Consider the following 134271-nt stretch of genomic DNA (forward strand, 5'->3'; position numbering starts at 1 on the left):
AAAACTTGATTAAGAATTTTATATACCATTTTAAATCTCCAATCAGAGCTCCTATCTTATTTGTGAAGAAAAAAGACAAATCTTTGTGGATGTGTCTTGACTATCAAGGATTCAACAAGATCACCATCAAAAATAAGTATCTTTTATCTTTCATTTTAGGATTTTTTGATCAATTCAATCAAAAAAAGATCTATGTTAAAATGGATCTATGAAGACCATATAATCTAGTATACATTAAAGAAGGAGATGAATGGAAAACTACATTTCAAATGAGATATAGACATTTTGAATATAATATCATGCATTAGGACTCATGAATGCACCAACTACTTTTTAGCATCTAATAAATAATGTCTTTGGTGAGTTTCTTGATGATTTTGTTGTCTATTATTTGGACAACATCTTAATCAACTCTAAAAATATAAAAGCGCTTGAAATTCATATTTGTTGTATATTACAAAAATTTAAAGATGTAAGATTATATGCCAAGTTAGAAAATTAAGTATTTCACATTACTCAAGTTGACTTCTTAGGATATATCATTTTCAATGAAGGGCTAATGATAGATCTAAAGAAGATCCAAACTATTATAGATTAAAAGATTCTAAGAATATTAAAAGATGTGTAATGCTTTTTGAGCTTTTTCAATTAATATTGGAACTTCATCAAGAATTTTTTTCAAGTTGTAGCTTTACTTACTTATTTGACTTATAAAGACAACTTTGAGTGGAGTAAAGAAATCAAAGCATCGTTTGATGTTTTAAAAAAAAAAGTTTACTTTTGAACTAATCTTATACTATGTTGACTTTTCTAAGATATTTTTTATAGAAAAAAATGTATTAGACTTTGCTTTGAGTGCAATATTGTCACAAATAGGAGTAGATGATAAACTCCATTCAATAGCTTTCTATTCCAAAAAAATTTCAACAACCAAGATTAATTATGAGATATACAACAAAGAGCTCCTTGCAATCAAGGATCCATTTCAAGAATGGCATCATTATGTAGAAGGTGCCTTGAATCTAGTCACCATATATACAGATCACAAGAACCTCAAGTACTTCATATTGGCACATGTTTTAAATTGTTGCCAAGCTCATTGGAACATATCTTTATCAAGATTTGATTTTAAGATCGCTTATCAATTTAAAAAACAACAAGGTTTATTGAACGCCCTTTGTAGATATTCTTATCTTATTTCCAAAGAAAAAAAATGTATCTTTTGATCAACAAAAAAATGATTTTCTTGAAGCCAAAGTATTTTCAATTTGAAGTAATAAAATAAACATTGATAATTGATTCAACCTCTATCAAATAAATTCAATTAAGTATATCCTCTAAACTTCTTATTTATGATATTAAAAATTATTCTTTTAAGCCTTATGATACTTCTAAGTTCGAGTTCAAAAATAACCTACTCTATTTTGAGGGACAATTATACATTCTAGAAGACAAGGTACGATTATGAAATCTTCAAATTTATCATGGCTTTCTAATAATCAAACAATTTAGATACAAAAAGACTTTAGATCTAATATCCAGACATTATTAATGGCCTCAAATATAGAAGGCAATCAAAGACTTTGTACAATCATATGATATTTCTTCAAGATCCAAAATTCTTTGCCATCGATCTTATGGACTTCTTTAGCCATTATCTATTCTAAAAAAACCATAATCTTCTGTTTCTATAGATTTTATTACAAATTTTTTAACCTAAGATTTATATGATTTTATATTTGTAGTAGTAGATCATTTTACTAAAATGGCATATTTTATACCATATGAAAAATCTATCTCAAGTGAAGAAATAACTAAGTTTTTTCTTAACAATATCTATTGCTATCACATAATTGTCCAAAGATATTATATCCAATAGAAGGACTCAATCTATATCAAGATTTTAGAGAATATTTTTCAAGATTTTAAAGATAGATATAAAACTCTCTATGGCTTTTCATCCTCAAATTGATGGACAAATAGAAGAAGTGAATTAAGTTTTGGAATAATAGTTGAAGTATACTATTAATTATCATCAAAATAATAAAATAATCCTTTTACTATTAATAGAATTTACATACAATAATTTGATACAATCTTTCAATCAACAAATATCTTTTATTGTCAATTATGATTATCATCCAAAATTTGATGCTTTTGACTTTTCAAAAGTTGATTATCCTATGGTAAAAGTTTTGGCTAATCATTTGTTAGACCAAATGTAATAATGAAGGCACAATCAAAGAAAGCTCAAGAACAACAAAAGACTAATGTAGATGCCTATTCCAAAAAACAACTGCAATTCAATGTGGTGATAAGGTATAGTTATTTCATCATAATATCAACACTACTCATTCTTTTGAAAAATTAGACTATTAAAGGCTTAGACCTTTTTTTATTAATAAATTAGTCAATTCTATTGCTTGTTGTTTATATCTATTAGAATCTATAAAAATCTACCTCGTATTTTATATAACTCTTTTTGAGTCATATAAGAAATTGAATATCTATGTAAGAAGACAAATGCCACTTCTTTCTATGAAAGTGGATAATAATCAAGAATTTGAGGTGAAAAAAGTCTTAGATTCAAGGCAATGCCAAAATGGGTTGAAACATCTAATTCATTGCTCTAGTTATGATATCAATGAATATATATAGGAGCCAGTAAAGAATCTTATAAATTTAGCAAAAAAAGTTGAGGCTTTTCATCAACAATATCTAATAAAACCAAGATGAAAAATAGAAAATCTTTTCTACAAAAGAAACAAGATTCAAAAAAGATAGCATTCTATCTTCTATTTCTCTTTATATCTTCTTTTTATTTGTCATCCTAAAGAGATAAAGAACCAATAACTAATAGATTTAATACAAGAGGTATGACTTATTAACATATCAAATAAGACATTGCAACTGGTACAACCTTTAAGATAACGTAATTGAGATGGAAATCCTCAAGAATGATATGTCTTTTGTCAAATAGATGGCAAATACAATGTGTTTGATATCACAACCTTGAAAGACACTCTCAATATTTGGTGATTTTATTAAAAATAAGAACAACTCCTGATGATGTTCCAAATGTTTTATTTGAAGTTACAAAGGCCTCAACAACAATCAAATAATAAGATGGTCTTTCCACCTTGATATAAGATACTTTTGATGGTTGAGAGGACCTATCAACTATATTCAAAGAAAATAAATATTAAAATATGTGGCAAATATAATTCATCACATCTTGAATTTCATCAACACATGATGACCTTTCCTCATGGAACTCATTCCTAAAAGGGAAGATAATGTGATGGACATACATGCATACTCTAGTTAATATCTATATGATTAAATAGAAGTTAGTAAAAGTAAATAAAATTAAAGTAATTTCATAATACCTTCTAAAGAAGCTTTTTAAAAGCTTCATAAATGTTGCTTTGAATTTATATATATTTATAGTTGATTAATAGATTAGAAACTTAGTCAGTAAGATAACCACCTTTTTATAGCTTACAAAATAAGATAACTATGTAAAGTACATATAAAAAAACTTATCTTGTAAGTTAAGATATGGATCTTGCAAAGTCAACATATTTTAGAGGTCCTATAGGATATTTCCACAAAGTTTCTAATTAAGAGTATATATGGATTTAGGAGTATATATGGAGGTATGAATGAAGCCTTCTTCACTCTTTTCAATGCATTTTTAGTCCTTAGTCTTATTTCAAGACTTTCTAGTCTTCTTATTTTTACCAATAGCTATTCTAATTCAATATTATATCATCTTTGGATGACTTCTTAATACTTTTCAATGATACAAGAGTGTATTGAGGATTTCTTTCTTTGAGATTCATGTTCTTAATAATTAGTCAAGTAAAAATACATGAGCCTAGTATATCAAAATCTTTATTAATAGGTTCAAGAGGTTTCATGCATGGGACAAAAGAAGGATCATCTTTTGCCATATATGCCATCTTTTTTTGATAGTAGAAAGATGTCAAGTAATATCCTTAACCAATATAAAGATTTTTGAGACCTTTTAAAAAAAAAAATGCAAATGTTCTTTCAATGCATTAATCCTATGCTTATTCAATTAATTTAAAAAAAAAAGCTCAACTAGCATTTGAATCAATCTATAACTTATTATAAAATGAGTTGTATGCACAAAAGAAATATATTGATAAGAACTTAGCTAAAAACTTCATATGTCATTTATAATCTCCAATAAGATCTTCTATCTTATTTATAAAAAAAATAATGGATATTTGTGGATGTGCATAGACTATTAAGGACTTAATAAGATCACCATCTAGAATAGATATTTCTTACTTTTAATTTTAATACTTTTTAATCAATTCAATCAAGGAAAGTTCTATACAAAATTAGATCTAAGAGGAATATACAACTTGATTTTTATTAAAAAAAGAGATAAATGGAAGATTGCTTTCTAAACTAAATATGGAAATTTGAGTATAATGTCATGTCTTTTGGATTCACAAATACACCAATTGCTTTTCAAAATCTCATGAATGATATTTTTTGTGAGTTTCTTAATATTTTCATTATTTACTATTTAAATAATATTCTAATCTACTCTAAAAATATAAAAAAATATAAACTTCATATTTATCATATGTTACAAAAAGTTAGAGATGTAAGATTATATGCTAAATTAAAAAAGTGTATATTCCATACTACTCATATTGACTTCTTGATGTACATAATTTCTAACAAAGAATTAATGATGGATCCAAAAAAGGTCTAGACTATCATAAATTAAAAGAATCAAAGAATAGTAAGAAATGTAGAATGCTTTTCAGACTTTGTAAATTACTACCAAATCTTTATCAAGATTTTTTTTCAAATTATAGCCACATTTACATGTTTAACTTGTAAAAACAAATTTTCGTGGAATAAAAAAGCCAAAGCATCGTTTGATGCTTTGAAGAAGGAATTTACTTCTATACCAATCTTATATTGCATTGACTTCTTCAAGGTATTTTTTATGGAAATAAATGCATCAAAATTTTTCTTGATTGTGGTTTTGTCACAAATAGGAGTAGATAACAAATTCCATCTAATACCTTTTTATTCTTAGAAATTTTCAATAACAAATATCAACTGCAAAATCCTTGATAAATAACTTCTTACAATTGTGGATTCTTTTAAGGAATGGTATTATTATTTAGATGGCTCTTCTAGTCCAATAACCATGTATATAAATTACAAGAATCTCAAATATTTCATGTCAATATATATATATATTGAATCGCTACCAAGCTCGTTAGAATATATTATTTTTAAGATTTGATTTTGAAATCACATATTGACATAAAAAACAATAAGATTTATCAAATGCATGCTTTAAACATTTTTATCTTCTACCAAAAGAAAGAAATATAGCTTTTAATCAACAAAGCATGGTCATCTTATAACTTGAGGAATTTTATTTTTGAGCAAAAAAATCAACATTGATTATTGATTTAACCTATATTAAAGAAATTCAATCAATTTTATTCTCTAATCTTTTTGTTTATGATATCAAGAATACTTCTTCTAAGTCTCATGATACTTTGAAGTTCAAGTTCAAGAACAACCTGTTTTATTTCAAATGTTGCCTATATATTCTAGAAAGAAAAATATATTTACTTATTCTTCAAAAAAGTCATGTCTTTTCAATAGCCAAATATTTTGGATACAATAATACTTTAGAGCTTATATCTAAAGATGTTTAATAACTGCAAATATGAAAGGTTGTGAAATAATTTGTACAATTATGTGAAATTTACTCAAAATAAAAAATTCTTCATTATTGACCTTATAAACTTCTCCAACCATTACTTATATCAAAATAATCATGGTTTTTTATTTCTATAGATTTTAATACAGATATTCTAAATTCAACTTCATATGATTCTATATTCATGATTGTAGATTGCTTCACTAAAGTGGTAAATTTTGTAGCATGTACAAAATATATTTTAGGTGAAGAAACAACTAAGCTTTTCTTTGACAACATCTTTTGCTATCATGGATTGCTCAAAGATATTACATAGGATAAAAAGAAATAATTTTTATTAAGTTTTTAGAAAATCCTTTTTTAAAATTTTGAAAGTAGATATAAAACTATCTTTGGCCTTCTATCCTCAAATTGATGAGCAAACAAAATAGATGAATCAAGTTTTAGAGTATTATTTGAAGTATACCAACAATTATCATCAAAATAATTAGATAGCTCTTTTTCCATTACCAAAGTTTGCATATAATAATTTAGTACATTTTTCTATTCAATAAACACTTTTCTTTGCCAATTATAGTTATGATCTACAACTTGATACTTTTGACTTTCTAAAAGTTGATAATTATATAATAGAAGATTTGGTTAATTATTTATCAGAGCTATATGCAACTATGAAGGCACAATTAAAAGAAACCCAAGAATGACAAAAAATCCATACAATGTTGTATCATATGAAGTCTTGCTTCAGAATGCGCTTAGTACTTGGTCGTGGAAGGTAAAAAAAAATTATAACAATAAGTTATAATAACTCTAATAGAATCATATATAAATTTTAATTAAAGCTTAATAATTATAATCAAATATTAATCAATTTCAATTAATTTTTTAAATAAATTATAAAAAAATACAATAATTTTTTTAATAATCTTAATTAAATTTAAATTAAATGTTAATCAAAATTCTAGACAAACTCTAATCAAATATTAGTCAAATCTTAATCAAATCTTAAATAAATTCTAGAAAAATCCTAATCAAATCCTTAAAAAATTCTTAAAATATCCTAATCAAATCTTTAAAAATTACTAATAAAATCTTCAATAAATCATAATTAAATCCTAGTTAAATCTTAAATAAAACCTAAAATAATTCTATTTAAATTTCAAAAAAATCCAAATGAAATCCTAAACAAATTCTAATAAAATCTTAAACAAATCTTAATCAAATCCTAAATGAATTCTAATCAAATCTTAAATAAATTATAATCAAATCTTTAAAAAAACCTTTAATCAAATTCTAGTCAAACTCTAATTTTGTGCCTTAAAGTCTAATTTTGATCTTTGTTGGCATCCAATTCTTTTTGGATATCCATTCTTATTTTTTTGAGGTAATGTTTGCTAAAATCAACTCCTAACTCTCTTATTCATATTTCTATATTCTGTATTTTTCTAATCTATCTTGTTTTTCCTTATTCATCGCTCTACAAAATAAGTAGAAGCCTACTTTGTAAGAAGGCATCATCCACACTTTTAATTTTGCTATCTTTTGACTATTATCTATTTTTTTAAGATAATTTACTACAATATTTTGAAATAAGATCTTTTATAACATAATATTTTCTTCACTCTTTTACCTATTAGCTATGCTACATCATGACAATAGATGCCTATTACAAAGAACAATCATAATTTAATGAGGGTGATAAAGTAGGGTTACTTTGTCACAATATCAAGACTACTCATTCCTATGACAAGTTGGACTATTGTAGGCTTAGACCTTTTCTTATTTATGAATATATCAATCATATTGCTTATTGATTACATCTATCGAAGTCTATGAAGATCCATCATGTATTCCATATATCTCTTTTTGAGCCATAGAAGATGATAAATATCTCTAGAAAGAAGACAAATGCCACCTCTTTTTGTAGAAGTGGATAATAATCAAAAGTTTGAGATAGAAAAAATCTCAAATTTAAGACAATACCAAAATAGGTTGAAATATCTTGTACATTGGTACAGATATGATATTAGTGGATGTACATATTAGGTATTATGTACTTAGAAGAGACTCTTGATGTTTGGTGATTTTATAAGAGATAGAAATAACTCCATACAATGTTTCAAATGTTTTATTTGAAAGGAGTTATAAAGGCCTCAACAATGATCCAATATGAAGGTAGTTGTTATGCCCTCATATAAGACACTATCAATGGATGAGAGGATCTATCAACCAACTTCAAAAAGAATAAAGATCAGAGTATGTTGTACACAAAATTTACCTCATCTTATATTTTTTTAACATATGATGATCATTCTTTATGGAACTCATTCCTAGAAAGAGGGGTAATGTCATTAATATATGTATTTATTCAAATAATTATCTATATAATTATATAGAAGTAAATAAAAGTAAATTAATTTCATAACATCTTTTAAAAAAGCTTCCTAGAAACTTTGTAGATGCAGTTTTGACTTTATATGTATTTGTAGTTGATTGGTAGGTTACAAACTTGGTCAATAAGCTAACCATGTATCACACATATTAGTAGCTTATGGAGTAAGTTAACTATATAGCTCATATATAAAAAAAATTCTTTACAAGTTAAAATATGTGTCTTGTAAAGTCAAAATATATTGGAGGTCCTATAAAACATTGCTACATAGTTCTTAGTTAAATAGTATACATAGATGCAAGAGTGAAGCCTTTGTTATATTTGTCAACCCTTTTGTAATCCTTAGATTTATTTGAAGATGTTCTAATCTTCTTGTCTTTGGTAGTAGCCATTCTAAGTTAATATTTTATTATCTTTGAGTAATTATTTAATCTTTTTTAATGATATAAGAGTGACTTGATTTTTTGATTCTTCAAGATTTATGTCTTTGATACCCATCAATTAACTAAAAATATGTATAAAGTCAAATATGAATCCATAAAGCTTCATCACAAGATAATATCAAATTTTTCTATATTTATCTTTTATCTAGTACTTCTTATATAGATAAATATGTATGTTTATGATACATCCAGCAAAACCAAGATAAAAGAGTGAAAAAATTCTTTGTTGTTAAGTAAAGGAAGTTCAATAAAGATTGTTTTCTATTCTCTATCATTGTTTGTGGTTTTTTTTCTATCTTTATGGCATTAAAGAGATAGAAAATTAAAAACCAATAAATTTAATTTAATAATTATTTTTTAATAAATTATTAAAAAATTCATTAAAATTATTACATCCTTCAAGATAACATAATAGAAATAAAGATCTTTAAAAGTAACATATTCTTTTTGAAATAAATGGTAAAATAAAATGTATGTAATATTCCAATCTTAAAAGAGATTCTTGATTTTTGGTGATTATATTACAAGTAAAAACTATTCCTAATGATACTTCAAATATTATACTTAATAGAAGTTATGAAGTTCTTATCAATAATTAAATAATAGGTGGTTTTTTTCTTTTAATATGAAATATTACTAATAATTGAAAGTACCTATCAACTATCTTTAACAAGAACAAGGATCATAATATGTGGCAATTATAATTTGCTACATCTTTGACTTCCTTAATATATGATTATTTTTCTTTACTTAACTTACTTCTAAAAGAAGAATAATATCACAAACATAAATTTTGATACTATAATTATTTGAATAAAAAGAATCATATAAAAATAAAAATTGATAACTTTAATTTTATCTTATGAAATAGCTTCTTAAAAGCTTTATAGATGTAAATTTGACTTTACAAATATTTATAAGTGATTTATAGATTAAAAACTTGATAAAAAAATTGACTATATGTTGCACATATTTGTCACTTGTATTATTAATTAGCAATGTGGTACACTTATTGAAAAGTTGTTGTTGCAAATATATATATATATATATATATATATATATATATTCTAATAAATATCTATATGATTAAATAGAAGTAGGTAAAAATAGATAAAAGTAGGTTAATTTCATAATATTCTCTAGAAAAGCTTCTTAAAAGCTTCATAGATGCTGCTTTGACTTTACATGTATTTGTAGTTGATTGGTAGGTTAGAAACTTGGTCAACAAATTAACCACTTGTTGATAGCTTATAGAATAAGTTAACTATGTGGCGTACATATAAAAAACTTGTCTTGTAAATTAAGATACATGTCTTGCAAAGTCAACATGTTTTAGAAGTCCTGTAGGACATTACCACATAGTTCTTAGTTAGGAGTATATATGGAGGTAAGCGTGAAGCCTTCTTCACTCTTATCAATGCCTTTCTAATCTTTAGTCTTATTTCAAGACTTCCTAGTCTTCTTGTTTTTGGCAATAGCCATTCTAGTTCAATACAATGTCATCTTTGAATGACTTTCTAGTTCTTTTTAGTGACACAAGAATATATTGAAGATTTTTTTCTTAGAGATTCATGTCCTTGATAGTTACCTTAGAAATTAGACATTTATTCTCTAGATTGGATATGTATCAAGTGACCTATAAAATATTGCCACATATTTCTTTAATTATAATATATATATATATAAATATATATATATATATATATATATATTTGAAAGTAAAAATGAGCCTTTTTTCACTCTTTTCTATGACTTTCTTTTGTTCTTCTTCTAACTTAAGAATCTCTAGTCTCTTTGTATTTGACAAAAGATATTCTAGTTTCTAACTTAAATCTATTTTTGATTTGTCTATTTTCTCTCTTTGAGTGCTACAAAAGTAAATTGCTTCTTTAGAGTTTTCTTATGATTCATGTCTTTAAAATCATGCTATGTAGGAAAAAATTGTATTTTGTTATATTTTTTTCTTACATCCTTTAGAATTATATTTCAAAGTATGAATCTAATTTATGGAAGTTTTTAAATTTTATCCAATCAAAGATTTAAAAATTAAAGTCTTTTATATTGTCTTTGAAGTTATTTAGTATTCATAAGATATTGATGTTTATTAGAAAATTGGTTTTTTTTTTGTACATTCTTTAAAATTTCTTTATCTTATTTATAAAGATAATGGTTCAAGCAAGTAAAAAAAAATTCTTAGTATTTATATTCTAAAATAAGATGATATATTATAGGATTACAAATTTAATTATCAAGATAGAATAGAAAATTATAAAAAAATGTGTAATGAATGTTATTATTATTATTATTATTTTTACCATATGAACCAAAACCACTTGTAATTATTAAATAATTATTATATCGAACAATAAAATAATCTTATCATTTGAAATTAATCAAAAATCATGTATTATATAATAATATATATATATATATATATATATATATATATATATACATAATTATATATAAAAAAATTCATAAATAATTTGCCTATCACATAATTAGAATTAAAGCCTTGCATCTATCAATTAATGATAATTGATAGAGACTAGAATAATCACATCTATATCTAATTCATTTATATTTTCTAATTTACCATGCAAAAAAATGACTTGAATTTAAAACCTTGTATTTGTGCATACTAATATGATTCTCATACCAAATAATCACAATGAACATTGATTTCTTAAATTATTTCACAATTTGCTGACTAAAAAAAATTTGCAATCTTGATTGTTTAATGTTGTTCTAGATAATATACCACTACCGTTATTGACATATTTTGATTAGAACTAAAATCAAGACCAATACAAATATCATCATATCAAAAAATAAAAATAAATAAATAAATGAAACTACAAGACAAACCTACCAAACTCTCACGTCCAGAACTTATCCATTTACAATCCATCGTGGCAAGAATTTACGACAGATGTACGGAACTTGTTAGAACAGAATTGCTAAATTCGAAACCAGAACACAAATATCTAGTTAAGGGTTATAATAAATGAACACCAATCCATGCGCATCCATTTTGGCAAAGACAAAAAGTGTTCAAAATCGTTTGCTACCCCTTGTCATATGGCGTGATTTGCTATCTGGGAATACACCGGATATCTAGCTGTAGAGAATTTAGGTTTCACTTGTATATTATGCCTTAGCTCCCAAAAATCCTCTTTGCTTTGTATAAAAACTCAAAATATATTAAAATCCTTCAAAATATTTTTCTTCCCACAAAGATCTTTTTACATCAGACTTTAAGATATCATATATCTCGATTCAACCATTCAGTTTGTTTCAAATTTCTACTTAAGATAGATGCTATTCATAACCCTTACCACAACAAAAATGAACTGTACATCTATCACCAATCTTTCAGCATCTTAGAAACCCTAGCAGGTGCACAAAACCCTAACTTACAAGCACCCGAAAACTATTTTCCCTATATCTCAAAATCCAAACTCCAAATTCCAAAAAACTTATGTAGAAAGCTTTATAACAAGATTATAAACAATCTTGGAAATTTTGAGTCAAAACCTCGTCAAATTGTCTAAGATATAGCTCAAATCACAAGTACAAGTAAATCGGGCTACTTACTACCCTTAGATTCCAAGTGCTGACTTCAACTGCCAATATCTCCTTCATCAAAGCTTGGAATTTGACACACAGTAGGCATAAATTGTAGCCGAAAAAGTGCTCTCTCCAAATCCAGTCGCCGATCCTCGTTTGCTATCTGTATGCGTGCGCAATGCTCCAAAGAGTGACAGTAGGTCCAAAAACTAACACCTTAACTTTGAGCGCCCATAACTTCTTCATAAAAACCCCAAATGACACAAAACTTACACCAAAACCATAGCCAAAAAACTAAACCTTCTGACCCTAGCCTTCAAAACTCGAATGGCCTCGAGAAACTAACCCTAATCCCTAATATGGCCTCGGGCAGCCTCCTCAAAGCCCATTGGTCATGATTTTTGACCAATGGGAATGGAGATTTTCATTATTCATCTCCATTCATCTATATTGGTGCCCTAATTACTCCTTGTGCTACCAAAATCCTTCTTCAATCCTTTTTCTTATAAGATTTATATAATTTATGCTCTAAACACCAAATAGAAGAACCAAAAGAAGTTTTCAAAGCTCACCAATGTCTAACAAAGGTGATTCTAAATATTTAGAAGTTACTATCAACCAAAAACAATCTTAAAAGCCACTATCAAAAGAAAATTAAAGTTATACAAATTCTATAATAACCTTTTTAAACAACCTCTTTTCAAGATAATAATCAAATTATATTCTACAACCAACTAAAATCTATTAATATGGCTCTTACCATATTACTTAATAAATTATATATTAAGTACATAATTACATTATTTTTATATAGTAGCCAAACCACAACATGACACCGCTATTGTATTACGTGCTTTCCTGCTCGAGAACGCGTCAGGCGTCTGGCTGTAGAAGGTAGTATGGAGATTCGCTAATATTCAAGCAGTCTATCGGTTTTTTACTGTTGGAATATAAACAACTGTAAGAATATACCATAAATCTATATAGATGTCCTTCGACTGCTCGCCGAAATCCTTTTTTGCCCCAACCGATAGGTCTCTAGACGTTACAGAGAATGTCAAACAACCCGAACTGCTAATCTTCAATACTGCTTTATACTCACAATCTTGTATCCACTGACTGTCTTGTTAGATTAATCCAATAAATTTCATTCACTCTGCATACTCAATCCTATAGACACCCTTTTAATTCTTCATCACAGACATAATTCGATTTCACAAAACAGTCAAGAGTAATCATACCCACTTCATTAAAATCCCGATTCACCAGTACAATACTGACTTCAGCAACGATTGCCTCAGTCTTCCCAAAACCCTATGAAGAAAAAAAACCCCAATTCTCTGTCTTTTCTTCTCCGAAGCATGAAGCTAGCTCTTCGACCCTTCTAAAAAACTTATTCTCTCCCCTTTCATTTCTTAACCTATCCTCCCATTTAACGCTAATTCTCCCCTCTTTCAAACCCTAGCCTCTGAATTTCTTCAATCTTATGTCTTGGATCCAAAATTGGCTCTCGCCGTCAGAGCTTTCTCCTCCATTTTTACCTTTAAGAGATCCTTTTATCGAAAGGACGTTCCCGGAACAGCACAAAGAATGGAACAACACAAAGGACGAAACAGCCTGAAATGGAATCGGAGCCCCGTATTCGGGACCACATTAAGTCGCCCTACCAATTCAGGTCTCATATTGGCTAAGAGGCCCGTAGTAAGACTTGGATGTTCCCGCAATCGGACCGCATTGGGTTGCCCGACCAAGTCAGGTCTCATATTGGATAAGAAGCCCGTAATAGGATCTGGATTGGATGTCTTGATATTGGATCCAATTGGCTCTTCGAACCAGGCACACCCATCGTTGAATTGGTCCTTTCTCTTTCTGCTGACTCCCGTTATTGGAATCGAATGGAGCATTTCAGTATGCCCTGACTCACTGTAAAGGGGTGACTGACCCTAGCCTCTCAGTATTTGCTCTGAAATTGGTCGTTGACCCAATATTCGAGGTAACTGAACATTATTAAAAGTCCCTTTTTTTTTATATTTTCACGGTATACTTGTGTTACAACACGACACCGCTATGCCAGTCATTCACAAAAAAAAAAAAAAAAATTCTGAGGTGAATCATAAAGGATGACCAAATTCTAAAAGACACCTTAAAAACTGTTGAGAATATTTAGAAAGACACAAGAGTAATAGTAAGTCATACACACACAAGAGTAGTAGTAAGTTATACACACAAGAGGGTTTGTAAGGAGAAAGAGCTTCACACAAAAAAATCTGTTCATCTGGTTGTGTCTCGTATTCAAGATGAGAAAAGAGGAGAAGATAAACAATACTTCTCCACTAGACTCTAAATATTGTAGCTTTAGTATTTTTTGTAGTCTACAGTAAATATTATGGAGAGTGCCTGTTACATTTAATGATCTCAACACTCCTCTTCGTTCATCATAATATTTATATAATATAAAATTTGTATAGAATTATGATCTATACTTTTCTATGATCTTACAAGATCAACATTTGTTGCCTCATTAAAACCTTATCTAGAAAAACCTTATTTTATTTAAGGACAAAACCATAGATGAAGGAAAAAGAGTACAACATCATTTTCTTTAATTATTTAAAGAGTTCATTAACTTTCTTATTCAAGAAGAGCAAGTCGCTGCATATCAATGCCATATAAAAGTCGAAGATGGTTGCTTAATGGGAGAGCTTTGGTGAAGAGATCAACAAGGTTATTTGTAGATTCAATTTTCTTAATTATAAGTACTTGATCAGTAATCAAGTCATGGGTATAACTAAAATACTTTGGATCAATATGCTTTGTCTTGTCGCCTTTAATGAAACCAAATTACATCTATACAATACAAGCACTATTATCTTCATGCAAAATAGTTGGAGAATCATCATATGAAAATCCATAGGTTGTTTGAATGAATTTATCAATTGATCGCAATTAAATATATTCTCGAGATGCTTCATGTAAGGCAATAATTTCTGCATGGTTGGATGAAGTTATAGTTATTGTTTGTTTCATTGATTTCCATGATATTGCAACTCAATGTTTGAAGAATATATATCCTGTTTGAGATTTAGTTGTTGCAATATTAGATTTATATCCTGCATTACAATATCCAACCAATTTTGGATCTGCAGATTGAATGTAGTATAGTGCCAAGTCTTTAGTACCTTTTAAATAATGTAATAAATATTTCATGCCGTTTCAATGTCATAGTATTGAACGTGCACTATGTCTTGCAAGAACACTAATTGCAAATGTAATACCTGATCTTGTAGATGTGGCTAAATACAAAAGTGCTCCAACTGTTGCGAGGTATGGATATTGGTCTCTCAGTATTTCCTCCTCCTCCTTACATGGACAGTACGGATCATGACCATCACAACCATGTCCAACCATTGGTGTGGACAATGGATAAGCATCAATCATATTTAATCTTTACAAGATTTGTCTAATATACGTTAGTTGGTAGAGAAAAATGCTACCATCTGTTAAATGCATAATCTGAAGACCAATGTAGAAAGTTGTTGTTCCTAGTATTTTCATCTCAAATTCATGTATAAGTAGGTTTGTAGCTATAACACATGTAAATGTAGTACCCACTAATTTAAGGTCATCAATATATATAGTGATGATCACAAAATCAGTTTTATCTCGTTTGATAAACAAACAAATGATTAGTGGATCACTTATAAAATTATTTGTAATTAAATAATCTCAAAGACATTGATACCACATGCATCCGGATTGTTTTAAACCATACAAGGCCTTACATAATTTAATACCACGATATTTTCTTATAGCGGGTCGATTTGAAGTTCCTATTTCTAAGCCATGTAGAACTTTCATATAAATATTTGCATCAAGAAAACCATATAGATATGCAGTTACTACATCCATGAGATGCATCTCAAGGGTGGCATGAACTGTCATTCCAATAATATATCGAAATGTAATTGAATCCATGACTGGAGAATATGTGGATTCATAATCAATGCCAAATCATTGAATAAATCCTTAAGCAACATGACGAGCTTTATAGTGGATTATTTGGCCTTGAGCATCTCGCTTGTGTATTAATACCATTTTATATCCCACAGGGCGAGATGTAAGAGTGTCTACAATTCGACCAAAGACTTTTCTCTTACGCAAAGAGGCATACTCTTCCTCAATAGTAGTTTTCTATTTTGACCAATCTGAGCGACGCATCACCTCTTCGATGATTTGAGATTCAAGATCATCTTCTTTGCAAAAAAGAGCTTCTATAATCATATATGCAAATGATTCATCTACCATAATAGATGGTCTGTCCCAAATATCATCTGTAGCACAATACAAAATAGATAATTCTTTACTCAACTTGTTCTTATTCCTTCCAATTCTAAGATTGTTTTTCATAAGAATTGAAGGTACATTATGTATGGATATATCATCATGAATTGGTAGTCCTACAAGATGTGAGGCAATTTTTTGAGAAATAATACGAGGATTAGTCAATTTTATAGCTTTCTTTTTACGTGGTTGCTTATTTGGTCTACGAGTTCTTTTAGTTGTTGTTGTTATAACTTGAGGTATTGTAGTCAATGGCATTGCAATCTAAGCAGGTGCATTTTGAGCCTCATTAATAGGAACTCTTGTAATTCTAGGGGCATCATTGAAGCCATCAGGTGTTTCATCCGCAATCTGTTTTAGATGCAAAATCTTAGCAACTTCAGTTTCTATCAAAGATGTCCTAGGATCGGGATTCATTATAAACTTTTTTGGTGCTTCAAATATGAGTACTTTATTTCTTTGTTGATTGGATATTCTTCCTTAAAGAGATGTGTAGAATAGATAAATAAACTTTGTAGTAAGTTACTGATTGATTATTGACAACCTTGAGAATTAAATTAATGATTAGGCAGTTTAGTTGGTAATAGTAGGTTGTAAGTAGAATAAATGGTTAAGAATTCAAAGGGTCACAAACTTTGGAATCCCTTGGCCGATGGATCATCTTTTTGGTAGGATAAATAGATTGAAGAAAGAAAGTCGAGAGCTAGATTGTGAGAGTCGTAAATCGGGGTAAGCTTGGTGCTACCTCTTTGTTTTCTTTGCTTTTATTATTTGCTTATGAAGAATTGTGATTGAGAGAAGTATTGTTGAATTGAGAGTCGTAGAATGGATTATCTGTTGAATCAAGACAGAAGTAGTAAGCCTTGGTGTTTTGTAGTTTGATAATTGATTTCAGATATCCAAAGTATAGTCAATTGTGATATTAACAGACCTAATTCATATAACTAGTCTTTTCCCGTATTCAAACCTACCTCTATTAGTTCAATTGCTTTGGTATATCGAAGCTTGAATGCAACAAGAACAACATTTTGGCACCGCTGCTAAGGAAATGATAACAATATGAAATGTTAGAAATTGATTGTATGAGAAGAATGAAAGATTATGAGTGATAATCATAAAAAGGAGGATTATCAAAGTATTAATTGACAAGCAAAAGAAAGACAGGAGCAATTATGCATAAGAAATATCCTACGGGAACGACAAAAAAGAATTGTAGGTCCAAGTAAAATCAAAAGAAGAAAAATTCAAATTCAAATAATAAGGAGATCAATGATAACACCAATGGCCACGGGAGTGCTAGAAGTACCAATTGCAGTACAAATGGGAGTAGTAGGAGACCGAACTACAAGTGTGGCACCATTACCTACTTTTAGTGGTTGGCCAGGCTCTGATCTTGATCACCATATATCTCAATTCTTGACAGCCAGCATGGCTAATAATGGTAGAATTGAAGACATTTGATTGAGATGGTTGCCAGCAACTTTAAAAGATACAGCTTTTGAATGGTATATTCGGCAACCAGTGGGTAGATTTTCCAATTGGGAGGCCTTGAGGAATACCTTCCTAATCCATTTTAGATCAATTGGATTTGAAGATCGGCTTTGAGAAAGTTTTATGAATAGCAAGATGTTTGCAAGAGAATACATAGAGTCCTAGTATGGCAAAATCACGGATATACTTTGTAAATGGTCAAATAATCAAATGCCAGATATGTTTATATTGTCGATATTAATCAATGGTTTGCATCCACTAGAATTAAAATTTTTTATAAAAGAGGCTTGACCAGCTACGATGGAGGCATCATTGGCACAAAGAAAGATGTGAGAAGAATGTCATTATGACCAATTATTAACAGTGGAAGCGACAATGATTCCAAGTTCAGGAAGCCAACAAATACAACCGAGAAATGTATTGATAGATAATTATCCACAAATGGCTACCTCCAATGTGAAGAATGTTATGTTGCAACAACCAATTAATGCTATACCACTCCAAGCAATAGCGCCCATAACGATGACACCTTATTTTACATTGCCAACCTATCAACAACCAGAGTTGTTCACAAATGTGACTATTAAAGATCCAAATGAAGCCTTGTTATTTTATCTAACAAAGAAGATGGAAGAATTGGTCATGAATTTGACTAAAGTTAAGAAGAAACGATATAAGCCTTCTAATACAAGACCTAATGTATGGTGTAATAATTGTAAGGGACAAGGTCATTTTGATACGGAATATCTATCATCCAAACAAATGGGTGTTCAATGTACATTTTGCTGAGGAAAGCATCCTATCCAAAATTGCTGGCATTTACAAAAGCAACAACAATTCAGTAATCAGACCATGATCCCACCAACTCAGTGAGGAGTCAATAAAGTTCAAATGAAAAATACGTATGGATGGAATGGAAATCGATCTCATCAACACAATCAAACGTTCAATAATTTTTAAAGTTCCAATTTTAATCAAGAGTCTGTATCAAACCCCCAAAACTACGAGAAGGAGCAACAAAGGTAGCAGCAATATGCTCCACCGACGACAGCGAATTAAGTACCCTCCATACCACGGGAACAACCAAGATTCTTTTGTAACCTTATATGGAACAAGCTTAGTAGGTATATACCGGTAGAAATATCCAATATGTCGGATAGGGGTGCAAGAAGACCACTTCGTTGTTTCCATTGTAGACAGATTGGTCATTTTGCCAATGAATGTTCTACCCAGAGCCAGTGACGATTATGCACCAATGTGTGAAAATTGCAAGCAATCGAGATATACTTATCAACAATATAATGCTCCATTCAATATCAATAATCAAGATCAGCAGATCCAAAACCAAGGAAAAATGGAGGAGATAAATCAAGGTCCTCAAGATTCACCAGTTCATTGGATAGAAGTAGTCCAAGCTGTCCATACAAGAAGTTAGCAAAAGAGGAAAGAACTAATTCAATATTTGAGTGATCCTGAAGCGAAGGACCAATTGGACCCAATTATGGGGACATCCAATCCAGGTCTTGACATGGACCCCTTACTCAGTATAAGACTTGAATTGATTGTGCATCCTAATGAGGTATCGATTACGGAGGCTTTGGTTCTGTGTCGAGCTGTTCTGTTCTCTACACAGTTTTGAGAAACGTCCTTTTCGTTGAAAGATCCTCTAAGAGGCATAAATTCCAAGGAACCAATATCAACACAATTGAGAGAACAATCTTACCCATTGAAAGAACCGATTTTATAGGCTCTATTAAATTCAGTTCCAATAGCTCTACCAATTTCCAATATAAAGAAAATCAATTTACCTACGTCAATGTCTAGGATTGGAAAGAAGAAACGGACATTGAGAATTATCACTTATACAGAACCATATGATATTCTAAAAGATTTGAGCACCATACAACCCACGATCTCTATGAAGTAACTATTGGCGGTAGTACCTGAGTGCCAAACTATCTTGAATTCCTCATTAATTTGTCACAGATCTCAAAATAAAGAAATTCGAGAAGTAAGTTTGAATTCCGATCCAAGTGTACCTACGATTGATGTCTCAATTGATGGAGTGTTATTATTAGTAGTGCAAGTAGACGGTGGATCTAGTGTAAATCTTATGAATGTCACTACAATGGAGGAGCTGGGTTTGAATCACTTATTGCCTACTACAGTGGTTTTGAGAATGGTTTACTTTAGTAGAGTTAAACCTATGGATATTTTACAAAGTATTGATATAGTAATTGTAGGGATTACCTAGAAAATTGATTATATTACTTTTTGATTGCGAAGCTCTATATTGTCATATCTAATTTTATTGGGACGATCATAGTTGTATCAAGCTAAAGTTCGAAATGATTGGGGCCATGGTACATTGACAATTGAGAAAGGTAATGATAAAATTGTGCTTCAAATGTACCCTGTCAAATATAACAAAGAAACTCAAGTGGCCAATTCAGAAATCATGTCAGATTATAAAGATGAGTCTACCGAAGAAGAAATTGGTGCACCTGATCCAATTTATGCTGATACAAGGCAAGTTGTTGAGCACACTAGAATAACCTACTAGTGTAGGGGACCGGGAGAGTACTTAGTTCCTCCAGATGTTATTGACAATTCTGATCATATAATTGCATATTGAATGAATAGACGAGATATTAATCACGTTAGTGCTATGGAACTGGAGTTAGAAAGTTCTAATTTGTCAGATTTTATGAAAGATTCTGGAATTGAGTAGAACATTAGTCCAAGGACTCCTAAAATTCTACAATGTCAACTAATTAATTTAGGTACAAGGGAGGCTCCCCAAATCATTCAAATATACAACGATATAAAAGGCAAGGAGAAAGAAATTTGAGTGGATTACTTTTTAATGCATAAAGTTACTTTCGCATGGTCATGTGCGGATTTGGAAGGAATTCTAGCTGAAGTTTGTGAGCATCGAATTATATTGGAGGAGAATGCTATACTAGTACGTCAAAGACAACATCGACTTAATCCAAAATACTCACTTATGGTAAAAGAAGAGTTAGATAAACTCTTAGAGGTTGGATTTATCTATCCAGTTCCTTTCAATGAATGGATTTTACCAATTGTTATGGTACCAAAAAAGAATGGAAAAGTTCGCATCTGTCAAGATTTCTGCAAATTAAATACGACTACTATGAAGGATTATTTTCTTTTACCATTCATGGATAGTATATTGGATGTCGTCGCTAGACATGAATGTTATTCATTTCTTGATGGATTCTCCGGTTATAATCAAGTTAAAATTACAAAAGAAGACCAGTTAAAAACTACTTTTATTATAAATTAGAGGACCTTTGTCTATAAGATTATGCCATTTGGGCTTTGTAATGCACCAGCTACATTTCAAAGGGTAATGATGCAAGCGTTCCAAGATTATCTACGAATTTCAATGGAAATATTTCTAGATGATTTTTATACATTTAGTACGAGAATCAGGCATTTAGAATATCTAGGTCAATGTTTGAATCAATGTGCCAAATATGGAATTTCTTTAAATTCAGAAAAATATCAATTTGGTGTATCTTTTAGTAAACTATTGAATCATATAGTTTCGATGGTAGGCATTGCTACAAATCCAGATAAAATAAAGATTATAGTAGAATTAAAGCAACCAGATACTATTACGGGTGTTTGAACATTTGTCGGCCATGTCAATTATTATCGGTAATTTATCTATCTATTCGCAATTATATGCCTTTCTTTCACAAATCTCTTGAAGAAACCACCAACTGATGGGACCAGTCCATTTTGGACAAAAGAATGTACAATTGCATTTGAAACATTGAAACAAAAATTGCTTTCAGCACCAATATTGGTGGCACCTTGTTGAACAAAACCATTCCAAGTTTTTGTAAATGCATCTAATATCGCGATTGGTTTTGTGCTAAGCTAGAAAGATGACCGGGGTTTTGATCACTCTATTTATTTTGCAAGTCATCAATTGATAGCAGCTAAAAGAAATTATACAACAACCAAAAGAGAAGCATTGGAAATGATTTATTCCTTAAAAAGTTTCGACATCATCTTCTTGGTTATAAATTTGTTTTCCATGTTGACCATGATGCTTTAAAATATATGATTAATAAGCCTCAATTGAGTGGTCATATTACACGATGGTTTCTACTCTTGCAAAAATTTGACTTTACTATTCAGATAAGACCAAGAAAATCACATTCCAATGCGGACCATTTATCTCGGTTATCCAATATATTGGATAATGAATCCATTAACGATGCACTACCCGATGCGAAACTATTTGCAGTAGATGTAATTAATCCGGAGTATAGTAAAATAATTCAATACTTGATGTTTCAAAACTTTCTACCTAATTTTAATGAAAAGCTTAAACGACGCTTAATATTAAAATGTGCACCTTATACGATGATTGGTGAAGCTTTATATAAACAAGGCAAGGATGGAGTTTTGCGATGCTGTATTTATCAGATTGAAGTACATAATATATTGGAAGGTTGCCACTTGGACAGTTGTTGTGGACATTTTGCGAAGGACAGCACGGCTTGTAAAGCTTTATAGGCTGATTATTGCTAGTCAACACTGTTTGTAGATGCCCACCAATTCGTCCATCATTGTGACCCATGCCAGAGAATAGGTCGACCTATTGAAACTTCAGCAATACTATTGGTACTAATTTTAGCTCAAGTACCTTTTAAAAAATGGAGAATTGATTTTGTAGGATCAATTGCACCAGCCTCGAGAAATGGACAAAAATGGTATATACTGGTAGCAACGGATTACGTAACAAAATGGGCTGAAGCCGTAGCTACAAAAATCGATAGTACAAGTACAGTAGCAACCTTTTTATATGAAAATATTATTACACAGTTTGGTTGTCCACGAGAATTGGTTAGTGATCGAGGTACTCTTTTTATAAATTTTACAATTGAAGCAATCACGACTAAATACGAGATAAAACATTGAAAGACTACACCGTATCACCCTAAAGCTAATGGAAAAATGGAAAAGACTAATGGAATTTTATATAAAATCTTAACAAAAATAGTTTCAAGAGCGGGAACAGATTGGGACACTAAGTTGTTCGCAGCTTTATGGGCATACCATACTGCATATAAAGTTACTACCAATGCTACCCCTTTCTAATTGGTTTATGGCCAAGAAGCAATCTTACCTATTGAATTGGAAGTCCAAAGTTTACGAATTGCTAAAGATACTAAATTGGAAAATCAGGATTCATTACAGCACCGTTTAGAAGAATTAGAAAAATTGAATGAATCTAGAGCCAATGCATTAAGGATCATGAAAACTACACAAAAACAAAAGAAGACTTATTATGATAGTAAGCTTAGACCAAAGGCTTTTATGCCAAATGATTTGGTATTTCTTTATGATAGTCAATTTAAAAAATTTCCAAGAAAATTTCAAGTTCGATGGTATGGGCCATATCGAGTTATTGATGGATTTCCAAATGGTTCAGTACAATTGAAAGATTTTATGGGTACTAAATTTACAACACGAATCAATGGTAATCGGCTTAAATTTTACTATCCATAAACCCGGGACGGGTTTTCTGTTACAAAAGCGGGAGTTGATCCAATTGATTGGACCATAGTAAGAAGTACGAGGGGGGTTCTTGACAACCGTCATATTTTCTTTTGTGGTTAAGAAGAAGATGGCAAACATGATGTCTGAGAAAGCAAGGATGGAGACTGATTGGAAGGAATGGCAAGAGCAGCTGCAGGTACAGGTTGTGATGTTAAAGACTAAACTAGCTGCATTAGCGAAGGAGGCCAATAATTTAGTACAAACCAATATGCCAATTTTAGTGACAACACCTTCAGAGATACCTTTGAAATCAAGGCAAACGACAAAGATGTAAAGAGGAGAAGGTCACCAATTCAAAGGGTGGTAAGCCAACACCATTGACTAAAGAAGCCAACGCTGCTACGTCTTTATAAGTTGAGGCTAAATAATGTTTGCGAGGACGCTGCACAATTAAGAGTGGGACTATGTAGAATAGGTAAATAAACTTTGAAATAAGTTACTGATTGATTATTGACAACCTTGAGAATTAGAGTGATGGTTAGGCAGTTTAAATCGTAACAATAGGTTATTAGTGGAATAAATGGTTAAGAATTCAAAAGGTCATAACCTTTGGAATCCCATCATTGATAAATCATCTTTTTGGTAGAATAAACAGATTGAGGAAAGAAAGCCGAGAGCCAAACTGTGAGAGTCATAAGCCGGGGTAAGCTTGGTGCTATCTCTTTATTTTCTTTACTTTTATTATTTGCTTATGAAGAATTGTGATTGAGAGAAGTATTGTTGAATTGATAGTTGTAGAATGGATTATGTGTTGAATCAAGATGAAAGTAGTAAGCCTTGGTGTTTTGTAGTTTGATAATTGATTTCTGATAGCTAGAGTATAGTCAATTGTGACACTAACAGACCGAATTTATATAACCAGTCTTTTTCCGTATTCAAACCTACCTCTATTAGTTCAATTGCTTTGGTATATCGAAGCTTGAACGCAACGAGAACAACAAGATGGGAATACATTTTCTTCAAAACAGAAATTTTGCAAATGTGCACGTAATAATGTATCAATTGATGGATCAATAATACGTATAATGCTTGGTGAATCAAAACCAACATATATGCCTTCTTGTCGATGAGCTCTAATGGTATGCCATTGAGGTTCTGATTTTGGAATCCAAGGACTCCAACCAAATACTTGTATGTGAGATACATTTCGAACACAATTCAAAATAAGCTCATGTGATGAAATAATTTCAAGAGAAGAAGGGCGGAGGCATATTAATGCTGCAGCATGTAAAACTGCATGACTCCACATAATTGTAGGTAGATTTGCGTAAAAGAAGAATGGCCGGATAATGACTTGTATACGCTTTATAAATGACTCTGCAAGTCCATTTTGAGCATGTTCATATGGAACACAATATGTCAACTCGATTCTTGTTGTAGTACAATAGTCTTCAAAAGACTTTGATGTGAATTCTTTTGCATTATTCATATGTAATATTTTCATAGGATAATCAAGAAAATGTGCCCAAAAACAAATAAGCATAGATATAAGATTGGCAAAGACCATATTTTGAGTTGATAATAATAAAGCATGTGATTGTTTACGTGATGCATCAACAAGGACCAAAAAATAATGAAATGGTCTTGATATTGGATTAATAGGACTACAAATATCACCATGCAATCTTTCAAGCATTGGTGGTAATTCTTATGGAAGTTTCCAATTTGAAAGCCGAATAATCATTTTACCTTGCATGCATGCATGACACAATTCCATAGAGTCTACATCTGTAGGCTTTAAATTGTGTCCAGCTATACGTGGAATAATCTTTCAAAATAATGTGGATCTTGGATGTTCCAATCGTCCATGCCAGAGAAAAACACAACTCTTTGAGATAGATGATGTAAAATTAAATATAATGGGAGGCCAAATCACAATTCAGTATAAACCATTTTTTGTAGCAAAAGCTTTTTCAATAATTTTATGGTTCTTCGCAAGAAGCAAAATCTCTTTTCTATTTAAAGTAACGATCGAGAGGTGATAACCATTAATACGCACATCTCGGTAGCTGATCAGACTTCGAGGTACTGAGCGTGCAAACATCGCATGTTTATATTTTATAATGGTATCCATAGGTAATTTTACCATCACTCTGCCCTCTTAGAAAAAAAACGCATTTGCTCCAACCATGGTCAACATATTTTTAATTTGCCAAATTAACAATTTTTTAATAAAAAATCGTCTATGTGATTGCTCGTTTTACTTATTCTCAAAGAAACCTCCCAACGTAAACCTGTATAGGGAGATTCAAACACGGAGAATGACCATGTATATGAGCTCCAATTGTTAGGGTCATGCAATTAACCGCTACTGCTGAATGCTTACCATATCGAAGAACACTTAACTTTCTCTCCTACTGTCCACTCTTTCATATCAATAGAATAACATCCACAACAATGATTTCAGTACCCTGTGTAATTCACAAATACACAAGCATATCCCAAACCCTGGAACGAACAACTTCCAATCCATAGAATCTAATCAAGACAATTCCTTCGATTATAATTCCTCTCCACTAAACTTACAACCTTGCAATAAATAGTGACTGAAAACTTCCATATGTCTTCAATCTTTCACAACAATTGATAAACAGTGATCCATAAACAACTTCGTAAATCAAACATTAATTCATTAAATCGATTCTCTTCACTAGAATCAACACTAACACAAAAGCAACAAAAAAACTAAGAAGAAGAGACAGCACCAAGCTTATCCCCGGCTCAGTACTATCGCAGTCTAGCATTTTCTTCCCCTCTCCCATCCTCCTTATACTACCCCGAGATACCAACTCGTATACTATAGATGATAATTACTTTTCTTGACTATTCATCCATTCTACCTGCTGAACCACCTTTTCAGCAGTTATCTATCCCTGTTTACACTATACACTAGGTATTTACATTCTGAAAATAACTACTTATTCTACATAGCCCCACTCCTAACTGTGCAACGTCCTTGCAAACACTCAATTGATACCTATTTAAGAATTATTTAACAAAACTCTATAAAAATTGGGATCTCTCTGGCCTATCTAATTAATCAATTGCTGCAGTATCAGTTAATTGTTCCACCGATTCCGGTTCTAACTGCAAATCTTTGTCCTCCTCCAATTCTTCCATCGGATCCTACCTCAACTGAGCTAAAAGGTCTTTATTGTACTCACCCAGTTCACGGACTTGAACTTCCAATTTCAAGATCTGGGCATCTCTCAATTCCAACTGGCGCCGAAAGTGATTCCTCTCTTCTAGAACTTTGGGAACTGGCAACATCGATACTTATGCTTGACCAATATTGACTAAATCCTCTGCCAATCTTATTACCTCGGCATTCAAGGCCTCAAATTCAGCCCTTAACCGCTTCGTTTTACATCTATATTGGTCACTCAATACTAATTTCTCTTGTGCCAATACCTCAAGCTTTTTTCGTTCTATTACCAACTGACCCTTTGGTTTTTCCAGTTCCAAAATTGAATGACTGCAAGCTTCGAATAGTTCGTGCCTATGGGTCTCCACCATGCGCTCTCTTTCTTTATCCCAAGCTTCCTGTTGTTTTCCAATTTGTCGCTTCAATAGCAGCTTGGATTTCGCATTTGTCGGGATGATCCATTCTTGTCCTTCAATTCTTTCTGTCTGCTCCGATATCACCTTTTTGCTTGCCTCTAATTCCAGTTTTACCACTGCCTTCTACATCCAATGCTCGTACCATGCAATGTATTTACGAAATGTACTTCAATAAAGAATTTTTAAGATGTACGCCTTCCGATAGTTGGCCTTCTGAAAACGCTAACTGATTGATATCTAACAACATCGAGACTTCATTCTCTTCCTCCACCACTGAACAAATCGGATCCGTTTTCGATGCCACTAGACGACTGGATTCCCAATTTCATGTATTACCTCCGTTGTATTGACATTCTATGCCAACGAATGCCTGGTTGACCTATTGTTACTATAGAGTCTGGCATTGGCTTTGTCATGGATGGATATTGATGGTATCCTAGTTGGTTCATCGCCAATCCGTGAGTATTGGATACACCTTCTTGGTGAAATTCGGAGTTGAGGAAATTAAAATAATTCCTATTTTGTTTATTCACTCGATTTCTATTCCAGCCAAACCTATTATTCGTCTATACTTGATTGACATCCCACGAAGTTGGTTGAGTCATTATCTGGTTACTATGTTGTTGTTGCTTCCATAAATTCCAACAGTTGGTGGTAATATGCTTGCCCCCGTAAAAGGTACATTGTATAGTCATTTGGGGTGGTGAAGGACATTCTGTTACTAAATGACCTTGCCCCTTACAATTGCTACACCAGACATTGGGACGCATATTGGTTGGTTTATGCCTTTTTTCTTTATCCTTGGCTAGATTCACAGCCAATTCACCCATTTTTTTCGTCAATGTTAACAGCAATGTCTCATTGGGATCCCTTGATACCAATGCATTTGGCAATTTCTTTGTAGGTATTGGTTTCTGATATGCGGAATAAGGTGCATACGGGTGTGATGATGATGGTGGTATAGCTTATAATGGAATGACATCCACTATTCCGTGTGGAATTGTACCATAATCATTCCTTCCCAGATAACTTCCCGATGCGTCATTCCAATTTGTCATTTGCTAACCTCCTTGAGATGGAATCATCGTGGCTCCAACTGTTAAATTCTGGTCATAGTGACATTCCTTCCATACTTTTGCTTGCTCAAGAGATGATGCAATGGTGGTTGATTGGACCTCCTTTACAAACATTTTCAATTTTGGTGGGTGTAGTCCATTAACCAATATGGACAACACAAATGATTCCGACATTTGATTATTTCGCCATTTTTGAAGTATATCTGCTACATGACCATAATATGACTGTACTGCTTCCCCTGGTACCATTCTGCTGTTCATTAATTTTTCTCTAAGATGTTCTTCAAAACCAATTGGTCAAAAATGGGCTCAAAATGCATTTTTTAATGCCTCCCAATTGATAAATTGTCCCATAGGTTGGCGGTTATACCACTCAAACGTTGTGTCTTTCAATGTTGCTGGCAGCCATCTCAACCAAATGTCTTCTGTTCTTCTATTATTGGCTACACATGCCGTCAAGAATTGAGACAAATATTGATTTGGATCCGCACTTGGCAAATCTTGAAAAGTAGGTAATGGCGCGACGCTAGTCGTTCAATCACCCACTGCACCCATTTGAACTGCAATCGGAACGGCTAGTCTTCCGGACGTCATTAAAGATGCCGGTGTTTCGCTCAATTTCTTATTAAAATAAAAACTATCTCCCGCACAAGTCTTTTTCAGACTTCCAGGCCTTCCTGATTGACTATTATTATCTCCAAATAATTTTACTGGTTGAATATGAGGTGAAAACAACACGTTTTGATATACTCTGAATTGGTCTTTATTGGCAAGTGATTTATGCCGATCTTCAGAACCAATCTTATTAGGATCGGACGTATTTTCAATTGAGAAGATACCTAATGGGATACCTAATTCCTCTGTACCTTCCTCATTTTCCGTTAACGGCTTCGAGAGGTTTGTTGGACTATTAGCAATACTCCCCGCGGTGCTCTTGGTAATTTCTTTAACGATATGTATTTCTGAAATATTAGAGGTCGATCGTCTTGTGGGTACGATCAAATATGTCGACAGGCATGCAACCACGACTTAATCCAACTTTGTCGATGCTTCTTTTTTAATTTGTGATCTCGCTCATTACGCAACAAATTTCTTACTTGCGATCGCTCTGTTCTTTCTTTTGATTGCTTTATTCTCTTTGCTGTTAAATTCTCATTCTTAATAACCATATTCTTTCATTATTTCTACTGAGTTTACTTCCTAATCTCCTTTATTGCTTTGACAGTTAATTCCTAACACTCAATAATGTTGCCAATCCCCGGCAGCGGCGCCAAAATGTGATTGCTTGTTTTACTTATTTCGGAAGAAACCTCCCAATATAAACCCATATAGGGAGATTTGAACATGGGGAATGACCATGTATATGAGCTCCAATTGTTAGGATCACGCAATTAACCGCTATTGCTGAATACTTACCATATCGAAGAACACTTAACTTTTCCTCCTACTGTCCACTCTCTCATATCAATACAATAACATCCACGACAACGATTTCAGTACCCTGTGTAATTCACAAATACACAAGCATATCCCAAACCTTGGAACAAATAACTTCCTATCCACAGAATCTAATCAAGACAATTCCTTCGATTACAATTCCTCTCCACTAAACTTACAACCTTGTGATAAACAGTGACTAAAAACTTCCATACGTCCTCAATCTTTCACAACAATTGATAAACAGTGATCCATAAACAACTTTGTAAATCAAACATTAATTCATTAAATCGATTCTCTTCACTAGAATCAACGCTAACACAAAAGAAACAAGAAAACTAAGAAGAAGAGCTAGCACCAAGCTTATCCCCGGCTCAGTACTATCGCAGTCTAGCATTTTCTTCCCCTCTCCCATCCTCCTTATACTACCCCGAGATACCAACTCGTATACTATAGATGATAATTACTTTTCCTAACTATTCATCCATTCTACTTACTGAATCACCTTTTCAGCAGTTATCTATCCTTGTTTACACTATACACTAGGTATCTACATTCTGAAAATAACTACTTATTCTACAGTCTATCTCGCAAGATAGTATGTGTTGTTGCAGAATCAATTAGCACATCATTTGATTCATTGTTAGAGGTTCTATCATTCATATAAGCTTCTAAGTCATCAACACCAATTGAATCCATGGACGCATCCATGGTATGAACTTCATGAGCCTCAACTCACAATTTCTTATTTTTTTAGAACATTTTAATAAAATATTTTGAACTACAGCACGCATGTACTAAATGTCCAATCATTCCACACTTATGGCAAGAACGCATCTCTGATTTTTGTTTTTTACTATAATTAATAGTAGAATGTTTATTCTTTCCATATGGGTAGAAATGGTCTTGACTATGACTACCTTGATACTTATGAGCACATTTCCCATGTTTATATAATTTCTTCTTAGACTTTGAAATATTAAGTGCATGAGATTTTGGAACTATAGTTCCAATAGGACGAGCTTCCGCATTGTGCAAGAGTAGCTCATTTTGCTTCTTCACAAGAAGTAGATATGATATGAGATCAAAATGACTCTGAAATTCCATGTTCTTGTATTGTTGTGTAAGCACAACAGTTACAGGAGGAAATGTAGAGAGAGTTTTCTCAATCATTTCTTCTTTAAAAATGCTTTATCAACATAATCGTAATTGTGAGACAATACTATACATTTCACTATTGAAAGCATTTAAATTTGGAAAATCCAAGACACGTAAATGTGTCCAATTATGACATGCACGTGGAAGAAAAATGGTCTTTTGATGATCAAACTTAGATTTAAGATTCTTCCAAAGTTTTGTAGGATCTTCCATTTCCAAATATTGATGTTGTAATGCAGGTACAAGATGATGACGAAGGAAAAGAAGTGCTTTCCAACAAATAGTAGGAGGTATAAAAATACTTATTGTAGGAGATTCTTCAAACATAATGGCATCCGAGAGTTGTTCTGCAAATAAATTTACTTTTGTCATTTTTGCCCATAATAGATAATTGTTTCCATCCACAGTCAATGGTGGAAATAAAAGAGCTTGAAAAATGTTGGGATGCACTGGTAATAGTTGGAACCATAGTAGAAGCAATTGAAGATGTTGAAGCACTCATTATAAATAAATCTATAAAGAAAATACAAGATCAAGTAGAAAAGTTGAGTAAAACGTACCTTAAAATATAAAGTCAAATAAAATGATAAACTTGAACTTGAAAAAATAAAAATATATAATTTTTTTTTTTTTTTTTTTTTTTTTAAAGAGATTGTAGATTAAAGCAGCAGAACATCAATAAGATGGCAGTAGTAGGCAGCGGTAGGATGGCAGCAATAGGGCGACAAGGTGGCAACGGCGGGTGGCAACGGACAGCGGCAGCGGCGTTAAGGCAGCGACGGCTGCAGGCGACAACATTTGCGGTGACAGGGTGGCAGCGGCGATAGTGGCGGATTTGACGGCAACTCAATAGCTGTTTGGCAGCTGTTCAGTGGCAAGCGCAAGGCACAGCGAGGAGAAGGGAGCAAGTTGGAGTGGAGTTGGACTAGATCAAGTATTTTAAGCAAGCAGGGCAAAGAGTGGAACAAGTGCTCTAAGCAAGCAGCTAATATGTGAGGGGCCAACAAGAAGAACAAGATCATGAGATAGACACTGAGCAAGGGTAGCAATAGGTTTGAAGAATCAAAGACTAGAGCAAAAAATTGTAATAGTGTATAGAAGAGAGTCGTGCTGATAACGTGTTGAGAATGTTTAGAAAGACACAAGAGTAATAGTAAGTCATATACACACACACAAGAGTAGTAGTAAGTCATACACACAAGAGGGTTTTTAAGGAGAGAGAGCTTCACACATAAAAATCTGTTCATCTGGTTGTGTCTCGTATACAAGAAGAAAAAAGAGGAGAAGATAAATAGTACTTCTCCACTAGACTCTAAATATTATAGCTTTGGTATTTATTGTAGTCTACAGTAAATATTATGGAGAGCGCAGGCTACATTTAATGATCTCAACAAAAACAAAATCCATTGGATTGACTTGGTACCACAAGGGAATCTAGGTGACCAGTCGGCATAAAATTAAGAGCATAAACTGTTACAAAGGGATCCATACCCAAAGAATGTTCCCATTGCAGAGCTCAAAGTCCAAATTACACAGGGCAGTGCAACAAAGACTACACAAACATAGCGAAAAATTGGCATGGTGTGCGCATCCATGCATGACCCAATCTATGAACAAACACAAATGCCATAATCATCCAGCAACAAATGGGAGAGCGTGGACAATAATCAAAACTGCAAACGAACAAAAAAACAGGCGCAACAGAAAGAGCATCAATGTACGGGAAGAATGTGCAAGATCGAGTGATGGCCCCATGCATGACTTACCTCAAGCTTTCAGCGACGACAACGATGACGACGACAAGACAAATAACATCCCGCTATTATCCGAACATTTCAAACAACCGAATCGTCATTGCTAAGCTCTCAGACGCCATACACTCCTCCAAGAGGCTAAAGGCACGATCCTATCACCACGGCCACAGTCAATTTAGAGCCTAAATATGTTCGACAACATGCAGTCAAGGCTTCCAATTCTGATGCAAATTTCACAGCACTAACTGCAATAGTCACACAATATCATGCTACAACATTGATTCAACAAATCCTTCTGTAATCGAATTCATGCCAGTACCCAATTCCCATTTCCGATTTCCTCCTCCATTCTTCCAACAACTTCATACATCAACAACAATAAGGTCCACGACGAATGAAGATTTCAAGGCAATTTATGGTCCTTCTCATGGCTAAGTGACAATGGCATGACCAAGGGGTACCCCGTCCTCAGTGGGCACTGCCCCTGGTATGAACTAGGCACCCGACAGCGCGTGACGCTCCACGGTCGTTGCGTCGGCCACGATGCGAGGGCCGCCACCGACGCTTCCCGTTTTGCGAACGCAGTGTGTACAACCTCGCCCAGCTGAGAAATGGGCTCGCATCATCGCCATTCCGGGGTGGTGCCAGCTCTCGGCACCCGCCCTCTCTGGAGGTCCGGCCCGGATGCAGTGTCGAACAAGCAAAGGGCACATGGGATCGGAGCGCGGAGATCGCACGGGGAGGGTCTCGTGCGCACGATGCAACATCGTCGCCGTCGGCGTTGGTGATGATCTTTCCGTGAGTCGAACCTCGCCTCCGATCGTCCGGTCTTCTCAACGGTCAGCGTTTGTACCCGTGATAGCGGTGACGACACTCGGATTCTGGCAATTTGGGGATGGCAACACCAGCCTACGGCGTCCGGAATGTCGGGCTTGACGTTAATAGAAATCTCACCTGACTCTATTATTGCTCGCATCTCGATAAGTCACCAGCAAGACCCCGAGCAAAATCTGGACCTGACGTCCTTGCACCCTGAGCGCACGGTACACACTCTTGGGGCGTTTTTGCACGCTGTAAGGACAAACAAACAATTTCCGGATGCTTCATAACTCTCAACCGAAACACGTGAGTCATCAAGCCTTAGGCCCAGCCGAAGGCCAGCATGTCAGCACATCCATCTGATACGAAATTGATCCCTGTGGGTGTGTCCCACGAACGAGCCACTAGATTAAAATCTCCATCACCAAGTTTTGCACAGCTTTTGTGCCATGTGGGCAGCCATTTGAGTTTAGCATGTATGTACAAATTTTTATGCTGAGAATCTCGTGCCGATTTGTAGACCGATGCGAAAAAAAAGAAGAAGGGTTCATTTAATTTATGATTTGGGGCAAAAAGATCGAATAAAACAAAATAACGATTCCAGACGCAAGTCCACCATCGGCTGAAGTGTACTATTCGAATAAAAACATACAATATATAATATGATGTAGTCAAGTTCTTTGGTAGATGATTCATCGCAACACTGCCGTCCATGTTGGACCCACAAGAGGTGGCAGTTCTTTGTTGTTCCTGCATTTGTAACTTCAAAACAACTCGCCACAATTATACTTGCTACAATTCAAGCGCAAAATTCAACGTCTCATATCCACCCGCGAGGAGGAGGTTGGAGCATGGGTTGCAAGCGGTGGGTGGACGACAGGAAGTGAGAAGAAGCGCAGGAACTGAGAGGCGAACAGAAATGAAGCCACAAAACAAACCTTGGCACCCACAGTCCCATTGCAGAGGGTGCATTAGATTAGATTAGTAGAGGGGGCCTTTGGTGAGGCTGGGGTAGGACGGCGTTCGGGCTTGGGGGGTTCGAGAAAAATATCAGGCAGGGCAGAGGCATCCGCAAAGCTCGGGTGGCGCAGTAAAATCCAAGGTGTCATGTGGGCAGTCCCATTTGGCGAATAATTGAAGCAAGGAGGCGATGATGAGCATGACAAGCAGATCTGAGCATAAATCTAGGGCCCGGGGGGAGATGCCGCGTGCGAGTGAGCGTGGGAGTCAGGTGCCACCAACAGTGTGAACGCATATGTGGGACTTTATAAGAAGTCCTCGAGGACCACCATTTGCTCCGTGCCCTCCTCTGTCTCTTGCTCCCTTTCGTTCTACCCATTTCTGCACGGTTGGGTTGCGGCATCCGCAGCAGCAGTTTCGTTGCCCTCTCTTCGGGTTGCGTTGAGGAAGGAGGTTGTGCTGTTGGTGCCTCGCCCATTTGCAGATATGGAGCTGTCCGTGGAGAAGACCGCCTCCGGGCGCGAGTACAAGGTGCGGGACATGTCCCAGGCCGACTTCGGGCGTCTGGAGCTGGATCTTGCGGAGGTTGAGATGCCCGGGCTCATGTCGTGTCGCACGGAGTTCGGAGCCGCGCAGCCATTCAAGGGCGCCAAGATCACGGGGTCCCTGCACATGACCATCCAGACTGCGGTGCTCATCGAGACATTGACGGCTCTGGGCGCGGAGGTGAGATGGTGCTCTTGCAACATCTTTTCTACCCAGGACCACGCTGCCGCCGCTATCGCACGCGACAGCGCGGCGGTGTTCGCATGGAAGGGGGAGACACTGCAGGAGTATTGGTGGTGCACGGAGAGGGCTTTGGACTGGGGTCCGGACGGAGGCCCAGATCTGATCGTGGATGACGGCGGTGACGCGACATTGTTGATTCACGAGGGTGTGAAGGCCGAGGATGTGTACGCGAAGGATGGCACGCTGCCCGACCCCGAGTCGACGACGAACGCCGAGTTCAAGATCGTGTTGACAATCTTGAGGTGAGCGAGGGATGGAATGGGATGTGGTGCGGTGGGGTGAGTGGTGGGGTTTTTTTATTTTATTATTTGTGGGTGGTTGTCGGGGGGTTTGCGAGGGGGTTTAGTGATGGTGGGGCGGGGCGTGGGCCGATATCTGGCATCGGCCCCGGCCGCGTTGAAGGAGTGGATGGTAGGCCGTGCGGGGTTTTGGTGGAGATGGGGGAGGAATCCGGGGGCGGTTGTCGTTGGTGGCGGCGGCGTTGGTTGTGCTGAGACGGTGGCTCCTGTTTGCGCAGGGACGGCATGAAGGAGAACCCCAACAAGTACCACAAGATGGCGGAAAGGTTGGTGGGTGTGTCGGAGGAGACGACGACGGGAGTGAAGCGGCTGTACCAGATGATGGACAACGGAAGCCTGTTGTTCCCTGCCATCAATGTGAACGACTCTGTGACGAAGAGCAAGGTAATGTGACCCGTGGGTGGCAGATTCCGTAAGTGTTGTTGTGGACGCGTGTGTGGGGGGTGGGGGGGCCGTGGAACGGTAGGAGGGAGGGGGAGTGTGTGGTGTCGGGTGCTGACGTTTGGGTCGCTGTGCAGTTCGACAATCTGTACGGTTGCCGGCACTCGCTGCCCGACGGGCTGATGAGGGCGACGGATGTGATGATCGCCGGGAAGGTTGCTGTGATCTTCGGTTACGGTGATGTCGGGAAGGGATGCGCGAGCGCCATGAAGGCCGCGGGAGCGCGTGTGATCGTGACGGAGATCGATCCCATCTGCGCTCTGCAGGCCCTCATGGAGGGGTACCAGGTGCTGAGGTTGGAGGACTGCGTGGAGTACGCCGACATCTTCTGCACGACGACGGGTAACAAGGACATCATCATGGTGAGCGACATGAGGAAGATGAAGAACAACGCCATCGTGTGCAACATTGGGCACTTCGACAACGAGATCGACATGGAGGGGCTGGAGACGTATCCCGGGGTGAAGAGGATTACCATCAAGCCGCAGACGGACAGGTGGGTGTTCCCGGACACCAAGAGGGGCGTGATCATCTTGGCGGAGGGGCGTCTGATGAACCTGGGATGCGCTACCGGCCACCCGAGCTTCGTGATGTCGTGCTCATTCACGAATCAGGTGATCGCGCAGCTGGAGCTGTGGAACGAGAAGAAGAGCGGCAAGTACGAGAAGAAGGTGTACGTGTTGCCGAAGCACTTGGACGAGAAGGTCGCTCTGTTGCATTTGGAGAAGCTGGGCGCCAGGCTGACGAAGTTGAGCGAGGATCAGGCCTCGTACATCAACGTGCCGGTGGGAGGCCCATACAAGCCCGCTCACTACCGTTACTGAAGGAGCCTTGCATTTGCAATCATGCTCGGTTGGGCAGTTTGTAGGTGACTTAATGGATGTAGTGGGGTCCCGGAATTTAATTATGATTATAGGTTTTTGGGGAATTCATAGTAGGACGACATTTGCAATTTGTCAACCAATTTTTTTGGATGTTGTAGATGAATATAGCACACTATAGAAATTGCAAATCATCTCGACAGTACCCTGTAGGGCATATTGATATCTCCAATTAACCAATCCGGAAAACCAGGGACGAGCGACCCGCTAGAGCTCTCAACAAACAAATCACTCACATTCGTTTCTGAACTCTATTCAGATTAGATATGACTTGATGTTGGCAAATATCCACGAATCTAAAAAATTTTATGTAGCAAATTCCGAGTAGGCAGCTTTTATTCTGTTTTTAGACAAAGTCAAGTGCATCCCTTAAGTGAAGATGAGGCCTCCTGTGTTGAGCACCTAAATGAAACATTGAACTATACGTACGATATAAACAAGAACGTTGCTAACAATTACTCATCGACTGTGACACCTGAGAGTGAACAAGAACCTACCTCAGCACACTACAACACGAGAAAATATGTAGTTACTAAGAAGATCTGCCAATCAAATTCTTTGTGAACCGAAGATGATATTGTCAGAGCAGGCAATATCGTAGCCAAGTTGGTGAACAGGTTATCCTGTACCGTAAATACCAATTCTTGATTGTATAATGAATAATGAGAATAGTACTCTCCACAGAATATGTTACAACATATGTTACGTTGTTTTCTCCTCTTCCAGCTCATTCAACACTAATTCCTTTTCGTTCAAAGCATTTGACATATCTTACGATATGCTACAAATTGGGGACAAGGGGAAGTAAAAAGGAGAGGTGAGGTGGAGAGAATCTAGGCGGAGTTGGCAGCGACGCGGAGCACAAGCACATCCAGTACCACTCCTGGTCCGAAACCAATGAGAAATCCGAACTTGCTGCCCTCGCCCATGGTGGACACACGCATCTCCACAGATCTACGCCGAATCTGATCCAATACAAACAACATTAAGGCGCTGGATGTGTTGCCAAACTCGAATAATATGTCCCTGTTCCCTTGCATCTTGTCCTTGGTCAGCTGCAACTTCGCCTCCACCTGATCGAGAATGGCTGAACCTCCGAGATGCACTGCTCAGAACATCTCGTTCCATGCGGGAGATCCCACTGGCTTCCTGGCCTCGTTCTAAAACCTCTCGATATTCTTGGAGATGAGCACGGGTTCATCCTTCATGAGGTGGAAGATGAGCCCTGCTTCGGTGAGATGTCCATCGATGGCGCCGCCACTCTCTGGTAAGATGGTCTCTCCAGCCCAGTGCACTTCGAACAATGGCTTCTCTACCTCAGGCTTGGGGTCGGATCCAACCACGTGCACGTCGGCGTCATCGCCGAACAGAGCTGAGCCCACAAGCCCGTCCAAGTGGTTCTCGCTCGGGGCTCGGTATGTGACTGCGGTCACCTCGCTCGCGACTGCCAGCACTCGACTGCTCTTGTTGTTTTCGGCTAGATCCTTGGCCACTCTGAGCACGGATGCACTGCCGGGACACCCGGTTAAGTGGGTTATTGTTAAGTGGGTTAAGGTGCATCTTATTGAAGTACATTGAAGTAGATACCCTTGAAGTGCTGGACGAGAATAGGCTGAAACTGTGAAAAATACTAGTATACGGAGGACTCAGAAAGCTATCAGATAATGAAAGACAAAGCTGGTTAATGGAGGTAGGACTGATAACGCATCTTCTTAGAAGACTTGTTACAAAAGTCCATATCAATTTCAAATGTAGCTTGCGATGTCTACAGGGATGGACACAGTGTTGCTAAATAAAGTAGGGAGGAATAGAGGAAGGGTGTTTTCCTAAAAATATCACAAGAACAATGCAATATTCTATAGCTTGATAATAGATTCTTTACTCTTGAACTTGTTCCTTGTTAAGTAAATTATCCCAGTGGTGTGGCAGGGAAGAATATATGTGCTTTTTTCTCTGGAAATTAAACATTTGCTTAATGATGTTGATTTGCCTGTGCAGAATAGAGCTCTTTGAATCATTCCCAACATGTTTTTATTAGTATTGTAAAAATCTATGCTTATGACAAAAATTAGAAATGAAGCAATTCACATTAAGTGTACTTTTCAACTTCAAAAATCTAAACCAAGACATTCAACCAGTAAGATGACTTTTTTTTTTTTTTTTTTTTTTTTTTTTTTATATATATATAGAAGATCCACAAATGCTTCAATGCATCAAAGAAATTTAGTATAAAAAAAAACAAAAACAAAACAAAATAAAACAATGTTTGCTTATTTATAGAATGAAGATTTTTGTAAAATTATATATATATATATATATTTATTTTGTAAAGATCAAGCCTTCTTGAGATTGTGACAAAAATTGAATTTAGAGGTTAATTATATCTTGTTATTCTTAGCTACATGCTAACTCTCAAGACTTCAATGCATAAAGCTATTATAGGACAAATTAAACTTAAGTAAATTAATTAAAAGAATAGCAACTAGAAGAACAAAGAATTTGTGCTAGGATTTGGTGCACGTAAGTAGAAGATAAAAATGCTAAAGATTACTTCAAACTTCCAAAAATACAACATTTATGTCTTATATTATAGAATTAAAAACTCTTTAGAAATATTCTAGAGGTTTTTCAAAGAAATAGATACTATGTATTTCAATATTAATTCTCAATTATACAAAAAAAACAACCTAGATCTCTAAACTTAATAATAGCCTCCAATTGAAATAGGACCGGTCTATCTCAAGTATCCAGGATCCTTCTAATCCACAGCAACATAAAACCTCATCACAAGGTATGACAAATAAGACTAGAATAAAGCTAAACAAAACTAAATAGAATGGAACACAAAAGATAAAACTAAGCAACCGAGATTCGAACAGAACATAATAGCACAAAAAAAAAAGATACAAAATCCAATTGTATTAAGAGAAAGAGTCCAAAGCTATAGTTGACCAGATGCCTCAAAAGGCCCCGACTAGTCCTATTTATACTTTGTTCTACTACCGTGGACTTTCTAAATGTTCTTAGATGATAGACCCCACTTTGATAACTACCTTAAACTCCTTCTAGAAGGTTCTATGGTGGTGTCATGGACATACATTGGAAGATTCTTCGAATATTATTCTAGAATATTCTCTAAATATTCTCTAAAGATTCCTTTAGAAGGTTCTAAAAGATTCTTAGAATATTCCCTAAAGATTCTCTTAGAAGGTTCTAGAATATTCTGATAGATTCTAAGAAGTTCCTCGAGAAGTTTCCTAATTAGTAGAAGTTGTTGGAGAAGCGTCCTAGTTAGCGGAAGTAGCTCGAGAAGCTTCCTATTCAATAGTATATATAGGAGTCGAGGCTGAAGGGTTCTTCAGTCTCGACAACACATCTCTTGGAGTTCTAGCTCACCTTTCTAGTGTTGTTCTTGTACTCATCTGTTTAATCTAGTTCTGCCACTTCTTCTTGAACTTCTTGTTAGATTTCAAGTCTGTATTTTGTGTCCGTGACAGTTTGTCGAGACTGCATTTTCACTGGTATCAGAGCTAGTTCCTTCTTGTTAGAGAGTGGATTACCCCTCTTCTTGAAGGTGTGCTAGTGTTTTAGAGGTTGCGGATTACCCTCCTCTAAACTGATATCTCTTCTTTCTCAATATTGGAGCCTTATTCTTCTTGGAGAGAGTGGATTACCCCTCATCTTGGAGTCTTAAGGTGTTTTAGAGGTTGCGGAGTACTCTCCTCTGAACCAATATTGTTCTCTTGTCAAAACTCTTTTTTCTTCTTTCTGAAGGTTAGCCAAAGGTTAAGACGTTAAAATGGCTGAAAGTTTGGAATCCAAACTAGACGCCATTATAAATGCTCTTGCCTCGTTGTCACATAGGACAACAGAGATCGAAGGAGTCATGGTAGGACTCCATAACAATGGAGCATCTGGGATAGCGCCATCTAAAGCATATCAGCCTCAAACTTCTGCGCCAGAAGAAGCAGTTCTACCTCCATTTCAACAAGATCGAGTAGTCCTACAACGAAAGGAGCCTCGAGTTAGTCTTCCGGATAAGTTTGATGGAACTCGTTCCAAGTTTCGAGGTTTTGTCAACCAAATCAGGTTGATAACAATTTTACAGCCCGAACGTTATCCGACGGAGGAAGCGCGTGTTGGGCTTGTTGGAACCTTGCTTACAGCACAAGCTCTGTCTTGGTTTACTCCCTTGTTCGAGAAGCGATCGCCAATCCTGAGCAACTTTGAAACGTTCTTGGAGGCGTTTGCAGAAGCATTTGGCGAGCATGATAAAGTTCGATGGGCTACAACAAAGATCCGATCGCTACGACAAGGAACACGCTCTGCATCAGTCTATGCCTCGGATTTCAGACAATTGGCAAGTGACATTAATTGGGGTGAAGAGGCGTTGGTGAGTCAGTTTTATTAGGGCTTGAAGGATGATGTGAAGGACTTGCTGTTATCTCTTCCTGATCCTCAAACGCTCAACGAAGCTATTAGCCAAGCTGTAAAGTGTGACAACCGCCTATTCCAGCGTCGCCAAGACCAACGTCCAAGACACCAAATGACTCGTTACGACGTGACTATGTCTGCAAATAGCTTAAACTCACATTCGGAGGCAACAGACATGCAAATCGACACGGCGCGTGTCCGATCTCTTACTCCAACAGAGAAGAAACAGCGTATGGAGGAAGGGTTATGTTTGTACTGTAGAGAAGAAGGTCACAAGGTTGGAAATTGCCCAAAGAAGCAAAATTGGCACCCTGTCAAGACTAGAAGTGCGATGATTCCGGAAAACGACGACGCCCAGTCACAGTAAGAACCGTGCAGCTGGACAATCTAATATCACGACAACAATCAGGTTCCTCCTTCTCTGTCCAACCTGCCCGTTGTTTTACAATTCCTTTGTTTTTAGGCCCTCAAAAACAAAAAACTTTAGCTTTATTGGATTCGGGGGCATCTACTTGTTTTTTAGATGAAGAGTTTGCTAAACGCAACAAGATCCGTTTAATACAGAAGTCCAAACCTGTTCACGTAGAGGTGATAGATGGACGACCCTTATTGTCAGGCAACGTTACCCACGAATCAGAACCTATAGAAGTGGTGTTTAAGGACCATAGTAGTCACGTTATTTTTAATATTATTAGAAGCCCATCAAGCCCTGTTATCCTTGGTCTTTCTTGGTTAGAAGATCATAATCCGTCCATTGATTGGAGGCTACGAAGGATAACATTTCCTGAAAAAAATAATAATAAACCTGTTGGTAGAACCTATATGAAGAAATCCATGTTTATTGGAGCGAGAGCGTTCCTAAGATCTTCCAAGGAAGGCGCACCATTTGTCATTTATGCAGCTCCAACTAGCGGCGAGAATATCTCAACATCGAATATACCAGAGCAATATAGGGATTTTGAAGACGTGTTTCAGAAGAAGAACGCCGATATACTGCCGGAACATCGACCATATGATTGCGCCATAGACTTAGAGGAAGGAGCGCAACCACCTTTTGGTCCAATATACAACCTATCGCAGACGGAGTTGGCAGAATTGCGGAAGTACATCGATGAGAATCTAGCCAAGAATTTTATTCGACATTCAAAGTCGCCAGCTGGAGCACCAATCCTATTCGTGAAGAAAAAGGATGGCTCACTGCAGATGTGCGTGGACTACCGAGGACTCAATAAGGTGACCAAGAAAAATCGCTATCCCTTACCTTTGATCTCCGGCCTCTTAGATCAACTTGGACGTGCAAGGATTTTTACAAAGATTGATTTAAGAGGAGCCTACAACCTTGTGCGAATCAAAGAAGGAGATGAATGGAAGACAGCCTTTCGTACAAGGTATGGCCATTTTGAGTACAATGTCATGCCTTTTGGTCTTACCAATGCTCCAGCGGTCTTTCAGCATATGATGAACGACATCTTTCGGGAGTACCTCGATGACTTTGTTGTCATCTATCTGGATGATATTTTGATATTTTCCAAGAACAAAGAAGAACATGAGAAGCACGTTTGTTTGGTTCTTGAAAAACTACGCGAACGAGGACTCTACGCCAAGTAGGAGAAGTGTCAATTTCACCAGAATGAGATGGAATTTTTGGGCTTCATTGCGACTACAGAGGGCTTGAAGATGGATCCAAAAAAGGTAGAAGCAATTATAACTTGGGAAGTTCCGAAGACGGTTAGAGATGTTCAGTGTTTTCTTGGATTTGCTAACTTCTATCGGATCTTCATCAAGAATTATTCTCAAGTTGCTGCACCACTTACGCGTCTAACAAGCAAAGATAAGCTCGAATGGGGATCACAAGCAGCAAAAGCATTTCAAGATCTCAAGACGGCATTCACTACGGCTCCAATTTTGGTACACCCTGACTTTGCAAAGGCTTTCTATTTAGAGACCGATGCTTCAGATTTTGCTTTGGGAGCTGTGCTTTCACAGATGGGCATAGACAAGAAGCTTCACCCAGTTGCGTTCTATTCACGGAAGTTCTCTGCTGCTGAGATCAACTACGAGATCCACGACAAAGAGTTGCTTGCTATAGTGGATGCCTTCCAAGAGTGGCGTCACTTCCTCGAAGGAGCTGCACATCCAGTGACTGTTTATACGGACCACAAGAATTTGGAGTACTTCATGACAGCTCGAATTTTGAATCGTCGTCAAGCTCGGTGGAATATGTCTCTATCACGATTTGACTTTATTATCACCTACCGCCCTAGAAAACAGCAAGGACTATCTGACGCATTATTGAGGAGATCGTATCTTGCGCCAAAGGCTGAAGAAGCAGCGTTTGATCAACAATGTACAACATTGTTGAAACCAGAAAAATTCAGGATTTTTGCTACTGTTGCAACTATCGATGACGGCTTCCTCAGCGAGGTACGTACTGCGACCATTGAGGATTCTATAGCTCTTGACATCAAACAACGTGTCGATAATGACAAGTTTAAGGTGGAGGGAGATCTTCTGTATTTTGAGGAGCGGTTGTATATCCCGAAAGGACCAACTCGACTCCGAGTACTTCAATCTCGCCACGACTTTCCAACTGCGGGACATTTTGGATTCAACAAGACTTTGGAGCTCATTTCACGAGATTTTTGGTGGCCCCAAATGTGGAAGGATGTGAAGGAATTTGTCCTTTCTTGTGATATTTGTTCAAGATTCAAGATCCCTCGACATCGTCCGTATGGACTTCTCCAACCATTGCCTATTCCGCACCGATCATGGTCTTCAGTTTCTATGGACTTCATTACGGACCTACCGCCATCGAATTCATTTGACAGCATCTTTGTTGTGGTGGATCGATTTACAAAGATGGCGCATTTCGTGCCTTGCAAGAAAACATCGTCAAGTGAAGACACCGCAAGACTCTTTCTTGATAACATATATCGTTATCATGGCCTACCAGATGATATCGTGTCGGATCGAGGTACTCAGTTTGTATCCAAGTTTTGGAGGTCCCTCTTTGAGATATTGAAGGTGGATATTAAGCTCTCTTCGGCTTTTCATCCTCAAACTGACGGTCAAACGGAGCGGGTGAATCAAGTTTTGGAGCAATATTTACGATGCAGCATCAACTATCAACAAGATGATTGGACTGCATATCTACCGCTTGCTGAGTTCGCATACAACAACACTCTTCATGCATCAATTCAACAAACACCATTCTTCTCCAACTACGGATACCACCCCAAGCTCGATTTATTGAGTTCTTCAGCAAATAACAACCCAGCAGCTGAAGGATTTGTGAAGCAACTATCGGAGCTTCAAGCGACGTTGAAGCTTCAATTGCAATCTGCCCAAGAGAGTTACAAGGCATCTGCAGATAAATATCGAAATGAGGCGCCTACTTTTAAAGTTGGAAGTAAAGTATGGCTTCTTCGACGGAATATCAAGACCAAGCGGTTATGTGACAAATTGGACTATCGGAGATTAGGGCCATTTGTTATCGAGAAGCAGATCAATCCGGTGGCATATCGTCTGGAGTTACCAGCTACTATGAAGGTACATCCAGTCTTTCATGTGTCTTTGTTGGAACCTTATCGAGAGTCAGCTTTTCCTCAAAGAGTACAAAGTCCGCCACCAAGTATCGAAATTGAAAACCATGAGGAATACGAGGTGGAAAAGGTACTAGATTCACGGCGTAATAGGAGAAAATTGGAGTATTTAGTGCATAGGAGTGGATACGACATCAATGAACGAACGTGGGAGCGTGCCAAAAATCTTGCCAATGCACCAAAAAAGGTACAAGAATTTCATCAACGATATCCTCATAAACCTAAGCCAATTCAACGATAGCTTCTTGCTGAAGCCTGCTCATCAAGTAGCATAAAAAGGGGGGAGGGCACCTCCAAAACCCATAGTTCGATAGTGTAGAACTTTGTTAGCAACTATAGTTTGCTCTCATCATTTTAGCCTTTGGACATGGATAGTCAAGATACTACACTTGTTATGTCATCTCAAGCGACTAGCTCACGAAGACGATCGCGAGATGAAGAACCGCCTGCACCACGACCACGTCGGAGGATACCGAGCAACAGATCGCTAGTAATTGTATTTGAGGTCGAGCCTGCCTACGACGGTCAGCGAGAAGGTGTCTTTGGAGGACAGTTTCACAATGAAGACATAGAAGTCCACGCTTGGTCAGAGGTTGAAGGTGTTGGTCACTACCGTTGGCTCCAAGGGCCGATGAATCATTTGCCTCGCGAACAACAATTGGAATTCATAGCGGATGTGATGCGACAGAATTTCATTTTCTTGCGTTGGTATTGATTGATAACAACATTGCTTCTCGGAGACCTCGAAGTTAGAAGAGGAGGTGATGTCATAGACATACATTGGAAGATTCTTCGAATATTCTTCTAGAATATTCTCTAAAGATTCCTTTAGAAGGTTCTAGAAGATTCTTAGAATATTCCCTAAAGATTCTCTTAGAAGGTTCTAGAATATTCTGATAGATTCTAAGAAGTTGCTCGAGAAGTTTCCTAATTAGTAGAAGTTGTTGGAGAAGCGTCCTAGTTAGCGGAAGTAGCTCGAGAAGCTTCCTATTCAATAGTATATATAGGAGTCGAGGCTGAAGGGTTCTTCAGTCTCGACAACACATCTCTTGGAGTTCTAGCTCACTTTCTAGTGTTGTTCTTGTACTCATCTGTTTAATCTAGTTCTGCCACTTCTTCTTGAACTTCTTGTTAGATTTCAAGTCTGTATTTTGTGTCCGTGACAGGTGGGCCTTACTTAGATAACTGCCCTAAGCCTTTTCTAGAAGGTTTCATGATAGATCCCACCTAGATAACCGCCTTAAACTCTTTCTAAAATGTTCCATGATGGTTCCTATCTAGTCCACTAAGCTAACCTCAATTTTAGAAACTTCCATAACTTCTCAAATATGGTTCTAACTATCTATCCTTATGTATCATTAATACAAATATCTTATCTATATCTTATTATAGTTAATCTCCCTCCACTAATGTAAAACATCCTTGTTTTGCTCCTGATGGTATCTCCAAATTGTTTCTTGGCAATAGATGAGGTTTTGTATAGGTTTTTATACTACATCGTAGATGAGATAACCTTTCCAAAGAACTTTGTATTGAAGTTGTAGACATTGATTGCTATGACAAAGGTAGCAATGTTCCAAAATATTGTCTGCTTCATATTCTTATTGGTCATCAACTATAACTAGTGGTGGTAGTAGTAGTTGGTGTCATTTCCAAAAAGCGCTTAAGCTTAGTATAAAATTCCTTCAGTTGTAAAATATGAAAGACTAAATGAATCCGAATATGTGGTAGAAGCTCAAGGCAATATGCAACATCAAAAATCAATGTAGAAATGTAGAAAGGTCCAAGCCACGAAAGTATTAATTTACAGATTTAAGTTGTTGTAGCAAGTGGTAAGTTGGTATTAGAAAGTAATACTTGATCACCCTCTCAGAAGGTCTTGTATTGCCAATGGTTATCCACATATTGCTTTTGTCGATTCAGTGTAGTAAGGAGGCAATGCCATGCTCTTTGTAATGCCATTGTAAGCCATTTTATAAATTCCTCTATTGTTAAGTTGTTGGTGTTGATAGGACAATAGAGAATTATTGGCATAATCAGATACTGATTGTTATTAAAGAAAAATGGTAAATGACTGATACTTACTTGAATACTATCATTATAAGCAAACTCCAAGGATATCAAGTATTTATTCCAATTATTAAGATAAACCACCATAAATGCGTGTAGTATATCTGTCAAGGTCTGATTTACATACTTTGTTTGTCTATTTGTTTGGAGATAGAAGTCAATAGATATGGCAAGTTGTATGTCTAGTAGCTTGAATAAGGTTTGCCAAAAACTTTTTGTGAAGCATGGATCTCGATCTAAAACAATGACACAAGGTAATCCATAGTGACAAAAGATAGTATCAAAGAAGACTTGTGCAAGCATTGGACCATCAATATTCAAGTGCACCACAGTCAAGTGAAGTTGCTTCAAGAGTTCATTCACAAAGATGATAATTGTGATATGATTATGACATGTCTGCGGCAAACACATAATGAGATCTATAGTCTCTTACTTCCAATGTGTCGTATGTAGCAAAATTGACTAGAATAGTCCAAGAGACTTTATGTTGTATGCTTTATTATGTTGACATGACTCACAGAAGCATATAAAGGCTCAAATATTATAATCCAAACCTATTCAAAATCATATCTTTAACATCCATTCTAGAGTCTTTTCTTATCTTAGATGTCTAGATATTGGGATGTCATATCCTTCTTGAAGTATGTACATCCAAAATATAGTATTATCAAGTACATAACTTTGCTTCTTGAAATAGAGCAAGCCATCACTAAGACTATAATCTTGATAATGTATATTGCCTACCTTCAATTGATTGCTAACTATCTTGAAATAAGCATTTCAATGCATGGCTTCCTTTCATTCTATCTCTTTGATTAGATTTGAAATGATATTACTAATGGTAGCGATTTTTGCTTTATCTTCTAATTTGTCCTTTAAGTTTGGTCTTTGCAATAAGTTGTCTAGGACAGTATGTTGTCACCCTTGCTTGTACTTAAGCTGGATATTGAAAAGTTCAACTGTTCTTCCCAAAGATGATGTCAAATTTTCATATTTTCTTCATGTAAATTGTGTAGCAAGGATCGATGGTCAATCCGAACAACCACTAGCTTTTCTAATAAATAGTGCCACTATACCTTTGTGGCATATATAATCGCTCATTGCTTCCAATCATGTGCAAAGTAATTGCGTTCTATCCTTCTAAACTTGTGTGATTCATATGCTATAAATTGAAGGTCCCTACTAAAGTCTTGTTGAAGGACCGCTCCAATAATAAAGTTGAAAGCATCAATGTTAAGCATATAAGGAAAGTTAGAATCATATAGTTGCAATATTAGAGTAGTATTGAGTGACTCCTTCAATCTATCAAAGGTGCTTTGCTGCTCCAATTTCCATTCAAATGGGACACTCTTCTCTAATAGGTTTGTCAATGAGGCAGCAATATATGCAAATCGATGAACAAAACGGTGATAATATCTAGCAAGACCTAAAAATGACTGAACTTCAGAAGTATCTTTGGGGGTTAGCCAATCTTCCATTGCTTTTATCTTATCTTGCTCCATACGCATGCCTTTGAAGGACACAACATGTTCCAAAAAGAAGACTTTCGACTTCCAAAGTTCACATTTTAATTGCTTGTAATAGAAGTGACTATCTTTTAGCCAACTCAGTACTTTTCTTAGGTGTTTCTCATACTCTTCAAAGGTTTTACTATATATAGGGATATCATCAATGAAGACAATTACATACTTGTTCAAAAAGTCTTGAAACAATTTGTTGATGTGATCCATGAAAGAGTTTGGAGCATTGGTAAGGCCAAAAGGTAAAATCAGCCATTCAAAATGTCCATAGCACATGCAAAATTTCGTCTTTTTTACATCCTCTCTTGAAATAGGTATCTGCCAATAGTCACTCTAAAGTTTCAATTTACTAAAGATGGTTGCACCTTGAAGTTGGTCAAGAAGATCATCCACACATAAAAGTAGATATGTATTCTTAATAGTCTGCTTATTGAGGCCTTGATAGTCGATGCAAAAACAAAGTCCACCATCCTTTTTGAGTATAAAGAATACAAGTGCTCCCTATGGTGATGCATTTTTTCAAATCATGCCATTCTCTAAGAGTTTATTGAATGTCTTTCATAACTCTTCAAGTTCTTTTAGTGATATGCAATAAATTGGTCGACTTATTGATTTGGCTCCATGAAATAGTTCTATTTGAAAGAGGGCACATTGATTAAGAGGCATGCCACTAGATAGGTTGATTAGAAAGACATCTTGATATTTCTGTACGAGTTGATCTACTAATTCTACTCCTTTGGCTATCTTTCATATCATTGATGCAAGATTTGGAACCACCATATATATCGATTGCTTATGCTATATTTGCTTCTTCATAAAGGTCGTTCCTACAAATAAGTCTTTAATTGCAAATTATCTTTCTTCTTCACTTAATGCAAAGGTGCAAAGAGTCACTTTGCATCCACTATCTTTAAAAGAGATTATACTTTCTATTCAATCAACTTGTTTATTTCTTATCTCTAGCCATGGCATACCAAAGATAACATCATGCCTTAGCTTTGTTACCTTGAACCTCTCTCTTAAGACATAGGTGTCAGTCAACCTCAAGGTTTTTTTTTTCACATATCTCACTCAATATATTTTCTCAGTCATCTGCAAGGTATATGCTTCTTCTCTTGATTGCCTTAGTTTTAATTTTAAATCAGTCAATAATTCCAGTTGAGATACAATTTTTCATAGAGTGACAATTTACAAGCACTTGACATGGTTGTCTTCTTAGTAGTCCTATTAGATGTACCAATTAATTCTTTTTATAGTTATTTGAGGCTTTTCCATTTGTCTATGAAAAATAGTAGCTATTTCCAATATTGGCCCTCGACGCCTTCATTAGAGAGCCTTGTATTCTTACTCTGTCTCATTATTGACTTGATGAACTTTGAGACTATAAACCTACCTTGTTTTGTTGGTGCTTGAATTTTGACATTGTGGACAACTTCCAATCTAATGGCTTGGCTCCCGACAATAAAAATACAATCTCTTTTGCATCAATATTTTTCATCTTTGTGGTATCAATGATCCTTGTAGGACATCAATCTCCATTGGCATTGATTTTTGTACCATAGTATTAGATAACATTATAAGATTTTGTGCTATAGGTCATATTCCACAATTTTTGAAATCTATACCATCAATCCTCTTTGTAATCTAAATTATCTCTTCAAACATTTGTAGATCCTTTAGTTCCACCTCTCGTTGGATCTTAGATTTTAAACCTCATAGGAATCTTTGCCTCCAAAATATTACTAATTTGAAAATATAAAAATTTGAATCAGGAGATATAAGCTTGCATCAACTTAGATTGTGTAAGATTTGTCAACTGATCATATGCTATCTTCTCTGCATTGATGGGCTGAAATTGATTCCTAAACTTGGTCTCAAACTCCTCCCAATCACAGAATCCACCTTGAACTCTATAGTTTTGAACTCGATGTTGCCACCAAATGACTACCGCATCTCTCAAATAGTTGGCTGCATATATAATTCTTTTAGTGATATTTGTCCAAATAGTTGGAAGTATTGTCGCATGTTGAAGAGCCATTGACATACATCTTTTTGTTTTGAAGTTCTAGAGTATGTACTAGGCTTACTCAATTTTAGCCTAGCACATGTCAACTTTTTTGTCCTTGAGGCTTCTATTTGCTCTTATAAAGTAGCTATTTGGTCTAATAAGTGATGTATTTGAGCCTCCATTTGGGATTGCTCTGCCATAGCTCCCATGTTGTAATTTCTCCACTGGACCCTACTATTATAATGCCTTCTCATCTTTTATTTGACTTTTTAAGAGTAGTTTGTGGTAGCCTCAACATAGTACCTAATGTGACTACAACAACTGATCTTAGACTAGATGGTGGCTATCGACACACTACCAAAGAACAATCTAGCATTTGCTCTGATACCAATGAAATAGGATCGATCAATCTCAAGTATCCAAGATCCTTGTAATCCACAAGAACATAAAACCTCATCACAAGGTAGGACAAACTAAACCAAAACAAAACTGAATAGAATTAAACAGAATGGGATATGGTAGACAAAACTAAGCAACTGAAATTTATACATAACAAAACAAAACATTAATCCTTCTTGTTTGATGTGATGTATTTTTTGGATAGTAGTGACATTTTTATGGTGGCACGTAAGAGTTGACTGGATACGGTCCCTCAGCAAACTACAATTATCCAGAAAATGCAGAGGCAGTGACTAAATCGATGAATTACACTGTTTGTGGACCCGAGATGATTTTATCGGAGTTGCTATTTTTGTAGACAAATTGTGATGCAGTGTGAATATTTTCAGTTTTTGTTTCTACACTCAGTTCCACAGAATGTTTTACAATGTTAGGTTGTGTGATCCTCTTCCAGCTTAATTAAAGCAAGGCCCTTTCTGTATAAAGCATTTGCCAATACCCATGATATGATACAAATTGATGAGAATGGAGAGTAAAAAGGAGGGGTGGGTGGGAGGGAATCTAGGCGTTGGGAGCGGCGCGGAGCACAAGCACTTCAAGTCTCAGTCGTGGTCCGAAGCCAATGAAGAATCCGAACTCGCTGCCCTCGCCCAAAGTGGACGCATCCATCTTCACAGACCTGTGCGAATCTGATCCAACACAACCAACACAGAGGCGCTAGACATGTTGCCAAACTCGGACGTTATGTCCCTGCTCCCTTGCATCTTGTCGTCGGTCAGCTTCAGCCCCGCCTTCAGGGCGGGGCTGACCCTGGGAAGAGCGGCCCTCCTAATATCCCCACCAGAAGCCATTTGACAACCTCGGTTGATTTCTTCATTCTGGTTCTCAATCTGTGCTGCCAAACGTATTCCGGCTTGGTCCCTTTGCTTATACTGCATTAAGAGAGGTTGTTCTACGCACTGATTCAGTTATGCTACCAGTTGGGATCTGCGGGGACACCTCACTCTCTTAGTTCGCCACAAGCTAGTCTATTTTCGTAAGTAACTTGAGAACAAAGATCGGAGAGATTGCCAGAGAATTAATAGACAGTGTAGTTGGGTGGCGACTTCCGTTTTGAAGCTTGTATCGACCCTGCTATTTCATGCACAGCGTGTGCCCTTTAAGAGCATCACTATGTTGACACTCTCATCAGGATCGAGATGTCCTTGACCTGGGTGTATTTCATTTTGACCGCCACTTTATATCTGCAGAAATAAAGAAAGCCGTTTACTCCATTGAATCGTGTACTCTTTCTGTGGAGTTATTGATGTTGAAATCTGTTGACCTTTTTACTGCTTTAACCCCTTTGAGACTTTATGTGTACCCATGCCATCTGGAGGCGAATTTTTAATTTCACAATTGCGCTAATTTTTTTGAATTTCGCAATTGAATTTTACACGATAATTTTGAATATCGCAATTGGACGACAAAACTCATGGTTTTGTCTTGGCCCTTTGAAATCTTATATTTTGGTCAGTATTGACATCAGCGAAACGATCCAGTCCAGCAGACCAGTGTGACAGAGACTCTGAGAATCAGGGTGAAGACCACGAAGCATCGTAGCGCCTTCCTCTTTCAAAACAAGAACACGCGTCCAACGTTACTCCAATAGAAAGTGGGTCCACCCCAGAGAAGTACTTTCAAAGGTGCACAATTCCTTTGTAAACAGGGTATATTCAATCAGGTGCTGTCACTTTTGGTGCAGTCCACCGTGGTTGATCCATGACACCTGCCCAAGACCCACCGACAAGAACATGAGGGGAATTGTAGTATGATATAGTGTTGAAGTGAACGACAGACGAACTAAATTTCAACAACCCTGTATCATAAATCAATCTGGAGGACTCTCATTCTTCATGTGGCACTAGGAGGCTCATAAGTCCAGGAAGCGCACCACTTTCAACATTTCAACGCCACCTCGGACTGTTTTCAGCGCAATATACCCACCTTTATGGACTAGGGTCAGTCGTTAGAATACCTTTCGACGGTCAACGCGCCCCTGCCAGAGGCATTAAAGAGCATTCCCCGAATCTCATCAATCTTCACTTCTCCCTGAGGCCTATTCAAGCAGCGAATGCTGGACAGGGCCTGCATCCCACCCTTCAGCAATTGATTCACCTTCCATATCTTGATAGATCAGCAAAGTTTGCTTCTGCTGCTTGGTTGAGATTGTTTCCCGAAGTAGGCGTTCAGGCACGACTTCGAACTCTCAGTACATCACATTTTTGCGTACCTCCGCACACCAAGTAGATTTCGACAGATAGTGTAATTGCAGGTCTTCAATACCAACAATGGCACCACGAGCTGGGGAGATTAATGTCGTCAGATCAGGTGAGCAAATTGATGCGGCATCTTCAGACATGATGCTTGATGATAACACATCTCCGTACTGCATTGGCCTCCTCGGTAATGGACCAGTTCATGGTGCGGATCCTCTCAACTGGGCCAAGACCGCCAAGGCCATGGAATGCAGCCACCTCGAAGAAATCAAGCGGATGGTCGACACTTACCAAAATGCCACCCAGGTCATGATCGAGGGAGCCACCCTCACTGTACCTCAGGTAGCAGCTATTGCTCGCAGACCTGACGTGCATGTCGTGCTCGATGCTGCCAATGCCAAGAGTAGAGTGGACGAGAGCTCCAACTGGGTGCTCGACAGGATCATGAGCGGAGGTGACATCTACGGCGTTACCACCGGGTTCGGAGCGACCTCTCATCGTCGCACGCAGCAAGGAGTGGAGCTCCAGCGCGAACTCATCCGCTTCCTGAATGCGGGAGTCCTCGGCAAGGGTAACTCCCTGCCATCCGAGACTGCCCGAGCGGCCATGCTAGTGCGTACCAACACTCTGATGCAGGGCTATTCTGGCATCCGCTGGGAGATCCTCCAAGCTATGGAGAAGCTACTCAACGCGCACGTCACCCCCGAGTTGCCCTTGCGAGGTACCATCACGGCATCCGGCGACCTCGTCCCCTTGTCGTATATCGCCGGCCTGCTCACTGGTCGCCCCAATTCCAAAGCAGTCACCGAGGACGGACGAGAGGTTTCCGCGCTTGAGGCCTTGCGCATCGCAGGCGTGGAGAAGCCCTTCGAGCTGGCGCCCAAGGAAGGGCTCGCCCTTGTCAACGGCACCGCAGTCGGTTCCGCCCTCGCTTCCACCGTGTGCTACGATGCCAATATCATGGTGTTGCTCGCCGAGGTTCTGTCCTCGCTCTTTTGCGAGGTAATGCAGGGCAAGCCTGAATTTGCCGACCCCCTGACTCACAAGCTGAAGCACCACCCCGGACAGATGGAAGCTGCGGCTGTCATGGAGTGGGTGCTGGACGGGAGTTCCTTCATGAAGGTTGCCACCAAGTTCAATGAGACCGACCCCCTGCGCAAGCCTAAGCAGGACAGATATGCGCTGCGAACTTCCCCACAGTGGCTGGGCCCTCAGGTGGAGGTCATCCGCAACGCCACCCACGCCATCGAGCGGGAGATCAACTCTGTGAACGACAATCCCATCATCGACGCTGCCAGGGGCATCGCCCTGCACGGCGGCAACTTCCAGGGCACGCCCATCGGCGTGTCCATGGACAACATGCGCCTGGCGCTGGCCGCTATCGCAAAGCTCATGTTCGCACAATTCTCCGAACTTGTGAACGACTACTACAACAACGGATTACCGTCCAATTTGAGCGGGGGACCCAACCCCAGCCTGGATTACGGCATGAAAGGGGCAGAGATCGCCATGGCCTCGTACCTATCTGAGATTAACTACCTAGCCAACCCGGTCACCACCCACGTCCAAAGCGCGGAGCAACACAACCAAGATGTGAACTCACTGGGATTGGTGTCAGCCCGCAAGACGGAGGAAGCCATGGAGATTCTCAAGCTCATGAGCGCCACCTTCTTGGTAGGCTTGTGCCAGGCTATCGACCTGCGTCATGTCGAAGAGACCATGCAGTCGGCCGTGAAGCAAGTAGTGACACAGGTGGCTAAGAAGACGCTCTTCATGGGCAGCGACGGATCACTGCTGCCATCACGGTTTTGCGAGAAGGAACTTATGATGGTAGTGGATCGTCAGCCGGTGTTCAGCTACATCGACGATTCCACCAGTGATTCATACCCGCTGATGGAGAAACTGCGAGGGGTGCTGGTGAGCCATGCCTTGAAGAGTGCAGACAAGGAAACCTCCAACGCAGTGTTTAGGCAGATTCCAGTGTTTGAGGCAGAGCTGAAGCTACAGCTGAGCCGTGTGGTGCCCGCGGTGCGAGAAGCATATGACACAAAGGGACTATCCTTGGTTCCCAACAGGATTAAAGATTGTAGGACGTATCCATTGTACAAGCTAGTGCGCGGAGACTTGAAGACGCAGCTCTTGTCTGGGCAGAGGACGGTCTCTCCGGGGCAAGAGATTGAGAAGGTGTTTAATGCCATTTCTGCAGGCCAATTGGTGGCTCCTTTGTTGGAATGCCTTCAAGGCTGGACCGGCACACCAGGGCCTTCCCCGTTGGCGCCTCTTGTTAGTTGACACTGCATTATCTCCCAATTTTGTCATGATTCTTCGATTCATCTTAGTGCGTCACATTGACCTTAAATTTAATATTTAACATTTGTAGAAACTATAGGAGATTCTTGTATAAAGGCTTGAAGTTGAGGTTGTGTGATGCCTTCACACTTTACCTTTGTTAATACAGAAAGCACTGCAATCCATCAAGAACTTTTCAATTGCAATGCATAGTCAAGTATATATTTCCTAACTTTAGAAGCAGAAGAAATAGAAGAAGTAAAAAGGTTCTATTATGGTGAGTCTCTTGTTTGCGAGAAAAATGAATAAGAGTTCACTTTAGTAATAGCCAAGACATCTACTTGAGTGGTCATGGATTGTTTTAATTTGTTTCAATGTTTTTGTATGTTTTGTAGAGTTTCAAAAGTATAGATGTTTAAAGATTGATTTGATGATCTTTCCTTTATTTTTTGATTTTTCTTTATTTCTATCAAAGCTTTCTTGTTGGTGAGCAAAATGTTCATGAATTTGTTCAAGTATTGGTTTCTTTTCAATGTTATCATTAGCACAAGATAGTGCTATTTTCAAAATTTTAAGATTACATTAGATCATGAATTGCTAGAAGGAGATTTTAATCTTTCTATCCCATTGTGCATTATACCATGCCAAAAATTTGAATATTACATGACACCATGCCTAAAATGTCTTGAATACTATACCATTTAGCATATTCCAATTACATTTGAAATTTGAGAATTTAATCAAATCTATCAGTGGAAATTATTTATATTGAGATTATGACGTGCCATTAGCTATTGCTGATTTTTCTAGGCCAATACTTTTTTTATTGCAAATGTGATACAATCCCATGTCTTTATTGGTTTGACATATCACTAAAATTGGTGGAAGATTAACTTTCAAAATAATTGACAACAAATCACAGCTTTTATTAATTGTTAGTTGGAGCATTGCTACCATAAGTTCAATGCAACCAATCAAATAAGAGCCAATTCCTTGCAAACTCTTTTTAGTTTCCTATACTACAACAAGAGATTTAGAAGTAATGAGAAACAACTAGTATTGAACAATTGTAGTTGAATTAGAAGGTGCAAATATAAAAGCTCAAGCAAACTCATGGTTTGAAGAGTCATCGATAATTTTATATCATTTGCCTCTTAACAATATATATATATATATATATATTAAAATTATTCATAATAGGAATTAATTACTTTATAATAAAGTATTGTAGATTTCATACTATTTTTTTATTAGTCAAATTAGACTTCAAGAAAATTAAGTATATAATTTAGTATATATTAAATATATCAAATATCATATATTATATTAATGTAGCTAGAGATAGATGTTTATAGAATGTATCTACTATTATATTTATTTTTTCTATTACAATATATTTGCTATATTGAATAATACTTTTCATGAGTTTATTCATATTTGCATTGTAATTGCTCAACATTATTGGATATTTTTATACTTATGGCAAAGCTTCTTACAAGCTACATAGATATGTATTTTATTTTATACATGTTTTTAGTTGATTGATAGGTTAGAAACTTGGCCAACACGTTAGCCATGTATCATACGTATGGATAGCTTGTAGTACAAGCTAACAATTTGGTGCAAATATAAGAAACTTGAGTTGAAAGTTAAAACATGTGTCTTGCAAATTGGACATGAGTTGGAGGTCCTATAGGACATTATTACATAGCTCGTAGTTGGGTAGTATACATGGAAGTAGTAGTGATACCTTCTTCACTCTTGTCAATACCTTTCTAGTTCCTAGTCTTGTTTCAAGTCTTTTTAATCTTCTAGTCTTTGGCAATATTCATTCTAATTCAATATATTACCATCTTTGAGTAATTTTTTAGTCTTTTTGAGTGACATAGGAATGTATTGAGATTTTTTTTTTTTTTTTTGAGATTCATGTCCTTCCTAGCTATTTTGCAATTCCACCCTTGTGAGGATTGTAGATATTTTCATAGTTTGAAAGCCTTTAAATAGATTTATATTCCAAATTTCTTTACAATCTATTTTAAAGTTCTATGTCTGAAATTTATGAATTTTAAATATTGTATAAAATAAAGATGATAATAATTTTTTGAAAGAAATATCTTCAAAAAAATATTCATATTTTAAATTTTAGTTAATAATATCAATTGAGTAATTTGCTTCTCTATTTACTTTCTAACTAAGATGTAATAACTACACCAATAATTGATTAATTTTGGATTATTCTCTATTAAGTTGAGAAGGATTATATGTTTGAAAAGAATTATCATTTTTTTGTAGCTATTCCAATTATCTACTTCAATTCATTGTGTAATACTTCTTACATAGAATCTGATGTAACTTTTTACATAATATTTTTATAAATTATTTTATGATAAAATCATTAATAAAATATGAAACTACCACCTTTGTGTAAATATTGATAGTTATGACTATGTCTTCGTTGCCATAGTTATTTTGATATATCTCTATCTTACATTAAGTTCTAACGATCAATTAAAATTACTTATTGTTAGATACTAAAGTGGTAAGAATCAACATGGAAAATCTCTAAACTAAGGTTTTGGATATCTCAATTGTTTGGAAAAGCCTAAAGATGCAGTCTAGGCCATATCTAAGTATTTTTATCCTAATTTTTAAATTTAGCTTAATTACAAGTAATTATTAATTATATAAAGTGTATTTTAATTTTATTTTTGTATTTATTTTTAAAATTTTATTAAAGTTCTATTATAAAAATTATTTCATAACTTCTTCTAAAAAGACATTTATTTCTATAAATCTAAATGATCTATAAGTATAGATATTTTAATAAATATCAAAGCTAACAAAAAAGATTAATCAAAAGAAAATATTCCTTGAAAAGATAGCTTGTTTCTATGAAAAGGTATTCTACAATTTCTAATATAAAGGATTGGATGTTAATCTATATAAAAGAAAAATTGAATAGATTCAAATTTTACAAGTTCTATGATACTTCTAAATTCAATATAAGATACTTTAGTGCTTTTGGAGGAATTAAATTACATAAGAAATGTCAGTATATAAACTGACTATTCTTATCTATGTGTTAGTAATTAATCTTTTGTGCCAAATAAGTTAGACAAATATTGTTTCTTAGCAAGAGCTAGTCAAGGACCAAAATTTGTTCTACTTGAAAGAAAATTTGAGATCTAATAATATATTTTTTTTGTATATTATTGAATTAGTCGTAGTAGATTAATCATAATATATATATATATATATTTTTTAATGGTGAGCTCAATTTTTTGAAAGAATTTATTCTCGATACCATCAAACCATAGAAGATTGTATTTTTTGATTATCTATACAATTATTTCATTTCTATTGAAATAAAATAATTAAAATAATTTAGCATTCATAAAAAATAAAAAATAAAATAATATATTTATAAGATAATTAAAGTAATAGGATATAAATAAGATATTAATATTATTAATACATAGAAATAGATAATTAGAACCATATTTGACAAGTTATGGAAGTTTTAAGAATTGGAGTTAGATTAATGAACCACATAGGATATACTATGGAATATTCTAGAAAGAGTTTAAAGTCGTAATGAAGGAGGGATCTACCATGGAACGAATTAAAAAAAGTATAGAAGAGTTATTTAAGTAGGACAAATAGTAGAACCTTCAATAATAAATTTTATATAAATATCATAATATAATCAACCACCTCAAAACATTCTAGAACGTCTATGGTAATAGATTAAAGTATAAATAAGACTTGTGGGAGTTTATAAGAATATTTGATAAATTCTAGCTTCGGACCATTTTTATTAATAAAATTGGATTTTAGATCTTTATATTTTATTTTGTTATGAATAAATTTCAATTGCTTAGTTTTATCTACCATATCCCATTCTGTTTAATTCTATTCAGTTTTGTTTTGGTTTAGTTTGTCCTACCTTGTGATGAGGTTTTATGTTCTTGTGGATTACAAGGATCTTGGATACTTGAGATTGATCGATCCTATTTCATTGGTATCAGAGCAAATGCTAGATTGTTCTTTGGTAGTGTGTCGATAGCCACCATCTAGTCTAAGATCAGTTGTTGTAGTCACATTAGGTACTATGTTGAGGCTACCACAAACTACTCTTAAAAAGTCAAACAAAAGATGAGAAGGCATTATAATAGTAGGGTCCAGTGGAGAAATTACAACATGGGAGCTATGGCAGAGCAATCCCAAATGGAGGCTCAAATACATCACTTATTAGACCAAATAGCTACTTTATAAGAGCAAATAGAAGCCTCAAGGACAAAAAAGTTGACATGTGCTAGGCTAAAATTGAGTAAGCCTAGTACATACTCTAGAACTTCAAAACAAAAAGATGTATGTCAATGGCTCTTCAACATGCGACAATACTTCCAACTATTTGGACAAATATCATTAAAAGAATTATATATGCAGCCAACTATTTGAGAGATGCGGTAGTCATTTGGTGGCAACATCGAGTTCAAAACTATAGAGTTCAAGGTGGATTTTGTGATTGGGAGGAGTTTGAGACCAAGTTTAGGAATCAATTTCAGCCCATCAATGCAGAGAAGATAGCATATGATCAGTTGACAAATCTTACACAATCTAAGTTGATGCAAGCTTATATCTCCTGATTCAAGTTTTTATATTTTCAAATTAGTAATATTTTGGAGGCAAAGATTCCTATGAGGTTTAAAATCTAAGATCCAACGAGAGGTGGAACTAAAGGATCTACAAATGTTTGAAGAGATAATTTAGATTACAAAGAGGATTGATGGTATAGATTTCAAAAATTGTGGAATATGACCTATAGCACAAAATCTTATAATGTTATCTAATACTATGGTACAAAAATCAATGCCAATGGAGATTGATGTCCTACAAGGATCATTGATACCACAAAGATGAAAAATATTGATGCAAAAGAGATTGTATTTTTATTGTCGGGAGCCAAGCCATTAGATTGGAAGTTGTCCACAATGTCAAAATTCAAGCACCAACAAAACAAGGTAGGTTTATAGTCTCAAAGTTCATCAAGTCAATAATGAGACAGAGTAAGAATACAAGGCTCTCTAATGAAGGCGTCGAGGGCCAATATTGGAAATAGCTACTATTTTTCATAGACAAATGGAAAAGCCTCAAATAACTATAAAAAGAATTAATTGGTACATCTAATAGGACTACTAAGAAGACAACCATGTCAAGTGCTTGTAAATTGTCACTCTATGAAAAATTGTATCTCAACTGGAATTATTGACTGATTTAAAATTAAAACTAAGGCAATCAAGAGAAGAAGCATATACCTTGCAGATGACTGAGAAAATATATTGAGTGAGATATGTGAAAAAAAAAACCTTGAGGTTGACTGACACCTATGTCTTAAGAGAGAGGTTCAAGGTAACAAAGCTAAGGCATGATGTTATCTTTGGTATGCCATGGCTAGAGATAAGAAATAAACAAGTTGATTGAATAGAAAGTATAATCTCTTTTAAAGATAGTGGATGCAAAGTGACTCTTTGCACCTTTGCATTAAGTGAAGAAGAAAGATAATTTGCAATTAAAGACTTATTTGTAGGAACGACCTTTATGAAGAAGCAAATATAGCATAAGCAACCGATATATATGGTGGTTCCAAATCTTGCATCAATGATATGAAAGATAGCCAAAGGAGTAGAATTAGTAGATCAACTCGTACAGAAATATCAAGATGTCTTTCTAATCAACCTATCTAGTGGCATGCCTCTTAATCAATGTGCCCTCTTTCAAATAGAACTATTTCATGGAGCCAAATCAATAAGTCGACCAATTTATTGCATATCACTAAAAGAACTTGAAGAGTTATGAAAGACATTCAATAAACTCTTAGAGAATGGCATGATTTGAAAAAATGCATCACCATAGGGAGCACTTGTATTCTTTATACTCAAAAAGGATGGTGGACTTTGTTTTTGCATCGACTATCAAGGCCTCAATAAGCAGACTATTAAGAATACATATCTACTTTTATGTGTGGATGATCTTCTTGACCAACTTCAAGGTGCAACCATCTTTAGTAAATTGAAACTTTAGAGTGACTATTGGCAGATACCTATTTCAAGAGAGGATGTAAAAAAGACGAAATTTTGCATGTGCTATGGACATTTTGAATGGCTGATTTTACCTTTTGGCCTTACCAATGCTCCAAACTCTTTCATGGATCACATCAACAAATTGTTTCAAGACTTTTTGAACAAGTATGTAATTGTCTTCATTGATGATATCCCTATATATAGTAAAACCTTTGAAGAGTATGAGAAACACCTAAGAAAAGTACTGAGTTGGCTAAAAGATAGTCACTTCTATTACAAGCAATTAAAATGTGAACTTTGGAAGTCGAAAGTCTTCTTTTTGGAACATGTTGTGTCCTTCAAAGGCATGCGTATGGAGCAAGATAAGATAAAAGCAATGGAAGATTGGCTAACCCCCAAAGATACTTCTGAAGTTCAGTCATTTTTAGGTCTTGCTAGATATTATCACCGTTTTGTTCATCGATTTGCATATATTGCTGCCTCATTGACAAACCTATTAGAGAAGAGTGTCCCATTTGAATGGAAATTGGAGCAGCAAAGCACCTTTGATAGATTGAAGGAGTCACTCAATACTACTCTAATATTGCAACTATATGATTCTAACTTTCCTTATATGCTTAACATTGATGCTTTCAACTTTATTATTGGAGCGGTCCTTCAACAAGACTTTAGTAGGGACCTTCAATTTATAGCATATGAATCACACAAGTTTAGAAGGATAGAACGCAATTACTTTGCACATGATTGGAAGCAATGAGCGATTATATATGCCACAAAGGTATAGTGGCACTATTTATTAGAAAAGCTAGTGGTTGTTCGGATTGACCATCGATCCTTGCTACACAATTTACATGAAGAAAATATGAAAATTTGACATCATCTTTGGGAAGAACAGTTGAACTTTTCAATATCCAGCTTAAGTACAAGCAAGGGTGACAACATACTGTCCTAGACAACTTATTGCAAAGACCAAACTTAAAGGACAAATTAGAAGATAAAGCAAAAATCGCTACCATTAGTAATATCATTTCAAATCTAATCAAAGAGATAGAATGAAAGGAAGCCATGCATTGAAATGCTTATTTCAAGATAGTTAGCAATCAATTGAAGGTAGGCAATATACATTATCAAGATTATAGTCTTAGTGATGGCTTGCTCTATTTCAAGAAGCAAAGTTATGTACTTGATAATACTATATTTTGGATGTACATACTTCAAGAAGGATATGACATCCCAATATCTAGACATCTAAGATAAGAAAAGACTCTAGAATGGATGTTAAAGATATGATTTTGAATAGGTTTGGATTATAATATTTGAGCCTTTATATGCTTCTGTGAGTCATGTCAACATAATAAAGCATACAACATAAAGTCTCTTGGACTATTCTAGTCAATTTTGCTACATACGACACATTGGAAGTAAGAGACTATAGATCTCATTATGTGTTTGCCGCAGACATGTCATAATCATATCACAATTATCATCTTTGTGAATGAACTCTTGAAGCAACTTCACTTGACTGTGGTGCACTTGAATATTGATGGTCCAATGCTTGCACAAGTCTTCTTTGATACTATCTTTTGTCACTATGGATTACCTTGTGTCATTGTTTTAGATCGAGATCCATGCTTCACAAAAAGTTTTTGGCAAACCTTATTCAAGCTACTAGACATACAACTTGCCATATCTATTGACTTCTATCTCCAAACAAATAGACAAACAAAGTATGTAAATCAGACCTTGACAGATATACTACACGCATTTATGGTGGTTTATCTTAATAATTGGAATAAATACTTGATATCCTTGGAGTTTGCTTATAATGATAGTATTCAAGTAAGTATCAGTCATTTACCATTTTTCTTTAATAACAATCAGTATCTGATTATGCCAATAATTCTCTATTGTCCTATCAACACCAACAACTTAACAATAGAGGAATTTATAAAATGGCTTACAATGGCATTACAAAGAGCATGGCATTGCCTCCTTACTACACTGAATCGACAAAAGCAATATGTGGATAACCATTGGCAATACAAGACCTTCTGAGAGGGTGATCAAGTATTACTTTCTAATACCAACTTACCACTTGCTACAACAACTTAAATCTGTAAATTAATACTTTCGTGGCTTGGACCTTTCTACATTTCTACATTGATTTTTGATGTTGCATATTGCCTTGAGCTTCTACCACATATTCGGATTCATTTAGTCTTTCATATTTTACAACTGAAGGAATTTTATACTAAGCTTAAGCGCTTTTTGGAAATGACACCAACTACTACTACCACCACTAGTTATAGTTGATGACCAATAAGAATATGAAGCAGACAATATTTTGGAACATTGCTACCTTTGTCATAGCAATCAATGTCTACAACTTCAATACAAAGTTCTTTGGAAAGGTTATCTCATCTACGATGTAGTATAAAAACCTATACAAAACCTCATCTATTGCCAAGAAACAATTTGGAGATACCATCAGGAGCAAAACAAGGATGTTTTACATTAGTGGAGGGAGATTAACTATAATAAGATATAGATAAGATATTTGTATTAATGATACATAAGGATAGATAGTTAGAACCATATTTGAGAAGTTATGGAAGTTTCTAAAATTGAGGTTAGCTTAGTGGACTAGATAGGAACCATCATGGAACATTTTAGAAAGAGTTTAAGGCGGTTATCTAGGTGGGATCTATCATGAAACCTTCTAGAAAAGGCTTAGGGCAGTTATCTAAGTAAGGCCCACCATAGAACCTTCTAGAAGGAGTTTAAGGTAGTTATCTAAGTGGGGTCTATCATCTAAGAACATTTAGAAAGTCCACGGTAGTAGAACAAAGTATAAATAGGACTAGTCGGGGCCTTTTGAGGCATCTGGTCAACTATAGCTTTGGACTCTTTTTCTTAATACAATTGGATTTTGTATCTTTTTTTTTTGTGCTATTATGTTCTGTTCGAATCCTGGTTGCTTAGTTTTATCTTTTGTGTTCCATTCTATTTAGTTTTGTTTAGCTTTATTCTAGTCTTATTTGTCATACCTTGTGATGAGGTTTTATGTTGCTGTGGATTAGAAGGATCCTGGATACTTGAGATAGACCGGTCCTATTTCAATTGGAGGCTATTATTAAGTTTAGAGATCTAGGTTGTTTTTTTTGTATAATTGAGAATTAATATTGAAATACATAGTATCTATTTCTTTGAAAAACCTCTAGAATATTTCTAAAGAGTTTTTAATTCTATAATATAAGACATAAATGTTGTATTTTTGGAAGTTTGAAGTAATCTTTAGCATTTTTATCTTCTACTTACGTGCACCAAATCCTAGCACAAATTCTTTGTTCTTCTAGTTGCTATTCTTTTAATTAATTTACTTAAGTTTAATTTGTCCTATAATAGCTTTATGCATTGAAGTCTTGAGAGTTAGCATGTAGCTAAGAATAACAAGATATAATTAACCTCTAAATTCAATTTTTGTCACAATCTCAAGAAGGCTTGATCTTTACAAAATAAATATATATATATATATATATAATTTTACAAAAATCTTCATTCTATAAATAAGCAAACATTGTTTTATTTTGTTTTGTTTTTGTTTTTTTTTATACTAAATTTCTTTGATGCATTGAAGCATTTGTGGATCTTCTATATATATATAAAAAAAAAAAAAAAAAAAAAAAAAAAAAAAAAGTCATCTTACTGGTTGAATGTCTTGGTTTAGATTTTTGAAGTTGAAAAGTACACTTAATGTGAATTGCTTCATTTCTAATTTTTGTCATAAGCATAGATTTTTACAATACTAATAAAAACATGTTGGGAATGATTCAAAGAGCTCTATTCTGCACAGGCAAATCAACATCATTAAGCAAATGTTTAATTTCCAGAGAAAAAAGCACATATATTCTTCCCTGCCACACCACTGGGATAATTTACTTAACAAGGAACAAGTTCAAGAGTAAAGAATCTATTATCAAGCTATAGAATATTGCATTGTTCTTGTGATATTTTTAGGAAAACACCCTTCCTCTATTCCTCCCTACTTTATTTAGCAACACTGTGTCCATCCCTGTAGACATCGCAAGCTACATTTGAAATTGATATGGACTTTTGTAACAAGTCTTCTAAGAAGATGCGTTATCAGTCCTACCTCCATTAACCAGCTTTGTCTTTCATTATCTGATAGCTTTCTGAGTCCTCCGTATACTAGTATTTTTCACAGTTTCAGCCTATTCTCGTCCAGCACTTCAAGGGTATCTACTTCAATGTACTTCAATAAGATGCACCTTAACCCACTTAACAATAACCCACTTAACCGGGTGTCCCGGCAGTGCATCCGTGCTCAGAGTGGCCAAGGATCTAGCCGAAAACAACAAGAGCAGTCGAGTGCTGGCAGTCGCGAGCGAGGTGACCGCAGTCACATACCGAGCCCCGAGCGAGAACCACTTGGACGGGCTTGTGGGCTCAGCTCTGTTCGGCGATGACGCCGACGTGCACGTGGTTGGATCCGACCCCAAGCCTGAGGTAGAGAAGCCATTGTTCGAAGTGCACTGGGCTGGAGAGACCATCTTACCAGAGAGTGGCGGCGCCATCGATGGACATCTCACCGAAGCAGGGCTCATCTTCCACCTCATGAAGGATGAACCCGTGCTCATCTCCAAGAATATCGAGAGGTTTTAGAACGAGGCCAGGAAGCCAGTGGGATCTCCCGCATGGAACGAGATGTTCTGAGCAGTGCATCTCGGAGGTTCAGCCATTCTCGATCAGGTGGAGGCGAAGTTGCAGCTGACCAAGGACAAGATGCAAGGGAACAGGGACATATTATTCGAGTTTGGCAACACATCCAGCGCCTTAATGTTGTTTGTATTGGATCAGATTCGGCGTAGATCTGTGGAGATGCGTGTGTCCACCATGGGCGAGGGCAGCAAGTTCGGATTTCTCATTGGTTTCGGACCAGGAGTGGTACTGGATGTGCTTGTGCTCCGCGTCGCTGCCAACTCCGCCTAGATTCTCTCCACCTCACCTCTCCTTTTTACTTCCCCTTGTCCCCAATTTGTAGCATATCGTAAGATATGTCAAATGCTTTGAACGAAAAGGAATTAGTGTTGAATGAGCTGGAAGAGGAGAAAACAACGTAACATATGTTGTAACATATTCTGTGGAGAGTACTATTCTCATTATTCATTATACAATCAAGAATTGGTATTTACGGTACAGGATAACCTGTTCACCAACTTGGCTACGATATTGCCTGCTCTGACAATATCATCTTCGGTTCACAAAGAATTTGATTGGCAGATCTTCTTAGTAACTACATATTTTCTCGTGTTGTAGTGTGCTGAGGTAGGTTCTTGTTCACTCTCAGGTGTCACAGTCGATGAGTAATTGTTAGCAACGTTCTTGTTTATATCGTACGTATAGTTCAATGTTTCATTTAGGTGCTCAACACAGGAGGCCTCATCTTCACTTAAGGGATGCACTTGACTTTGTCTAAAAACAGAATAAAAGCTGCCTACTCGGAATTTGCTACATAAAATTTTTTAGATTCGTGGATATTTGCCAACATCAAGTCATATCTAATCTGAATAGAGTTCAGAAACGAATGTGAGTGATTTGTTTGTTGAGAGCTCTAGCGGGTCGCTCGTCCCTGGTTTTCCGGATTGGTTAATTGGAGATATCAATATGCCCTACAGGGTACTGTCGAGATGATTTGCAATTTCTATAGTGTGCTATATTCATCTACAACATCCAAAAAAATTGGTTGACAAATTGCAAATGTCGTCCTACTATGAATTCCCCAAAAACCTATAATCATAATTAAATTCCGGGACCCCACTACATCCATTAAGTCACCTACAAACTGCCCAACCGAGCATGATTGCAAATGCAAGGCTCCTTCAGTAACGGTAGTGAGCGGGCTTGTATGGGCCTCCCACCGGCACGTTGATGTACGAGGCCTGATCCTCGCTCAACTTCGTCAGCCTGGCGCCCAGCTTCTCCAAATGCAACAGAGCGACCTTCTCGTCCAAGTGCTTCGGCAACACGTACACCTTCTTCTCGTACTTGCCGCTCTTCTTCTCGTTCCACAGCTCCAGCTGCGCGATCACCTGATTCGTGAATGAGCACGACATCACGAAGCTCGGGTGGCCGGTAGCGCATCCCAGGTTCATCAGACGCCCCTCCGCCAAGATGATCACGCCCCTCTTGGTGTCCGGGAACACCCACCTGTCCGTCTGCGGCTTGATGGTAATCCTCTTCACCCCGGGATACGTCTCCAGCCCCTCCATGTCGATCTCGTTGTCGAAGTGCCCAATGTTGCACACGATGGCGTTGTTCTTCATCTTCCTCATGTCGCTCACCATGATGATGTCCTTGTTACCCGTCGTCGTGCAGAAGATGTCGGCGTACTCCACGCAGTCCTCCAACCTCAGCACCTGGTACCCCTCCATGAGGGCCTGCAGAGCGCAGATGGGATCGATCTCCGTCACGATCACACGCGCTCCCGCGGCCTTCATGGCGCTCGCGCATCCCTTCCCGACATCACCGTAACCGAAGATCACAGCAACCTTCCCGGCGATCATCACATCCGTCGCCCTCATCAGCCCGTCGGGCAGCGAGTGCCGGCAACCGTACAGATTGTCGAACTGCACAGCGACCCAAACGTCAGCACCCGACACCACACACTCCCCCTCCCTCCTACCGTTCCACGGCCCCCCCACCCCCCACACACGCGTCCACAACAACACTTACGGAATCTGCCACCCACGGGTCACATTACCTTGCTCTTCGTCACAGAGTCGTTCACATTGATGGCAGGGAACAACAGGCTTCCGTTGTCCATCATCTGGTACAGCCGCTTCACTCCCGTCGTCGTCTCCTCCGACACACCCACCAACCTTTCCGCCATCTTGTGGTACTTGTTGGGGTTCTCCTTCATGCCGTCCCTGCGCAAACAGGAGCCACCGTCTCAGCACAACCAACGCCGCCGCCACCAACGACAACCGCCCCCGGATTCCTCCCCCATCTCCACCAAAACCCCGCACGGCCTACCATCCACTCCTTCAACGCGGCCGGGGCCGATGCCAGATATCGGCCCACGCCCCGCCCCACCATCACTAAACCCCCTCGCAAACCCCCCGACAACCACCCACAAATAATAAAATAAAAAAACCCCACCACTCACCCCACCGCACCACATCCCATTCCATCCCTCGCTCACCTCAAGATTGTCAACACGATCTTGAACTCGGCGTTCGTCGTCGACTCGGGGTCGGGCAGCGTGCCATCCTTCGCGTACACATCCTCGGCCTTCACACCCTCGTGAATCAACAATGTCGCGTCACCGCCGTCATCCACGATCAGATCTGGGCCTCCGTCCGGACCCCAGTCCAAAGCCCTCTCCGTGCACCACCAATACTCCTGCAGTGTCTCCCCCTTCCATGCGAACACCGCCGCGCTGTCGCGTGCGATAGCGGCGGCAGCGTGGTCCTGGGTAGAAAAGATGTTGCAAGAGCACCATCTCACCTCCGCGCCCAGAGCCGTCAATGTCTCGATGAGCACCGCAGTCTGGATGGTCATGTGCAGGGACCCCGTGATCTTGGCGCCCTTGAATGGCTGCGCGGCTCCGAACTCCGTGCGACACGACATGAGCCCGGGCATCTCAACCTCCGCAAGATCCAGCTCCAGACGCCCGAAGTCGGCCTGGGACATGTCCCGCACCTTGTACTCGCGCCCGGAGGCGGTCTTCTCCACGGACAGCTCCATATCTGCAAATGGGCGAGGCACCAACAGCACAACCTCCTTCCTCAACGCAACCCGAAGAGAGGGCAACGAAACTGCTGCTGCGGATGCCGCAACCCAACCGTGCAGAAATGGGTAGAACGAAAGGGAGCAAGAGACAGAGGAGGGCACGGAGCAAATGGTGGTCCTCGAGGACTTCTTATAAAGTCCCACATATGCGTTCACACTGTTGGTGGCACCTGACTCCCACGCTCACTCGCACGCGGCATCTCCCCCCGGGCCCTAGATTTATGCTCAGATCTGCTTGTCATGCTCATCATCGCCTCCTTGCTTCAATTATTCGCCAAATGGGACTGCCCACATGACACCTTGGATTTTACTGCGCCACCCGAGCTTTGCGGATGCCTCTGCCCTGCCTGATATTTTTCTCGAACCCCCCAAGCCCGAACGCCGTCCTACCCCAGCCTCACCAAAGGCCCCCTCTACTAATCTAATCTAATGCACCCTCTGCAATGGGACTGTGGGTGCCAAGGTTTGTTTTGTGGCTTCATTTCTGTTCGCCTCTCAGTTCCTGCGCTTCTTCTCACTTCCTGTCGTCCACCCACCGCTTGCAACCCATGCTCCAACCTCCTCCTCGCGGGTGGATATGAGACGTTGAATTTTGCGCTTGAATTGTAGCAAGTATAATTGTGGCGAGTTGTTTTGAAGTTACAAATGCAGGAACAACAAAGAACTGCCACCTCTTGTGGGTCCAACATGGACGGCAGTGTTGCGATGAATCATCTACCAAAGAACTTGACTACATCATATTATATATTGTATGTTTTTATTCGAATAGTACACTTCAGCCGATGGTGGACTTGCGTCTGGAATCGTTATTTTGTTTTATTCGATCTTTTTGCCCCAAATCATAAATTAAATGAACCCTTCTTCTTTTTTTTCGCATCGGTCTACAAATCGGCACGAGATTCTCAGCATAAAAATTTGTACATACATGCTAAACTCAAATGGCTGCCCACATGGCACAAAAGCTGTGCAAAACTTGGTGATGGAGATTTTAATCTAGTGGCTCGTTCGTGGGACACACCCACAGGGATCAATTTCGTATCAGATGGATGTGCTGACATGCTGGCCTTCGGCTGGGCCTAAGGCTTGATGACTCACGTGTTTCGGTTGAGAGTTATGAAGCATCCGGAAATTGTTTGTTTGTCCTTACAGCGTGCAAAAACGCCCCAAGAGTGTGTACCGTGCGCTCAGGGTGCAAGGACGTCAGGTCCAGATTTTGCTCGGGGTCTTGCTGGTGACTTATCGAGATGCGAGCAATAATAGAGTCAGGTGAGATTTCTATTAACGTCAAGCCCGACATTCCGGACGCCGTAGGCTGGTGTTGCCATCCCCAAATTGCCAGAATCCGAGTGTCGTCACCGCTATCACGGGTACAAACGCTGACCGTTGAGAAGACCGGACGATCGGAGGCGAGGTTCGACTCACGGAAAGATCATCACCAACGCCGACGGCGACGATGTTGCATCGTGCGCACGAGACCCTCCCCGTGCGATCTCCGCGCTCCGATCCCAGGTGCCCTTTGCTTGTTCGACACTGCATCCGGGCCGGACCTCCAGAGAGGGCGGGTGCCGAGAGCTGGCACCACCCCGGAATGGCGATGATGCGAGCCCATTTCTCAGCTGGGCGAGGTTGTACACACTGCGTTCGCAAAACGGGAAGCGTCGGTGGCGGCCCTCGCATCGTGGCCGACGCAACGACCGTGGAGCGTCACGCGCTGTCGGGTGCCTAGTTCATACCAGGGGCAGTGCCCACTGAGGACGGGGTACCCCTTGGTCATGCCATTGTCACTTAGCCATGAGAAGGACCATAAATTGCCTTGAAATCTTCATTCGTCGTGGACCTTATTGTTGTTGATGTATGAAGTTGTTGGAAGAATGGAGGAGGAAATCGGAAATGGGAATTGGGTACTGGCATGAATTCGATTACAGAAGGATTTGTTGAATCAATGTTGTAGCATGATATTGTGTGACTATTGCAGTTAGTGCTGTGAAATTTGCATCAGAATTGGAAGCTTTGCATCAGAATTGGAAGCCTTGACTGCATGTTGTCGAACATATTTAGGCTCTAAATTGACTGTGGCCGTGGTGATAGGATCGTGCCTTTAGCCTCTTGGAGGAGTGTATGGCGTCTGAGAGCTTAGCAATGACGATTCGGTTGTTTGAAATGTTCGGATAATAGCGGGATGTTATTTGTCTTGTCGTCGTCATCGTTGTCGTCGCTGAAAGCTTGAGGTAAGTCATGCATGGGGCCATCACTCGATCTTGCACATTCTTCCCGTACATTGATGCTCTTTCTGTTGCGCCTGTTTTTTTGTTCGTTTGCAGTTTTGATTATTGTCCACGCTCTCCCATTTGTTGCTGGATGATTATGGCATTTGTGTTTGTTCATAGATTGGGTCATGCATGGATGCGCACACCATGCCAATTTTTCGCTATGTTTGTGTAGTCTTTGTTGCACTGCCCTGTGTAATTTGGACTTTGAGCTCTGCAATGGGAACATTCTTTGGGTATGGATCCCTTTGTAACAGTTTATGCTCTTAATTTTATGCCGACTGGTCACCTAGATTCCCTTGTGGTACCAAGTCAATCCAATGGATTTTGTTTTTGTTGAGATCATTAAATGTAGCCTGCGCTCTCCATAATATTTACTGTAGACTACAATAAATACCAAAGCTATAATATTTAGAGTCTAGTGGAGAAGTACTATTTATCTTCTCCTCTTTTTTCTTCTTGTATACGAGACACAACCAGATGAACAGATTTTTATGTGTGAAGCTCTCTCTCCTTAAAAACCCTCTTGTGTGTATGACTTACTACTACTCTTGTGTGTGTGTATATGACTTACTATTACTCTTGTGTCTTTCTAAACATTCTCAACACGTTATCAGCACGACTCTCTTCTATACACTATTACAATTTTTTGCTCTAGTCTTTGATTCTTCAAACCTATTGCTACCCTTGCTCAGTGTCTATCTCATGATCTTGTTCTTCTTGTTGGCCCCTCACATATTAGCTGCTTGCTTAGAGCACTTGTTCCACTCTTTGCCCTGCTTGCTTAAAATACTTGATCTAGTCCAACTCCACTCCAACTTGCTCCCTTCTCCTCGCTGTGCCTTGCGCTTGCCACTGAACAGCTGCCAAACAGCTATTGAGTTGCCGTCAAATCCGCCACTATCGCCGCTGCCACCCTGTCACCGCAAATGTTGTCGCCTGCAGCCGTCGCTGCCTTAACGCCGCTGCCGCTGTCCGTTGCCACCCGCCGTTGCCACCTTGTCGCCCTATTGCTGCCATCCTACCGCTGCCTACTACTGCCATCTTATTGATGTTCTGCTGCTTTAATCTACAATCTCTTTAAAAAAAAAAAAAAAAAAAAAAAAATTATATATTTTTATTTTTTCAAGTTCAAGTTTATCATTTTATTTGACTTTATATTTTAAGGTACGTTTTACTCAACTTTTCTACTTGATCTTGTATTTTCTTTATAGATTTATTTATAATGAGTGCTTCAACATCTTCAATTGCTTCTACTATGGTTCCAACTATTACCAGTGCATCCCAACATTTTTCAAGCTCTTTTATTTCCACCATTGACTGTGGATGGAAACAATTATCTATTATGGGCAAAAATGACAAAAGTAAATTTATTTGCAGAACAACTCTCGGATGCCATTATGTTTGAAGAATCTCCTACAATAAGTATTTTTATACCTCCTACTATTTGTTGGAAAGCACTTCTTTTCCTTCGTCATCATCTTGTACCTGCATTACAACATCAATATTTGGAAATGGAAGATCCTACAAAACTTTGGAAGAATCTTAAATCTAAGTTTGATCATCAAAAGACCATTTTTCTTCCACGTGCATGTCATAATTGGACACATTTACGTGTCTTGGATTTTCCAAATTTAAATGCTTTCAATAGTGAAATGTATAGTATTGTCTCACAATTACGATTATGTTGATAAAGCATTTTTAAAGAAGAAATGATTGAGAAAACTCTCTCTACATTTCCTCCTGTAACTGTTGTGCTTACACAACAATACAAGAACATGGAATTTCAGAGTCATTTTGATCTCATATCATATCTACTTCTTGTGAAGAAGCAAAATGAGCTACTCTTGCACAATGCGGAAGCTCGTCCTATTGGAACTATAGTTCCAAAATCTCATGCACTTAATATTTCAAAGTCTAAGAAGAAATTATATAAACATGGGAAATGTGCTCATAAGTATCAAGGTAGTCATAGTCAAGACCATTTCTACCCATATGGAAAGAATAAACATTCTACTATTAATTATAGTAAAAAACAAAAATCAGAGATGCGTTCTTGCCATAAGTGTGGAATGATTGGACATTTAGTACATGCGTGCTGTAGTTCAAAATATTTTATTAAAATGTTCTAAAAAAATAAGAAATTGTGAGTTGAGGCTCATGAAGTTCATACCATGGATGCGTCCATGGATTCAATTGGTGTTGATGACTTAGAAGCTTATATGAATGATAGAACCTCTAACAATGAATCAAATGATGTGCTAATTGATTCTGCAACAACACATACTATCTTGCGAGATAGACTGTAGAATAAGTAGTTATTTTCAGAATGTAGATACCTAGTGTATAGTGTAAACAAGGATAGATAACTGCTGAAAAGGTGATTCAGTAAGTAGAATGGATGAATAGTTAGGAAAAGTAATTATCATCTATAGTATACGAGTTGGTATCTCGGGGTAGTATAAGGAGGATGGGAGAGGGGAAGAAAATGCTAGACTGCGATAGTACTGAGCCGGGGATAAGCTTGGTGCTAGCTCTTCTTCTTAGTTTTCTTGTTTCTTTTGTGTTAGCGTTGATTCTAGTGAAGAGAATCGATTTAATGAATTAATGTTTGATTTACAAAGTTGTTTATGGATCACTGTTTATCAATTGTTGTGAAAGATTGAGGACGTATGGAAGTTTTTAGTCACTGTTTATCACAAGGTTGTAAGTTTAGTGGAGAGGAATTGTAATCGAAGGAATTGTCTTGATTAGATTCTGTGGATAGGAAGTTATTTGTTCCAAGGTTTGGGATATGCTTGTGTATTTGTGAATTACACAGGGTACTGAAATCGTTGTCGTGGATGTTATTGTATTGATATGAGAGAGTGGACAGTAGGAGGAAAAGTTAAGTGTTCTTCGATATGGTAAGTATTCAGCAATAGCGGTTAATTGCGTGATCCTAACAATTGGAGCTCATATACATGGTCATTCCCCATGTTCAAATCTCCCTATATGGGTTTATATTGGGAGGTTTCTTCCGAAATAAGTAAAACAAGCAATCACATTTTGGCGCCGCTGCCGGGGATTGGCAACATTATTGAGTGTTAGGAATTAACTGTCAAAGCAATAAAGGAGATTAGGAAGTAAACTCAGTAGAAATAATGAAAGAATATGGTTATTAAGAATGAGAATTTAACAGCAAAGAGAATAAAGCAATCAAAAGAAAGAACAAAGCGATCGCAAGTAAGAAATTTGTTGCGTAATGAGCGAGATCACAAATTAAAAAAGAAGCATCGACAAAGTTGGATTAAGTCGTGGTTGCATGCCTGTCGACATATTTGATCGTACCCACAAGACGATCGACCTCTAATATTTCAGAAATACATATCGTTAAAGAAATTACCAAGAGCACCGCGGGGAGTATTGCTAATAGTCCAACAAACCTCTCGAAGCCGTTAACGGAAAATGAGGAAGGCACAGAGGAATTAGGTATCCCATTAGGTATCTTCTCAATTGAAAATACGTCCGATCCTAATAAGATTGGTTCTGAAGATCGGCATAAATCACTTGCCAATAAAGACCAATTCAGAGTATATCAAAACGTGTTGTTTTCACCTCATATTCAACCAGTAAAATTATTTGGAGATAATAATAGTCAATCAGGAAGGCCTGGAAGTCTGAAAAAGACTTGTGCGGGAGATAGTTTTTATTTTAATAAGAAATTGAGCGAAACACCGGCATCTTTAATGACGTCCGGAAGACTAGCCGTTCCGATTGCAGTTCAAATGGGTGCAGTGGGTGATTGAACGACTAGCGTCGCGCCATTACCTACTTTTCAAGATTTGCCAGGTGCGGATCCAAATCAATATTTGTCTCAATTCTTGACGGCATGTGTAGCCAATAATAGAAGAACAGAAGACATTTGGTTGAGATGGCTGCCAGCAACATTGAAAGACACAACGTTTGAGTGGTATAACCGCCAACCTATGGGACAATTTATCAATTGGGAGGCATTAAAAAATGCATTTTGAGCCCATTTTTGACCAATTGGTTTTGAAGAACATCTTAGAGAAAAATTAATGAACAGCAGAATGGTACCAGGGGAAGCAGTACAGTCATATTATGGTCATGTAGCAGATATACTTACAAAATGGCTAAATAATCAAATGTCGGAATCATTTGTGTTGTCCATATTGGTTAATGGACTACACCCACCAAAATTGAAAATGTTTGTAAAGGAGGTCCAATCAACCACCATTGCATCATCTCTTGAGCAAGCAAAAGTATGGAAGGAATGTCACTATGACCAGAATTTAACAGTTGGAGCCACGATGATTCCATCTCAAGGAGGTTAGCAAATGACAAATTGGAATGACGCATCGGGAAGTTATCTGGGAAGGAATGATTATGGTACAATTCCACACGGAATAGTGGATGTCATTCCATTATAAGCTATACCACCATCATCATCACACCCGTATGCACCTTATTCCGCATATCAGAAACCAATACCTACAAAGAAATTGCCAAATGCATTGGTATCAAGGGATCCCAATGAGACATTGCTGTTAACATTGACGAAAAAAATGGATGAATTGGCTGTGAATCTAGCCAAGGATAAAGAAAAAAGGCATAAACCAACCAATATGCGTCCCAATGTCTGGTGTAGCAATTGTAAGGGGCAAGGTCATTTAGTAACAGAATGTCCTTCACCACCCCAAATGACTATATAATGTACCTTTTACGGGGTGTGATTGTCGTTTTACTTACTCTAACTTATCTAATCAGAGTAAACCTGTATAGGGGAATTCGAACACAGGGAAAGAATACCGCATGAGCTTACACGTTAGGGTCACACAATTAAGTGTATTCCGCACTACTTAAAACATCCAGGAAACACTACAATGCTTTCCACTTCCTAATAATACTCCACCATCACTGATAACAAACAACATGTAATCCCGCACTATTCTAAATGACAGGACATAATCATACTATAATCCAAATTCTGGAGTTCTTCACCATTAACTGCCTTCACATTACAGTGTTTCACACAAACACAGGCTCATTCTCTCTGCTGAACTACATTCAGATTTCAGCATTCAATCTCTCTTCTTCTCATTCAATAACATATAATTCCATTCACACTTTCATTCCATGATTCACTTCACAATATTCAGAAACTCTCAATACTCTTATTTCAAAGAACATAACAACAAAAGAAAAGAGGTAGCACCAAGCTTACCCCGGCTCACACTATCACAGTAATGGCCCCTACTTCCTCTCTCCCATCCTCCTTATGCTACCACGAGATACCAACTGCTACATCTCTAATGAAAACTGCTTTTCCTAACTATTCATCCATTTTACCTACTGAACTACCTTTTCAACAGTCATCTATCCCTGTTTACACTATGAACTAAGTATCTACAATTCAACAAATAACTACTTATTCTACATAGCCCCACTCTCATCTGTGCAGCGTCCTCGCAAACATAGAACCGATACATAACTAAAAAAAAAACTTCTCCAAAATTTCTATTTATTTGATATATCCAATTGATCAATTACTACATTATCCATTATTGGTTCCACCGATTCTGGCTGTAGTGGTACGTCTTCATCCTCTTCCAATATTTCAAGCGACTCCTTTCTCAACTGGGCTGAAAGATCTTCATTGTATTCTCCCAATTCACGGATCTGAGCTTCCAGTTTCAGGATCTGGGCATCGCGAAGTTCCAACTGATGTTGCTGCGAACTCATCCCTTCTGGGACATCTTTAATCGACACTTGAGATTGGCTCCTCACAGTTAACTCTTCCGTCAGTTTTGACACCTCATTTTGTAAAACTTCAATTTCAGACCTCATTTTCCCCGTTTCACATCTCAATTGGTCACACAATAACGCTTTCTCTGTCGCCAATAACTCTGTCTTGTCCACTTCCGCTTGCAACTGGCATTTGAACTTCTCCCGTTCCAAATCCCATGACTTCCTATTCTGAATCAATTCGTCCCGTTGTCCTTCCACAATCCGTGAAATGTGTTCTTTTTCCTTTGTCCAAGCCTCATATTGGAGAACCAATTTCCGCTCCAGGACCAACTTGACTTCTTCAATTTCTTGAATCCTCAGTTCTTGCTCCCTGATTTTTTTATTTTGATCCGATATCCTTTTTTTACTGTCCTCCCAATCCCGTTTACTTCTGTCTTCGACATCCAATGCTCGTACCATACAATGTATTTGCGAAATGTGCTTCAATACGGCATTTTTAAGAGATACTCCTTCAGGGAATCGACCCTCTGGAAACGCCAACTGGTTGATATCTATCAATAATGGGACTTGATTCTCCTCTTCCACCGCAAGACCACTTGGAACCCGTCTCGCTTCGATAACCGGAGCTACCCCTTGAACCACTGTACGACTTGATTCTCCAATTTCGTGTATTACATCCGCTACATTGTGATTCTGTGCCAAACAAATTTCGTTCTCTCTGCAAAGGTGCTGACACTGGTATAGGGTTTTCCTCTTCTGACGGTGGTTGACGCAATGTGTGCGCGATGACAGCATACACATAATTTGAACAAAGCAAGGATGTGAACTTCCCCAATTTGAACTTGGCTCCTATCTCCGCATGAATACGAGTAGCTACGTAAGCCGCCCAGTTGAACACCATCCCCTCAAACGCCCCTACTGCTGCATACAATAATCGTTTTGACACATATGTGGGGTGTCGGTACAATCCTAACCGCCTCAGCACGAACCGCAACCATTCCACATATTCTGGTGTAATCGCCTCCTGAGTCCGCCATCCTTGGCTCCTTTCAAAGGATGACATTCCTCCCTTGAAATATCTACCTGGGCTGAAATCGCCTGACTCATCAGTCCCAACTGCCATCTCTCCAATGGGAAGAAACAACACCTTTTCCAGGATTGTTTCATCAATCCCAATAATTCGCCCTTGAACGACACTCGATCCATCCTCGGGGTCGTAATTCTCAATGTATTCCTCCACTAATGACACATTGATTGATGATAAACGCTCTGAATGGTGCAAAAACTGGAACAGCTTCGCAGTCCGAAAATCCCTTATTTTTCTCTGCGTCCAACAGATTTCTAACTTCATCGGCTCCATATTGGTAACGATTATCACAGCCGGTGGTTTTGCTGTGCGTTTAGCTCTCACATTCCGGCCACTTTCATCTCTGTCTACAGCTCTCTTGGTACTTTCAATCGCCATGACTCAAACGCTTACAGGTCCTAACCGTCAATGCCACTCTCCAGTCTGCCCGAAACACTAAAATGAGACACAAATAAGCAACAACATAATATAACACCACAGAATAACCCTTAGTAGGAGCCCCACTCCTATTCTATTACCTAGTGATGAGAGCGACAACATGGTACCCATACTGTCCATTTCTCACTTCCTTCGCATCTGACACAATAGTGATTACTACATATCCTTGCAGCCGCCTCTACGTCTTATACCATAATTAGGTCCCTCCTGAGTCCATTCGAAGTCCCCTCCCCTCAAATGAAATAAAACCCGTCCCGGGTTTTAGGTATTATATAACCGTAAACGATTTCCATTAATGCGGGTACTGAAACGATGGCCCGTGAAATCCTCCAATTGAACAGACCCATTGGAAAATCCTTCAATTACGCGATATGGCCCATGCCAGCGAACTTGAAATTTTCCCGGAAAATGGTTGAATCGGCTGTCATACAGCAATACCAAATCATTGGGCATAAAACACTTCGGCCGCAGTTTACTATCATAGTAACTCTTCCTCCGTTTTTGAGTGGCTTCCATGTGGAATAGAGCGACAGCCCGTATTTCATCCAATTCCTCCAATTTCATCAACCGAGAGTGTAATGACTCAGTGTCACTGAGGCGTTCGTCTAAGGCAATTCGTAAACTGGGAACCTCCAATTCGATAGGTAAAATTACCTCTTGACCGTAAACTAATTGGAACGGAGTAGAGTGGGTAGTTACCTTATAGGCGGTACGATAAGCACACAAAGCTGCAAAGAGTTTGGTCTCCCAATCAGTACCGGCCCCTGAAATTGTCTTAGTCAAGACTTTGCACAAAATGCCGTTGGTCTTTTCCGTTTACCCATTTGCACGAGGATGGTAGGGAGTGGTCTTACGATGCTTGATCTCATATGTGGTCGTCAAGGCGGCGATGGTAGCATTGATGAAATGGGTGCCTCGATCGCTGACCAATTCCTTGGGACACCCAAAGCGAGTGATAATATTCTCATACAAAAAAGTTGCCACCGTACTGGCATTATCGGTGCGGGTAGCAATCGCCTCTGCCCATTTGGTGACATAATCGGTGGCGACTAAGATATACCGCTTTTGACCAGGTTTTGACGCTGGTGCAAGGGGACCAACAAAATCAATACCCCATTTTTCAAACGGAACCTGGGCCAAGATTGGGACTAACGGCATGGCGGAAGTACCCGTAGGTCGACCAATTCGTTGACAAGGATCACAACGGCGAACGAACTGGTGGGCATCAGAAAACATTGTGGGCTACCAATATCCGGCCATTAAAGCCTTGCGGGCAGTGCTGTCTCCCGCGAAATGACCACCACAACTATCCAAATGACAACCTGTAAGTATCGACTGTACTTCACTGGGAAAGATACAGCGCCGTAAAAGACCATCGCGTCCTTGTTTATACAAAGCATCACGAATCATCGTGTATAGGGCACTCTTCAGAATAAGGCGCTTCTTAAGCTTGTCCGTGAAAGTCGGCGGAAAAGTATGGAAGGTCAGAAACTGAATAATTTCGCTATACTCGGGGGATATCACATCCACCACAAATAATGCGGCGTCGGAAAGATCATCGGGAACAGGCTCGTTGCCGAGAATATTAGACAACCGGGATAAATGATCTGCGTTCGCATGTTGCTTCCCAGGTCTGACAACCACCGTAAAATTGAACTCCTGGAGGAGTAAGACCCAGCGAGCAATGCGCCCACTCAATTGAGGCTTATTAATCAGATATTTGAGGGCATCATGATCCACATAAAATACAAACGGATACCCAAGCAAATAGTGCCGAAATTTTTTAACCGAGTATATCATACCCAACGCCTCTCGTTCAGTAGTAGTATAGTTGCGTTCGGCAGCCACCAATTGTCGACTGGCATAATATATTGGATGATCGAATCCCTTATCATCCTTCTGGCTTAACACCGAGCCAATAGCAGCATTGGATGCATCAACATACACATGAAATGGCTTTGTCCAACAAGGAGCCACCAATATTGGTGCAGAGACCAATTTTGACTTTAAGACCTCGAAGGCTACGGTACACTCCTTGGTCCAGAGGGGACTAGTACCATCGGACGGAGGTTTCTTCAGTAAGTTCGTTAAAGGTTGACAAATAACCGCAAACGAACTTATAAATCGTCGATAATAACTGACATGACCAACGAACCCTCGAACACCGGAGACTGTCTCCGGTCTGGGCAAGTTCATGATATGCTGCACTTTGTCAGGATCTGTAGCAATACCACGACTGGAAACAATATGGCCCAATAATTTTCCGGACGGAACACCAAATTGGCACTTCTCCGAATTCAACGATATTCCAAATTTGGCACACTGAGCCAAACATTTGCCTAAACAATGAAGATGATCTTGTTTGGTACTGAATGTACAAAAGTCATCTAAAAAGATCTCCATAAACAGTCGGAGATAATCTTGAAAAGCCTGAGTCATCACGCGTTGGAACGTGGCTGGGGCGTTACATAACCCGAAAGGCATCACGCGATAAGCAAATGTGCCCCAATCCGTAGTAAAGGTTGTCTTGAGCTGGTCTTCTTTTGCAATTTGAACTTGATTATACCCGGAGAAACCATCGAGAAACGAATAGCATTCGAGACCGGCGACGGCGTCCAATATACTATCCGTGAATGGTAACGGAAAGTAATCTTTCTTGGTGGCTGCATTAAGTTTTCGGAAATCTTGACAAATTCGGATTTTTCCGTTCTTTTTCGGCACCATCACAATTGGAGAAACCCACTCACTATTCGGTACCGGGTAAATGAAACCCACCGCAAGAAGCTTGTCCAATTCTTCCTTCACCATAAGGGAATATTTAGGATTAAGGCGATGTTGCCTCTGGCGTACCGGTTTAGCGTTTTCTTCCAATATGATACGATGTTCACAGACATCAGCGGGGATACCTTGTAGATCATTATAAGTCCAAGCAAAAGCGGATTTATGATGTAAGAAAAAGTCTGTCCAACAGGTCAACTCTTGTTCCTTAATACCTTCGTAGACCTTAATTAGCCGAGGTTCGGCCGTGGTCGCTAAGTTAATAGTTTGACATATAGGGTCAGCAACAATACTCTGTTTCAATTCCCGCAGTGATTTAAAGTTACTCGGTATGTCCGACATATGCGAAGTAACGAATCCCGTCTCGAGGGCACTAACATGGTGCACATCGTACCCAGGTTTCCAGTCAATACTTACATAAGCAGAGTTTTCCGAATCCTTCGGGTATATCAAGTACTCCCCCGGACCTCCACATTGGTACACCACCTCAGGGTGCTGTGCTGCCTCCACATTGGCCTCCGTACTCGGTACTTCTGTGTCATCATCGGAGCTAAGCCCTTCGTCCGACGTCAATTCAGATACTGGCAACTGAGACTCCCCGTGATAGCGTACTGGGTACATTTGTAACACCATTTTATCTACGCCCTTACCAATTGTCAAAGTACCTCGACCCCAATCGTTTTTGGCCTTCGCTTGATACAGCCAGGGTCGTCCCAATAAAATAGGGTACGATAAAGTCGAACGTTGTAAGCGAAAGACAATGTAGTCAATTTCATAGGCAATAGTTGCAATTATAGTTTGAACACTCCGTAAAATACCCATTGGCTTAACTCGGCTATGATCTGCCATCCGTAATACCAATGTCGTGGGGACTAATTGTTCCAGACCTAAAGCATCCATTGTATCAGCGTTCATTAAATTGACGCTGGAACCTCCATCTACTTGGACGCCAGAGATCCGAACACCATCAATCGAAACATCAATGGTTGGTGCACCTGGATCAGGGTTCAAACTAACTTCACAAACTTCCATATTACGATGCCGATGTCTTGTTAGGGATGAATTCAAGGTGGAACGACACTCTGGTGCGACTGCTAGAAGTTGCTTCATAGAGATTGAAGGCCGAATAGCGTCCAAATCCTTTAAAATGTCATAGGGTTCCATATTTAGGGTAATTCCCAATGCCCTCTTCCGTTTCATGGGTTTGAGCTTCACTCCGTGAGGTAATTTATTCTGCCGCCCTGGACTTGGAATTGGAACAGCAGATTGAGCTTCCTTGGGACTTCCTTTCCCAAGGGGATCTTTCAACGGGTATGATGCTTCTTGGAACTGCGGTGGGAACAGACCGGTTCGAGACGGAACTGAAGACTCCGTAATTGGGACCTCATTGGGCTTCGCAACCAAATCAGGGCTCAAGACTTTCCCAGTTTCCGGGCCTGAATGGGATTGGTCCGTAATTGGGTGTGATTGGCCCTTCGCTTTAGGATCTTCCAAATGTTTAATTGGGCCTTTCCCTTTTTGCTGGCTCCTAGTAAGAACGGTATGGACACATTCCACCCGATTTACTGGAGAGTCTTGAGGTCCTCGATTTATTCCCTCCATTTTTCCTGGACTCTGGATCTGCTGATCTTGATTATTGAAATTGAATGGAGCATTACATTGCTGATACGTATGCCCTGACTGCTTGCAATTCCCACAAACTGGGGCATAATCGTCACTGGCTCTTGGATTGGGACATTCATTGGCATAATGACCAATCTGTCTACAACGGAAACAACGCAATGGCCTTTTTGCACCTCCATCAGGCATATTGGGTGTCTCCACCGGTATATACCTACTAGGTTTGTTCCATGTAGGTTGAGAAAACGATCTTGGTTGTCCCGGTTGTACTTGGTTCAATGGCATCGATGGAGCATATGGCTGATACCCATGCTGCTCCTTACCATAGTTCCGAGGATTTGATACAAACCCCTCACTATAAGTGGAATTCTGAAAATGATTGACTGCTCGATTTTGTCGGTTAGATCGATTTCCATGCCATCCAAACGTATTTCCTGTTTGAACTTGATTGACATTCCATGGAGTTGGTGGAATCATGGTCGGATTACTGAATTGTTGTTGTCTTTGCAAATTCCAACAATTAGCGGTTAAGTGCTTGCCTCCACAAAATGTACATTTACCCAACACTTGTGAAGGTGACGGGCATTCCGTTACCAAATGACCGTGGCCCTGACAATTACTGCACCATACATTGGTCCTAGTATTGGTTGGCTTTTGCCTCTTCTCCTTATCTTTGGCCATATTAACGGCCATTTCCTCCATTTTCTTCGTCAAGTTCAATAACAAGGCTTCATTGGAATCTTTTGAAGCTGATATTATTTGTTTTTCCGCCAAAGTTGACTCGTGTGTTTGATATGGAAAATATGGGGCATACGCTGTTGTTACTTGCGGTGGTAAAGCTTGCAATGGGATAACATTAACTGGCCCCTGAGTATTGGCACTTGACTGGGCAACTGTTTCGATCATCTGTGGATAACTATCCACTGATCCGTTCAAAGCCGGATATTGATAATTGCTTTGAACTGGTATCATCGTGGCACACGCAGTTAAAAACTGATCATAATGGCATTCCTCCAAAACCTTGGCTCTATCAAGGGATGCAGATATCGTAACTGGTTGAGCTTCTTTTACAAACATTTTTAGCTCTGGTGGGTGCAAACCATTTATTAATATAGATAATATAAATGCCTCCGGCATTTGGTGGTTCGGCCACTTACTAAGTATATCAGCCACTCGGCCATAGAACGATTCCACCGCCTCTCCTAGGATCATTTTGCTGTTCATTAACCTTCCTCGAAGACGGTCTTCAAAACCAATTGGTCGAAAACGGGTCAAAAATGCATTCTTCAATGCTTCCCAGTTCGAAAATTGACCAACTGGTTGACGGTTATACCATTCAAACGCCGTATCCTTTAAGGTTGCTGGCAACCATTGTAACCAAATATCCTCGGTTCTTCCATTATTGGCGACACATGCTGTCAAAAACTGCGACAAATGTTGATCTGGATCCGCACCCGAAAAACCCCTAAAGGTAGGTAATGGAGCCACGCTAGTTGTGCGATCACTCACAGTACCCATTTGTACTGCTATGGGAACCGCTGGACCTCCCGTCGTCATTGAATTTGACAATGTGACACTTAATCGTTTGTTAATATAGTCTGCGTCTCTCCTAAATATATTTTCCGAACTTTCTACCCTGCTCAATTTGCTATTATTATCCTTGAACAAGTTTATTGGTTGAATAGGAGGTGAGAATGACGGATTTTGAAACACACTGAATTGGCCCTTATTGACCAATAATTTATGCCACTCTATGGAACCAGTTTTGAAAGAATCGGCAGTTTCCGCTATTGGAAACGTACCCAATGGAGTACCCAACTCTTCTGTGATTCCCCCACTCTCAGTTAACGGTCTCAGAAGAAACCCTGGCCTATTGATCAAATTTTCAGCAAGTGCTCTTGGCAATTTCTCTAACGGTATATACTTCTGAAATATTAGATGTCGATTAGCTTCTGGGTATGCTCGAATATGACGACAGGCATGCAACCATGGCTTAATCCAGCTTTGTCTATGATTCCTTTTTAACTTTCTTTGTTGCTCGTTTCGCAACAAATTTCTTGCTTGCGATCTCTCTATTCTTTCTCTTGACTGCCGTATTTTCTTTACTGTTAAGTTCTCATTCTTAATAACCATACTCTTTCATTATATTCTTCTGCGACTGCTACCTATTTCCCATCTACTTCAACCGGCAGTTAAAACCTAACACTCTATGCTATTATCAATTTCCCCGGCAGCGGCGCCAAAATGTGATTGTCGTTTTACTTACTCTAACTTATCTAATCAGAGTAAACCTGTATAGGGGAATTCGAACACAGGGAAAGAATACCGCATGAGCTTACACGTTAGGGTCACACAATTAACTGTATTCCGCAATACTTAAAACATCCAGGAAACACTACAATGCTTTCCACTTCCTAATAATACTCCACCATCACTGATAACAAACAACATGTAATCCCGCACTATCCTAAATGACAGGACATAATCATACTATAATCCAAATTCTGGAGTTCTTCACCATTAACTGCCTTCACATTACAGTGTTTCACACAAACACAGGCTCATTCTCTCTGCTGAACTACATTCAGATTTCAGCATTCAATCTCTCTTCTTCTCATTCAATAACATATAATTCCATTCACACTTTCATTCCATGATTCACTTCACAATATTCAGAAACTCTCAATACTCTTATTTCAAAGAACATAACAACAAAAGAAAAGAGGTAGCACCAAGCTTACCCCGGCTCACACTATCACAGTAATGGCCCCTACTTCCTCTCTCCCATCCTCCTTATGCTACCACGAGATACCAACTGCTACATCTCTAATGAAAACTGCTTTTCCTAACTATTCATCCATTTTACCTACTGAACTACCTTTTCAACAGTCATCTATCCCTGTTTACACTATGAACTAAGTATCTACAATTCAACAAATAACTACTTATTCTACACGGGGGCAAGCATATTACCACCAACTGTTGGAATTTACGGAAGCAACAACAACATAGTAACCAGATAATGACTCAACCAACTTCGTGGGATGTCAATCAAGTACAGACGAATAATAGGTTTGGCTGGAATGGAAATCGAGTGAATAAAAAAATAGGAATTATTTTAATTTCCTCAACTCCGAATTTCACCAAGAAGGTGTATCCAATACTCACGGATTGGCGATGAACCAACTAGGATACCATCAATATCTACCCATGACGAAGCCAATGCCAGACTCTATAGTAACAATAGGTGAACCAAGATCCTTTACTCATCCGACATGAAAGAGACCTAGCCATTATATACGAGTATAGACACCCATTATCCCTGAAGGAGTTGGCAGGAGACCACTTTGTTGCTATTGTTGCAGACAAATCAGACATTATACAAGTGAATGTCCTAATTCAAGGGCCAATGATGACTATGCTCCAATATGTGGAAATTGTAAGCAGTCTGGTCACACTTATCAGTAGTGCAATGCGCCCTTTAATTATAATAACTAAGACGTGCAGATGCAAACAAGCCAACCGGCGGAGGACAAAGGCCTTGTTCAACAAGACTCACGAATATATTGTATTGAGGTGGTGAACGCAGTGCTTACCAGAGGCCAACAAAAAGACAAGAATCTAATTCAAGACATAGATGAACTAATCGTAGGAGAGCAAGTAGCGCCATCCATGGGGCTAAATGAACCAATATCAATATTGGAACATATCCCAATATTGAGACCTCAACAGACTGAAGAAGTCAATTCTGTCCCACGTGCCAATTTGCTGAGACCATCAAGATCGATTTCAACTGACCAAGTACCAATACCTGTATAGCCCAATAAAAGATCTTACGCATTAAAGGAACCTTTAGTGGTAGAGAAGTTGGCAAAGTTACCAACGGCAATCTCAATCGCCAAGAAGGAATTGCTGCCGAACAGAGTAAAATCAAAACCAATGAAACGCAAAAGAGTATTGGGAATTACTCTCAATATGGAATCCTACGACATTCTGAGGGATTTGGATGTTATTCAGCCTTCAATTACAATGAAGCAACTTTTGGTTGTAGCACCAGAATGTCGATCTACATTGAATTCAGCGTTAATACGATGAAGATCCCGCACTAAAGAAATTCATGAAGTTAGCTTAAACCCAGATTCGGGAGCACCAATAATCGATATATCAATCGATGGCATTTTAATTCCAGGGGTACAAGTCGATGGTAGCTCCAGTGTGAATTTAATGAACGTGGATACAATGGAGGACTTGGATTTAAAGCAATTGCTACCTACGACATTGGTCTTGCGAATGGCAGATCATAGTTGGATAAAGCCAGTGGAAATCTTACGCAATATTGCCACTGTAATCACGGGATTGACATACAAAATTGATTATTTTGTATTCCGATTACAGAGTTCTACGTTATCGTATTCTATTTTATTGAGCAGACCTTGGTTTTATCAAGCCAAAGCTATGAACGATTGGGGCCGAGGCACATTGACAATTAGAAAAGGCCGGGACCAGATTGTTCTACAGATGTACTCGGTATAATATCATGGAGAATCTCAATTGCCAGAATCAGAATTTATGTCAGACAACGAGAGTCAATCAATAAAGGCAAATGACGATGCTATAGGTTCACCACAATTTGGGATAGGACAAAACACTTCAACAGCAAAGGCAGGAGTCTATCAATGTGGAAGTCCGAGGGAATATTTACTACATCAAGAAGATGCGACTAACTCGGATCATGCTACTACCAAATGGATGAATAATTTCGCAGTCAATAGAGTCAACACATTGGCACCAGATTTGGGTGGTTTCTATATGTCAAATAATACAAGAAATTCAGATCAGGAGAAGACAATTAAATCACAGGTTGTTGAAGACCCTGTGTGTCAATCTATTAACCTGGACACCAACTAAATGCCACAGCTAATTAAAATATATGCCGATATTATCAGTACAGAATTGAATGTTTCGAAACAGTTTTTTGTCCGTCACAAATCTGGTCATATGTGGATTTGAAAGGGATTCCAACCGATGTGTGTGAGCACCAGATTATTCTGGAGGAGGGTGTTATGCCAGTTCGTCAAAGACAACACCGACTTAACCCAAAATATTCCCTTTTAGTGAAAGAGGAATTGGATAAAGTTCTCGATGTGGATTTTATTTATCCTGTTCCGCATAGTGCATGGGTGTCGCCAATCGTGATGGTATCGAAGAAGAATGGAAAAATCAGGATATGTCAAGATTTTTGAAAGTTAAATGCGACTACTAAGAAGGACTATTTTTCGTTACCATTTATAGACAGTATTTTGGATGCAGTGGCAGGACATGAATGTTACTCATTTTTGGACAGATTTTTGGGATATAATCAAATTAAAATTGCCCAAAAAGACCAATTGAAGACTACGTTTATCACAGATTGCGGCACATTTGCCTATAAACTAATACCATTTGGATTATGTAATGCCCCGGCTACTTTTCAATGAGTAATGACACAAGCGTTTCAAGATTACCTACGTTTATCAATGGAGATATTTCTGGACGATTTCTGCACCTTTAGCACAACGGCTGAACATCTAGCATGCTTGGATAACTGTTTGAATCAATGTAAAAAGTATGGGATATCTCTAAATTCGGAGAAGTGTCAATTTGGCATACCATCGGGAAAGCTATTGGGACACATTGCCTCTATTGAAGGTATCGCTATGGACCCCGATAAAGTTACTCGTATATTGGATTTACCAAAACCAGATACGGTATCAGCCATGCAGGGTTTCATTAGCCATGTCAGCTACAATCGACGTTTTATTGAATCCTTTGTAGTTATCTGTCAACCGTTAATCTACTTGTTAAAGAAACGGGTCTAATCCAATATGGACTGAAGATTGTACTTTCGCATTCGACGAATTGAAACGGAAATTGGTATCTGCCCCAATTCTTGTAACACCTTATTGGACAAAACCGTTTTATGTCTATGTAGATGCATCCAATGTTGCTATTGGATCCATTCTCAGTCAAAAGAATGAAAAAGGATTAGATCATCTCATATATTATGCGAGTCGATAATTTGTTGCTGCAGAACAAAATTATAATACTACCAAGCGAGAGGCCCTCGGAATGATCTACTCTGTATAGAAATTCCGCCACTATCTACTTGGATACTCATTTGTGTTCTACATTGATCATGATGCGCTTAAATACATGATAAATAAACCTCAATTGAGCAGACGAATTGCTCGATGGGTGTTACTTCTACAAGAATTCAACTTTACAATTAATGTTCGACCCGGTAAGAAACATGCCAATGCAGATCACTTATCCCGTTTATCTAATATACTGAGTAATGAGCCGATAAATGATACTCTTCCGGATACACAACTATTCGCTGTGGATGTCATTAGACCCGAATATGGTGAATTGATCCAATATCTAACGTTTCAGATTTTTTTCATTTTTTATAATGAAAAACTAAAGAAGCGTCTGATTTTAAAAAGTGCGCCGTATACCATGATTGGAGATGCCTTGTACAAACAAGGGCAGGATGGAATTTTCCGCCGTTGCATCTTTCAAAGTGAAGTTCGTACAATTTTGGAAGGATGTCTTTTGGATAGTTGTGGTAGAGATTTTGCGAGAGACAGTACTACTTGCAAGGCTTTAATGGCCAGATATTGGTGGCCCACAATGTTTTTTAATGTGCACCAATTTATTCGTCGTTGTGATCCCTGCCAACAAATTGGTCGACCCCACGGGTACTTCAGCGATGCCATTAGTACCAATCTTGGCACAGGCACCATTTGAGGAATGGGGAATTGGTTTTGTTTGACCCATTGCACCAACATCAAGACATGGACAAAAGCGGTGTATTTTAGTCGCCACGGACTATGTAACCAAATGGATGGAGGCTATTGCTACCGGCAATGATAATGCCAGTACAGTGGCTACTTTTCTATACGAGAATATTATTACTCGATTTGGATGTCCGAAAGAATTGGTTAGCGGTCGTAGCACTTATTTCATAAATGCTACCATAGCAGCCTTGACGAACACATACGAAATCAAGCACAGGAAAACAACACTATATCATCCTCGGGCCAATAGGCAGACGGAAAAGACCAATGGTATTCTATGTAAGATTTTAACCAAAACAATTTTGGACACGAGAACGGATTGAGTTACTAAATTGTTTGCGGCATTGTGGGCGTATTGTACTGCATATAAAGTGACTACCAATTCCATACCATTCCAATTGGTGTATGGGCAAGAAGCAATATTATCGATTGAATTGGAAGTTCAGAGTTTGCGCATTATGTTGGATGAATGTCTTGGAGATAAGAAATCACTTCAATATTGGTTGGGAGAGTTGGACAAATTGGATGAAATACGGACTACAGCTCTCTTCAACATGGAAGTGTCAAGGACAAAGACTCGATGAGGAAAAATATACACCAAAAGGCTATCTCGATATAATAAGTCAAAATATAAACAAGTAGGTATATTAAAAGGAAACTGGAATGGCTATTGCCACAAGACAAGAAACTAAAGACTCTTGAACCTGGACTAGAAGTAAGAAAGGAGTTGACAAGAGTGAAGAAGCCTTCACTCTTGTCTCTATATATACTATCTAACTAGGGGCTACGTGGCGACGTTCTATAGGACCTCCAATATGTGTTGACTTTGTAGGACACATGCCTTGACTTACAAGGCAAGTTTTTCTACGTGTGGGCCACATAGTTAGCTTGATCTTCAAGCTAACAACATGTGTGGCACATGGCCAACTTGTTGACCACGTTTCTAATCCAAAAAGTCAATTAAAGACACCTATGAAGTCAAAGCAGCGTCTAGGAAGTTTCTAGGAAGCTTCTATATTAAATATTATATAATTAACTTACTTTTATCTACTTTTACTTACTTCTACCTATTTCTATATGTAATTATTAGCTTACATGATTATGGCCGTGACATTACCCCCCCTTCTAGAGACGAGTTCCACGAGGAGCGGTCATCATATGTTGAGGAAATCTATGATGCGACGAATTGTATTCGCCACATACTCTGATCTCTGTTCTCTTCGAAGATGATTGATAGGGCCTCTCAACCATCGGTAGTGTCCCATACCAGGGCGGGAAGACCACCCAGTTATTTGATCATTATTGAGGCCTTCATAACTTCCTTCGAATAGAATATTCGGAACACCATCAGGAGTTGTTCCTACCTCTAGCAAAATCACCAAACATCGGGAGTCCCTTCCCAAATCGTGATACCAAACGCGTTGTATCTCACCATCTGTTCGAGGAAGAACATGTCGTTCTTGAAGATCTTCATCTCGATTGCGTCGTCTTGAAGGTTGTGACAATCGTAATGTCTCGTCCGACAGGTCAGCAAACGAAGGTTCTTGAGTTGAATCTGCTGGTTGTTGGCTCTCCATCTAATTAGTGTCACAAATGCAAAGAAGTTACAAACAAGGATAGGAAATTGAATGTTATCTTGCCTCAATCTTGTCTCTTTTATAAGAGAGATTTTCATCTTGGTTTTGATGGATGTCGTTGATGAAAAACTTTGACTTTAGTTGATGCATTTGCTAGATTCCTGGATGGCTCCCATGTGCGTTCACTAATATCATATCCGCGCCAATGAACAAGATATTCCAGCTTATTTCGGCACCGCCTTGAGTCTAATATCTCTTCCACCTCAAATTCTTCATTATTATCTACTTCTATAGGAGGCGGTGGCATTTGTCTTCTTCCTTGTATATCCACTGTCTTATATGGTTCAAGAAGAGATACGTGGAATACAGGATGGATCTTCATTGACTCTGGTAGATGTAACCGATATACAACTGGGTTGATCTGTTCAGAAACAGAAAAGGGGCCAAGCCTACGATAGTCCAACTTGTCACAAGGTCGAGTAGTCTTGATATTGCGACGAAGTAGCCATACCTTATCACCGACGTTGATCTGTGGTTGCTCCTTACGATATACATCTGCGTTTATCTTTTGTCGTTCTTGAGCTTCCTTCAATTGTGTCTTCATTATTGCATGTAACTCTGACAACCGATTTGCCATATCTTCTGCTGCAGGATTATCAACTTTTGAAAAATCAAAAGTATCAAGTCGTGGATGATAGCCATAATTGGCAAAGAAAGGTGTTTGTTGCGTGGAAGAATGTACCGTATTATTATAAGCAAACTCTGCCAATGGCAGAAGGGTTGTCCAATCATCTTGTTGGTAGTTGATAGTACACCTTAAATATTGCTCCAAGACTTGGTTTACGCGCTCTGTTTGTCCATCAGTTTGAGGATGAAAAGCCGAAGATAGTTTTATGTCCACTTTTAAAATCTTGAAAAGGGTCCTCCAAAATCTTGACACAAATTGAGTTCCCCTATCCGATATGATATCTTTAGGTAATCCATGATAGCGATAGATATTATCAATGAAAAGCTTAGCTGTTTCTTCACCTGTGATAGATTTTGTACATGGCACAAAATGTGCCATCTTGGTGAAACGATCTACTATCACAAATATAGAATCATAAGATCTTGAGCTTGGAAGATCTGTGATGAAATCCATAGAAACAGAAGACCATGGTTGTTCTGGTATAGGTAATGGCTGAAGAAGTCCGTAAGGTCGATGACAAGGAATTTTTGATCTTGAACAAATATCACATGATTGTATAAAGTCTTTGACTGACTTCCACATTTGTGGCCACCAAAAATCTCTTGATATGAGTTCCAAAGTCTTATTATATCCAAAGTGCCCTGCTGCTGGAAAGTCATGACGTGCTTGAAGAACACGTAAACGTGCTTCTCCTTCTGGAACATATAGGCGTCCTTCAAAATATAATAGATTATTCTTGAACTCAAACTTAGAAGGATCATGAGACTTGGAAGAATTATTCTCGATATCATAAACAAGAGGGTCTGAGGACATACTGGACTGGATTTGCTTGAGAAAAGTTGAATCAACAGTCAATGTTGATTTCATTGCTCGGAGATGAAATTGCTCCGGTTTCAAGAGGACCGTTCTTTGTTGCTCAAAAGCTGTATCTCCTTCTTTTGGTGCAAAATAAGAACGTCTAGATAGGGCATCGGATAAACCTTGTTGTTTTCCTGGCCGATAAGTGATAATGAACTCGAATCTTGACAAAGACATACTCCAACGAGCTTGACGACGATTCAACACGCGTGCTGATATGAAATACTCGAGGTTCTTGTGATCTGTATACACAGTGACTAGACTAGAAGCGCCTTCTAGATAATGACGCCATTCTTGAAAGGAATCCACGATCATAAGAAGTTCTTTATCGTGGATCTCATAATTGATCTCGGCTGCTGAGAATTTTCTTGAATGAAAAGCTATCGGATGAAGTTTGTCATCTGTTCCCATTTGTGATAAAACTGCACCCAAGGCAAAATCTGATGCATCTGTTTCCATAAAAAATGCCTTGGAAAAGTCAACACGATATAAGACTGGTGCAGAAATAAACGATGTCTTCAAGGCTTCAAATGCTGCTTCCGCTTCTTGATTCCATTGAAATTTATCTTTACTAGTCAAGCATGTAAGTGGAGCTGCAACTCGTGAGAAATCTTTGATGAAGATCCGATAGTAATTGGCAAATCCCAAGAACCATTGGACATCTCTTACCGTCCTTGGAATCTTCCAATCCATGATTGTTTGGACTTTCTTAGAATCCATCATGAGACCATCATTTGAAATGATGTATCCTAAAAAGTCAACTTGAGTAGTGTGAAATACACACTTTTCCATCTTGGCGTACAATCCTGCATCTCTAAGTTTTTGTAATACTTGACGAACATGTATTTCATGTTCTTCGATGTTCTTAGAATAGATCAGGATATCGTCTAGATAGCAGACGACAAAATTGTCTAAGAATTCACGAAATACATCATTCATGAGATGTTGAAAAGCAGCTGGTGCATTCGTGAGTCCAAAGGGCATGACATTATATTCAAAATGTCCTTACCTGGTTCGAAATGCAGTCTTCCATTCATCTCCTTCTTTGATCCGTACTAGATTATATGCTCCTCTTAGATCTATTTTTGTATAGATCTTAGCTTGATTCAACTGGTCAAGGAGCCCTGATATTAAAGGTAATGGATACCTGTTCTTGATTGTGATCTTGTTGAGTCCTCGATAATCAACACACATTCGTAAAGATCCATCTTTTTTTTTTACGAATAGAATTGGAGCTCCTGCTGGAGATTTTGAATGGCGTATGAAATTCTTCGCTAAATTCTCATCAATATATGTCTTGAGTTCAGCCATCTCATCTTGCGATAAACTATAAATTGGTCCAAATGGTGGCTGAGTTCCTTCCTTGAGGTCGATTGAACAATCATATGGGCGATGCTCAGGAAGAATATCTGCATTCTTTTTCTCAAAAACGTCTTGATACTCCTGATATTGACTTGGAATGCCACTTGAAGTCTTTACGTTTTCAGAAATAGGTGCAGCATAAATAACAAAAGTTGATCCTTCTTTTGCTACGTGTATAAATGCTTTTGCACCTATCAGTACGGGTTTTACTATACTAGACTTATAATTTTTTACTTGGTTAGTAGAACTATTAATAACGCTCTGGGAAAAGTCAAGTTTACGCAAATTTCAATCTATTGGAGGGTTATATTTTTCTAGCCAGGATAAACCTAAAATAACTGGATTGGACGGGGATTTAATTATGTTAAAAGCTATGTAGCTATCATGACCGTCTATTGTTACTTTTATAGGATGAGTTTTATGAGTGACATCTCCAGAAGACAAGGGACGACCATCTATGACTTCTACATGTACTGGTTTAGGTTTCTGTACAAAGGATATTTTACGACTTTTAACAAATTGTTCATCTAAAAAACATGCTGAGGCTCCCGAATCTAATAAAGTAGAGGCTTTGTAATTCTTAGGTCCTAAATATAAGTCTATTATAAAACAAGGAGAGGGTTTTGAGGAGAGGATAGGACCTTCATTAGGAATTGTACAAGGTTCCAGTTGCATGGTCCTTATTGTAGCTGGAAGAATCCGTTTTCCGACATGTTGTCTTCTTTGACCGTCGTACCCCTCATTTTATAGTTGCGTCGTTTCTTTGGACAATGTTGAGCAGTGTGCTTAGGTTCTCCGCAATATAAACATAATCCTTCTTGACGACGACGAATCTTTTCTTGCTCAGTTAGAGGTTTAAAACGTACCACGTCAATTTGCATGTCTTTTACTTCCGAATGTACGTTTGGCAAAGATGTTGATGTTGCCATTGAGTAATAACGTTGAGGTTCCCGTGAATGATTTTCAGATCGAAATTTGAAAAGTCGATTATCACATTTTACCGCAAAATCGATTGCTTGACTCAAAGTTTGAGGATCAGGTAAGTTGAGCATCAATTTCTTTACTTCGTATTGTAATCCATAAAGAAATTGACTGATGAGTGCAGCATCATCCCACTTGATGTCAATTGCAAGTTGTCAAAATTATGAAGCATACACTGTTACTGAGCGATTTCCTTGTCGCAGAATTCGGATCTTATTTGTTGCAACACGAGTTGCATCGTGTTCACCATACATAGATCGAAACTCCGCCAAAAAAGCTTCCAAATTGTCCAATATTGGATTTCGTTGTTCAAGAAAAGACGAAAACCACGATAATGCAGAACCAAAAAGTAGAATGCCAATAAACCTGACTTGTGATCCTGGAGTTGGATAGCTTTGCGGTTGAAGTTCAATTGCCAATTGTACTTGATTGATGAACCCTCGAAACTTTGATCTCGTACCATCAAATTTCTCAGGTAAGGCAATTCTTGGTTCTCTAGTGCATATAGGATGTTGTACAATTGGAGAAGGAACGTGATTTGTTGTAGATGTTGAAGCAGCTCCGATCATCTCTATATCTCCACTTTCTGCTATTCTTGTTCTTTCCTGTGTTGGTGAATTGAGTTGATGCATCGCAAGCATTAACTCCCTCATTTGCTCTTGCATTTGTGCCATTGCACTCTTCATTTCAACAAGCTCTGCCATAATGACACTAAGAAGAAAAATTTGTTTGATATTGCTCAAGACAAAAGAAAAGAAAGACTTGATAACAAAGAAGATACTAAGAACAATATCAGTTTAGAAGTGGGTAATCCGCAAATTTCTAATACGCTTATGTCTTGTCAAGAGAAAGGGGTAATCCACTCTTACTCAAGAAAAAACAAAGCTCTGATATTGTAAGTGTACTCTTGTCAATCTGTCAAGGACAAAGACTCGATGAGGAAAAATATACACCAAAAGGCTATCTCGATATAATAAGTCAAAATATAAACAAGTAGGTATATTAAAAGGAAACTGGAATGGCTATTGCCACAAGACAAGAAACTAAAGACTCTTGAACCTGGACTAGAAGCAAGAAAGGAGTTGACAAGAGTGAAGAAGCCTTCACTCTTGTCTCTATATATACTATCTAACTAGGGGCTACGTGGCGACGTTCTATAGGACCTCCAATATGTGTTGACTTTGTAGGACACATGCCTTGACTTACAAGACAAGTTTTTCTACGTGTGGGCCACATAGTTAGCTTGATCTTCAAGCTAACAACATGTGTGGCACATGGCCAACTTGTTGACCACGTTTCTAATCCAAAAAGTCAATTAAAGACACCTATGAAGTCAAAGCAGCGTCTAGGAAGTTTCTAGGAAGCTTCTATATTAAATATTATATAATTAACTTACTTTTATCTACTTTTACTTACTTCTACCTATTTCTATATGTAATTATTAGCTTACATGATTATGGCCGTGACAGGAAGCAACTCAAAAACGACGGAAGAGTTATTATGATAGTAAACTGCGTCCGAAGAGTTTTATGCCCAATGATTTGGTATTGTTGTTTGATAGTACGTTTAATCATTTTCCGGGTAAATTTTAAGTTCACTGGCATGGGCCATATTGTGTGATTGAAGGATTTTCCAATGGGTCTGTTCAATTGGAAGATTTCATGGGTCATGGATTCAGTACCCGCATTAACGGGAACCGATTACGATTATATCATACATAAAATCCGGGACGGGTTTTCAATTTTTGGAGGAGGTCACGTCAAATGTACTTAGGATAGACCTAATTAAGTGTGTTAGGATGTAGAGGCGACTGAAAGGATAGTTAGTAATTACTAATGTGTCAGATGGGACGGGGATGAGAAATGGACAGTAGGGGTAACATGTTGTCATTATCACCACTAGGTAAAAGAATAGGAGTGGAGCATCCATTTACGATCATTCTCGGGTGTCGCATTCTGTTATTGTTTCTTTTCGGTCTTACAATTTTGAGTATTTCGGAGTACTGGAGCGTAGTATTGACAGTTAGAGCTTGAAAGAGTGTACGTCATGGCGATTGAGAGTGCAAAGAGAGTTACGGACAAAGAGGATAGTGGTCAAAATGTGAAAGCTAAACGTAATTTAGGACCACCATCCGTAGTAATCATTACCAATATGGAGCCTATGAAGCTAGAGATTTACTGGATGCCAAAGAGAATACGAGATTTTTGAAATTCGCAAATGTTTCAGTTTTGGGAAGGTCAGATAGTTTGCCTTCAAATAATATGGCATTAGTAGAAGAATACATCACGAACTATGATCAATAGGATGGATCGAGCATAGTACAAGGACGCGTTATCAATATTGATGAGAAGATCCTCAAAAAAGTACTGTTTCTTTCAGTTGGAGAGATTGTGGTGGATCTTGAGGAGTCCAGTGACTTTCAACCAAGAAGTTATTTCAAAGGTGGCATGTCATCATTTGAGAAGAACCAAGGTTGGCGGACGGCTGAGGCAATTACACCAGAGCGCATACAATGGTTACACTTCATGCTGAGGCATCTAGGATTGTATCGACACAACACATATATATCAAGATGGTTAATATTTGCAGTGCTAGGGACGTTTGAAGGAATGGTGTTCAATTGGGCAGCTTATGTAGCAACCCGTATTCATGTGGAAATGGGAGCCAAATGTAAAATAGAAAAGTTTACAGCGTTGCTATGTTCCAGTTATGTGTATGCTGTGATCGCGTACACATTGCGACAAACATCACCAGTAGAGGAAAGTTTTGAACCAGTGCCAGTGCCTCCGCAACGAGAACGGAATTCGTTGGCACAGAATGTCAATACAACGGAAGTAATACATGAAATTGAAAATCCAGTCGTCTAGTGGCATCAAAAACGGATTCGATTCGTTCAGTGGTGAAGGAAGAGAATGAAGTCTCGACGTTGTTAGAGATCAATCAGTTAGCGTTTCTATAGGGCCGACTGTCGGAAGGCGTACATCTTAAAAATTCTTTATTAAAGTACATTTTATAAATACATTGCATGGTACGAGCATTGGATGTAGAGGGCAGTGGTAAACTGGAATTAGAGGCAAACAAAAAGGTAATATCAAAGCAGACACAAAGAATTGAAGAACCAGAATGGATCATCTAGGCGAATGCGAAATCCAAGCTGCTATTGGAGCGACAAATTAGAGAACAACAGGAAGCTTGGGATAAAGAAAGAAAGCGTATCGTGGAGACCCACAGGCAAGAACTATTTTGGGCTTGATGTCATTCAATTTTGGAACTAGAAAAATCAAAAGGTCAGTTGGTAATAGAACGAAAAAAGATCGAGTTATTGACGCAAGAGAAATTAGTATTGAGTGATCAATACAGATGTAAAACGGAGCGGTTAAGGGCTGAAATTGAGGCCTTGAATGCCGAGGTAATAAGATTGACAGAGGATTTAGTCAATATTGGTCAAGCACAAGTATCGACGTTGCCAATTCTCGAAGTTCTAAAAGAGAGGAGTCACTTTCAGCGCCAATTGGAATTGAGAGATGCCCAGATCCTAAAATTGGAAGTTCAAGTCCGTGAACTAGGCGAGTATAATGAAGACCTTTCAGCTCAGTTGAGGCAGGATCCGATGGAAGAATTGGAAGAGGACGAAGATTTGCAGTTAGAACCGGAATCGATGGAACCAATAACAGATACTGCAGCAATTGATTAATTAGATAGGCTAGAGGGATCACAATTTTTATAGAGTTTTGTTAGATAATTTTTAAATAGGTATCAATTGAGTGTTTGCAAGGATGTTGCACAGTTAGGAGTGGGGCTATGTAGAATAAGTAGTTATTTTTAGAATGTAGATACCTAGTGTATAGTGTAAACAAGGATAGATAAATGCTGAAAAGGTGGTTCAACAGGTAGAATGGATGAATAGTCAGGAAAAGTAATTATCATCTATAGTATATGAGTTGGTATCTCGGGGTAGTATAAGGAGGATGGAAGAGGGGAAGAAAATGCCAGACTGCGATAATACTAAGCCGGGGATAAGCTTGGTGCTATCTCTTCTTCTTAGTTTTCTTGTTTTTTTTGTGTTAGTGTTGATTCTAGTGAAGAGAATCAATTTAATGAATTAATGTTTGATTTACAAAGTTGTTTATGGATCATTGTTTATCAATTATTGTGAAAGATTGAGGACATATGGAAGTTTCCAGTCACTGTTTATCGCAAGGTTGTAAGTTTAGTGGAGAGAAATTGTAATCGAAGAAATTATCTTGATTAGATTCTGTGGATAGGAAGTTATTCGTTCCAGGGTTTGGGATATGCTTGTGTATTCGTGAATTACACAGGATACTGAAATCGTTGTCATGGATGTTATTGTATTGATATGAGAGAGTGGACAATAGGAGGAAAAGTTAAGTATTTTTGGATATGGTAAGCATTCAGCAGTAGCGGTTAATTGCGTGACCCTAACAATTGGAGCTCATATACATGGTCATTCTCTGTGTTTGAACCCCCCTATACAGATTTATGTTGGGAGGTTTCTTCCTGAATAAATAAAATGAGCAATCACATAGACGATTTTTTATTGAAAAAACTTTAACTTGGCAAATTAAAAATATGATGACCATGGCTGGAGCAAATGTGTTTTTTTTCTAAGAGGGCACAGCGATGGTAAAATTACCTATAGATTCCATCATAAAATATAAACATGCGATGTTTGCACCCTCAACACCTCAGAGTCTGATCAGCTATGGAGATATGCGTATTAATGGTTATCACCTCTCGATCGCCACTTTAAATAGAAAAGAGGTTTTGGTTCTTACGAAGAACCATAAAGTTATTGAAAAAGCTTTTGCTACAGAAAATGGTTTATACAAAATTGTGATTTGGCCTCCCATTATATTTAATTTTACATCATCTATCTCAAAGAGTTGTGTTTCTCTCTAGCATGGACGATTGGAACATCCAAGATCCACATTATTTCAAAAGATTATTCCATGTATAGCTGGACACAATTTAAAGCCTACAGATGTAGACTCTATGGAATTGTGTCATGCATGCATGCAAGGTAAAATGATTATTCGGCCTTCAAATTAGAAACTTCCATAAGAATTACCACCAATGCTTGAAAGATTGCATGGTAATATTTGTAGTCCTATTAATCCAATATCAAGACTATTTCATTATTTTTTGGTCGTTGTTGCTGCATCACATAAACAATCATATGCTTTATTATTATCAACTCGAAATATAGTATTTGCCAATCTTATATCTATGCTTATTCGCTTTTGGGCATATTTTCCTGATTATCCTATAAAAACATTATGTATGGATAATGTAAAAGAATTCACATCAAAGTCTTTTGAAGACTATTGTACTGCAACAAGAATCGAGTTGACATATTATGTTCTATATGAACATGCTCAAAATGGACTTGCAGAGTCATTTTTAAAGCATATACAATTCATTACCCTGCCACTCTTCTTTCACACAAATCTACCTATATTTATGTGGAGTCATGCAATTGTACATGCTGCAGCTTTAATACGCCTCCGCCCTTCTTCTCTTAAAATTGTTTCACCACATGAGCTTATTTTGAGTCGTATTCCAAATATATCTTACTTACGAGTATTTGGTTGCAATGCTTGGAGTCCAAAACCAGAACCTCAATGGCATACCATTGGAGCTCATCGACAAGAAGGCATATACAGTGACAAACAAAATCGAGTACAAACTCTGAAATGCCAACTTTCAAGAGCAATTACAGAAATTTCAATGATTGCTTTATAAATCTGAAAGTTATATGGAATAATACACACAGTCTTGTACACATGTACAAAGTTACACATCAAATTGATAATTAAACATCCTTCTACAAAGTCAAATCAACAACTATGTCTTGTACTCAGTATTGTTCAAAGAAAATCTTCAAACTTCAATATTTAGTCCAATAACCTTTTGCTTCCAAAACAGCTAAAATCCTTCTTAGCATACTTTTGTATAGTTTCTCACAATCTTTTGCATCAAAACTAAGGTAAATACTACAAACCTTCTCCCACAATTCTTGAACACCTCTTGGCCTTGGAGTAACTTGGCTTAAACGTTGTTTGAGAAGGGTCCAAAAATGTTCCATTGGATTCAAATCTTGAGATTGAGCTGGCCATCGAAGGAGCTAAAATGGCTGTGAAGAGAGCCAAAACTGAACACTTTTTGCCATATGTTTGGGATCATTATCATGTTGAAAAACCACCTTAGTAGGATCTAAGTTGTAATTCTGTGTGGTACTTTGCAAGTAGGTTTCTAAAATTTTTTTGTACAAGTGTTGCTCCATTCTACCTTCAATTTGATACCAAGCACCCGGCCCAAAAGTAGTCATACAACTCCAAATCATAATTAAACTACCACCATGTTTGAAAGTTTGACTAACATATTTAGGTCCAGGTCGTTCTCCTTCTCTCAACCAACACCAAGACCTACCATCTGAGTTGATTAGGTTAATCTTTGTCTCATCACTGAAAATAACCTGTCTCCAATCATCAACGGTCCAATTTTTGTATTTATGAGCAAAACTCAACCTTGCAAGAACATGTCTTTTGGCAAGTAGAGGCTTCTTTTGTTGCACACAAGCACCCAAACCAACTTCTCTCAAACCACGCCTCAAGGTGATGTCTAAGAAGTGTTTACCTATTTTTTCTCGAAGTTGTTTTACAGCTGCACTTATCATTTTGAGACAACTAGAAGTGACAAGGTGCATACCAAGTCACTTCTCTTCCTCTCCTAAAACCTTTGGACGTCCTCCTCTTTGCTTTTCTATTTCACCACTAATCTCCCTCCTCAGATGAGCTACTGAAGACTGACTCATTCCAAGTGAGTCTGTAACTTTTTTTGTAGAAACACCACTCCTAAGCTGCACCAATGCTTGGTGCTTCAATGATTCACACAACCGAGGCATAGAGATACAATTGATAAATCAACTTTCACTATAGATAGTACACAACAAGAGCAATACAACAAACAAAAAATGCCCTCAAATCTTGCAATAAGGAGTGTACATTGAAATTTCGAAATTCAGCAAGAAGAAGCAACCAAAATTGAGTACGCACGTCTGTGTGCTTCTATAACACTTTTCTCATAATCCCTATTTCAAATGATAATGAGATTTTTCATCCATGTAAAGGACTAGATGAATACACACAATAAAAAAGTAATTCTATCAATTGACTTATGTGTCACTTGAAAGGATCAATGAACTATGAATGTTCAGATTTTGTACTCGGTTTTGTTTGTCACTGTATGTTGGTTTTTATTCACCAAGCATTATACGTATTATTGATCGATCAATTAACACATTATTACGTGCACGTTTACAAAATTTCTATTTTGAAGAAAATGTATTCCCATCTTGTTATTTTCGTTGTGCTCAAGCTTCGATATACCAAAGCAATTGAACTAATAGAGGTAGATTTGAATATGGAAAAAGACTGGTTATATGAATTGGGTCTGTTAGTGTCACAATTGACTATACTCTAGCTATCTGAAATCAATTATCAAACTACAAAATATCAAGGCTTACTACTTTCGTCTTGATTCAACACATAATCCATTCTACAACTATTAATTCAACAATACTTCTCTCAATTACAATTCTTCATAAGCAAATAATAAAAGCAAAGAAAACAAAGAGGTAGCACCAAGCTTATCCCGGCTTATGACTCTCACAGTTTGGCTCTCGGCTTTCTTTCCTCAATCTGTTTATCCTACCAAAAAGATGATTCGTCAGCCATGGGATTCCAAAGGTTATGACCCTTTGAATTCTTAACCATTTATTCCACTAATAACCTATTGTTACGATTTAAACTGCTTAACCATCACTCTAATTCTCAAGGTTGTCAATAATCAATCAGTAATTTACTACAAAGTTTATTTACCTATTCTACATAGTCCCACTCTTAATTGTGCAGCATCTTCGCAAACATTATTTAGCCTCAACTTATAACGACGTAGTAGCGTTGGCTTCTTTAGTCAATAGCATTGGCTTATCACCCTTTGAATTGGTGACCTTCTCCTCTTTACATCTTCGTCGTTTGCCTTGATTTCAAAGGTATCTCTGAAGGTGTTGTCTCTAAAATTGGCATATTGGTTTGTACTAAATTATTGGCCTCCTTCGCTAATGCAGCTAGTTTAGTTTATCAAGAGCCCCCCTCCTACTTCTTAATATGGTCCAATCAATTGGATCAACTCTCGCTTTTGTAATAGAAAATCCATCCCGGGTTTATGGATAGTAAAGTTTAAGCCGATTACCGTTGATTCGTGTTGTAAATTTAGTACCCATAAAATCTTTCAATTGTACTGAACCATTTGGAAATCCATCAATAACTTGATATGGCCCATGCCATCAAACTTGAAATTTTCTTGGAAATTTTTTAAATTGACTATCATAAAGAAGTACCAAATCATTTGGCATAAAAGCCTTTGGTCTAAGCTTACTATCATAATAAGTCTTCTTTCATTTTTGTATTGTTTCCATCATCATTAATGCATTGGCTCTAGTTTCATTCAATTTTTCTAATTCTTCTAAACGGTGCCTTAATGAATCTTGATTTTCCAATCTAGTATTTATAACAATTCGTAAACTTTGGACTTCCAATTCAATAGGTAAGATTGCTTCCTGGCCATAAACCAATTGGAAAGGGGTAGCATTGGTAGTAACTTTATATGCAGTACGATATGCTCATAAAGCTGCGAATAACTTAGTGTCCCAATCTGTTCCCGCTCTTGAAACTATTTTTGTTAAGATTTTATATAAAATTCGATTAGTATTTTCTGTTTGTCTATTAGCTCTAGCATGATACAATGTAGTCTTTCGATGTTTTATCTCATATTTAGTCGTGATTGCTTCAATTGTAAAATTTATAAAATGAGTACCTCGATCACTAACCAATTCTCGTGGACAACCAAACCATGTAATAATATTTTCATATAAAAAAGTTGCTACTGTACTTGTACTATTGATTTTTGTAGCTACGGCTTCAGCCCATTTTATTACGTAATCCGTTGCTACTAGTATATACCATTTTTGTCCATTTCTTGAGGCTGGTGCAATTGGTCCTACAAAATCAATTCTCCATTTTTCAAAAGGCACTTGAGCCAAAATTGGTACCAATGGCATTGCTGAAATTTTAATAGGTTGATCCATTCTCTGACATGGGTCACAATGATGGACAAATTGGTAGGCATCTACAAACAGTGTTGGCTAGCAATAATCAGCCTATAAAGCTTTACGAGCCGTGCTGTCCTTCGCAAAATGTCCACAACAACTATCCAAGTGGTAACCTTCCAATATAGTATGCACTTCAATCTGATAAATACAGCATCGCAAAACTCCATCCTTGCCTTATTAATATAAAGCTTCACCAATCATCGTATAAGGTGCACATTTTAATATTAAGTGTCATTTAAGCTTTTCATTAAAATTGGGTAGGAAGTTTTCAAACATCAAGTATTGAATTATTTTACTATACTCTGGAGTAATTACATCTACTGCAAATAGTTCCACATCGGGTAGTACATCGTTAATGGGTTCATTATCCAATATATTGGATAACCGAGTTAAATGGTCTACATTGGAATGTGATTTTCTTGGTCTTATTTGAATAGTAAAGTCAAATTTTTGCAAGAGTAGAAACCATCGTGCAATATGACCACTCAATTGAGGCTTATTAATCATATATTTTAAAGCATCATGGTCAACATGGAAAACAAATTTATAACCAAGAAGATAATGTCGAAACTTTTGTACAGAATAAATCATTCCCAATGCTTCTCTTTTGGTTGTTGTATAATTTCTTTTAGCTGCTAGCAATTGATGACTCGCAAAATAAATAGAGTGATCAAAACCCCGGTCATCTTTCTAGCTTAGCACAAAACCAATCGCGATATTAGATGCATTTACAAAAACTTGGAATGGTTTTGTTCAACAAGGTGCCACCAATATTGGTGCTGAAACCAATTTTTGTTTCAATGTTTCAAATGCAATTGTACATTCTTTTGTCCAAAATGGACTGGTCCCATCAGTTGGTGGTTTCTTCAAGAGATTTGTGAAAGAAAGGCATATAATTGTGAATAGATAGATAAATTACCGATAATAATTGACATGGCCGACAAATGTTCAAACACCCGTAATAGTATCTGGTTGCTTTAATTCTACTATAATCTTTATTTTATCTGGATTTATAGCAATACTTGCCATCGAAACTATATGATTCAATAGTTTACTAAAAGATACACCAAATTGATATTTTTCTGAATTTAAAGAAATTCCATATTTGGCACATTGATTCAAACATTGACCTAGATATTCTAAATGCCTGATTCTCGTACTAAATGTATAAAAATCATCTAGAAATATTTCCATTGAAATTCATAGATAATCTTGGAACGCTTGCATCATTACTCTTTGAAATGTAGCTGGTGCATTATAAAGCCCAAATGGCATAATCTTATAGACAAAGGTCCCCCAATCCATAGTAAAAGTAGTTTTTAACTGATCTTCTTTTGCAATTTTAACTTGATTATAACCGGAGAATCCATCAAGAAATGAATAACATTCATGTCCAGCAATGACATCCAATATACTATCTGTGAATGGTAAAGGAAAATAATCCTTCTTGGTAGCCACATTTAATTTGCAAAAATCTTGACAGATACAAACTTTTTCATTTTTTTTTGGTACCATAACAATCGATGAAATCCATTCATTGAAAGGAATCAGATAGGTAAATCCAACCTCCAAGTGTTTATCCAGCTCTTCTTTGACCATAAGTGAATATTTTGGATTAAGTCGATGTTGTCTTTGACGTACTAGTATAGCATTCTCCTCCAATATAATTCGATGCTTACAAACTTTAGCTAGAATTCCTTCCAAATCCGCACATGACCATGCGAAAGTAATTTTATGTATTAAAAAGTAATCCACTCAAATTTCTTTCTCCTTGCCTTTTATACCATCATAAATTTGAATGATTTGGGGAGCCTCCCTTGTACCTAAATTAATTGGTTGATATTGTGGAATTTCAAGAGTCCTTGGACTAATATTCTACTCAATTCCAGAATCTTTCATAAAATCTGACAAATTAGAACTTTCTAACTCCAATCCCATAGCACTAATGTGATTAATATCTCGTCTATTCATTCAATATGCAATTATATGATCAGAATTGTTAATAACATCTGGAGGTTCTAAGTACTCTCCCGGTCCCCTACACTGGTAGGTCATTCTAGTGTGCTCAACAACTTGCCTTGTATCAGCATAAATTTGGTTAAGTGCACTAATTTCTTCTTTGGTAGACTCATCTTTACAATCCGACATGAATTCTGAATTGGCCACTTGAGTTTTTCTGTGATATTGGACAAGGTACATTTGAAGCACAATTTTATCATTACCTTTTCTAATTGTCAATGTACCACGGTCCCAATCATTTCGAACTTTAGCTTGATACAACCACGATCATCCCAATAAAATTGGCTATGACAATATAGATCTTCGCAATCGAAAAATAATATAATCAATTTTCTAGGTAATCCCTACAATTACTATATCAATACTTTGTAAAATATCCATAGGTTTAACTCCACTAGAGTCAGCCATTCTCAAAACCACTGTAGTAGGCAATAAGTGATTCAAACCCAGCTCCTCCATTGTAGTGACATTCATAAGATTTATACTAGATCCTCTGTCTACTTGTACTCCCGATAATAACACTCCATCAATTGAGACATCAATCGTAGGTACACTTGGATCGGGATTCAAACTTACTTCTCGAATTTCTTTATTTTGAGATCTGCGACAAATTAATGAGGAATTCAAGATAGTTTGGCATTCAAGTGCTACTGCCAATAGTTGCTTCATAGAAATCGTGGATTGTATGGTACCCAAATCTTTTAGAATATCATATGGTTCTATATAAGTGATAATTCTCAATGTCCGTTTCTTCTTTCCAATCCTAGATACTGATGTAGGTAAATTGATTTTCTCTATATTGGAAATTGGTAGAGCTATTGGAACTGAATTTAATGGAGCCTATAAAATCGGTTCTTTCAATGGGTAAGATTTTTCTCTCAATTGTGCTGATATTGATTCCTTGGAATTCATGCCTCTTAGAAGGTCTTTCAACGAAAAGGACGTTTCTCAAAACTGTGTAGAGAACAGAACAGCTTGATACAGAATCAAAGCCTCCGTAATCGATACCTCATTAGGGTGCACAATCAATTCAAGTCTTATACTGAGTAAGGGACCCATATCAAGACCTGGATTGGATGTCCCCGTAATTGGGTCCAATTGGCCCTTCGCTTCAGGATCACTCAAATATTAAATTAGTTCTTTTTTCTTTTGCTGACTTCTTATATGGACAGCTTGGACTACTTCTATCCAATGAACTGGTGAATCTTGAGGACCTTGATTTATCTCCTCCATTTTTCCTTGGCTTTGGATCTGCTCATCTTGATTATTGATATTGAATGGAGCATTACATTGTTGATAAGTATGTCCCGACTGCTTGTAATTTTCACACACTGGTGCATAATCATCACTGGCTCTGGGATTGAGACATTCATTGGCATAATGACCAATCTGTCTACAATGGAAACAATGAAGTGGTCTTCTTGTACCTCCATCAGGCACATTGGGTGTTTCCATTGGTATATACCTACTAGGCTTAATCCATGTAGGATTAGAAAAGAATCTTGGTTGTTCCCGTGGTACGGAGGGTACTTAGTTCGCTGACACCAATGGAGCATAATGCTGATTCCTTTGTTGCTCCTTCCCGTAGTTCTGGGGGTTTGATGGAGATCCTTGATTAAAATTGGAACTTTGAAAATTATTGAATGTTTGATTTTGTCGACTAGATCGATTTCCATTCCATCCATACATATTTTTCATTTGAACTTTATTGACTCCTCACTGAGTTGGTGGGATCATGGTCTAATTACTGAATTGTTGTTGCCTTTGTAAATGCCAGCAATTTTGGGTAGGGTGCTTTCCTCCACAAAATGTACACTGAACACCCCTTTGTTTCGATGATGGACATTCCATATCAAAATGACCTTGTCCCTTACAATTATTACACCATACATTAGGTCTCGTATTAGAAGGCTTATATCATTTTTTCTTATCTTTAGCCAAATTCACGACCAATTCTTCCATCTTCTTTCTTAGATTTAATAACAAGGCTTCATTTGAATCTTTAACAGTCGCATTTGTGATCAACTTCGATTGTTGATAGGTTGGCGATGTAAAATAAGGTGTCATCATTATTGGCGCTATTGCTTGGAGTAGTGTACCATTAATTGGTTGTTGCAACATAACATTCTTCACATTGGAGGCAGCCATTTGTGGATAATTATCTATCAACACATTTCCCGGTTGTATTTGTTGGCTTCCTGAACTTGGAATCATTGTGGCCTCTACTGTTAATAATTGGTCATAATGACATTCTTCTCACATCTTTGTTCATGCCAATGATGCCTCCATCGTAGCTGGTCAAGCCTCTTTTATAAAAAAATTTAATTCTAGTGGATGCAAACCATTGATTAATATCGACAATATAAACATATCTGGCATTTGATTATTTGACCATTTACAAAGTATATCCACGATTTTGCTATACTAGGACTCTATGTATTCTCTTGTAAACATCTTGCTATTCATAAAACTTTCTCAAAGCCGATCTTCAAATCCAATTGGTCTAAAATGGGTTAGGAAGGCATTCCTCAAGGCCTCCCAATTAGGAAATCTACCCACTAGTTGCCGAATATACCATTCAAAAGTTGTATCTTTTAAAGTTGCTGGCAACCACCTCAATCAAATATCTTCAATTCTACGATTATTAGCCATGCTGGCTGTCAAGAATTGAGATATATGGTGATCAAGATCAGAGCCTGGCCAACCACTAAAAGTAGGTAATGGTGCCACACTTGTAGTTCGGTCTCCTACTACTCCCATTTGTACTGCAATTGGTACTTCTAGCACTCCCGCGGCCATTGGTGTTATCATTGATCTCCTTATTATTTGAATTTGAATTTTTCTTCTTTTGATTTTACTTGGACCTACAATTCTTTTTTGTCGTTCCCGTAGGATATTTCTTATGCATAATTGCTCCTGTCTTTCTTTTGCTTGTCAATTAATACTTTGATAATCCTCCTTTTTATGATTATCACTCATAATCTTTCATTCTTCTCATACAATCAATTTCTAACATTTCATATTGCTATCATTTCCTTGGCAGCGGTGCCAAAATGTTGTTCTTGTTGCATTCAAGCTTCGATATACCAAAGCAATTGAACTAATAGAGGTAGGTTTGAATACGGGAAAAGACTAGTTATATGAATTAGGTCTGTTAATGTCACAATTGACTATACTTTGGATATCTGAAATCAATTATCAAACTACAAAACACCAAGGCTTACTACTTCTATCTTGATTCAACACATAATCCATTCTACGACTCTCAATTCAACAATACTTCTCTCAATCACAATTCTTCATAAGCAAATAATAAAAGCAAAGAAAACAAAGAGGTAGCACCAAGCTTACCCTGATTTACGACTCTCACAATCTGGCTCTCGGCTTTCTTTCTTCAATCTATTTATCCTACCTAAAAGATGATCCATCGGCCAAGGGATTCCAAAGTTTGTGACCCTTTGAATTCTTAACCATTTATTCTACTAACAACCTACTGTTACCAACTAAACTGCCTAACCATCAATTTAATTCTCAAGGTTGTCAATAATCAATCAGTAACTTACCACAAAGTTTATTTATCTATTCTACACATCTCTTTAAAGAAGAATATCCAATCAACAAAGAAATAAAGTACTCATATTTGAAGCACCAAAAAAGTTTATAATGATTCCCGATCTTAGGACATCTTTGGTAGAAACTGAAGTTGCTAAGATTTTGCATTTAAAACAGATTGCAGATGAAATACCTGATGGCTTTAATGATGTTCATAGAATTACAAGAGTTCCTATTAATGAGGGTCAGAATGCACTTGCTTAGATTGCAGTGCCATTGACTACAATACCTCAAGTTATAACAACAACAACTAAAAGAACTCGTAGACCAGATAAGCAACCACGTAAAAAGAAAGCTATAAAATTGACTAATCCTGGTATTATTTCTCAAAAAATTGCCTCACATCTTATAGGACTACGAATTCATGATGATATAATCATGCATAATGTACATTCAATTCTTATGAAAAACAATCTTAGAATTGGAAGGAATAAGAATAAGTTGAGTAAAGAATTATCTATTTTGTATTGTGCTACAGATGATATTTGGGACAGACCATTTATTATGGTAGATGAATCATTTGCATATATGATTATAGAAGCACTTTGTTGTGAAGAAGATGATCTTGAATCTCAAATCATCGAAGAGGTGATGCGTCACTCAGATTGGTCAAAATAGAAAACTACTATTGAGGAAGAGTATGCCTCTTTGCATAAGAGAAAAGTCTTTGGTCGAATTGTAGACACTCTTACATCTGGCCCTGTGGAATATAAAATGGTATTAATATGCAAGCGAGATGCTCAAGGCTAAATAATCCACTATAAAGCTCGTCATGTTGCTTAAAGATTTACTCAACGATTTGGCATTGATTATGAATCTACATATTCTCCAGTCATGGATTCAATTATATTTCGATATATTATTGGAATGACAGTTCATGCCACCCTTGAGATGCATCTCATGGATGTAGTAACTACATATTTATATGGTTTTCTTGATGCAATTATTTATATGAAAGTTCTACATGGCTTAGAAATAGGAAGTTGAAATCGACCCACTGTAAGAAAATATTGTGGTATTAAATTATGTAAGGCCTTATATGGTTTAAAAACAATCCGGATGCATGTGGTATCAACGTCTTTGAGATTATTTAATTACAAATAATTTTATAAGTGATCTACTAATCCCTTGTTTGTTTATCAAACGAGATAAAACTTATTTTGTGATCATCGCTATATATATTGATGATCTTAACCTAGTGGGTACTACATCTACATGTGTTATAGCTACAAACCTACTTATACATGAATTTGAGATGAAAATACTAGGAACAACAACTTTTTGCATTGGTCTTCAGATTATGCATTTAACAGATGGTAGCATTTTTCTCTACCAACTAACGTATAATAGACGAATCTTGCAAAGATTTAATATGATTGATACTTATCCATTGTCCACACCAATGGTTGGACATGGTTGTGATGGTCATGATCCATACTGTCCATGCAAGGAGGAGGAGGAAATATTGAGAGACCAATATCCATACCTCGCAACAGTTGGAGCACTTTTGTATTTAGCTACATCTACAAGATTAGATGTTGCATTTGCAGTTAGTGTTCTTGCAAGACATAGTGCACGTCCAACACTATGACATTGAAATGGAATCAAATATTTATTACGTTATTTAAAAGATACTAAAGACTTGGCATTATACTACATTCAATACGCAGATCCAAAATTGGTTGGATATTGTAATGCAGGATATAAATCTAATATTGCAACAACTAAATCTCAAACAGGATATATATTCTTCAAACATTGAGTTGCAATATCATGGAAATCAGTGAAACAAACAATAACTACAACTTCATCCAACTATGCAGAAATTATTGCCTTACATGAAGCATCTCGAGAATATATTTAATTACGATCAATTGATAAATTCATTCAAACAACTTGTGGATTTTCATATGATGATTCTCCAACTATCTTGCATGAAGATAATAGTGCTTGTATTGTATAGATGTAATTTGGTTTCATTAAAGGCGACAGGACAAAGCATATTGATCCAAAGTATTTTAGTTATACCCATGACTTGATTACTGATCAAGTACTTATAATTAAGAAAATTGAATCTACAAATAATCTTGTTGATCTCTTTACCAAAGCTCTCCCATTAAGCAACCATCGTCGACTTATTTATAGCATTGATATGTAGCGATTTACTCTTCTTGAATAAGAAAGTTAATGAGCTCTTTAAATAATTAAAAAAAATGATGTTGTACTCTTTTTCCTTCATCTATGGTTTTGTCCTTAAATAAAATAAGGTTTTTCTAGATAAGGTTTTAATGAGGCAACAAATGTTGATCTTGTAAGATCATAGAAAAGTATAGATCATAATTCTATACAAATTTTATATTATATAAATATTATGATGAACAAAGAGGAGTGTTGAGATCATTAAATGTAACAAGCACTCTCCATAATATTTACTATAGACTACAAAAAATACTAAAGCTACAGTATTTAGAATCTAGTGGAGAAGTATTATTTATCTTTTCCTCTTTTCTCTTCTTGAATACGAGACACAACCAGATGAACAGATTTTTTTGTGTGAAGCTCTCTCTCCTTAGAAACCCTCTTGTGTGTATAACTTACTACTACTCTTGTGTGTGTGTATGACTTACTATTACTCTTGTGTCTTTCTAAATATTCTCAATAGTTTTTAAGGTGTCTTTTAGAATTTAGTTGTCCTTTATGATTCAGCTCAGAATTTTTTTTTTTTTTTTTTTTTAGTGAATGATTGGCATAGCGGTGTCGTGTTGTGGTTCGGCTACTATATAAAAATAATGTAATTATGTACTTAATATATAATTTATTAAGTAACATGGTGAGAGCCATGTTAATAGATTTTAGTTGGTTGTAGAACATAATTTGATTATTATCTTGAAAAGAGGTTGTTTAAAAAGATTACTATAGAATTTGTATAACTTTAATTTTCTTTTGATAGTGGCTTTTAAGATTGTTTTTGGTTGATAGTAACTTCTAAATATTTAGAATCACCTTTGTTAGACATTGGTGAGCTTTGAAAACTTCTTTTGGTTCTTCTATTTGGTGTTTAGAGCATAAATTATATAAATCTTATAAGAAAAAGGATTGAAGAAGGATTTTGGTAGCACAAGGAGTAATTAGGGCACCAATATAGATGAATGGAGATGAATAATGAAAATCTCCATTCCCATTGGTCAAAAATCATGACCAATGGGCTTTGAGGAGGCTGCCCGAGGCCATATTAGGGATTAGGGTTAGTTTCTCGAGGCCATTCGAGTTTTGAAGGCTAGGGTCAGAAGGTTTATTTTTTTGGCTATGGTTTTGGTGTAAGTTTTGTGTCATTTGGGGTTTTTATGAAGAAGTTATGGGCGCTCAAAGTTAAGGTGTTAGTTTTTGGACCTACTGTCACTCTTTGGAGCATTGCGCACGCATACAGATAGCAAACGAGGATCGGCGACTGGATTTGGAGAGAGCACTTTTTCGGCTACAATTTATGCCTACTGTGTGTCAAATTCCAAGCTTTGATGAAGGAGATATTGGCAGTTGAAGTCAGCACTTGGAATCTAACGGTAGTAAGTAGCCCGATTTACTTATACTTGTTATTTGAGCTATATCTTAGACAATTTGACGAGGTTTTGACAGAAAATTTCCAAGATTGTTTATAATCTTGTTATAAAGCTTTCTACATAATTTTTGTGGAATTTGGAGTTTGGATTTTGAGATATAGGAAAAATAGTTTTCGGGTGCTTGTAAGTTAGGGTTTTGTGCACATGCTAGGATTTCTAAGATGCTGAAAGATCGGTGATAGATGTATGGTTTATTTTTGTTGTGGTAAGGGTTAAGAATAGTATCTATCTTTATTTTTTTTGTAAATAAGATAGAAGCTCTTATTGGAGATTATAAATGACATATAAAGTTTTTAGCTAAGTTCTTGTCAATATACTTCTTTTGTGCATACAATTCATTTTATAATAAGTTATAGATTGTTTCAAATGCTAGTTGAGCTTTTCCTTGCAAATTAATTGAATATTCATAGGATTAATGCATTGAAAGAATATTTGTATTCTTTTTTTTAAAAAAGGTCTCAAAAATCTTTATATTGGTTAAGGATATTACTTGACATGTTTCTACCATCAAAAAAAGATGGAATATATGGCAAAAGATGATCCTTCTTTTGTCCCATGCATGAAACTTCTTGAACCTATTAATAAAGATTTTGATATACTAGGCTCATGTATTTTTACTTGACTAATTATTAAGAACATGAATCTCAAAGAAAGAAATCCTCAATATACTCTTGTATCATTCAAAAGTATTAAGAAGACATCCAAAGATGATATAATATTGAATTAGAATAGCTATTGGCAAAAATAAGAAGACTAGAAAGTCTTGAAATAAGACTAAGGACTAAAAATGCATTGATAAGAGTGAAGAAGGCTTCATTCTTACTTCCATATATACTCTTAATTAGAAACTATGTGGAAATCTCCTATAGGACTTCTAAAATATATTGACTTTGCAAGATCCATATCTTAATTTGAGTCCCACAAATTGATCTTAATTAATAGATTAGTTAAAAATATAATTTTAAGTCATTCAATTATACAAATGTTAAGAGTAGAGAGTTTTTTTTGACTATTCGAGTATTTATTATAATTTAGAAGTATTCATAAGTTGCAAAAATTTTATTAGAAGAAAAATTATAAAAATGGAGTCTTAATAAGTCTTGGAGGAAATTATCTTAGTTACTTTAGTATTTTTCTTATTGTTAAGTATCAAGAGTTAGTTATTGAAATCAATATCTTCATTGGTTCCTATCTACATGTATTACTTATAAAATCCTATCAATGATTAGTTAGTAGTTAGAAGAAGCATGAAAAAGAGCTTCATGTCTTTTTAGTTAATTATATAAAAAAATAGGATTTTTAGTGGATTTAAATTAATTTTATTACTATAAAAAATCAAAAATATATGAAAATATAGCCTCATATGGATATTAGTATTATAGAAAAATTATAGAATTTTTTAGAATTTATTTAGAATTTATTTAGAATTTTTTATGAATTTTTAGAGAAAATTTCAAGACTTTGGTAAAATTGAGTTATATCACCTTGAGAGCCATTATGAAGAAATGAAGCAAGTTGTGATGACTATGCATGGTTTCTAGGCTAATTGGGTGTTTTTGAAGACCATGGTGAAGTCAAAAATGCAAAAAAATGTATTTTTACTAGTAGAAAATAGGAGGACCAGCAACTAGTGTAATCCTTGTAAGAAGAAAGGTGCACAATTTCCATGTGGATTGTAGCACCTTGGGTATAGGTAGGAAGATAAGACTAAGGTCTCAAGGCCTCTTTAAGGGGGAATATACACTACTTGTGAGCCTTGGTGAGGCTCGAACTCCTAATTTCTTAAGCAAAGTACCCTTGAGGTAAAAATTATTCACTTAACTTTTTTATTATTTATATTCTATCTTTAATCTATCATAACTTATTCATAATAATTTGGAATTACATGATTTTTATATCATTGGAAAGATAAAAAAATTTATCTATCTAAAAATATATTTTTTATTTTTTACTTTTACTTTTTACTAGGTGAAAATCCAGTGAACGGACTGTGACTTCGTTTTGGATGTTGTAATTACTTGATTTCATCTCTTTTACTTGTATTATGGTTGTTCCTCCTTGGTCTTTTGCCAATTGCTTACTTCACTTCGCACCACCATTTACAAGCAATTCTTAATTAAAGCCATCTTGTTATTGGGATTGAAGAGTGAAATTTACATTCACACTTAACTTGCAAGACAAGTTTTTTATATGTGCGCCAAATAGTTACCTTGTTTTGCAAGCTATTAAGAGGTGGTTATCTTCTTGACTAAGTTTCTAACCTATTAATCAACTATAAACATATGTAAAGTCAAAGCAACATTTATGAAGCTTTTAAAAAGCTTCTTTAGAAGGTATCATGAAATTACTTTAATTTTATTTACTTTTATTAACTTCTATTTAATCATATAGATATTTATTAGAGTATGCATATATGTCCATGACATTATCTTCCTTTTTAGGAATGAATTCCATGAAAAGTAGACATCATGTGTTGATGAAATTCAAGATGTGATGAATTCTATTTGCCACATATTTTAATATTTATTTTTTTAAAGATAATTGATAGGTCCTCTCAACCATCAAAAGTATCCTATACCAAGGTGGAAAGACCACCTTATTATTTGATTCTTGTTGAGGCCTTTGTAACTTCATTCAAATAAAACATTTGAAATATTATCAAGAGTTGTTCTTATTTTTAATAAAATCACCAAATATTGAGAGTGTCTTTCAAGGTCGTGATATCAAACACATTGTATTTGCCATCTATTTGACAAAAGACATGTCATTCTTGAGGATCTTCATTTCAATTATGTTATCTTAAAGATTGTAACAATTGCAATGTCTTTTTTGATATATTAATAAGTGATAGCTCTTGTACTAAATCTATTAGTTATTGGTTCTCTATCTCTTTACGATGACAAATGCATAGAAGCTATAAAGAAAGGTAGAAGGTAGAATGCTATTTTTTTTTAATCTTATTTCTTTTAAAGAAAAGATTTGCTATTTTTTATCTTGATTTTAATGGATATTCTTGATGAAAAGCCTTAATTTTCTTTGCTTTATTTACAAGATTCTTTGTTGGCTCTTATATATATTCATTGATATCATATCTATAACAATTAACTAGATGTTTCAACCTATTTTGGCACTGCCTTGAATCTAAGACTTTTTTCTTCTCAAATTTTTTATTATTATATATTTCAATAGGAAGAAGTGGCATTTGCCTTCTTCTTAAGATGTTTTTTTTGTCTTGTATGGCTCAAAATTAGTCACATGGAATATAAAATGATTCTTTTTAGATTTTATTATTTATAATTGATAAGTAACATGTGTTAGGAATATTATACTAGACGAGGATTCAAATCTAAAAAATAAAGTTAGCTTATCATTAGAACAATAATTGGATAGAAGACAAGTAAGTCCTAACTAGATGATAAGAAATGAGTTGTCAAGATTTAGATTCTCCTTAGCCTCGATTCATATATATATTAGGTCCTTGGAGACTTCTTGAAAAGTATTCATAAGGCTTAGGAACAAAGCATGCCTAAGATCCTTCTTTGATAACTTCTTAAATCATCTAAAACCTCCTAAAGCTTTCTAAGATCTTCAATGACCTTCTATAATCTTCTTAAATCGTTTTGGATCCTTTTAGAGCCTATTAGAATCTTCTAGAGTCTTTTTAGAACTTATTAAAATCTTTTGGAACCTTTTAGAATCTTCTAGGATCTACAAGAATCTTTTTAGAATCTTTTAGAACTTTCTAGAACCTTTCCGAATCTTCTTATGTTATATGTCCGTAATATCACCTCATCATTTAAGTTTGAGGTTTCTAAGAAGCAATGTTGCTGGAAATCAATATATGCGCAAGAAATTGAAGATTTATTGCATAGTATCTGCTATATATTTGAGTTGTTTTTTCGCAAGGCAAATGATTCATAGGTCCCTGTAGCTATCGATAGTACCCCAAGCCTTTTACTTATGACCGAGCATGAACTTTGATATCTTTGTTATGGAATTATCTTCCAAACCCTCCTTCTAGATGTCCTTCATAGGTAAGTTCTACCTCAAATATAATTATCAACAGTCTATTACTAAATATCCTTCAATGTCTTTGTGGCTCAAGTGGCTCTTTATTTTGGAGTCATCTCCACAAACTACTTAGTTGAGATGGTATAACCAGCAGGGTGTCTATTTCTTGACTATCCATATGACATAAAGTAGACAAGACCAAAAGAATATAAATAGGCTATAGTAGTGAATTCAAACTACTGACTTATATTATTTTAAAAATTTGAAAAAATTGCCTCTTCTCCTTTTTTATGAGGCCAAGAACCAAGATTCTTCATCGTAAAGCTATCTTATCAAGTTATTGTTCCTCATTTTGTTACTTTTGATGTGGATGGATGTTGTTGATGGAACTTTTGAACCTTCATTTGTATATTTACAAGGTTGCTAGTAGGTTCTTATGTGTGATCATTGATATCATATCCGAACTAATGGACTAGATATTCAAGCATTCCATATGTTAGCTTTGAATTTATTATCTCTTCTACCTCATTTTTAATATGATCATTGATTTCAATTATATGAAGTAGTAGTTGTCTTTGACTTTATATGTTTGATTTTTTATACCTTTTCAAAAGTAAAATATAAAAGACTCAATGAATCTTCATGGATAAAGGTAACTTCAAGTAATAAGTTACGTTATTGATTTTTTTTTGAATCACAAATGGTTCCAATCTTCGGTAGTCTAATTTATCACATGACTTGTTGGTTTTTATATTGTGCCAAAGAAACCATACTTTGTCACTAACTTGGAATGGAGGATGTTCCTTCATCAATTCATCTATGACTAACTTATAACATTGTTGAGCCCTTTCTATGTGAGTCTTCATGATTGCTTGAAGTTTGGCCATCTTTATAACAAACTCCTCTACTATTGGATTTGCCGACTTTGAAGGCTTTGTCATATCCAACTTTGGATGATGACTGTAGTTTGAATAGCATGGTGTTTGTTGCTTAGATGCAAGGATTATATTATTATATGTAAACTCTACCAACAATAAGTAGAAAGTCCAATAATCTTATTGATTGTTGATGGTACACATCAAATATTGCTTAAGAATTTCATTGACCTCCTTTGTTTGGCCATTAATTTGAGAGTAGAAGGTAGAAGAAAGATTGATATCAATAGATTTATATATTATATGCCTTAAATATCAAATTAAAGAACAAAAATAAAAAGATAAACTCAAAATAAATTTTCTTAAATCCACTCTCTTTAAATTAATCTATTTAACCATTCTATCATATACCAAGACTTATGAGCATAATATATATTCTAACTAATTTTTACATATTATAAGCTTTTACAATATGACACTGGCAGGTTAGCAAATGAAGGTTGAATCTGCTGGTTGTTGATTCTCCATCTCCTCAGTGTCATAACTACTAAGAAGCTACAAAAAAAGATTGAAAATAGAATGTTATCTTCCTTAGATCTTGTTTCTTTTATAAAGAAGGTTTTTATCTTAATTTTGAGGATGTCGTCGATGAAAAGCCTCCACCACCTTTGCTGCATTTGTAAGATTCTTTCTAGGCTCCTATGTGCCTTCACTAATATCATATTTGCACCAATAGACAAGATACTCTAATTTATTTTGATATTGCCTTGAATCTAAAACTTCTTTGACTTTGAACTCTTCATTATTGTCCATTTCTATAAGAGGAGGTGGAGCTTGTCTTCTTCTTGATATGTTCACTATCATGTATGATTCAAGAAGAGATACGTGGAATACTGGATGAATTTTTATTGATTCCGATAGGTATAAATGATATGAAACTAGATTGATTTGTGTAAAAATAGAAAATGGTGCAAGCCTTAGATAGTCCAACTTGTCACAAGGACGAGTGGTCTTGATATTGTAACAAAGTAACTATACCTTGTCATCCATGTAGAATGGTGGTTGTTCTTTTTGATAGACATCCGCATTTATCTTTTGTTGTTCTTGAGCTTCTTTTAACTACTCCTTCATTATTGCATATAGCTCTAACAAATGATTTATCAAATCTTTTGCCATAGGATTATCAGCTTTTGAAAAATCAAAAGTATCAAGTTATAGATGATAACTATAATTGGCAAAGAAAGGTGTTTGTTTTATAGAAGAATGTATCATGTTATTATAAGCAAACTCTGCTAATGGCAAAAGAATTATCCAATCATCTTGTTAGTAGTTGATGGTACATCTTAAATATTCTTCCAAAACTTGATTAACACACTTTTTTTGTCCATCTGTTTGAGGATGGAATGTCGAAGATAGTTTTATATCTACTTTAAAATCTTAAAAAAAATCTGCCAAAATCTTCATATAAACTGAGTTCTCCTATCTAATATTATATCCATGGATAATCCATGATAGCGATAGATATTGTTAAGAAAGAGCTTAGATGTTTCTATACTTATGATGGATTTTGTACATGGTACAAAATGTGCCATCTTAGTAAAAACAATCTACTATCATGAATATAGAGTCATAAACACCTGAGATTGGAAGATCTATGATGAAATCCATAGAAACAAAAGACAATGGTTATTCTAGAATGGATAATGGTTGAAGAAGTTTGTAAGGTCGATGATAAGGAGTTTTTGATCTTCAGTAAATATCACAATATTGTACAAAATCTTTAACTGCCTTCCACATTTGGAGCCACCAAAAATCCTAGGATATTAGTTTCAAAGTTTTATTATACCTAAAATGTCCTACTACTGGAAAGTCATGATAAGCTTAAAGAACACATAATCAAGCTTCACCTTTTGGAACATATAAGTGTCCCTTGAAATATAGTAGATTATTCTTGAATTCAAACTTTGAAGTATCATGAGACTTTGAAGGATTTTCTTTAATATCACGAATAAAAGGATTAGAAGACATACTTGACTAAATTTGTTTAATGAAAGTTGAATCAATAGTTAGTGTTGATTTTATTGCTCAAAGATGAAGATGCTCTGGCTTAAAGAGAATTATCCATTGCTAATCAAAAGCAGCATCTCTTTCTTTTGCTATAAGGTAAGATTGTCTAGAGAGTGCATTTGACAAATCTTATTGTTTTCTCAGTCGATAAGTGATCTTGAATTCGAATCTTAATAAAGACATACTCCAAAGGACTTAGCAACAATTCAAAACATGTGTTGACCTAAAATATTCAAAGTTCTTGTAATCCATATATATGGTAACTAGATTAGAAGTACATTCTAGATAATGGCGCCATTCTTAAAATGAATCCATGATTGCAAGAAGTTCTTTGTCATTGATCACGTAATTGATTTTGGTTGTTAAAAATTTTTTGGAATGAAAAGCTACTGGGTGAAGTTTATCATCTATTCCCATTTGTGACAATACGGCATTCAAAGCAAAGTCTAATGCGTTTGTTTCCATAAAAAATGGCTTGAAAAATCAACATGATACAAGATTGGTGTAGAAACAAAGGCTGTCTTTAAAGCTTCAAATGCTACTTCTACTTCTTGATTCCATTGAAGTTTGTCTTTACAAGTCAAACATGTAAGTAGAGCTACAACTTGAGAGAATTCTTTGATAAAGATCCGATAGTAGTTGGCAAATCCTAAAATACATTAGACATCCCTTACTGTTTTTGAGATCTTCCAATCCATAATAGGTTGAACTTTCTTGGGATCTATCATAAGTTCATTATTTAAAATGATGTATCCTAAAAAGTCAACTTGAGTAATATGAAATTCATACTTTTCTATCTTAGCATAGAGTCTCGCATCTTTTAGTTTTTGTAATACACGACAAATATAAAGTTCATATTCATCTGTATTCTTAGAATAGATTAAGATGTCATCTAGGTAAGAGACAACAAAATCACCTAAAAACTCCCCAAAGACCATCATTCATTAGATGTTGGAATGTTGCTAGTGCATTTGTAAGTCCAAAAGGCATGATGTTGTATTCAAAATGTCCATACCTTTCTTACTTCTAGTCTAATTTCAAGGGTCTCTAGTTTTCTTGTCTTTTGACAATAGCCATTTCAGTTTCTTTTTTAATATACATATTTAGTTATTTCTATTTTGTCATCTTTCTTTGAGAAAAGTTTCACTTATTTATTTATTTTTATCAAATTTTTGTCCTTGACAGATTGACAAAAGTGAAGAAGGCTTCACTCTTGCTTCTATATATACTATCTACCTAGGAGCTACGTGGCAACGTTCTATAGAACCTCCAAAAACGTGTTGACTTTACACAACACGTATGTTAACTTGCAAGGCAAGTTTTCTATATAGGCGCCACATAGTTAGCTTGTTCCACAAGTTACCAACATGTGTACCACGTGGTTAATTTATTCACCAAGTTTCTAACCTATTAAGTAAGTATAAATATATACAAAGTCAAAGCAGCATCTATAAAGCTTCTAAGAAGCTTTTCTAGAAGATATTATGAAATTAATTTACTTTTATCTACTTCTACTTATTTATTGTACTTTGGTAATAATTACAATAAATATATGTCTGTGACATTGAGTAAGAAATTAAATTTGTGATTATTGAGTTTTACTTGGTAAATTGGAAGCCAATAATTGAAGATATTAGTATAGTTCAACTATAAGAAATGATGTTGTATTATATTAGATATAATAGTTGAATAGTAAAAAAGATTTATAAAAAATGAATAGAATTGGATGAATGAAAGAAAATATGAAAGAAATGATTAGTTTTGAAATGTGTTATTAGTGAAGATTTATATCTATTAATTAAAATATTTAATGAATATATGCAGTCTATTAAAGAAATACAGTATTACATGATGGTATTATGAGATTGAAGAAAGATAAGTAAGTAAAATGGGAGATTTATGGAAGATGAGATTATAAATGTTTATATTTGATTGTAAAGAAGACTTTATGGGTATTTATAGAAAATTAAGTCATTTTGGAGCATTTTTTGTATCCATTGAATTCACCCAATCAAGAACAATTAATTGTGTGATCATAATAAGTATATCTAATGCAAACAGTCTTTTTGTATATTTGAACCCACTTATACAGGTTTATTTTGATTAGATTAGTCTAGAATAAGAAAAACAATACTATAGTACTCCTTTAAAGTCACAAGTTTATCCTAAGATAGATTGTAGATGAGTCCAAATGGTGGTTGAATACCTTCTTGAAGATCAATTAGACAATCGTAAGTGCAATGCTTTGATATGATGTTTGCATTTTTCTTTTCAAATACATCTATAAAATTCTTATATGCCATTCGAATTTTTGTTGTAGTAACTATAGGTTCTAATTGTAGATTTGCAAAGATAGCAAATGTAGTACTCTGTTTGACCACCTTCAAAAATGTTCTAATTCTAATAAATAAATGTTATTTAAGTTTTGGCTTATTAGATGTTATAAGCTTTTCATAAATGTGGAGGTTCTATAATCTACTTGAGGAAATTTTAACTTTTGAGATATATAATCTATTTGTAGATTATATTTTTTAAGTCATAGGAATCCTAAAATGATTGGATTTGATGGTGATTTAATGACGTTGAAGACTACTTAGCTGTTATAATTGTCAAAGATTATTTCTAATGGGATTGTTACATAAATCACATCTCCAAAGAATAAAGGTTGACCATCTATTACTTCTACATATACTACTATGAATTTTTTGACTGTACAAATTTTGTGTGATCTAAAAAATTCTTCGTCAATAAATCATGGAGAGGCTCTAGAGTCAAGTAATGCATGATACTCTAGTTTTGTGACTCTAAACTATACATGTATAGTAAAACAATGGGAAGGGCTAGTAGAGAGTATAGAACCTTTTTTGATTTGTAATAGTGAAGAATACAACTACATGATTCTTACTGTGGCTGGATGCCTTCATTTTCTTACAAAACTTTTGATGATGTGGTTGCACTCTTCATTTGATATGTATGATGGCATTTTTCTAAATAATTATCAATCTTGTAGCCATGTTTTTCATAATATAAGCATTGGCCAAGTTGCCTTGAATATTTTTTTTCTTGCTTAGAAAGAGGTTTGAAGCAAACTGCATCAATCTTCATAAATTTTGCTTCCAAATGCTCATTAGAATTAGATGGTGAAAAAGCTGCAAAATAATTGGTGTCTATTTATGGTACAATTGAAGAACATTTATCTTGTCATCATTGAAATAAATAATTATTGCACTTCACAGATTGATTAATGGCTTCATTGAGTTTTTGTAGATTTAGCATAGACAACAATAAGTCTTTGACATTGTCTCTTAATCTCCAATGAAATTAGTTCATAAACACATCTTTTCCTCAATTTATATTACATGTTAATTGTCAAAAATCTGAGGCATACATTTATGCAGAATGCATTCTTTATCAAAAGCTTCAAATTTTAGTTGTTGAAGAATGAATCTTATCATGTTTACCAAATGCTTCTGCAAATGCTCCCAAAAATGCTTCAAAATTATCCAATACTAAAAAATTCTTTTCAAATAATGGAGCAAATAAGATAAAGCTTGACTTGAGAGCAAGGTTCCAATCAAACCAACATAAGATGCTTTAGTGGAATATTATTGAGATTAAAGCAAGGTGATTAGTTGTACTTGGTTTATAAAGCCACGAAATTTTGAATAGGTGCCATAGATCTTTTTCAAAAGGCTAATCTTTAGTTCTTTTGATATTATTATTGTCAAATCATTGCCTTAAATGGATGCATCTTCCATATTTATTGAAGTAGATAAAGTCGTTTGAGAATTTGGAACTTCTATTGTCATTTGATATAGTAGTTGAGGCACTTTGGCTCTTTGATCATTATCTATGGTCATATGTGGTTCTTCATTTTGCTTCAACAAAGTACTTATCTTGATCTTCAATGCTTCAAAAGTATTAATAATAGAATCTAACTTGATGTCTTAGGAGTCTATTATATTGATTTTTCCACCTTCTGCTATAGAAAATCAGAGAAACACATTCATTCAAAAAAAAAAAAAAAAAAAAAAAAAAAAATGATATAAAGAAAAAAAAACCAAAAGAATATTAAGGAAAGAACAATATTAATCTAGGAGAGGATAATCTACAACCTCTAGAATACTAAAGTATTTCCAAAAAGAAGAGTAATCCACTCTATGTCAAGAAAGACCAAGCTTCTAATATTTTTTTATGACAGTCTCGACAAACTATTAGAGACTATATACAAGACAAGGATTCAAGACCAAGAAATAAAATTAGCTTGATATTAGAACAATAACTAGAGATAAGGTAAGAAGGTCTTGATTAGACCACAAGAAGTGAGTTGTCGAAACTTAGGATCCTCTTAGCCTCAACTCTTATATATATTAGGTCCTAGAAAGCTTCTTGAAAAGTTTTTATAAGGCTTAGGAACAAACTAAGCCTAAGATCCTTCTTTAGTAACTTCCCAAATCATCTAAATCTTCTTAGAACCTTCCAAGATCTTCTATGACCTTTTAGAACTTTTTAAAAATCTATTGGAACCTTTTGGAATCTTTTTAGAATCTTTTAGAACCTTCTTAGAATCTTTTGGAACCTACTGGAACCTTCTAGGATTTATAAGAATCTTCTAAAATATCCTAGAATCTTTTCAAATCTTCTTCAGTTATATGTTTGTAACAACATAGATATTTAAGCCTACAATAGTCTATTTTGTCACAATAATGAATAGTCTTTATATTGCTATAAAGTAATTATATATTGTCATCTATATTGTATTGTAGTTGTTCCTTGCAATAAACATCTATATTTATTTTTTTATTGTTCTTGAGCTCCTATTAACTTTACCATAATTGAAAAAAAAAAAAAAAAAAAAAAAAAAAAAAAAATTGGTTGAATAGAAAAATGTACTTAATTATCATATGCAAACTTTGTCAATTTCAAAAGAATTATTTCATCATCTTAATGATAATTAATGATAAACCTCAAATACTACTCCTAAACTTAATTCATCTATTTCATTTGTCCATTAATTTGAGGATGAAAAGCCAAAGAGAGTTTTAGATCCACCTTCAAAATCTTGAAAAGATTTTTTATAATCTTGATACAAATTAAATTCTCCTATCCAACATAATATCTTTAGACAATCCATTATAATAATAGATATTGTAAAAAAAAATTAAATCTTACTTTACCTATGATTGATTTTTTAAATATTACCTATAATTATTTAAATATGTAATTTTGATAAAATGATCTACTATTACAAATATAAAATCATATGAATCTAAGATTAAAAGATTTGTGAAAAAATCCATAGAAATAGAAGACCAAAGTTGTTTTAAAATAAATAATGGCTAAAAAAGTCCATAAGATTGATGACAAGAAGTTTTGGATCTTAAACAAATATTACATGATTGTATAAAGTCTTTGAGTGCCTTTTTTATTTGAGGCCATAAAAAATCTTTGAATATTAATTCCAAAGACTTGTTGTATCCAAAAAGTTTGAGTACTAAAAAGTCATGATGAGCTTAAAAAATAAAAAATTATGCTTCATCTTTTAGAATATATAATTGTTCCTTGAAATAGAGTAGATTATTCTTGAACTTGAATTTAGAAGTATCATGAGATTTAAAATAATTATTCTTAATATCATAAATAAGAAAATCAAAGGATATACTTGATTGAATTTAATTGTAAAACGTTGAATCAAAAGATAATGTTGATATTATTATTCAGAGATGAAATTTTTTTGGCTTCAAGTGAATTATTCTTTGTTAATCAAAAGATGCATCACATTCTTTTGATACAAGATAAAAATGTCTAGAAAAGATATTTGACCAATCTTATTATTTTTTAAATTCATAAGTGATTTTAAAATCAAATATTGATAAAAACATGCTCCAATGGAATTTGCAACATTCTAAAATATATATCAACCTGAAGTATTTGAGGTTCTTATGATCCATATACACAATGACTAGACTTGAAGCACCTTCTAAATAATGATGTTATTCTTAAAATAAATAGACAATTACAAAACAATCATTTGTCATGAATCTCATTGTTAATCTTAGTTATTGAATAATTCTTAAAATAAAAAGCTATTAGATTGAACTTGTCAGCTATTCCTATTTATGATAGAATAATACATATAATAAAATCTAATGTATTTGTTTCCATAAAGAATGCCTTAGAAAAATTGATGTCATACAAAATTGGTGCAAAAATACATACTATCTTAAAGACTTTAAAAGATGCTTTCACTTTTTTACTCCATTCAAGTTGTTCTTATATATTAAATATGTAAAAAGAGCCACAACTTGAAAAAATTTCTTGATAAAGATCTTATAATAATTGGAAAATCTCAAAAAAACATTGCATATCTTTAATTTTTTTTAAAATCTTTAAATCCATAATAGTTTAGACTTTCTTTGAATCTATCATTGATTCTTTGTTGGAAATGATATTTCTTAAGAAATCAATTTGAGTAGTGTGGAATATACAATTTTCTATCTTGACATATAATCTTGTATCTCTAAGTTTTTATAACATATAACAAACATGAAGTTCATATTTTATTGTATTCTTAGAATAGATTAAAATATCATTTAAATAATAAACAATAAAATCATTAAAAAAAACTCACAAAAAACGTCATTTATGACATATTAAAAATTAATTAATGTATTTATGAGTCCAAAAGGCATGATATTACATTCAAAATCTTCATACCTAGTTCAAAAAATAGTCTTTTATTTATCACTTTTTGAAATACAAGCCAGCATATATATTCTTTGTAGATTTATTTTTATGTACATCTTTATTTGATTGAATTGGTCGAAAAATTCTAAAATTAGAAATAAAGAATATCTATTCTTGATGGTGATCTTCTTAAATTTTTAATAGTCTATACACATCCATAGAGATCCATCATTTTTCTTCACAAATAAAATATGAAGTCCTATTGGTCATTTTAAATGGAGTGTAAAATTCTTAGCCAAGTTTTTGTTAATATATTTCTTTAATGCAGCCAACTCCTTTTGTGATAAGCTATAGATTGGTCCAAATGGTAGTTAAAATCTTTCTTATATATCAATTGATTAATCATAGGATCAATGCTTTGAAAAAATATCTGCATTCTTCTTTTCAAAAACATCTTGGAAATCTTGATAGTAACTAAGAATATTATTTAATATCTTCCTACTATCAAAAATGGACATGGCATATATAACAAAAGATGATCTTTCTTTTGTTACATGTATAAAAGCTTTTGCATCTATTAGTAAAGATTTGAATATATTAGACTTGTGTATTTTTATTTGACAAATAGGATTTTGGATCAAACTATGAAAAAAATTAAGGTTATAAGAAATTCAATCTATTTGAGGATTACTCTTCATTGACCACAATAATCCTAAATTAATCAATTGAAAAGGAAATCTAATGATATTAAATATTACTACGCTATTATAATCTTTAATTACTATATTTAAAAAAATATTGATAGATAACATCTCTAAAAGATAACAAATAATTATCTATGACTTCTATATATACAAGTTTAATTTTCTTAATTAACAATATTTCTTATTTTTTGACAAAGCCTTTCTCTATAATACAAGCTAGGGCTCTTGAATCTTAGAAGGTTAAGACTTTGTGATTTTTTAGTCCTAAATAAACTTCTTTTGTAAAACAAGATGAAGGATCTAAAAAGAGAATAAAACTTTTACTATGTACTATATAAGATTCTAACTGCACAGACTCTATTATAGCTAAAAAAATTTGTTTTTTAACTCATCATCTTCTTTGGCAACCATGCTCTTTATTTTGTGATTATATTGCTTCTTTGGACAATGTTGAGCAGTGTATTTGGATTTTCTATAATATAGGTACAAATCTTCTTGACAACAACAAGTCTTTTTTTGCTAAAAAAGAGATTTAAAACATATCATGTCAATTTGCATAGGCTATGGTTTAAAAAAATAAGCTTCTAAAAACTTAAAAGATATTGTTATGTCTTGATTTGTATTTCTCCAATTAAATCTTTCTTTTTGATAATTTTCAAAGAATTGATTGTCATTGTCATATTATAAATATCTATAGTATGTAAAAATTATTTAAAATATAATATATGTTAATAAATATAGATGTGTGTTAGAATGGTTAATAGATTAAATTAAAAAGGAGTTGGTATAAGAAACTTTACTTTATTTTTTTACTTGTTTTGATTTTGGCATTAAAAAAAATATAAGTCCTAAATGTTTAATATAAAGCCTTGGGAGAAGGTGGAAGCCTAAGGATAAAAATCTAAACTAGTAAGAGGCTAATTGGGAAGGATGAAAGCAAAGCATGGTTAGATGAAGGCAAGGAATGGAGAACTTCATCCCTAATGGTCGAATATCATGTCCAATGGGCTTTGAGGAGGCTATCTCCGACCTTAATAAGGATTTTGGTAACATCAAAGAAAGCATTTGGGAATTAAAAGACAAGATTATAAGGTTTAGGATTTGGACTACAATTTGTACATAAAAATTAGACAATTTGAAGTTAAGGTGAAGAAGATATAGCCATTTGAAATTAAGGTATTAATTTAAGACATATTATTATTCTTTTGAGAATATAAAGAGTTGTACGATAACTTTTGAAGATCAAAAAGTGAGAATAGAATGGCGATTTTAAAGCCTACATCTTTTATGAAAGAATTATTGCTTTTGGAGTTTATGTGAAGGACTTATAGGGAGTTGAAGGCAATGCTTTTAAATCAAAGGTAGTAACTGAATGGTTTTGTTTATAGTAATGGTTGGAACCATAGTTTGAGTTTTTGGACAAATTTTTGACTCAAAATTTTTAGAAAATATAAAATTTTGTGTTAAAAAGTTATATATATAAATTTTGTAGTATTTGAGCTATATTTTGTGAGATATGAAGAAAGTTGCATGCAGGTATATAAAGCCAAGGATTTAAAGTGACTATTAGGGTTTTCAAGATATCTCAAGATCCGCAATGAATTTGTAATTGAAATTTATTATAAAAATTAATAAGAATACATTAGTACCTCATTTAAAATTTTAGTTTGTTTGGAAGGTTGAATTAGGAGATATGAGGTGTTGAAATTTGGAAAAAATTCCACATAAGAATATATAAGGTTTTAGAAGATTTGATCATATTTTGAGTGTTGTTGGTTATTTGAGGCTTATGAATTTGGTGTAATTGCTCAAAAAGGGAAATTTTATATATTAACTTGGTCTTTCTTATCTCAAGACTTGATTGAGTAATTAATGAAAAGCAAGAGTCCAATGCTTTCTTAAGGCAAATTTTCTCTCCTTTGACATCGTTTGTAATGGCTTGAGTAATAAATTACTCTAATGAATTTCTTCTTACCATTTTCAGTAATGAATATTTGATATTATCTTTTAATCCATATTAAAATTGATTGATAAGGGCTTTGTCATTCCAATCCACATCACAAGCAAGTTTGTAGAATTTAGCAAGATATGAAGGTAAATTTTACTTCTTTAATTCAAATTATAAAATGGCCTTAATTAAAAGTTGCATTTATTTGGTGGTAAGAATTAAAAGTAGAAAAAACAAAAAAAAAAGAAGCACAATACAAAACAAGTGAAACAAAAGCAATCAAGCAATTGTACACTGCAAAATTAGTTTTAGTCTGTTTATTGGATTTTCACTTAATAAAAAAATAAAAAATAAAAAATATATTTTTAAATATATAATCTTTTTAATTTTTTGATTAAATAAATAATATATAAATTTAATTTATTAAGAATAAATTATGGAAATTTAAAGATAGAAGGTAAATAATAAAAAAATTAAAAGAATAATTTTTACCTCAAGAATAAATTGCTTAAGAGATCAAGAGTTCAAGCCTCACCAAGGCTCACAAGTAGTATATATAAGATTTTAAGAGAGGCCATAAGGCCTTAGTCTTATCCTCCTAACTTCCTTCAAGGTACTACAATCCATATGAGACTTGTGCACCTCCCTTCTTATAAGAACTATACTAGCTACTGATCCTCCTATTTTCTAATAGTAAATCCAATATTTTTGCATTTTTGACTTCACCATGGAATTTAAAAATATACAATTAAGTTAAAAACCTTGAGTGGTCTTCAAATCTTGCTCTATTTCTTTATAATAGATTCCAAAGTGATAAAACTCATTTTCACTAAAGTCTTGAAAATTTCTCTAAAAATTCTTCAAAAATTCTAAATAAATTCTAAATAAAAATTTTTAATTTTTAATTTTTTATAATATTATTATCAATTTAAATCTATATTTTCTTATCTTTGTGATTTTTGATAGTAATAAAATTAATTTAAATCTATTATAAATCCTATTTTTTTATAAACTAACTAAAAAGACATGGAATATTTTTTCATGTTTCATCTAACTATTAACTAAAATTTATAGTTTTTTATAATTAATAAATATAAATATAAGGCCAATATAAATATTGATCTTAATAAATAATCTTTAATATCTAATAATAAATAAAAATATTAAATCAACTAAGATAATTGCTTCCAAGACTTATTAAGACTCCATTTCTACAATTAACATTCTAATTTACTATTTGTCTAAGGATTTTTACACTTCTGAATATATATTGTAATTTTAAGCACTCTAAATACATCTTTTTGTCCTAAAACAATTAGTGAGTTGATTTGATGATTCACACATAGTGACTATCTGGAATGACTTAGAAAGAAGAAGAATCTAGAATTAATCTTTAATAATACTATTGATTAAAATAAAGAATTATATTTGGAATTTATCAATAATAATTTGAAAAAAGAATGAATGAGTTACTACTAATCTAAAAGAACTAAAGTTGGTTTTTTTCTATAGATATAAACAATGAAGATAGAGGAAAATTAAATCTATTTTAAAAACTATGGATTTTAAAAAAAGTTAATATCCTTAGACTTCTATTTAATATGAAAGGATTTTTGTATCAAGTCTTATAAGGCCTACATATTTGTTTGAGGTAGAATGCTAGTCTTTCCTGTACTAATACTAACTCATTTGGATAGCTCATTTTTTCCAATTAGATTAGAATCTAGAATACTCAATTAACAACCTTTCATATGACCAATAATTTTTTATCTTTTAGATTTTTACTAAAACATATACTCACGAATTCTAATATATATATATATATATATATATATATATATATATATATATATATATATATTGATACTTAAAAATCTAAGATTCTACTTTAAAGACCTCCTATGTTTTAACTTCCTATATTTTTTTTCAATTATGATGATCTGCCACTTAAAGAATTAAATAAGAATGAATTTAAGAATGAATCAGTTGACCTTATATATGATAAAAATCACACTCTATATTCATTCATCTATTTTTTAAAATTCTAATAAGAAAATCCTCTCTATTTAAAGTTTGCAACTAAATTAAATTATTTAAGAAGATTTCTTTGATCCAATATGGTTCCATCCATAGGGCATCAAATTTCCTTAAAAAATCTAGTTTTCTAGCATCTTATAAAAAAATCAATACACTAGGCCTAAAGGTTCTAAACTTGTGTTGTTTATCAAAGGTAATTTTTTTTCTTCTTTGAATTATATCTATATATTAAATACTTTATCTTTTGGCTTTATCAAGATCTTCTAATTGTTTGAGCCTATTAATTAAAGATTATTTAATTGATAATCTTTCTATCAAGGTAATAGAAAGAGAAAGAATCAAAAATTCAATTGATAAAATGGCTTCTATACCAAAAACCAAGGAGAATGGAATTGCTTGAATTATTACTTTAAATATTGTTCTATAAGCCTACAAGGCTACAAGAAGTTTTGTATACCAATCTTATTTAAATGTTTTTATTGTTTTTTTAAGTATATCAACTAAAATTTGATTGATTCGTTGTTATATTATGATTTGGCTATCATATGAAAATATTGTATTTATATGTTTGATATACAATTTACTAAATAATATGATAAGAACCATATAAGTGGATTTTAATTAATTATAGAATGTAGTTAAATTATTACTTTAAAAAGAGGTTGTTTAAAAGAACTACTATTAAAATTTATATAACTTTATTTTCTTTTGATAGTAGCTTTTAAGATTAATTTTGATTTATAGTAACTTTTATATATTTAAAGTCACCTTTGTTAAATATTGGTGATCCTTGAAGTCTTATTTTATTTCTTTTATTTGAAGTTTAGAACATACATTATATAGATCTTATAAGAAATAGGATTAGAGAGGAATTTTGGCAGAAAAAAAAGAAAGTTAGAACATCTATATGAATAAATGGAAATGGATGATAAAAATCTCTATTCCTATTGGCCAAAAATCATGCCCAATAGGCTTCAAGGAGGCTGCCTAAGGCCCTATTATGATTTAGGATTATTCTTTTGAGGTCATTTAAACTTTGAAGGCCATGATCATCAAGTTTAAGACTTTTCCTATGCTTTTGGTACAAATTTTTTGTGATTTGGAGTTTATATGAAAGAGATATGGATACCCAAAGTTAAAGTATTGATTTTGTAGCTACTATCACTTTTTTGGATATAACATATAAGTATAGAAAGCAATAAAGGATTGGAAATTAAAATTGAAGAGATTACTTTTTTTATTATACTTTTGGTATAATGTTTGATGGATTTGAAGTTGAGATAAAGGAGATATTGAAAGTTGAAGTCAAAGCTTGCAATCTAAGGGTAGTAAGTAGTACAATTTACTAGTTGTTGTGCTTTGATCTATATCATGAGCAATTTGATAAGATTCTGGCTCAAAGTTTTTGAAAATGTGTATAATAATATTAGTAAACTTTATGCAAAAAAATTGTAGTATTTAAATTTTGGATTTTTGATATATAAAGAAAATAAAGTTTGGATGCTTATAACTTAGGATTTAGAGCACTTGTTAGGATTTCTAAAATGCCAAAAGTTTGATAGCAAATTTATAGTTCATTTTTTTTAGTAAAGTTTAAGGATATTTTTTTATATTATTTAATAATTTAAAAAAAAAAAACTAAACAATTGAATCTAGAAATATGAATTTTTAAAATTCAAAAAGAAAAAATCTTTTGTGGAAAAAATATGTTTTAAGGGATTTTACTAAAATTTGGATATTTTATATAAAATAAAGGGGTTTTAGAAGCCAAGATTTTTTATATAAGTTAAAAGAAGAATAAATCACTTATTGGAGCTTAGCCAAAAAGTTAAAGCTAAACTCTCTATAACTAAATATCCTGTATATTCTTAGATTGCAAATCATGTAACACAACACCATTCTGTATGACCATTAGTTTGAAGGTGATAAAGAGTAGCCTTCCTATGATTTATTTAAATTATAAGGTCTAGACTTTTATCACCTTATTCAAAAAATATTTTCTCCTATCATTGATTAGAATTTTTAGACATCCA

The 134271-nt window shown here is 35.9% G+C and overlaps 6 protein-coding genes across 6 annotated transcripts; 4 read left to right on the forward strand and 2 right to left on the reverse strand.

Moving 5' to 3' along the window:
• The first annotated feature begins 34691 nt into the window (after positions 1–34691).
• LOC112295965 (adenosylhomocysteinase) lies at positions 34692–37065 on the forward strand. Its single transcript, XM_024548018.3, has 3 exons — positions 34692–35368; positions 35644–35809; positions 35944–37065. The coding sequence occupies exons 1-3, from the start codon at positions 34824–34826 to the stop codon at positions 36688–36690; spliced, it is 1458 nt and encodes a 485-aa protein (XP_024403786.1). The 5' UTR covers positions 34692–34823; the 3' UTR covers positions 36691–37065.
• A 515-nt stretch (positions 37066–37580) lies between these two features.
• LOC112296017 (chalcone synthase) lies at positions 37581–52377 on the reverse strand. The gene is made up of 5 exons (XM_024548097.3): positions 52304–52377; positions 51964–52024; positions 51460–51712; positions 37941–38365; positions 37581–37820 (listed from the first exon to the last, which is right to left on the reverse strand). The coding sequence occupies exons 1-5, from the start codon at positions 52375–52377 to the stop codon at positions 37581–37583; spliced, it is 1053 nt and encodes a 350-aa protein (XP_024403865.3).
• Positions 52378–52850: 473 nt separating this feature from the next.
• On the forward strand, positions 52851–55547 carry LOC112295966 (phenylalanine ammonia-lyase). The gene has a single exon (XM_024548019.3). It carries the CDS (start codon positions 53111–53113, stop codon positions 55328–55330), a length of 2220 nt encoding a protein of 739 aa, XP_024403787.1. The 5' UTR covers positions 52851–53110; the 3' UTR covers positions 55331–55547.
• A 9998-nt stretch (positions 55548–65545) lies between these two features.
• LOC149987383 (chalcone synthase-like) lies at positions 65546–66420 on the forward strand. Its single transcript, XM_090244723.1, has 3 exons — positions 65546–65556; positions 65745–66060; positions 66181–66420. Exons 1-3 carry the CDS (start codon positions 65546–65548, stop codon positions 66418–66420), a joined length of 567 nt encoding a protein of 188 aa, XP_090100849.1.
• A 515-nt stretch (positions 66421–66935) lies between these two features.
• Positions 66936–69309, reverse strand: LOC112296018 (adenosylhomocysteinase). Its single transcript, XM_024548098.3, has 3 exons — positions 68633–69309; positions 68192–68357; positions 66936–68057 (listed from the first exon to the last, which is right to left on the reverse strand). The coding sequence occupies exons 1-3, from the start codon at positions 69175–69177 to the stop codon at positions 67311–67313; spliced, it is 1458 nt and encodes a 485-aa protein (XP_024403866.2). The 5' UTR covers positions 69178–69309; the 3' UTR covers positions 66936–67310.
• A 1090-nt stretch (positions 69310–70399) lies between these two features.
• On the forward strand, positions 70400–72010 carry LOC141044545 (uncharacterized). Its single transcript, XM_073529122.2, has 2 exons — positions 70400–71123; positions 71311–72010. The coding sequence occupies exon 1, from the start codon at positions 70467–70469 to the stop codon at positions 70818–70820; it is 354 nt and encodes a 117-aa protein (XP_073385223.1). The 5' UTR covers positions 70400–70466; the 3' UTR covers positions 70821–71123; positions 71311–72010.
• Positions 72011–134271: the final 62261 nt, after the last annotated feature.

The sequence above is a fragment of the Physcomitrium patens genome, chromosome 19 (assembly GCF_059467195.1).
Source record: "Physcomitrium patens ecotype Gransden chromosome 19, ASM5946719v1, whole genome shotgun sequence".
NCBI lineage: Eukaryota > Viridiplantae > Streptophyta > Bryopsida > Funariales > Funariaceae > Physcomitrium > Physcomitrium patens.

What these genes read in the sequence shown, in the direction of transcription:
- LOC112295966 (XM_024548019.3), top strand. Translation starts at nt 53,111, where the DNA reads ATGGCACCACGAGCTGGGGAGATTAATGTCGTCAGATCAGGTGAGCAA.
- LOC112296018 (XM_024548098.3), bottom strand. Translation starts at nt 69,177, where the DNA reads ATGGAGCTGTCCGTGGAGAAGACCGCCTCCGGGCGCGAGTACAAGGTG. An exon ending in ATCGTGTTGACAATCTTGAG is followed by an intron (nt 68,358 to 68,632) that starts GTGAGCGAGGGA and finishes CTGTTTGCGCAG; the next exon opens with GGACGGCATGAAGGAGAACC. An exon ending in ACTCTGTGACGAAGAGCAAG is followed by an intron (nt 68,058 to 68,191) that starts GTAATGTGACCC and finishes GTCGCTGTGCAG; the next exon opens with TTCGACAATCTGTACGGTTG.
- LOC112295965 (XM_024548018.3), top strand. Translation starts at nt 34,824, where the DNA reads ATGGAGCTGTCCGTGGAGAAGACCGCCTCCGGGCGCGAGTACAAGGTG. An exon ending in ATCGTGTTGACAATCTTGAG is followed by an intron (nt 35,369 to 35,643) that starts GTGAGCGAGGGA and finishes CTGTTTGCGCAG; the next exon opens with GGACGGCATGAAGGAGAACC. An exon ending in ACTCTGTGACGAAGAGCAAG is followed by an intron (nt 35,810 to 35,943) that starts GTAATGTGACCC and finishes GTCGCTGTGCAG; the next exon opens with TTCGACAATCTGTACGGTTG.
- LOC112296017 (XM_024548097.3), bottom strand. Translation starts at nt 52,377, where the DNA reads ATGCTTCGTGGTCTTCACCCTGATTCTCAGAGTCTCTGTCACACTGGT. An exon ending in ACATCTCGATCCTGATGAGA is followed by an intron (nt 51,713 to 51,963) that starts GTGTCAACATAG and finishes CTCTTAATGCAG; the next exon opens with TATAAGCAAAGGGACCAAGC. An exon ending in GTTGGATCAGATTCGCACAG is followed by an intron (nt 38,366 to 51,459) that starts GTCTGTGAAGAT and finishes TATTTTTCACAG; the next exon opens with TTTCAGCCTATTCTCGTCCA.
- LOC149987383 (XM_090244723.1), top strand. An exon ending in ACCTCATGAAGGATGAACCC is followed by an intron (nt 66,061 to 66,180) that starts GTGCTCATCTCC and finishes ATTCTCGATCAG; the next exon opens with GTGGAGGCGAAGTTGCAGCT.
- LOC141044545 (XM_073529122.2), top strand. Translation starts at nt 70,467, where the DNA reads ATGCGAGCAATAATAGAGTCAGGTGAGATTTCTATTAACGTCAAGCCC.